Source organism: Scyliorhinus torazame, chromosome 2, assembly GCF_047496885.1.
Source record: "Scyliorhinus torazame isolate Kashiwa2021f chromosome 2, sScyTor2.1, whole genome shotgun sequence".
Classification (NCBI taxonomy): domain Eukaryota; kingdom Metazoa; phylum Chordata; class Chondrichthyes; order Carcharhiniformes; family Scyliorhinidae; genus Scyliorhinus; species Scyliorhinus torazame.
The window spans coordinates 354,233,021-354,377,199 of NC_092708.1; the positions used below are offsets into that span (position 1 = coordinate 354,233,021).

At 47.4% G+C, this 144,179-nt stretch overlaps 2 protein-coding genes across 3 annotated transcripts in view; one reads left to right on the forward strand and one right to left on the reverse strand.

Moving 5' to 3' along the window:
* Positions 1-3,530: 3,530 nt before the first annotated feature.
* On the reverse strand, positions 3,531-99,407 carry dhrs7 (dehydrogenase/reductase (SDR family) member 7). The gene is made up of 8 exons (XM_072491747.1): positions 98,699-99,407; positions 41,620-41,747; positions 22,188-22,340; positions 18,702-18,808; positions 16,350-16,589; positions 14,817-14,939; positions 12,240-12,455; positions 3,531-9,375 (listed from the first exon to the last, which is right to left on the reverse strand). Coding segments are annotated over exons 1-8 (1,017 nt in total). The 5' UTR covers positions 98,701-99,407; the 3' UTR covers positions 3,531-9,327.
* A 12,162-nt stretch (positions 99,408-111,569) lies between these two features.
* ppm1aa (protein phosphatase, Mg2+/Mn2+ dependent, 1Aa) overlaps positions 111,570-144,179 on the forward strand; it is a 38,933-nt gene continuing 6,323 nt past the window's right edge. For both annotated transcript variants that reach the window (XM_072491773.1, XM_072491782.1), the window contains exons 1-5: positions 111,570-111,748; positions 117,829-118,687; positions 123,769-123,886; positions 127,665-127,776; positions 131,295-131,349. In XM_072491773.1, coding sequence (XP_072347874.1) covers positions 117,851-118,687; positions 123,769-123,886; positions 127,665-127,776; positions 131,295-131,349 — 1,122 coding nt within the window. In that variant the 5' untranslated portion in view covers positions 111,570-111,748; positions 117,829-117,850. The remainder of the gene's footprint in view (positions 111,749-117,828; positions 118,688-123,768; positions 123,887-127,664; positions 127,777-131,294; positions 131,350-144,179) is intronic.

Sequence of the window (144,179 nt, forward strand, 5' to 3'; positions counted from 1 at the left end):
TAACTAAGTGTGTAGATGAAGGTAGAGCAGTTGATGTCGTTTACATGGATTTTAGTAAGGCGTTTGATAAGGTTCCCCATTGTTTTTGAAAACTCACCACTATTCTTAGAATTCCCCCTATACCAAAAAGGGCCGACATTCTAAATGGTGAAACAGAGATTTTCACTCCCCGACTCCGATACAGGCTTCAGTGGGTGCTATTCAGGTCAAACTATGTTTAAGTTATCCCCCGGTATAAACCATACCTTCACCGAAGATTTCATCTACTTGCCACTTAGTAGCATCGATCCTGGATCCCGCATTGCTAAGTAAGTAAAGTAGACTTTGGAATAACCACTATTTCAGGTTAAATTAAGTTATTTTATTATTATATTTTTTTCTTTTAAAAGCTGCAAATACTTTCTTTACAGAAAGGAAAAAGATCTTGCTTCTGGATCCTTCTGGTTGGTTGAAGGGATCTTCAGGCCCAACTTGACAATCAATCTTTTTAAAGTCTGGTCTTCTTTAGATGTATTCGCTGATGAGCTCGGTTGCTGTGTCCTATCTTTCCCATGTACCGAGCTATGAGAGCTGGCTCTGCTGGCTATCTCTGAGCTGACTCTGAGCCTACTCTTTAAATTCTAGTCTTCCTTAGATGTATTAGCTATTTTAGCTCGGCTGCTCTGCCCTGTCCATTTCCCATGGCCGAGCTGACTGTAATCTGACTCCAAACTGCTTGTTCCTTCTCTGCTTCTCTCTCTCCCTCTGAGTTCTGGTTCTCGTTCTGGTTCTGGTTCCTGCTCTGGTCTCTAGGTTTATATATTTTTCTAACAGTTATCTAGTTTTTATGACTTTATTGGAAAGTAACTCCTGATTTTCTTGGGGTTCATGTCCACAGATCTCTGAAGGTTGCCACTCAAGTGGATAGAGCCGTGGCGAAGGCCTATAGTGTGTTAGCGTTTATTAACAGGGGGCTTGAGTTTAAGAGCTGTGGGGTTATGCTGCAACTGTACGTGACCCTGGTGAGACCACATTTGGAGAATTATGTGCAGTTCTGGTCACCTCACTATAGGAAGGATGTGGAAGCATTAGAAAGGGTGCAAAGGAGATTTACCAGGATGCTGCCTGGTTTGGAGGATAGGTCTTATGAGGAAAGGCTGAGGGTGTTAGGGCTTTTCTCTTTGGAGCGGAGGAGGATGAGAGGCGACTTAATAGAGGTTGTTGCTAACTTTTGGTTGGCTCTTAAATGTTGCCCGTTGTATCTTCACTTAATTTGCTCTGTTTCTATAACCTTTGCTCTAGAGTCGCCAGGTAGCTTTATGATACCACCACGAGATTCAAGTTCAAGTACTGATCAATAACTCAACACATCAATTAGTAAGATTCAAATCAAAGCACATTTATTATACACAGTAAATCACTACTCATGCATAAACTCTACTTTCTAGACTATTCCTATCACTAAAAGGCCTATACTTAGCTTCGGACTGGCCCATCAGGTCAGGGGAACAAATGGCCTTTCGTTCAGGTCCTGAGTCTGCAGGATTCAAAAGCTGGTATGGACTGGTAGCTAGGAGCGCCTATCTCGTAGCATGCGTTGACTGGAGACTTACTTGGTTGATGCGGCAGCTTAGACAGTTCACTCTCAAGGGTTGATTCGAGTTGCTGAGTGGCCCTGCCAAGAAGGACGATTTGAACTTGGGGACTCTATAGTCCCCAGGGGCTTCCCCCCCCTTCGGGGCGGACCCTGTACCTGGTTCCAAGTAATTGGACTGCGTTTCAATCACTTGGATCGATTTCTCCAATACTGGAGATGTTCCCTGATCGCTGGGCGGTCCCTGAGTGTCTGTTGGCCTTCCTTTGTCTTGGCTCCTGCTGGCACCGAGGAGTCTGGCTTGACTTTATTCACCTTAAGTGTTTCAATTGTGCCCGGGGATCGCTCATTAATATGAAGATGGCTGCTGGTTTCAGTGCTGTCTGGGCTTTTGCAAGTTCTAATACACAGGATTTCTGGACTTGCTAGTTGTTGCCTGTGTTGGCTGAATTTCCCTGCAGCCTTTGTGGATCTCCATTTCAAGGCGGGAAGTGGCCAACCCAGGTGGCTACAAGGTGTATAAGATGATGAGGGGGATAGATAGAGTGGACGTTCAGAAACTATTTCCTCGGGTGGATGTAGCTGTTACAATGGGGCATAACTATAAGGTTCAGGGTGGGAGATATAGGAGGGATGTCCGAGGTAGGTTCTTTACTCAGAGTGGTTAGAGTGTGGAATGGACTGCCTGCTGTGATAGTGGAGTCGGACACTTTAGGAACTTTCAAGCGGTTATTGGATAGGCACATGGAGCACACCAGAATGACAGTGAGTGGGATAGCTTGATCTTGGTTTCGGACAAGGCTCGGCACAACATCGAGGGCCGAAGGGCCTGTTCTGTGCTGTTCTATGTTCCATGTTCATTGACCACTTCAGGAAACCTGAAAGTTGGACCTTGCCAACCTCCACTCCCAAAGCACTTTATAGATCGGGAGTACCTATTTGACTGGTAGTCATTGTTATAAATGCTGCAGTCAATTTGTGCACATCAAGATGCCATAAATAGCTATGAAATAAATACCAAGATACTCAATTATTTACTAGTACTAATTGAAGGCAAAAATGTTGGCAAGGTTACCAACAGAATTGTGACTTTTTTTAAATTTAGAGTACCCAATTCATTTTTCGAATTAAGGGGCAATTTAGCATGGCCAATCCACCTACCCTGCACTTCTTTTGAGTTGTGGGGGTGAAACCCACGCAAACACGGGGAGAATGTGCAAATTACACACGGACAGTGACTCAGAGCCGGGATCGAACCTGGGGCCTCGGTGCCGTAAGGCTGCAGTGCTACCCACTGCGCAACCGTGCTGCCCTAGAATTGTGACTTTTGACATTCGCTTTAGAAAACAAGACCTTGGTTTTGCAGCCTATTTGAATGAGAGTGCGCCCCCCCCCCCCCCTCAATACTGCAATTCAATGAAGTGTCTTAACTCATCACCATCATAGAATTTCATAGAATTTACAGTGCAGAAGGAGGCCATTCGGCCCATCGAGTCTGCACCAGCTCTTGGAAAGAGCAACCTACCCAAGGTCCACACCTCCACCCTATCCCCATAACCCAGCAACCCCACCCAACACTAAGGGCAATTTTGGACACTAAGGACAATTTAGCATGGCCAATCCACCTAACCTGCACATCTTTGGACTGTGGGAGGAAACCGGAGCACCCGGAGGAAACCCACGCACACACGGGGAGGATGTGCAGACTCCGCACAGACAGTGACCCAAGCCGGAATCGAACCTGGGACCCTGGAGCTGTGAAGCAATTGTGCTATCCACAATGCTACCGTGCTGCCCAAAAACACTAAGATCTGCACAGATGCTTGCGCAAAATCCATCGATATTATTTACCCCGAGAGATTATTTCTATTGTGGCATAGTTTAATGAAATTGTTTAAATCATGGCATACTTACAAATTTGAGCAATGTAGAGCAGATGAAGAAATAAAATCAACCATTTCAAAATTGTCAATTTATTATTGTTGAGGGAAGTGTACATGCTGAATTAACTATTAGTTTCCCTCACAGTAGTCAATTTGTGTAAACAAGATCAGAACCTAAGCCCTTTTATATTCATCACAACCACCTGACACATTTTTCAAATTAAGTGTCTACAAAACAATGAACAGAATGTTAAAAAAAAACATGAACAAATTATTAAACTATTACAATATAATAAAATTAATAACAAGTTTGCATAATTCCCATCAATTTCTTACATTATAAATTTCCAGGTCCACATTCACACTAATTACACACTCTTGCCAGTGCAGATGCTTAGATTTACTATTAGTGGAAAGATATAATTGCAATTTTGCCGAGTATCAGATGTTTATAAATGTGCACAGATAAATTTAGAATGGAATTATGAAAGTAAGACTGAATTCATTTAAAATTGAGTCAGAGTAATGTCAGTGCACCGGGGTCCAATTAACCTCGAGCTTTGACCATGTGCAATGAAGTGCCAGGTGATTGACCGGTTTGCATTAATTAAGTGTAGTATTGAAAAGAAGGGAGTATATCTTTACTGTACTGAAGGATATTCCTTCAAAAAGCAGTATCTTAGTTTTCTTTCTACATTTTCACACTATGGTCTAAATTGAATAACCATTTGGCTATTGTACATGTTACTATTGACTGCCATTTTAAATGTGTAGTTTCCTTACCTCAAATGATGGACCCCGGAGAGTCAGCAGTGGCTTCATGAAGAGAAGCAAATCTAGGCCAATAATGCAATTGGGATCTCTGCTATTTTTTTTTTTAATTTAGAGTACTCAATTCATTTTTTGGATCTCTGCCATTTTAACAGAAAACCATGGAGTCATTCCAATTCCCCAATTTGCCAGTGGCTCATGATGTCCATTCACGGTTCCACAATGCCAATAGATATAATTTGGAAGAAAACTGGAACCCAGGAAGTTCCAAAGCAATGAAGTACTTTTGAAGTATTGTCACTATTGTAATATAGGAAGCCATTATGCTCTGAGGCCACTAGGATGAATATTGTTAACTTAACATTTCCATAAAATAGTTGTGAAACATGGGGCGGGATTCACCGTTTCTGAGACTAAGTGTTGACGCCAATGGAGAATCAGTGGACTTCCATTACAGAAGAATCGGTGCCACACCTGCACCGATTCTGATACTATTAAGGAGCTAGCACATGCGCCATATGGAACACAATCGATTCTAATGAAAAACAGTGCGGGATTCGCCAGGTCCGAGATTGACACTCAGAAGGCTGACAAGCCGCAGCCATTTAAACAATTCTCCCCACACACCATCCCAGCCAACAAGATGGGTGTAAGGAGAGCGGCAACAAGGTTCGCGGACGCAGAACTTGAGGCCCTCTTGGAAGCAGTGGAGGAGAGTAGGGAGACCCCGGCCCGATACGAAGGCTGCCAGCCGCCGCCGTTCATTGTGCCTGGGTGCAGGTGGCAGAGGTGGTCAGGGCCATGGGCAACGTAGTCTGGACCGGTCAGCAGTACACAAAAAACTGCATAACCTCCTCAGGGCAGCCAGGGTGAGTGGGCAGCACTGTGCCCCTGGCACTAACCCCACCCCCCCACACCTATAACCCTACCCCCCCTCCCCCCCCTCTCCCCACACACACACACACACACCCTGGAGGGCAGCCAAACCCCCACCCTGCCCCACATACTGCCATCCATACCAGCCATCATGGCCGGGTGCGCTGGCCACTGAGACCGCCATCTACCCACCCCCTGGGCTGCCTGACTGGCCCCTCACCAGGGCAGAGCAGAGGGCCCTGGAAATGGCCAGCGATCCGGAGGAAAGGGAGGTCGCCAAGGTGGAGCTCGGCCACGGGCGAGGAAGGGAGGCCCTGCTGAGTTGCGGTTCCCCCACGACACGTGTGTCAACACCACTCTCCACATCATCCTCACCCCCACACCACCCTCGCTGCCACCCAACAGCCCACCACCATCACCCCCAGCCCGCGGTCTAATCATTGATTTTGTCTTATCTCGCAGGACCTGCTGGTGATTTGGTGTTCCCCGCCCCCAACCAGTGCCACAGCCGGAGCCCCCCCTGTGGGCCGAGCAGTGATGGGAGCAGCTTGGACACCAGCCCTCCACCCGAGACTCAGGACACACCAGAGTTTGTGTCAGAGGATGACACTGATTTTCTGCAACAGCAATCTCCAACATCCTCCACCATCCCAGAGACACTCACTTCGTTTGGGCATGTTAGTGAAGAGGCTCCTGGGACATTCCCTGGTGCGCACCACACAATTGACCCGGTACAGCAGGTAGAGGTAGGAGCACCCGCGGGGGCGGGCGGTTGGAGGGCAAGCCGATCCCAGGGACTAGCTGCAGTTTCGGGCTTCTGAAACAGACAGTCCCAACTATAGTGGAGCAGCAGTCGCAGAGCCAGGGACTACATGAGGTGTTGTGAGCGAGCATCCAGTGCCTGCAGGCGCATTTGGAGGAGTCCAACCTTGTGCAGGAGCAGGAGGTGGTGCCGACCATGCCTGCCACCCAGGCCAACACCGCGTGGGTGGCGTCCGCAGTCGAGGCATTGGAGGCGACGGTTTCGGCTATGGAACAGCATGCCCGAGGCCTGGGGTATTCTGTGCAGGTGCTGGCCGAGGCCCAGGACAGGGTTGCCGCATCACAGGCAACCATGTTCCAGAGTCACTTGGAAATCGCAGCGGCGTTCCTGAGCGTGGGTCTCATCATGGCAGAGCAGAGAGCCCTGGAAGTGGCCGGCGGCCCGGAGGAAAGGGAGGTCACCAAGGTGGAACTTGGCCATGGGGGAGGACGTGAGGCCCCACTGAGTCACACCAGGCCATCGCTGGGAAAGTCGGCAGCATTGCCCAGGTGCTGGCCAAAGTAGCGCAGAAACAGAGGGAGGTGGCCCAGTCCCAGACGGAGATGGCGCAGTAACTGGCTGATGTGAGACAAACCCGGAAGGTGGTGGCACAGTTGCAGCATGATGTGGCGCAGTCCCAGACAGAGATGGTCCACTCTCTGTAATCCCTGGTTCCCAGCATGCAGATCCTGGTCGAGACCAGAGCCGGCCTCCAGGAACGGCAGTGCCAGGTGGCGGGGGAGCCTCAGGAGCTAGCTCCCCTCACACCCTTCTCCCATGAAGTAGCCCAGGGGCCATTGGACACCTCGAGGGAAGAGCAGGTGATGGGGTGTGTGCCGGTGACTCCCGCAGGGGAGGTTCCAGAACACTGCAGCACCTCGCACTCTTTCTACCCCTCCCTCCGGCGTATCTGGTGGGCAACAGGCAGAACAGCAGCACCACGCCCCCTGGGACACCCGAGCAGCGGCCGGGCCTGTCTAGTCCCGGTTGCCCCAGAAGACGCCCGCCAACAGGGGCCCAGGTCACAGGGCAGATATGACATCAGGCCACCTCCACTCCTGCTGTACCGTCTGGGGAGCTACCTAGACGTAGCCTTAGGGCACATAAGGCCAGAAAAGTAGACACGAGTTAAGTTGGCACAGGTGCAGGGCACAGTTTAGTTATAGGGGCTAGGGCACAAACCTGTCTATATATATTTACAATAAACACCTGTTACCACTGTTACAACCTGCCTTGGTGCTCTGTCTGATGGATGTGAGGGGTGGGCTAGTCTGGGCTTGGCGGGGGCGGGAGGGAAAGGGGCGGATGTTGGGGGGGCGTGGGAATGGTGCAGACCCTGTGGGTGGCCGGTGCTCCCCACCTCTTCTCCCTTCCCCCCACCGACTGTCCCCACCATCGCCATCCCAGGGATTCGATGGGACCATGTGATGGAATGGCCAGCTCGCATGCAGGGATTACCCCGGTGGTGGTGGAAAGTGCTACAGTGGGCAGGAGTTAGACGTTGTCATACGATGCGGAGTAGCAAAGCTCATCGCAGAGCGGGTTGTCATCATCCTCCATTCCACGGACCAGGCGCGTTATTATTGCCAAACCAAGCCCCACCCCATAGTGCGGCAGGTAGGTATCACGGAGGGCTTGCAGCTGGGGGAGCCAGTGGGGGGGGGGGGGGGGGGGAGGAAAGTGAGGGGGTATGGGGTTGGGATGAGGCGTCCGTGCCCCTGGCCGGTCCACCCCCTACTCCCCCTCGTTGGTGAACCTGGAGGCGATCAGAGCGTCCCGTGCGCATTGCCCCTAGCTGATGACTGCAGCGGATAACCTCTGTCACTCAGGAGCCAACCCCTCAGCCGGGGGTGCGTCTCGAATATGTCAGGAATCATTAAGTATGGCAGGATGAAGGCTTTGTGCACATTGCCAAGGTATCGGGCACAGACGTGTATGATGTGCAGCTGATAGTCACACACCAGCTGCTCGTTCATCGAGTGGAACCCCTTTCGGATTGTGTACAGCGGCTTGTTATCTGCAGGCGCCGTTTGGGGGACATGAATCCGGCCGACCACCCCCTGGACCTGGGGCATTGTGGCGATGGCAGCGAACCCCGCTGCCCGGGCATCTTGTTGGGCTCGGTCCACATCGAAGTAGAAGTATTGATTCGCCTGGGCATATAGGGCCTTTGTGACGGCGTGGATGCACCTGTGCACCGAGATCTGCGAGATCCCAGACAGGTCCTCACTCAGCCCCTGAAAGGATCCAATGGCGTAAAGGTTCAAGGTGACCGTGACCTTAATGGCCACCGGGAGAGGGTGTCCTCCCCATACCCCTGCCAGATGGTGACCATTATCTGGCAGATATGTTGCATTGTCTCTCTGTTCAGCCGGAGTCTTCGACGGCATGCCCAATCTAGCAGGTCCTCAAATGACAGGCGGTCCGGTACACGCGATGCCTCATGTGGCACCTCCTCCTCCTCCGCCTGTTGGACAGACGGCTCTAGAACCTGGGTGGCAGCCATCTGCCTCTCTGCTGCCCACTCCGCTGCTGCAGCTTCCTCCTCCTCGAGGAGCTCCCGCTCATACAGCTGCAGGGCATCCCCCAGGGCGGCGACGACTAGCTGGAAGGCCTGTGGGTGTTGCCCTGGGTGGGCCGCCGGTGGGTGGCGTCCGGCTGGGGGTGGGAGTGTGTGGCTCTCTCTCCATCTGCAGCCACCATGCCGGTTTCCAGATTTTTAAAAGCACAAGTGAACCATAGGGAACTCGGCCCATCGGAGACGGAGAATCGCAGAGGCCCTCGAGAATAGGCTCTAATGATATGCGAATGGTGTCTACTGTACATGTGAAAAATGCATTGACGCCGTTTTCGGGGTGATGGAGAATCACGATTTGGTGGCAAATCGCCACCTGCTGCGATTTTGGCATCGGAAGCTATTCTCCGCCCAATCGCATTTCCCGATTTCGGCGTTGGCTCACGGAGAATCTTACCCAGGGTTTTTCAAACTGTGGGTGTCGTCCCGCGAGTGGGTTACAGGCTGGTGTTGGGAGGGTGGTGGAGTGATTGGTCGTGGTGTTCCAGATCGCATGGGAAGCGACCAATGGCTGTGACCGGCTTTTAAATAAAACAATGCAGCCTTCGGCAGGAAGTGACAGCAGAGAGCAGGTCACGCACCTGGCACATACACTGAGGTAATAGAGAAGTAGCATTTATTATAGGGCCTTTCACATCCTCAGTGGCTAGAAGATGTGAAAGGCATTTTATATAAAGATATATATACACACACACACACACACACACACAAGTTCTCTTTTTGATACCTAAGTTTAAACAAAACAGCGAGTGAAAACTATAATGGTCAGTAAACAATGGTGCAATTTCATTAAAAGTAACATTGCTGAAACTTCATTTTCTTTAGCCACATCATTATGGTCACAGTTTCAAGCCGCTTTAACCTTTAGTTCTCCAAAGTAAGAGACATCAGCATCCTGAAATATATGTTTAAAAGACGATCAGCAATGGGAGCTGGAGGCTCGAAAACAAAGGTACTGCTGTATACAATTGTGATGTTTCTAAATCCCAACTGTATACAAGTCTGAGATTATCTACAGACATCAAGTTATCTATCGTTGTGGGCAGGTTTGAGGATGTATGATTTCATGAGCATTATAATCATGTAGGTACTCCCACAGTGCTTATAGGTAGGGAGTTCCAAGATTGCGACACAGTGATGATAAGGAAATGGCAATACATTTCCAAGTCAGGGAACCTACAGGTAATGGTGATGTTCCCATTCACCCTCACCCTTCTAGGTGGTGGATGCTGCAGGTTTTGGGAGCTGGGTCAAGGAAACCTTGCGTGAGTTGAAGTGCATTTTATAGATGGTGTACACTGCAGCCATGCTGCACTGGTGGTGGAGGGAATTGGATGGGATGCCAATCAAGCACCTACTTTGTCCTGGATGATGTCCAGTTTCTCGAGTGTTGCTGGAAGAGCACCCATCAAGGCAAGTGAAGGATATTCCATCCTATTTCTGACATTGTTAATGGTTGAAATGGCAGTTAGGAGGTAAGACACTTGCCATTTAATATCCAATCGCTGACATGTTCTTTCAGCCACAATATTTGAGTAGCTGATCCAGTAAGGTTTGTCAAAGGTGACCCTCAGGATGTTGATGGTGGCAATGCTGTTGAATGTCCAAAGGAAGTGGTTATTCTCTCTTTGGATATAGTCACCACCTGGCACTTGTACGGTGTGAACATTACTTGTTACAGATCAGCTCAAGCCTGAACATTGTCCAAGTCTTCTTGCATGCAAGCACAGACTGCTTCAGTATCTGAGTAATTGTGAATGGAACTTACACTGTGCTATTAACAGCAAACATCCCCTTTTCTAACCTTATGATGGACAAAGGACATTAATGAAATAGGTGAAGAAGATTGGGCCCAGGACATACTCGGCAGAACTGCTGCACCACTCAGCACTGGGACTGAGATGAATAACCACCAAGAACCACAATCATCTTTGTTTGTGCTCGCTATCATTCCAGTCAATGGAGAGTTTTCCTCCAGATTCCCACTGACTTCAACTTTACTGGGGCTCCTTAAAGTCACACTCAGTCAAATGCTGCCTCAATGTCAAGGGAAGTCATTTGTACCTCTTCAGTTCTTTCATACATGTTTGGACTAACGGTGTGATGATGACTGGAGCTGAGTGGCTCTAGCTGAAGCCAAACTGATGTCTAGGTTACTGATGAGTAAGTGTCAGAAAGCAGAGGTAGTTTTAAGTAATCTATATTTATATTTGTGGGTATTATAAATAAGTAATGGCTTTAAGCTAGCTTAATTTTGTGTTACTATGTAAGAAAGGATAGAAACTTTAGTCACCTTCATGTTAAACAAAGATGCCTACATATCTGTGAGCTTTGACCTCTTTAAACTGTGTCTGCATTGTAATTTTTAAAAAAAATTTAGAATGCTCAATTCTTTTTTTTCCAATTAAGGGGCAATTTAGCATGGCCAATTCACTGACATTACACATCTTTGTGTTGTGGGGTGAGACCCACGCAGACATGGGGCGAATGCGCAAGCTCCTCACGGAAAGTAACACGGGGCCGAGATCGAACCTGGTTCGTCGGCGTCGTGAGGCAGCAGTGCTAACCAATGCGCCATCGTGCCACCTCGCCTGCATTGCAATTAAAGGATTTATGACATGAAAACAAAGTGTTTTAAAAAAAGACTAGGTTATTGTTTAACAATGAGGGGCCCACACTGAAAAGCAAAAGCACTTGTGGTTCAGTTGGAACCAGGTATCTGAGAAGAAAGCAGCTCTCATAAAAACTGCCAGCAGAGAGGCAAGACAATGTAGTGGGGCAGAAAGCAAGTCCCAGAAGCTAAAGAGCAGATTGTTATAGAAACCAGCGAATAAAAAGAGAAGTCAAAGGAAGACTGAAGTCAAAGGGACAAAGAACTGTAAAATACTGTTCACTAAGTTAAAGGAAGGGGCAGAGAGAGAATCCCAGTTAAAGACAAGAGCTGAAGGGTGCAGACCTGGTGAAGTTGGCTTGTGAGAATCCAGATATCTGAAGTAATCTTAAGGTTGGTGACACCTTAATACAGCCTGTGAAGAAGTGGTATTCTAATGGTGTGGTTGGGTACCTGAGATATTATGTGAAAGCTTGACTGTATGTGGCAATCCAAAGCAGGGGAATACTGAAAGGAGAGATTAAAACCCTGGAAGTAGGTCCTTGGTGAAGGCATCTGAGAGAAAGCATGTTTGGCAAAAGATTCAAAGGCGTGTTTCTTCGAGACTGGAGTTTGGAAACACTCGTGCGTAAGCCAGAGTTCCAGTGAGACCAGCTGGCTTTAAGTGACAAGTGTCTGGAGAGATTTGATGAGAAATCCACAATAGTTCAATTGAGTGACATCTTCCACTTGATTTCAGGGTGAAGTGTGTCTGACCACAGTTAGACAGCTGGTTTATATGAAATTTGTACTTGCCGTGAATATTATAGTATAAGATATATTTTGTAACTTGTGTTAACCTCAAAGAATCTGTGAAGATATAGGTGGGGTGAAGGAGTATTGTATTATATCCTATCTTTTCTTGTTTAAACGTTTTACCTCTTCTGTTAAATGTTAATTAGGAGTCCTGCAAATCTGTTCATCCATGTCTCTTTAAAAAAGAGTCACAGTCTACTGAGCCAGGGTCCCATTCTGGGATCAGCCTGTCCAGTTGTAACATCAGTTGGGACCGTAACATAAGTCCCGTGTGATAGTGCTGTCAATGACATCTTCCATCACAAAATGGTCTGTTAATATGCACAGATTAATCTTTCCAAAGTTTTACCTACCAGCCCACTTTTCAGGTTTTTGATTCTCTTCACAGAAATCTTGTTTGCAACCAACCAGGCCACGGTGGGAGCATACTGCCAAAGGTAGACATAAAGTAGAATGGGCTGCTCTGAAATCCACAGCTCCTTTAATTCATTTGCCATACCAACCAGCATCAGTCGGACACAACGAGCCGTGGACATTTTGCAGGTTGGTACAGAGGTCTCAGTCACATCCTAAGAAAAGCAATGGCAAGTGTAAAACAAAATAATGACATTTCTGAACTCTCCTGTAGCTCATGTAAACATACCAGACATGCTTCCAGCCTGCCCCAAAAGAAAAAGTCCAATTGAGATAAACCTTGGGGTATTGATTCTCCAATTTGAATTTGTTATGCTTTATATTTACGTAAAAATATACTTCAGTTTACTGATTCATTGAGTCACTAAAGATAAAAACTTACTGGTTCCGTCCTAATATGTTGAACTTTCTCAATATTTTCATTTGAGTGACTATTCAGGGCAGCACAGTGGTGAGCACTGTTGCTTCACAGCACCAGGGTCCCAGATTCAATTCCTGGCTTGGATCACTGTCTGTGCGGAGTCTGCACGTTCTCCCTGTGTCTGCGTGGGTTTCCTCCGGGTGCTCCGGTTTCCTCCCACAAGTCCCGAAAGACGTGCTGTTAGGTAAATTGGACATTCTGAATTCTCCCTCAGTGTATCCGAACAGGCATTGGAATGTGGCGACTAGGAGCTTTTCACAGCAACTTCATTGTAGTGTTACTGTAAGCCTACTTGTGACAATAAAGATTAATTATTAATTAATTAATTTTTATAAATTTAGAGTACCCAATTCATTTGTTCCAATTAAGGGCAATTTAATGTGGCCAATCCACCTACCATGCACATCTTTGGGTTGTGAGGGTGAAACCCACGCAAACACAGGGAGAATGTGCAAACTCCACACAGACAGTGACCCAGAGCTGGGATTGAACCTGGCACCTCGGCGCCGTGAGGCAGCAGTGCTAACCACTGTGCCACCGTGCTGCCCTTTGAAATTATTATTCTAAACATTGTGTGAGTTTTACTTAAAATAATGAAAACATTGATTGAACTTTAAACATAGAAACATAGAAAATAGGAGCAGGAAGAGTCCATTCAGCCCTTTGAGCTGCTCCACCATTCATTATGATCATGGCTGTTCATCCAATTCAATAGCCTTATCCCACCTTCCCCCCATATCCTTTGATTCCCCTTCTCCCCAAGTGCAATATCTACCTGCTTCTTGAAAATGTTATAGTTTGGCCTCAACTGTTTTCTGTGGTAGCGAATTCTACAGGCCGAGGACTCTGGGTGAAGATGTTTCTCCCCATCTCAGTCCTAAATGATCTACCCCGTATCCTCAGACTGTGGCCCCTCGTTCTGGACACCCTGGCCATCATAGCATCTATCCTGTCTAGTCCTGTTAGAATTTTATAGGTTTCTATGAGATTCCCCCTCATTCTTCTGAACTGCAGCTAATAAAATCCGAACTGACTCAATCTCTCCTCATACGTCAGGCCTGCCATCACAGGAATCAGTCTCTGCACTCCCTGTACAACAAGAACATCCATCCTCAGATAAGGAGACCAAAACCGCACATAATATTCCAGGTGTGGCACTACCAAGGCCCTGCAGAAAGACATTCCTGCTCCTGTACTCAAATGCTTTCGCCATGAAGGCCAACTTACCATTTGTCTTCTTTACCACCTGCTGCACCTGCATGCTTACCTTCAGCAACTGGTGTACGAGGACACCCAGGTCTCGTTGAAAATTCCCCTCTCCTAATTTATAATGATGTGGAGATGCCGGCGTTGGACTGGGGTGAGCACAGTAAGACGTCTTACAACACCAGGTTAAAGTCCAACAGGTTTGTTTCGATGTCACTAGCTTTCGGAGCGCTGCTCCTTCCTCAGGTGAATGAAGAGGTATGTTCCAGAAACATATATATAGACAGATTCAAAGATGCCAGACAATGCTTGCAATGCGAGCATTAGCAGGTGATTAAATCTTTACAGATCCAGAGATGGGGTAACCCCAGGTTAAAGAGGTGTGAATTGTGTCAAGCCAGGACAGTTGGTAGGATTTCGCAGGCCAGATGGTGGGGGATTCATGTTGCATTACATTTATCCCCCACCATCTGGCCTGCGAAATCCTACCAACTGTCCTGGCTTGACACAATTCACACATCTTTAACCTGGGGTTACCCCATCTCTGGATCTGTAAAGATTTAATCACCTGCTAATGATCGCATTCCAAGCATTGTCTGGCATCTTTGAATCTGTCTATATATATGTTTCTGGAACATACCTCTTCATTCACCTGAGGAAGGAGCAGCGCTCCGAAAGCTAGTGACATCGAAACAAACCTGTTGGACTTTAACCTGGTGTTGTAAGACTTCTTACTAATTTATAATAATCTGCCTTGCCATTTTTGCTGCCGAAGTGGATAACCTCACATCTATCCAAATTAACCTTTACATTAAATTATTATACAGTGTAAAAAATAATTCTTGGATATACTGCACTAGTGACTCTGGTAAATGATACATCCTTTTACCTTATATAGCTCTTCGGCAAAAGCATTTTTCACAATATTAGAGTGGACTAGTCCTGGACAAACAGTGCTGATTATGATGCCTGGATAACTAGCAAGCTCTGGTCGAAGGGAATTAAAAAATCCCTAGAAAAGAAAATACAGGATAGGATCAACATGTGTGCTGTGTATGATACAAGTGATGGTCTTACCATCATTAAACTATTTCTATTATTTTTAATTATATTATTCCACGTGATGTTATGCTTAGCAGTGCTTATGCCCAAGGAGTAAGAATGTTCCTATGAATTCTAAACAAAAAAACATGATTAATAATTTGTTATTTCATATGATTTAAATAAACCCTGAATCTGCTTTTAACTTCTGAGAATTTGCTGCTGAAAGTCACATCCCAAAACCTCTCAGATTTTGGTATTGTTGGTGCTCGTGATTCAGGCATGATGACATTGGGAGCGATCTAACGGAAAGGTTTCTAAGTGTCATTTGTGAACCGTTTTGCTGGGAGTTTGTCGTCAGCTCTGTAGGCAAGTTCTCCACTGCTCTTCGTCACTTTTTTGGGCCTTTGAGAGTTTCTCCCCGATCAAGCACACACTTAGAATTATTTTCATCACTGGGGAGCTGAAATCGGTGGCCAGACCGGTTCCTCAGAGATCAGGTCACCATTTTGAAAGGAGACATTTGTGTGGACCAGTAGTGAATGGCACCCGGCTGGGGACTCCTTAGGGTGGCTGGGAGATGCCGGGAGCCTGGTAGACCCCGGGTGAGTATGCCTAAGTGGCTTTAAAACTGAATTAGGTGCACAAGAAGTAAGAATCCCATTGGGGTGGGATCCCTATCGCAACACCTCGTGAGGTCGGGATAGATCTCGCAATGCGTACTGGCTGCCGGGAAGCCTGCAGGAGACCACTTCCAGTCGCATTACGCCCGCCGGTAGATTGCGCCCATTATTTATGTAATGTTCAGCATACTGAAACTAGTAAAGGTCACAGAGGATTTGGCACTCTTCAGGTCATCGTTGGAGGGATTCTTTTTAAAACAGACCCCAGTGTGTGAAAAAATCCAGGAATTTATACTTTAAATTAGTTTTTAAAGCTTTTTTTTTCCCAATTAAGGGGCAATTTAGCATGGCCAATCCACCTAACCTGCACATCTTTGGGTTGTGGGGGCGAGACCCACACAAACACGGGGAGAATGTGCAAACTCCACATGGGCAGTGACCTGGGCCAGAGGATGAACCTGGGGCCAAGGACGAACCCGCACTACTAACCACTGCATCACCGTGCCACCCATTTTAAAAAAGTTTAATGATGCATAAAAATATGATGCAGTTTTCCTGATCAGAGGTATAACGATCCCACAACTTTTGTACATCTTAGGATTTAAATAAATGGCTGCATTCTAAAAAAATAAATGCAGCTCAATACAGGGCAGAATATGAAAAGAGCCATGCTATCCAAAATCAAATAGAAGAATAAAGGTCAATTAGATAAGTTTGTGAATACTAAAATAATTAGTGAACACAATTAAATCACCTACTTGAACAGCATGTTTACTACTTGCATAACCTGTAGAAACTGGTGCAGCGACAAGGCCTGCCAAGCTACTGACAGTAACTATTTGTCCTTTCTCCTGCTTGATCATGTACAGTAACACACACTTGGTCAGTGAGACTGTACCAAAGAAGTTCAGTTGCATTATAGCTCTATAAACATCAAGATTTGTGTCCAGGAATAGGGAGCGTTGGGAACGTCCAGCATTGTTGACCAAAATGTCAATCTGGAAAAAAATCCAAGAAATATTAAACCAGTGGCAGAAACGTTTTTATGATGATTTCATGGGTTTTCAAACTTTTTATTAATTCATTCTTGAGATGTGGGCGACACTACCTAGGCCAGCATTTATGGCACATCCCTAATTGCCCTTGAAAAGTTGCTGGTGAACTGCACTCTTGAACTACTGCCATCTCTGTGGCATAGGTACTCCCACAATGCTGTGGGGGGGGGGGGGGGGTGTTCCAGGGTTTTGACGCAGTGGCCATGAAGAAATTGTGATATATTTCCATGTCAGATGGTGTGTAGCATGGAGGGGAACGTCTAGGTGGTGTTGTTCCCCTGCATCTACTGCCTTTGTCCTTTTAGATGGTAGCAGGTATGGGTTTGGAGGGTGCTGTCTAAGGAGGCTTGATGAGTTTCTGCAGTGCAGCTTGTAGATGGTACACCCTGTTGCTACTGTGCATCAGTGATGGAGGGAGTGAATTTGTTAAGGGAAGGTCATGTTTGACAAATTTAATCGAATTATTTGAGGAGGTAATCAGGAGTGTTGATGAGGTTAATGCATTCGATGTCCATATGGACTTTAGCAAGGCTTCTGATGAGGTCCCTCATGGCAGTCTGGTCAAGAAGTGGCACACCGGATCTTAAACTGCTTGAGAGACAGTAAGAAAAGTGAGATGATAGAGGGATGTTTCTGTGACTGGAAATCTGTTTCTAGTGGGGTACTGCAGGGCTCAGCGTTGGGGTCCTTGCTATTTGTGGTGTACATTAATGATTTGGACTTAAATGTAAGGGGGACAATCAAGTAGTTCGCGGATGACACAAAAATTTGTAAGGTGGTAAATAGTGAGGAGGATAACTGTAGTTTGCAGGAGAATATCAATGGACTGATCAGGTGAGCAGGACAGTGGCAAATGGAATTCAACCCAGTAAAGTGTGAGGAGGGCTAACAAGGCAAAGGATTACATTGTGAATGGTTGGACCTTGGAAAGTATGAAGATCAGACGGACCTTGAAGTGCATATTCACAGATCCCTGAAGGTGGCAGGGCAGGTAGGTAAGATGGTTACAAAGACATATGGGATACTTGCCTTTATTAGCCATGGCATAGAATACAAGAGAATGGAGGTTATCCTGGAACTGTATAAAGCACTGGTTAGCCCACAACTGGAGTACTGTATGTAATTCTGGTCACCACATTATAGGCAGGACGTGGTTGCACTGGAGAGGATGCAGCGGAGATTTACCAGGATGCTGCCTGGGCTAGAGGGTCTGAACTGTGAAGAAAGATTGAATAAGTTCCTTGAAGCAGCGAAGGCTGAGGAGACCTGACAGACGTGCACAAGATTGTCATATGTAAATATATTATAATGATGTTCACAACGTTGAACGTTGAGATTCCCATTACGCTACTGGTAGGGGCAATCGTGTAACACTTTTATGTTGGTATGAAACATGATTTGGACCTCTCTTGAGCATTTCCTCTATCGCCAAACCCAACCAAAAAGAATCGAAGTGGAAAGGCTCTCCCTCACTTACAACAGCTTCTTGGGACAGTTTTTAAAAAAAAACAAAACCGTGAGCTCTAATTTTGGGTTTCTCTACATAAAATAGTAATGGCAATTGGAATGTAAAAATGTTCCAAACAAGCGTTTGCTTACTTGACAAGGCCACTGATAAGACAACTTCACATTTAAGTTGAAATGATAAAGGCTGAAATGAGTTACTTTTACTGTAGCATTAATTTCTCCTCCTTTCCAGAAAGAAAGTCAGAAAATCTCATGAAAGCTGGAAACCATTAGTTCATATCTCATTTTTTGCTGTGAACAGCACTCAAAGGTAATGACAGAATACAGACCTATCTATGCAAAAAGAGTGAGAAGTCGAAAGGGCATGCTGCCAAACAAAGAAACAGCATTTGCAGCCATGAATATATTCGAACTGCAAACAAAACAATTTGCTGTTCTTCCATTCAGTTAACTATCATGAATAAAAAAGCCAGTTTCATCACTGAAATGTAAAGTCATTTTTTCACATTATATTCATTTATTATTTGAAAGGTGCAACAGCTTTATGGTTTTATTCTTTTAATAATGGATAATCATTAGGAAACTTACTTTACCAAAGTGCTGGATAACGCTTTTTGTTGCAACCTCATGGGAACTGCTTTCAGTTAGGTCGAGTAGCAGGACAAGAATATCCTTTTCTTGTAGCTTGCTATGATCTGCAAAACAAGTCATACAGTCACAAAGGAAATACTAAAACAATCCGAACTGTTTCTCAACCCAGTCGATTTCTTTCTTTTGTTTTTTAAGTTTTACTACAGCCGGAACTTTCCAGCCCCGTGGCAGGATTTTCCATGGCAAAGCTGGCCGGTGATGGGATCTTGCGGTCCTGCCAAAGTCTACGCCGTTTTGCATAACTTGCCCATCCCGCCTACAGGGACTCTCGTCTTTTTCAATGTCTTGTACAGTGTTTAGATTTTTTTTAATTAAATTTTTTTTTAATTCTCCTTTTTCACATTTTCTCCCACATTTACATCCATCAAAAATAAACAATAATCAGCAAGATATGTCAGTCCCCATAATAACAACGAATCCATCTACCCACCAACCCCCAAACCTCAACCCGCGTGTTTACATAAACAAATGACAAAAAGGAATCAGGGATTACCTGTAGTCACCCTTAATCTTACATAACCCCCCCACCCCCACCCCCCCCAGGTCCCCAGCTCCTCCCGTCCACTGCCTCTTGTAAAACTCCTCCTCCCAACCTCGGTTCCTTCCCCCCAACTTTCCACCCCGGCTAGACCACTCGGACCCTGTTCTGCCAGGCTCCGATGGCCGCAGCCCCTCCCCCCACCTCACTCCCGTTCACTGGCCGGCTTAAACCGGCCAGCGTGGAGGCCCCCGCCCGGGCCCCTTTCCCACTTGCCCGGCCCTAGGAAAGCCCAAAGATCCCCTTTTAGCACACAAACCCCGCATATCCACCTACACCCCAAAGAACCCTAATTTTGAGTGACAGTCCCGTCCCTTCCCTTGTCCAAATATATACCACATTGGCTCCTTTAGTCTCTACACCCGCGCGCAGTGATACAAAAAGAAGAAAATACAGTCATGAGGTTACATCGGCACATGGCCATTCCTCAATTTGTCAGTTCTGCCACAGTCCTACTGCTTTCGCAAACTCCTCCGCTGCTTCCACCGTTCCAAAATAAAAGTCCCTGAGCTTATAAGTCACCCTCAGCTTCGCTGGATATACAATGCCGCACCGCACCTTGCTAATGTACAGTGCCCTCTTCACCCGGTTGAAGGCAACCCGCCTCCTTGCCAGCTCCACCGTAAAGTCCTGGTATACACGTATACCAGCTCCAGCCCAGTGCACCACCCGCTTCTGCTTGGCGCAGCTCAGGACCTTCTCCTTCACACTGTACCTACGGAAGCACAGAATCACTGTCCTTGGCGGCTCACTCGCCTTTGGTACAGGCCTCCACGACCGATGAGCCCGATCCAGTTCATATCGGGAGGGATCCTCCCCCTCCCCCAATAGGTTTGCCAGCATCGCGGCAAAATACTCAGTCGGCTTCGGTCCTTCAACTCCTTCGGGCAGCCCCACAATCCTCAAATTCTGTCGCCTGGATCTGTTTTCCAGGTCTTCCATTTTTCCTCGCAGATCCTTGTTAGTGTCACCTTCCGCATCTCTTTCCCCATCGAGGCAAGTTGATCACCGTGCTGCAATAACGTCTCCTCCACTTCCTTCAGCGCCTCCCCTTGCTCTCGCACCTCCGCCACTGCGATCGCCACCTCCGTCCTCACCGGGGAAACCGCCTCCTCCACCAGAACACTCAAAACCTCCCTCATCTCCTTCCTCACCGTCTCCATGCATTTCGCAATCTGCGCCAACTGCTTTTCAAATTCCACAGCCATCACCTTAGTTATTTCTTCAGCCGTAAGCACTGCGGCCTCCCCTGGTGCTCCAGCCTCCATTTTCCTTGGTGACCCCGCGGTGACCTTTCCACTCCCCGACGGACCTTCAGCTGTTTTTTTTTTTCAGCCGTTTTTTTGCTCACCCTCGACATTTTTCTTTGTTTTTTTTTTACAGTGTTTAGATTGCAAATTAAATTGTACATTTAAAATAGGCTTTCTTTGCAGAGGTCAAAAAGGGGTGGAGTAATTAAGAGGGGTATTCCACAGAAATCTTTAATCTTCCCAAAAGAAATCAAAGTTCCCGAGTGGGCGCATTTAGCCACGTGTTTTCTGGCACTCGCAGTGCCGAGAAACAAATGGCTATTCAACTGGACTTGCTTTCAATAAGAGGACTAAAGGGGGATTGCGTGGCTGAGGTTGTACATATCCCTGTTTTATACAATGGGGAGCTCGGCTCGCCGGAACTCTCTGTTGTAGTGAGAGATCGGGACACCATTTTTAAATAGCACCCCGATCTCTGAGGCCCACAAAAAAAATCCCCGACCTCTCCCCAGCCTGAACTTAACACTCACGGCGGGTGACCCTGGCCTGATCGCACGCGCGCAAAAAATGCCCTGTGTGAGTGTTGGGTGGAGGTACGAGGGGACCGGGGACCCTCCCCTAGTGTGTTCGGGTTGGGGGGGGGGGGAAAGAGGGGTGGTTTGGGGGTCACTTTGCGGGCCTCAGAGATCATAATGCCACATAAAAATGGCATCCTGATATCTCGCTACACTGGGGACTTCTGGCAAGCAGAGCTCCCCAGTTTACAAAACAAGGGTGCATGCGACCTCACTTCTGCGTTCCCTGCTGAGGCCCCTTTTACAACGCGAGTCGCTGTGAGCGCCGGGAAACATATGGCTAAATGCTCTCGCTATGGGACTTGTCCCCAATTAGTTGAATCGAGCCCATAACCTGCCTTAACCCAAGTTCTTTTAATAACATTACTCCAACATTCATGTAATGCAATATATATATAAATTTCCGACATTCATCACACTAGCAACTAGATCAAGAGGGATATTGACAGCCTTCTTTTTAAAAATAAATTTAAAGTACCCAATTAATTTTTTCAAATTAAGGGGTAATTTAGCATGGTGAATCCACCTAGCCTGCACATTTTTGGGTTGTGGGAGCGAACCCCACGCAAACACGGGGAGAATGTGCAAACTCCACACGGACAGTGACCCAGAGCCGGGATCGAACCTGGGACCTCGGCGCTGTGAGGCAGCAGGGCTAACCCACTTCGCCACCGTGCTGCCCCTTGACAGCCTTCTTGAGCAAACCTGATGCTTGGGCTAAAAGATTTGAATAATGGAATTGTAGAATATATTGAAAAATGAAGAGAGGTCTGGACTTTCCAGTGAAGGAAAAAGAGATAAATTGTGAACCCAGAACACACTTTTCTGAGTATATTCATTGTGTGGTGCTCACTATATATGTTGAATAACTTTTGAAATCATTGCATACCCCTGCAGTTTCATTTCAAATTGTTTCGGCTCCTAAACTTACGAAAAATAGGATTTTCGTAAGGATTGCAAACTGCATATTAGTAATTTAATTTTCTGCAGTTTATTTTTCTAAATCTACTCTTCCACTAATCCACAGTTATGATCATTAAAAACATTTTTACTTACTTACCAAGGCAGTTTTGTTTCACTCGTTGCAGTTCAGCTTCTCTCCTAGCAGATAACACTAATGAAGCTCCTAATTTTGCGAGCTGATATGCTAACTCTTCTCCAATTCCAGAAGAGGCTCCTGTTATCCATATTACTTTCTTGAAGAGTTTGTCTTCTATTGAATATTAAATACACAATATTTTATCAATTTATTCCTTACAGTATCAAAAGACCGTTCACAAATTCATTTTTGGCCAAGCTCTATGTCTTAATGATGTTTCAGGTGGTGCCTCGATTTTTGATTGACAACGTCTATTTTTTTGGATGTAAAAGGGGTGTTCTTGATTGGAAAATAGAGTAAGCATCTACTGTGCCAGTACTCTGTTTACCTTTTCTCCGTTGCAATTCCATAGATGGCTTCTGATGTACTGCAGGAAAAGGCTGCCAATTTGTGAACATGTAAATCAGTGTATAATAATGTCACAATGCCAAACAACCAACTTCTCATGACTTCCAACCATGTTGCACTGTTTCCTTTATTTGATAAGTTAAGCTAGGTATTCGGGATTATTAGACACTGAGATTCAAATAGACCTCTGTTTAAACATATGAGGATTGAGACTATAACAATCATCAGGACATCGCTGAAGTTTCTTTCGTTTTCCTTATTATCTTGTAAATGCTGCCATTTTTCAATTCTGCTGCCATAATGCCATACAGGAGAATTCTCAACGGAACAGTCAATTTAGTGGTAATTTTGCCAGGGTTCATTCCTGGCATGAGTCCTATTTCAATTTTTGGAACTCAGCTTGCTGCTAGTGAAATGGTGCAGCAGGAACAAGACCCAACAATGACCCCGTATTTGGTTCCTTTTTGAAGAACGAGGGAATTCAGTGCTGGTCAATCTGCATTTCAGAGATTGGCACCTATCTGCCTATATCCCAGAGTTGCATATGTATCCACTAGTCCAAAGTGTATTGCATATGGGGGCTACAATTCACCAAGGAAACGGAGTTATTACCAAATGCTGTAACTGGAGCAGCAGCTAAACCTCATCATAGCCATACTGCTCTTGGCTGTTAAAATGACAATCACACTCAAATAACATGCATTAGCATCCTTTTAAATTGCTACTGCAGATAGATATTTTGGAATACCTGCACTGCAGAAACGTGGGAGGTAAATCATATTTCACTTGAGCACCATTTTTCCGATGGTGTGAGCGAGATCCAATATTTTACAGAAATTGTTACGGGCTATTGATTGCACCTACATGGTTCTATATGCTGCATCAGACAACATCAGCATCTACATGAAGGAACAAAGGATTTCAATCTCTCTATTCATCCCAGCTGTAACCGTCAGCATCATAATGCAAATGAAAGCCTTCCTACCCAGAAGGCATCACAATGCTTTCATTGAAAGCAGTCGAGAGTCCTGGCAATATATGGTCATGTGAAACAACTCTGGGCAGCGCTTTGGGAATTGAAATTTAACCTCCACAGCTGTGGTTAATGACACCTCTGCAGCCTCCCAAGATGCTAGTTGAACACAGATATAATGAACTATATAACTTCACTAACAAGCACACTATTGGAATGCTGAAGCAGCATTTCAGTTGCCTGGATTGTACTGGAAGTGTCCTTCAGTATAATCCGAAATATTGCTGAATATTACATAATTTTTCACTTCAAAGAGGTATTTTCCTGGAAGCATTACAGAAAGAAGGCTCCAGGATTCAGAAGGGAGACCTCCAAAAACAAGTGGAACAGCACAAAGCATACTGGTGCTTTTTTCCTGTATTAATATTCAAGAGTGTTGAACAAATAATGCAGAGAGAAAGAAATTGAATTCAGTTTCATAAATCTGAAAATGTAAAACAAAATGGCTGCTGTCAATAAACATAGCCGCAAAGCTTTGAATTTTCAGAAGAAAACTGTTCCTTGATGTCCTCAGGGAAGGAAACCTGCCAGTCTGGTCTCTTTCTAAGTATTGTATCATCCTAAGGAACTATTAACTGCCATTTAAGTCAGCTGACCAAGGAAACATGGTTCAGCAGGCCATTCAAGGGGAGGGAGTAAATAGGCAAGTTGTAGTTGTAGGGGATTCTATTATCAGGGGGATAGATAGTATCCTTTGTGAGCAGAATAAAGAGTCCCGCATGGTATGTTGCCTGCCCGGTGCTAGGGTGCGGGACATCTCTGACCGGTTTGAAAGGATACTGGAGAGGGAGGGGGAGGATCCAGTTGTTGTGGTCCATGTCGGTACCAACAACATAGGCAAGTCTAGGAAGGTGGACCTGTTTAGAGATTATAAAGAGCTAGGATTCAAATTAAAAAACAGGTCCTCAAGGGTCATAATCTCCGGATTACTGCCCGAGCCACGTGCAAATTGGCATAGGGAGGCAAGAATAAGGGAAGTTAATACGTGGCTGAAAGAGTGGTGTGGGAAAGAGGGGTTCCTTTTCATGGGACACTGGTTTCAATTTTGGGGCAGGGGGGACCTATACCGTTGGGATGGTCTCCACCTGAACCAAGATGGGACCAGTGTTCTGGCGAAAAGAGTAAATAGGGTGGTCAATAGGACATTAATCTAGAGATTGGGGGGGGGGAAAAGGCAAGTCAGGGAACCAAGAGGTGAAGTAATCAGTGGGAAGCGTAGCTGCTAGGAATACAAAAAAGCACAAAAAGACAGAACTCAGGAGAGGTTACAATAGTCCCCATCTCACAAAATATGACACAGTGTATGGAAAGGCTCAGTAAACCAAGGTCCACCACACTAAGAAAACAAAAAGGGATGGTCAATAGAGAATGAGAGGTGCTATATTTAAATGCGCGCAGTGTACGGAACAAGGTAGATGAGCTTGTGGCCCAGATTGTGACTGGCAGGTATGATGTGGCAGGCATCACAGAGACGTGGTTGCAGGGGGTTCAGGACTGGCATTTAAACATCCAGGGATTGACAACCTATCGAAAAGACAGAGAGGTAGGCAGAGGGGGCGGGGTTGCCTTGTTAATTAGGAATGAAATTAAATCAATAGCACTAAACGACATAGGGTCAGATGATGTGGAGTCTGTGTGGGTAGAGTTGAGGAACCACAAAGGCAAAAAAAACATAATGGGAGTCATGTACAGGCCTCCTAACAGTGGTCAGGACCAGGGCACAAAATGCACCACGAAATAGAAAGGGCATGTCAGAAAGACAAGGTCACAGTGATCATGGGGGACTTCAATATGCAGGTGGACTGGGTAAATAATGTTGCCAGTGGACTCAAAGAAAGGGAATTCATTGAATGTTTACAGGAAGGCTTTTTGGAACAGCTTGTGATGGAGCCCACGAGGGAACAGGCCATTCTGGACTCATGTAATGAGCCAGACTTGATTAAAGATCTTAAAGTAAGGGAACACTTAGGAGGCAGTGATCATAATATGGTAGAATTCAGTCTGCAATTTGAAAGAAAGAAGGTAAAATCAGATGTAAAGGTGTTACAGTTAAATAAAGGTAACTCCAGGGGCATGAGGGAGGAACTGACGAAAATCGACTGGGAGCAGAGCCTAGTGGGAAAGACAGTAGAACAGCAATGGCAGGAGTTTTTGGGAGTAATTGAGGACACAGTACAGAGGTTCATCCCAAAGAAAAGAAAGGTTATCAGAGGGGGGATTAGGCAGCCATGGCTGACAAAGGAAGTCAGGGAATGCATCAAAGCAAAAGAGAAAGCCTATAATGTGGCAAAGAGTAGTGGGAAGTCAGAAGATTGGGAAGGCTACAAAAACAAACAGAGGATAACAAAGAGAGACATAAGGAAAGAGAGGATCAAATATGAAGGTAGGCTAGCCAGTAACATTAGGAATGATAGTAAAAGTTTCTTTAAATACATTAAAAACAAACGGGAGGCAAAAGATGACATTGGGCCGCTCCAAAATGACGCTGGTAATCTAGTGATGGGAGACAAGGAAATAGCTGAGGAACTAAATAAGTACTTTGCGTCAGTCTTCACAGTAAAAGACATGAGTAATATCCCAACAACTCAGGAGAGTCAGGGGGCAGAGTTGAATATGGTAGCCATCACAAAGGAGAAAGTGCCAGAGAAACTAAGAGGTCTAAAAATTGATAAATCTCCAGGCCCAGATGGGCTACATCCTAGAGTTCTAAAGGAGATAGCTGCAGAAATAGTGGAGGCGTTAGTTATGATCTTTCAAAAGTCACTGGAGTCAGGGAATGTCCCAGAGGATTGAAAAATCGCTGTTGTAACCCCCCTGTTCAAGAAGGGAACAAGAAAAAAGATGGAAAATTATAGGCCAATTAGCCTAACCTCGGTTGTTGGCAAGATTCTAGAATCCATCATTAAGGATGAGATTTCTAAATTCTTGGAAATGCAGGGTCGGATTAGGACAAGTCAGCATGGATTTAGTAAGGGGAGGTCGTGCCTGACAAACCTGTTAGAGTTCTTTGAAGAGATAACAAATAGGTTAGACCAAGGAGAGCCAATGGATGTTATCTATCTTGACTTCCAAAAGGCCTTTGATAAAGTGCCTCACGGGAGACTGCTGAGTAAAATAAGGGCCCATGGTTTTCGAGGCAAGGTACTAACATGGATTGACGATTGGCTGTCAGGCAGAAGGCAGAGAGTTGGGATAAAAGGTTGTTTTTCGGAATGGTAACCGGTGACGAGTGGTGTCCCGCGGGGTTCAGTGTTGGGGCCACAGCTGTTCTCTTTATATATTAACGATCTAGATGACGGGACTGGGGGCATTCTGGCTAGGTTTGCCGATGATACAAAGATAGGTGGAGGGGCAGGTAGTATTGAGGAGGTGGGGAGGCTGCAGAAAGATTTAGACAGTTTAGGAGAGTGGTCCAAGAAATGGCTGATGAAATTCAACGTGGGCAAGTGTGAGGTCTTGCACTTTGGAAAAAATAGAGGCATGGACTATTTTCTAAACTGTGACAAAATTCATAATGCTGAAGTGCAAAGGGACTTGGGAGTCCGAGTCCAGGATTCTCTAAAGGTAAACTTGCAGGTTGAGTCCATAATTAAGAAAGCAAATGCAATGTTGTCATTTATCTCAAGAGGCTTGGAATATAAAAGCAGGGATGCACTTCTGAAGCTTTATAAAGCACTAGTTAGGCCCCATTTAAAATACTGAAAGCAATTTTGGGCCCCGCACCTCAGGGAGGACATACTGGCACTGGAGCGGGTCTAGCGGAGATTCACACGGATGATCCTAGGAATGGTAGGCCTAACATACGATGAACGTCTGAGGATCCTGGGATTATATTCATTGGAGTTTAGGAGGTTGAGGGGAGATCTCATTGAAACTTACAAGATAGTGAATGGCTTTGATAGGGTGGACGTAGGGAAGTTGTTTCCATTAGCAGGGGAGACTAGGACCCGGGGGCACAGCCTTAGAATAAAAGGGAGTCACTTTAGAACAGAGATGAGGAGAAATTTCTTCAGCCAGAGAGTGGTGGGTCTGTGGAATTCATTGCCACAGAGGGCGGTGGAGGCCGGGACGTTGAGTGTCTTTAAGACAGAAGTTGATAAATTCCTGATTTCTCGAGGAATTAAGGGCTATGGAGAGAGAGCGGATAAATGGAGTTGAAATCAGCCATGATTGAATGGTGGAGTGGACCCGATGGGCCGAATGGCCTTACTTCCGCTCCTGTGTCTTATGGTTTTATGGTCTTAATGTTTAAATATATGAATTATAGTAATTGTGTACAGATGAGGGCATTCATTGAATAATTACTTGAGTACGTTCAGAGACGCTGATTTCGTCTTCGAAGGGCGGGTCAGAGAGAAGGTGGACTCCGAGATCACGCAGCAGGTGAAATCGCAAATCACCATGGCAAACGCCCAGGGGCTCTTACAGAGAATAACTGATAAATGTTTCAGGAAGTGTGTTAGCAAACTTGTAGGTTCACTGGGCAACTCTTTTGTTTTTATCAATTTAGAATACCCAATTATTTTTTTTTCCCAATTAAGGGGCAATTTAGCATGGTAAATCCACCTAACCTGCAGATCTTTGAGTTGTGGGGGTAAAACCCCCATGACATGGGGAGAATGTGCAAACTCCACACGGACAGTGACCCAGGGCCGGATTCGCTGGGCAACTCTGAATAGAAATGTCTCATTGTACATGGACCGATACATGGATGCTTGCAACACAGTATCACAAACATTAAACTCCAGACTACAGTGAGAGCGCGCACAAATGTAACTGCACAGCATATTGTCAAGGCTTGTACTGCGCTCATATCAATCTGGGAGAAAGAACTTGATCAAGCGGTGGTGGGGGTGGGGATGTATACACAATGCCCTGTATACATTTCAGGAAAGCTGCTAACCTGCCTAGGTTATAAAATAATTGTGTCAGCCTGTATTCTGTGGACTTAAATTATGACTATAATAATAAAAGTACAAAGATGCACTTATTGACATTGGTGTTGGATTGTAGAATTAGACACTATACATTTGTAATGCTTCATTTTGTAAATAAATCTAAAACTGAGTAAGGATTCACTACTGGTCTCCTTCACCAACTAGCTGTCAGAACCTCTAAGGTGGCCTAGAATGCCACTCAATTGTATGGGTCAGTAGTGATGGACATTAATGTCTTTTCCAGCAACATCTACACCCTGAGAATACCTTTTTAAAAAAAAGATAATCCTTTTCCAAAAGCAAGAGAATTGCATGCACTTTTATACAGACCTTCCAATATAATCTAAAAATCTGACATCCTATTAACATACAAACGTAGAAAATAGGTCCAGGAGGAGGCGCTTCAGCTCTTCGAGCCTGCTCCGCCATTCATGATTATGTCTGATCATCCAACTCAAATTGATCCCGCCTTTCTCCCATATCCTATGATCCCCTTCGCCCCAAATGCAAAACGAATTGCTTCTTGAAAACAGAGTGTTTTGGCCTCAACTGCTTTCCGTGGTCGCGAATTCTGCAGGCCGATGACTCTGTGGGTGAAGAAATTTCTCCTCATCTCCATCCGAAATGATCTACTCACATTCTCAAATTGTGACCCCGATTCTGGACGCCCCACCATTGGGAACATCCTTCTTGCATCTATCCTGTTTAGTCCTGCTGGAATTTTATTGGTTTTGTCATAATATGCACTCATGCACATAATGAGATACAGACAGGCAGTGACAGACACCCAGTACAGCCAATCAACACACAGAACAGAACATAACCAATCACCAGGCAGAACACTAGAAGGTTGTCTCCCACTATAAAACACACGAGGCATCAACACTCTGCCTCTTTCCACTGGTGACAACTGGAGTGACAGTCCGGGTGTATATATCAGTTAGCGCCTTCTACATGTGGCTCAGAGCTAGTCTGGTCTAGTTAGTTATAGTAAGCACGCTTCGATTAGTAGAGTGTCAAACCCACAGCAAACTGTATGCACTGCTTAACAAGTTCAATAAAGCGTATTGAACCAACACCATAGTTTGGAGTCTACTTTCAAGTACAACTGCATCAGTTGCAGTCAGTGTTACCCCTGGGTGATTAACATGACATGGTACGCGTAGTCTACTATCTCCAAGTGGCTTACCTCGAGTGATTCCGTGACGACCAGCAAGTGCCTTCCAGCGGCATGGACAAGATCCAGGCCCCTCCACAGCTACGGATCTTCGGCAATCTCGGCACCAACTGGCGGGTCTTCAAGCAAAGGTTCCTTCTCTACATTGAGGTCTCTGACCTCTAGGATGTGTCCGATGCCAGAAAAATCGCGCTGCTCCTATCAACTGCGGGGGGCCAAGCCATCCAGATTTTCAACTCGCTTAATTTTACTGATGGCCAGGACAAGACCGTTTTGGAGAAGTTCGATAGTCACAGTGAAGTCAAAACAAACGAGACCTTTGAGCGCTATATCTTCCAGCAACGCCTTCAAGGTAAGGATGAACCGTTCCAATCCTTTCTAACTCATCTCTGTATATTAGCGCAGTCCTGCAATTATGATGCAACCGATGATTCCATGATCAGGGATCAGATCATGTTTGGGGTGCACTCCAATTCCTTGCAGGAGCAGCTCCACAAAATTAAGCACATATCCCCGCCAGTCACAATCGAGACGTGTATAGTGCATGAGCATGCGAGAAATCGGTACTCCTGTTTCAAATCGGCAGAATACGAAAAACTTGCCTCCCACGAAGCAGAGAGTGTACAGGCCATCGCCCAGATGCAGCGCCTCAGTATCGATGAAAGCGGCCATTTCGCGTGCTTTTCCCAGGGCCCCACGCATGCGCAACATGAACGGGAGAACGAAGCGGCCGAAAACCAAACTGCACAGGTGCGAACGTCGACTGACCGCACTGTGCATGTGCGATGACGCACGGAGCGTAACGACGTCACCGTCATGACGTGCCCGAACTGCGGCATTGCCCACTTAAAATGGCAATGACCTGCAAAAGGCAGGCGATGTTTAAATTGCGGGAAGCCTGGACATTATGCAGCCTTGTGCAGGTCTGCACCACCAATCAAGGGCCAGCGATCCCAATTCCAACGCAAGCGCGTTCGATGTGTACAGCAAGGTTAACTGGATTCTGATCCTGGTAGCACTACGGATCCAGAGGGCGACTGCCTGGAGTCCCCCTATTGTGTGGGCATCGTCACTACATGTGAGTATGCCTCTTCAAATTCAGCAAGACGCCTATCTGTCCTCAATGTGGATTCCACGGACGAATGGCGTGCTGTCATACAAGTTAATCAATGCAGCATCCAGTTCAAGCTGGACACTGGTGCTTCTGCCAATCTCATCTCTCAAGCTGATTTTGTCCGCATTAAAAAGCAACGCAACATTCTTCCGCCAGCCTGCCAGCTGCTCGATTATAATGGCAATGCCATAACTGCATTAGGATCTTGTCATCTATTTGTCTCCAACAAGACCATCAATGTCACAATGCGATTGAAGTCGTCAAGCCTGATAAGGCATCCCTGCTCGGTGCCCATGCATGCAAGCTACTCAACCTCGTACAGCGAGTCCATGCCATGTCTTCTTCCAATGTGGATCTTCAGGCTGACATTGATGACATTCTTGCTCAATATCCAGATGTGTTTGATGGAATGGGCACTCTGCCATACTGCTACAAGATCCTACTCAGGCCTGATGCCATGCCTGTAATCCATGCACCACGCCGGGTGCCGGCTCCTCTGAAGGAATGTTTAAAGGCACAGCTGCAGGAGCTCCAAGACCAGGGCATCATCTCCAAAGTGATGGAACCGACTGACTGGGTCAGCTTGATGGTCTGTGTGAAGAAGCCCTGAGGAGAGTTGCGGATATGCATAGATCCCAAAGATCTTAACCAGAAAATAATGTGGGAACACTACCCGATCCCGAAGCGGGAGGAACTGACCAGTGAGATGGCACACGCCAAATTCTTCACGAAGCTAGATACATCACGTGGTTTCTGGCAGATACAATTGGACGAGTCCAGCAGGAAGCTCTGCACGTTCAACACACCATTTGGCAGGTACTGTTATAACCGTATGCCATTCAGCATTGTCTCAGCCTCTGAAATCTTCCACAGGATCATGGAGCAGATGATGGAGGGCATTGAGGGTGTGCGTGTCTACATAGATGATGTAATCATATGGTCCACGACCCCCGAGGAACACATTTCTCGTCTCAAACAAGTCTTTCAATGTGTCCATTCCAACAGCCTCAAGCTGAACAAGGCCAAGTGCTCCTTTGGCATGTCAACCATCAAGTTCTTGGGCGACCAGATATCCCAGCAGGGTGTGCGACCAGATTCGGACAAGGTCAAGGCCATTAACGCCATGAAGACCCCGGGAGACAAGAAGGCGGAGGGGGTACTACGCTTCCTCGGAATGGTGAATTTCTTGGGAAAATTAATTCCCAACTTGGCCTCACACACCACGGCTCTCAGGCATCTGGTGAAGATGTCCACTGCATTCCAGTGGCTACCCACACATCAAACAGAGTGGCTCGAGCTCAAAGCAAAGCTCACCACTGCTCTGGTACTAGTGTTTTTTGACCCAGACAGGGAAACAAAAATCTCCACGGACGCAAGCCAGGACGGCATTGGTGCGGTGCTCCTCCAGAGGGATGACTCCTCGTCCTGGGCTCCAGTTGCTTATGCGTCAAGGGCCATGTCTCCTACTGAACAGAGGTATGCCCAAATCGAAAAGAGTGCCTGGGCCTCCTAACCGGCATTGTAAAGTTCCATGACGTCAACAGTCTACCTACATTCAGAGTGGAGACTGACCACAAACGCTTGGTCCATATCATTCATAAGGACTTGAATGACATGACGCCCAGGCTTCAGCGAATTCTCCTTCGACTCCGAAGGTACGATTTTGAGTTAGTATACACACCAGGCAAGGAGCTGATAATTGCGGACGCCCTGTCCCGCTCCATCACCTCGCCCTGTGAACAGGTTGACTTCATCCGCCAGATTGAGGCACAGGTGCAGCTGTGTGCCAGCAACCTCCCGGCGTCAGATGAAAGAGTGATCAACATTCGAGAAGAGACTGCCAAGGACCCTCTTCTGCAGCGTGTAATGCACCACCTTGCAAATGGCTGGCAAAAAGGGCAATGCCCTCAGTTCTTCAATGTGAAGGACGACCCGACAGTGGTCGAGGGGATTCTCCTCAAACTAGATCGTATCGTTATTCCTCACAGTCTGCAGAACTTAGTGCTCAAACAAATCCACGAGGGACACCTAGGTGTCGAAAAGTGTAGGCGCAGGGCCCAGCAGGCTGGCTATTGGCCTGGAATCAGCCAGGACATATCCAACATGGTCCTCAATTGTGCGACCTGCCAGCGTTTCCAGCCTGCTCAAACAAAAGAAACACTCCAGCAACACAAGATCGTGACCTCTCAGTGGTCCAAGGTGGGAATCGACCTTTTTCACGTCACTGGGCGTGACTATATGCTCATCATAGATTACTTCTCAAATTACCTGGAAGCTGTGAGTCTGTCAGACCTCACATCAAGGACAGTCATCAAGGCCTGCAAGGCGACATTTGCCAGGCATGGCATTCCACTCACTGTCATGAGTGACAATGGTCCCTGCTTCCACAGGTAAGAGTGGTCCAATTTCGCCAAGTCATACCAATTCAACCACATCACCTCAAGCCCACACTACAACGGGAAGGTTGAGAAAGGGGTCCATATAGTGAAGCAACTGCTCTGCAAGGATGCGGACTCTGCTCCTGACTTCAACCTTGCGCAGTTGGCATACAGGGCAACCCCTCTGTCCACCAGTATGTCTCCGGCTCAACTCCTCATGAATAGAGATCTGCGGACGACTGTTCCAGCCATACACTTACCAGACCTGGATCACCTCCCAGTGCTGCAAAAGGCGCAGCAATTCAGGAACCGGCAAATGCTGACGTACGATGCTCATGCTACCGATTTGCCTGTGCTATCTCTGGAAGATGCTGTTCAGATCAAGCTACCTGATGGAGGCTGGTCAGCTCCAGCTGTTGTTGTTCGACAGGCTGATCCCAGATCGTTTGTAGTTCGTATGGCTGATGGCTCCATTGTCAGGCGCAACAGAAGGTCGCTGCGCAAAGTTGCCTGCCCGCCACCAGATCCTACTTTTCCATATGTTGTTGTGCCTCCTCTGGACACCTCGCACCACAAGGCCACCAATCTGGTAACAATCCCGTCTGTCAAGGTGCCGTCGTCCCCACCTCCACCTCTCAGGCGGTCGACAAGCCCCAAAGATTGGACATATAGACATTTATCTTGAAAATTGTGTTCTGTACATGCACGCTCGACACCTCTTAGGTATATATTCATCCACTCGCTTTCATCCACTTGATGTGTTAATCACCCTGGGGTAACACGGAATGCAACTGGATGCAGTTGTACTTGAAAGTAGACTCCAAACTATGGTGTTGGTTCAATACGCTTTATAGAACTTGTTAAGCAGTGCACACAGTTCGCTGTGGGTTTGAGACTCTATTAATCTAAGCGTGCTTACTATAACTAATTAGACCAGACTAGCTCTGAGCCACCTGTAGAAGGTGCTAACTGATATATACACCCTGACTTTCACTACAGTTGTCACCAGTGGAAAGAAGCAGTGTTGATGCCTCGTGTGATTTATAGTAGGAGACCACCTTCTGGTGTTCTGCCTGGTGATTGGTGTGCTCTGTCCTGTGTGTTGATTGGCTGTACTGGGTGTCTGTCACTGCCTATCTGTATATCATTATGTGCATGAGTGCATATCATGACAACTCCCCTTTTTAAAAAAAAAATGTTGGTTGCTTGGAGCATATGCGACTGTATTTACATGTACAACTATTTACATTAAATGGCGAGTGGATGAATATATACATAAGAGTTGTCTAGCGTGCAGATACAGAACAAAATTTACAAGGTAAATGTCTATAAGTCCAATCTATGGGGCTTGCATCTGATCCTTGTCGACCGCCTGAGAGGTGGAGGTGGGGACGACCGCACCTTGACAGGCGGGATTGCTGCCAGATTGGTGGCCTCATGGTGCGAGGTATCCGGAGGAGGCATAACAACATCTGGAAAGGTGAGATTTGGTGGTGGGCAGGCAAGTTTGCGTAGTGCCCTGCTGTTGCGCCTGACAAATTAGCCATCAGCCATACGAACTACAAACAATCTGGGAGCAGTCTGTCGAACAACAACAGCTGGGGCTGACCAGCCTCCATCAGGTAGCTTGATGCGAACAGCACCTTCCGGAGATAGTACAGGCAAATCGGTAGCATGAGCATCGTACGTCAGCTTTTGCCATTCCTGAGTTGCTGCACCTTTTGCAGCACTGGGAGGTGATCTAGGTCTGGGTGTATGGCTGGATCAGTCGTCCGCAGATCTCTATTCATGAGGAGTTGAGCCGGAGACATACTGGTGGACAGAGGGGTTGCCCTGTACGGCAACAGCGCAAGGTTGAAGTCAGAAGCAGAGTCCGTAGCCTTGCAGAACAGTTGCTTCACTAGATGGACCCCTTTCTCGACCTTCCCATTGGACTGCAGGTAGTGTGGGCTTGAGACGGGATTTGTCGCCTTGTCGCTAGCAGATGCTGGGCATAAACCTGGTTTACTGGGCGAATGTAGTGTCCTTTCAACAGGGCCATCGCGGCCTCAAAATCGTCCGCATCCTCGATGAGGGTGTAGATCTCTGGGCTCACCCTCGAGTGGAGAACTTGCAGTTTCTGGTCCTCCGTAGGTGCAGTCGTGGCCGTCCTGAGGTACCCTTTGAAGCACGCCAGCCAGTGTTAAGGTTGCCGCTGAGTTTGCCGCGTGGGAGCTGAGTTGCAGACACTCCGGCTTGATTCGGAGCTCCATTCTTTAAACTTTAGTCCAATAAATTGATGCTCGATCAATAACTCCAGAAGCGAGATTGGATGGCAATTGAAGGCTTTATTGGACTAGATGTTTCCCCCAGCAGCGCAGGTACAGAAGGCGGCTGCGAGGGAGACACAGACTCTTATACTCTGCCTTACTGGTCGGAACCAGCAGGCAGGCTTCACCAATGATCTTCATGCCTCAGGTATCTCCCACACCAATGGTCTTACAGCCTCAACCTAGGTACCGTAATACCCCTAATACAGACTACCACAGTTGAATTGGTACGACTTGGCGAAATTGGACCACTCTTGGCTGTGGAAGCAGGGACGATTGTCACTCATGACAGTGAGTGGAATGCCATGCCTGGCAAATGCCTCCTTGCAGGCCTTGATGACTGTCCTTGATGTGAGGTCTGACAGCTTCACAACTTCCGGGTAATTTGAGGAGTAATCTATGATGGGCATATAGTCACACCCATTGACGTGAAAAAGGTCGATTCCCACCTTGGACCACTGAGAGGTCACGATCTTGTGTTGCTGGAATGTTTCTTTTGTTTGAGCAGGCTGGAAACGCTGGCAGGTCGCACAATTGAGGACCATGTTGGATATGTCCTGGCTGATTCCAGGCCAATAGACAGCCTGCTGGGCCCTGCGCCTACACTTTTCGACACCTAGGTGTCCCTCGTGGATTTGTTTGAGCACTAAGCTCTGCAGACTGTGAGGAATAACGGTACGAACTAGCTTGAGGAGGATCCCCTCGACCACTGTCAGGTCATCCTTCACATTAAAGAACTGAGGGCATTGCCCTTTTTGCCAACCATTTGCAAGGTGTGCATTATACGCTGCAGAAGAGGGTCTTTGGCAATCTCTTCACGAATGCTGATCACTCTTTCATTTGATGCCGGGAGGTTGCTGGCACACGGCTGCACCTGTGCCTCAATCTGGCGGATGAAGTCAACCTGTTCACAGGGCGAGGTGATGGAGCGTGACAGGGCATCCGTAATTATCAGCTCCTTGCCTGGTGTGTATACTAACTCAAAATCGTACCTTCGGAGTCGAAGGAGAATTCGCTGAAGCCTGGGCGTCATGTCATTCAAGTCCTTATGATTGTTATGGACCAAGGATCTGTGGTCAGTCTCCACTGTGAATGAATGAATGAATGAATGAATGAATACCGTAGACGTAGTCATGGAACTTTACAATGCCGGTTAGGAGGCCCAGGCACTCTTTTCGATTTGGGCATCCCTCTGTTCAGTAGGAGTCATGGCCCTTGACGCATAAGCAACTGGAGCCCAGGACGAGGAGTCATCCCTCTGGAGGAGCACCGCATCAATGACGTCCTGGCTTGCGTCCCGTGGAGATTTTTGTTTCCCTGTCCGGGTCAAAAAATGCTAGTACCGGAGCAGTGGTGAGCTTTGCTTTGAGCTCGAGCCACTCTGTTTGATGTGTGGGTAGCCACTGGAATGCAGTGGACTTCGTCACCAGATGCCTGAGAGCCGTGGTGTGTGAGGCCAAGTTGGGAATTAATTTTCCCAAGAAGTTCACCATTCCGAGGAAGCGTAGTACCCCTCCGCCTTCTTGTGTCCTGGGGTCTTTATGGCGTTAATGGCCTTGACCTTGTCCGAATCTGGTCGCACACCCTGCTGGGATATCTGGTTGCCCAAGAACTTGATGGTTGACATGCCAAAGGAGCACTTGGCCTTGTTCAGCTTGAGGCCGTTTGCATGGACACGTCGAGAGATATGTTTGAGACGAGATGTGTGTTCCTCGGGGGTCGTGGACCATATGATTACATCATCTACGTAGACACGCACACCCTCAATGCCCTCCATCATCTGCTCCATGATCCTGTGGAAGATTTCAGAGGCTGAGACAATGCCGAACGCCATATGATTATAACAGTACCTGTCAAATGGTGTGTTGAACGTGCAGAGCTTCCTGCTGGACCCGTCCAGTTGTATCTGCCAGAAACCATGTGATGCATCTAGCTTTGTGAAGAATTTGGCGTGTGCCATCTCACTGGTCAGTTCCTCCTGCTTTGGGATCGGGTAATGTTCCCGCATTATGTTCTGGTTAAGATCTTTGGGATCTATGCATATCCGCAACTCTCCTCAGGGCTTCTTCACACAGACCATCGAGCTGACCCAGTCAGTCGGTTCTGTCACTTTGGAGATGATGCCCTGGTCTTGGAGCTCCTGCAGCTGTGCCTTTAAACATTCCTTCAGAGGAGTCGCCACCCAGCGTGGTGCATGGATTACAGGCATGGCATCAGGCCTGAGTAGGATCTTGTAGCAGTATGGCAGAGTGCCCATTCCATCAAACACATCTGGATATTGAGCAAGGATGTCATCAATGTCAGCCTGAAGATCCACATTAGAAGAAGACATGGCATGGACTCGCTGTACGAGGTTGAGTAGCTTGCATGCATGGGCACTGAGCAGGGATGCCTTAACAGGCTTGACGATTTCAATCGCAGTATGACATTGATGGTCTTGTTGGAGACGAATAGATGACAAGATCCTAGTGCAGTTATGGCATTGCCATTATAATCAAGGAGCTGGCAGGCTGGCGGAAGAATTTTGGGTTGCTTTTTAATGCGGTCAAAATCAGCTTGAGAGATGAGATTGGCAGAAGCACCAGTGTCCAGCTTGAACTGGATGCTGCATTGATTAACTTGTGTGACAGCATGCCATTCGTCTGCGGAATCCACATTGAGGATAGATAGGCGTCTTGCTGAATTTGAAGAGGCATACTCACATGTAGTGATGACGCCCACGCGATAGGGCGACTCCAGGCAGTCGTCCTCTGGATCCGTAGTGAAATGAAAATGAAAATCGCTTGTCACAAGTAGGCGTCAAATGAAGTTACTGTGAAATGCCCCTAGTCGCCACATTCCGGCGCCTGTTCGGGGAGGCTGGTACGGGAATTGAACCGTGCTGCTGACTTGCCTTGGTCTGCTTTCAATGCCAGCGATTTAGCCCTGTGCTAAACCAGCCCCATGTGCTACCAGGATCTGAATCCAGTAAACCTTGCTATACACATCGAACGCGTTTGCGTTGGAATTGGGATCGCTGGCCCGACTGGTGGTGCAGACCGTCTGCACAAGGCTGCATAATGTCCAGGCTTCCCACAATTTAAACATCGCCTGCCTTCTGCAGTGCATTGTCGCTTTAAGTGGGCGGTGCCGCAGTTCGGGCACGTCATGACGTTAACGTCGTTATGCTCCTTGCGAGTGCTGTGGGTAGCCCCGCCAACCATGTTCACATGTTTTGGCCCTGCCTGAAGCTGGAGGGGTATAGGAATGAGGTTTTTAAGATCATCCCAGGGGTTGTACATGTGAATTTGGAACATTTGGGCCCCTAGATGCCATTCTTGGGGTGTTGGACCAGCCCGGGTTGCAGGTGGATGTGGGGGCAGATGTTTTAGCTTTCGCCTCGTGGATTGCCCGGAGGTGGGTTCTGCTGGGGTGGAGGTCAGCTTCTCTACCCTGTGCCTTGGCTTGATGGGGGGACCTACTGGAATTTTTGACGCTCGAGAAGGTGAAGTTTGGGAGAGAGAGAGGATGGAAGGGTTCTACAATTCATGGGCATTGTTTATCATGCACTTTCAAGAATTGGATACCATCAAATATTAGAGGGGTGAGGGGAGGGTTGCAATGGGGGGGTTTGAGCACATTGTTTATGGGATGACCATTGATTCTCTTTTGTTTGTTGTATTCAACCCCATCAATTTCTCCAATAGCACTTCTCTACTCATACTGATCTCCTTCAGTTCCTTCCTCTCACTAAATCCTGTGTTCCCAACATTTCTGGTATGTTATTTGTGTCCCCTTTTGTGAAGACAGAACCAAAGTATGTAATTAGCTGGTCAGCCATTTCTTTGTTCCGCATTTAAAAAATCCGCCGTTTCTGATTGTGGACAATTGTGTCTACATCTCCAAACAAAACTCACAAAACTGCCAAGTCATGAAACGTTCAAATATTGCTAAAGTCACTCTACACAAACAACATATGGAGTGCAATCATATTTATTGTTTTGGATATATGTGTATATATATTTTCTATATATTACTTCATTTTAAAGTCAATTTGAGAACAATAGGGCTTCACCTGGGTATTTCCTCAGTGCACAAGTAGCCTACTTTGGAATCAAAGTGGACCTTCTCTCAACACAGTTTAGACTTGAGATGAACAAAAATTACTTATTTTATAAGTGGAAACAGGAGAAAATTTCTCGTACACTCGATATATAAAGCTGTTTTGAGGCAGCTAAGTGTCAATGAATTCAAAATGACTACATTTTAACTTTTTCTGAAGAAAGCTTGGGACTTTTTGAATCTGCACCATTTTAGACCAGGTGTTTGTGTATTCAAAAATATCTAACGATCCAAATGTTCTTCCACGGTTTTATTGAATTTTGTAATTAATTTTATTCTCTATCTCATTCCTATTTTCTCTCCACTCAAAGATGATGATCCTTACCTGCTCACACATGGTTCCAAAGGTAACATTATCCAATAAACTTATCCAAAGGTCATATGAGTTGAAAGTAATTGTTGGCAGGTTATTTGATTGGGGGCAGGGAGTCAATCTCAGCTGAGCAGAATTATGATACAGAAGTTAAGATTCTGAATGACACGAAAAATTAAATTTGAAGTTAATTTGTTGAACTGCCAGATGAAATTGCTGTTTCTGCCTACATTGTGACTAGTATGGTGAGAAACAGTCCATGGAGATTTACTTCCAAAATGGCGATGGGAATGTTGCCTGGTCGTTCCACTCCTTAATCCAGGATAACTGAGGTTCATTGTGGTATCCCTAATACCATTCAACACAGAACAGGCATCAAACTTTGACTTTCATGTCATAAATACATTGCCAACTGAACAATTTCATTCATTTAAATGCTGCAGGATTGCAAAAATTTTCTAATGCAGATAAAAAGAGAAAATCGAAATTTGTCAATAAAAATGCAGATCATTCAAATTGGAAATAAGTTTTTTTACTGGCAGAATTGTTACATTTTTACAACTGTAAGGGTCCTTTCAGTTTCTGTTTATTTCCTTATTTCCCATAACTTTTTTTTGCCGTTACATTTTTGATCCATGGATGATTAATGGACATGTGACTTTAATTCAAGCAGAGGATTTCAGAAGCAGGAGAAATCACTGGGTTAGTCTGTGTTGGTTCATACTGGAGTTACAGACTGACCGGCAAATGACAGAGATTGGCTGAGACTCGGTTTGATTGATTCGGCTGGTGGTCAAGGAATTATCTTAAAAGGCTGTGCTCTACCCAGTAAGGTGGTGATTGGAACTGATCCCACTGGAATGTTTTTCAGAGCTCCAAGCGTTGAATTTGGTTTCAGTTTTGATATTGGCAGCCCAGGAAAGGACCTGGTATCCCCTCCTCTCCGTTTTCTCCAGAAACCTGTGTTTCTGAATAGGCAGAAGTCTGGATGAATCCATGTACAGGCAGAGTACAAAATCATCTAACTCTCTCTCCTGGAAGGCAAAGGCAGCACTGACCAACTCTCTCTACTGAAAGGTAGAGGCCTGAATGCAAACCTTAAACTGAAGGCCCAGTTTGCTGAGAAATAGTGTCTCTCCAGAAAGCCTGCTGCCTGTTGAGTATTGCATTTTTCCCTAACCTGCGGGGCCCTGAATGAATGACTCTGCAAAAATCATTAACAGCTGTAAACCAGAGACTTTAATCAGCAAGCGTGCTGTGGAAAAAGTGTGCTAAAGAACCACCATCTGAAGAAAAAGCTCTTTTGACTTTCATCCTTATTATTTTTCAATCCTTCCCCCTCTGTGTTTGTTTGTCTTGCATGTGTGGGTAGAGGGTAGGCCAGTTAGTGGGTAGTAGGTATTAGCTTGTTATCCAGTTGTATTTACTGCATATTTCATGATAATTCTTGGTACAAATAAATAGTAATCGCGTTTAAACCTACAAACTTGGTGACTGTAATTATTGGACAGTCAAAAACCAAAGACTTCAGGAATTTTTAGAAGAATTATTAGCTAATTCACTTGTGTTGTGACTCTGGGATGAGTGGGCCTGTAATTGACCGCGCACTTGCCCAAGGTGTTTTAACAAAACATTAAAGTATATTAACTTATTGAATATAAAAATAAATTGGAGTCTATGTACCTGGCTTGTTTCCAAAGTATTCAGCCCACAACAAAGTAAAATCTGCATCAGCCCTCAAGAATCGAACAAACTGCACAATCGCATAAGTCACCAGACAGTAACACAACACTGACAAGAGATCCATTGTCCTAATATTAACACACAAAGTAAAAAAACAGTGTGAATTGAACTAATCAGAAAATAATATTGCAAATTAATTCAAATCTCTCCATTCATGTGGCCCATAAACCACATTAATATCTAAACTTGGCTCAGTAAATTCAAAAATAGAATTACTACTGACATGGATAAATATGGGTTGATTAGGAAGAGCAAGCATGGGGTTCTAAAGGGAAAATTATGTTTAACTAACTTGTTGGGAGTTTTTTGAAAAGGTAACAGAATGGGTCGATGAGGGTAATGCTGTTGATGTAGTGTCCTTGGACCTTCAAAAGGCATTATGTTCAGTGCCACACCAAAGAAATGTGAGAAAAGTCATCACTGATGGAATAAAAGTGACAGTGGTAACGTTGATACAAAATTGGCTGAATAGGAAGCAGAGAAGTAATGGCCAATGGATATTTTTCAGGCTGAAGGAGGGTTTGTAATCATATTCCCCAGGGGTCAGTATTGGGACACTTGCTTTTCCTGAGATATATATTAATGATCTAGATCTTGGTGTGCAGGGAACTATTTCAAAATTTACAGATGACATAAAATTTGGAAGTATTGTAAACTGTGATGAGGACAGTGTAGAACTTGTTTTTCTTTCAATTAAGGAGCAATTTATCATGGCCAATCCATCTTCCCTGCACATCTTTGGGTTGTGGGGGTGAGACCCACTCAAGACAAGGGGAGAATGTGCAAATTTCACAAGGACAGTGACCCAGTGGATGCTAGCCACTGCACAACCATCCCGACCGGACAGTGTAGAACTTCAAAAGAATATAGACAAGTTAGTAGAGTTGGCAGATAGGTGACAGATGAAGTTCATGTGGGGAAGTGTGAAGTGATGCATTTTGATAGGAAGAACATGGAGAGGCAATGTAAAATAAGGGGTAAAATTCTTAAAGTGGTGCAGGAGCAGAGGGACCTGGGTATATATGTGCATAGATCAATGAAGGTGGGAAGTGTTGTGGTTCCAATTGGTGTTACCAATTTTCAAAAATAACACCTCACTCTGAACTGAATGGCCAATGCCACTCAACTGATCTTCCGTGGATTTCTCTCATGATCTCCTCAGATGATTACCACGTGAGGGCTTCCAATCTCCACTCCCAAAAAGATACGCTTTAAAATCAACCTTCCAACAATGCCTTTCATCAGCTGTTTTCATTAAGAATCACTCCAGGTTTTTCAACTATCCTTTAAAACAAAGCTTCCATTCCACATTTAACAATGAATCCAGAATCAGGGGCGTCATTCTCCGCCGGCGGGAGTCTCCGTTTTGCTGGCGCCCGGGGGTTTCCCGACGGCGTGGGGCTGCCCCACAATGGGAACCCCCATTGACCGGCCGGTGTAACGGAGCATCCCGCCAGCGGGTCGGGGCAGAAATGTGGCGGGGCAGGATGGAGAATTTCGCTCCAGGTTTTCCACCTCTTCTTTCGGTTTCCTTTATCTCGAATTGCAACATGCATCCAAAATTCGACACAAACTCAGGTATTCAGTCCCCAACAGAATACCATTGCTTCAAAAATTGGAAATAAGGACACCAAACCTTACAATCGCTTCAGGTATGTGGTTTGTCTGTAGCCAACCTCATCAGCTCTTCCTTCCCAGGTCTGTTTTTGACTTCCATGAACAGCATCCTGCTCTAAAGGCAGTTCTTTTTTGATCCTTTTTACTTCAATATTCCAGGAGCTTATTTTCCATTGCCTGGTTTCTAAAACTAACTGTTCTTTAGTTCACCCGGAGCCTGCTTTTATGCACCGTACTCCATTGTATGGCTTTCCTGCTTCTAACAGAGCTAAGTGTTATTCACCCTCTCAGTTCCTAGCCCCAACTGCTAGGAATTCAGTTAAAACTACACTCACAGGGCAGCACGGTGGCGCAGTGGTAGCACTGCAGTCTCACGGCGCCGAGGTCCCAGGTTCGATCCCGGCTCTGGGTCACTGTCCATGTGGAGTTTGCACATTCTCCCCGTGTTTGCGTGGTTTCGCCCCCACAACCCAAAGATGTGCAAGGTAGGTGGATTGAACATGCTAAAATTGCCCCGTAATTGGAAAAAATTAATTGGGTACTCTAAATTTTTTTAAAACTACACTCACAAAAGCTTACTACCCTAAAGCAGCCCCTGGTGACGGAGCAACCTGTAATAGCTCGTACAGGGCCTACGGGGTGGGAATGATTATCTTCCTCGTGGAGTATGAGCTCTTCCGCTAGGGGGGGGGGGGAGGGATCTCTATCAACCTCTGTATAAAAGGTCGGCCAGTAAGGCACCTGGCAAAAAAGTAAATCGGTAGGGCTATGTATATATTTTGCTGTAAATAAAAAAGTTGCTTCTTTAATTTACTTAGCGTGGTCTCCCTGTGTGCTTATTAAATTGGCGATGAGGATGGGATTTGAAAGCTTTCTCCTCCAAGCTCTCGGAGCTGACTGTGGAAGGTGGTAACCTCCTGTGGGGCACGAGAGTTGTTGTTCCAACGAAGGGCCAGGTGATCGTGTTGAAGGACCTTAACAACAGGCATCCCGGAGTGTCCAAAATGAAGATGCTGGCAAGAAGCTACTTCTGAGGACGACGGGCAGGAGGCGGCCGCACAATGGAGGGCTCCTGTTCGGAAAACAGCTGAAGGTCCGTCAGGGAGTGGAAAGGTCACCGCGGGGTCACCAAGGAAAATGGCGGCTGGAGCAACAGGGGAGGCCGCATTGCTTACGGCTGAAGAAATAACTAAGGTGATGGCTACGGAATTCAAAAGGCAGTTTACAAAATACATGGAGACAATGAGGAAGGAGATGAGAGAGGTTTTGAGTGTGCTGGTGGAGGAGGCAATTTCCCCGGTGACGAAGGCGTGGGCGAGAGCAGTGGTGGAGGTGCGAGAGCAAGGGGAGGCGCTGAAGGAAGTGGAGGAGATGTTATTGCAGCACGGTGATCAACTTGCCTCGATGGGGAAGGAGATGCGGAAGGTGATGGGACATTAACAAGGATCTGCGAGGAAAAATGGAAGACCTGGAAAACAGATCCAGGCGACAGAATTTCAGGATTGTGGGGCTGCCCAAAAGAGTTGAAGGACCAAGGCCGACTGAGTATTTTGCCACGATGCTGGCGAAACTATTGGGGGAGGATCCCTCCCGATATGAACTGGATCGGGCTCATCGGACGTGGAGGCCTGTACCAAAGGCGAGTGAGCCGCCAAGGGCAGTGACTCTGTGCTTCCGTAGGTACAGTGTGAAGGAGAAGATACTGAGCTGGGCCAAGCAGAAGCGGGTGGTGCAGTGGGCTGGAGCTGGTATACGTGTATACCAGGACTTTACGGTGGAGCTGGCAAGGAGGCGGGCTGCTTTCAACCGGGTGAAGAGGGCACTGTACATTAGCAAGGTGCAGTGCGGCATTGTATATCCAGCGAAGCTGAGGGTGACTTACAAGCTCAGGGACTTTTATTTTGGAACGGCGGAAGCAGTGGAGGAGTTTGCGAAGGCAGAAGGACTGTGGCAGAATTGAGAAATGGCCATGTGCCGATGTAACCTCATGACTGTATTTTCTTCTTTTTTGTTTCACTGCGTGCGGGTTGTAGCCACCTGGGTTGGCCAATTCCCGACGTAAAACGGAGAACAGCAAAGGCTGAAGGGAAATTCAGCCAACACAGGCAGAAACTAGCAGGTGCAAGTTTACTGTGTATTAAACTCTGCAAAAGCCCAGACAGCATCGATACAAGCAGCCATCTGCATAATAATGTAGCGCCCATCTACCTACTAAAGAGCGATCCCCGGGAACAATCAAAACATTTGAGATAAACAAGGCCAAGCCAGCAGGAGCCAACACAAAAGAGGTTAACAGACACCTGAAGACCGCCCATCGATCAGGGAACCGCTCCAGTATTGGAGAAATTGAACCAAGCGATTGGAACAAAGTCCAATCACTTGAAACCAGGTACGGGGTCCACCTCGAAGGGCGGGAAGCCCCTGGGAACTATAAAGTAAAGCCCCCAAGTTCAAATTGTCCTTCTTGACAGGGTCACTCAGCAACGCGAACCAACCCTTGACAGTGACCTGTCCAGCTGCTGCCAAAGAACGTAAGTCTCAAGTCAACGCTCGCTACGAGACAGGCGCTCCTAGCTACCAGTCCATACCAGCTTTTGAATCCCGCAGACTCAGAACCCGAAGAAAGGCCATTTGTTCCCCTGACCTGGTGGGCCAGTCCAAAGCTAAGTATAGTCCTGTTAGTTGTAGAGATAGATTGTTAAGTAGAATGTATGCATGAGTAGCGATTGACTGTGTATAATAAGTGTGTTTTGATTTGAATCTTACTAATTGGTGTGTTGAGTTATTGATCAGTACTTGAATTTGAACCTCATGGCGGTATTATAAAGATACCTGGCGAATCTGGAGCAAAGGTTATAAAACAGAGCCAATTGAACCAACCAAAAGTTAGCAACATATTACTGGCAACATCCTGACGGGACCCGATCTAGAAGTGGCTTAACCACTCCGGGAGAACCCAAAATTTGAATTAGAAATCCAATTCGGAACAGAAAAAACCACATGTGTTCAAGCAGTTCTGATCAATCCTCATAATTCGGAAGTGTGTTAATGCATGCGTAACGAACAGGGCTATAAGGTAAACTGATAGATTTTTGTTGCGACAAAACTGTCGGGAGTTTGTATTCCGGAAAATAGCGAAAGCCGTACCCGTAATTACAGCACCGCCTTAATACCCCTTGTTCCAAATTTCAAGAGAAGCATTCAGAGAGGAAAGATGGCAATGCAGGCAATGCAACGCCTCATGAACCCCGAAGAATTCATGGACGCAGCGACCAGCAGCAGTATAGTGTCCTGTTTGGGAAGCGGAAATCAGAAAGTACCTCAAAGGGAAAGGATGGCCCCTTTGGAGCGAATTCTGTAACAATGAGGAAACAGGTCCCGGGAGTATAGGACATACTTGGTGGGAGAACCTGAGCGAGATTCACAAGAAGAGCTTTGGAAAAGCTCGCAAGCCGATGGCAATCGTGTCCTGTTTGGCACAATTGCGAGGCACAGAGGCGGTTGTTAGGACGCTCCGGAAAGAGATAGAAGGCATACATCGAATGAGTACGGTCGATGTTAGTGAGGTAGAGAAAGAGAACGTAGAGTTAAGACAGAAGTTAGCAGCAAAAGACGGAGAGGTGGATGATGCCAACTGGGCACACCAGTCTTGTCTGGCGCACTTAAGCAGCTTCCAATTCCAGTACGAAAAGGCTTATCAGGACACGCAACGTGCAGTCCTGGTACGAGAGGAAACCGAGAAGCAGGTAGAGGCATTGCAGAGGCAGTGTAGTGACCTGAAGGCAGCGTTAAGAGCACTCCATGCTCCCACCACGGAGCAAAGACAAAGCTCATTAGACCACGCAAAGTGCCGGAAGAAGATTGCAGAACTGCAATCTCGGCTTTCAGTTCAAAAAGGATTCCAGGAAACCTTTGGATCACAGTTAGATGAGGAAGACGGCCCTGATTGGGAAGAGTTAAATGAGACAGCGCAGAGGTATGTTCAGGGAACATGTGCGCAGGGAAAGCCCCAGAAGAGAAAAGCGCCCCAACCCCCCACAGAGCAGATAGTTCAAGCTCCAATGAACCCAGTCACCATCCACTGCACAGCCACATTGGACGACACGGAAATTCTGTACACTACCCCCTTAACAGTGACCCAATTACGGGACACGTGCGATAAAATCAAACCGTTCCTCCCCACCTCAGACCCCCACCACTTCTTTGCCAGAGTAAAGCAGCAGGCGACCATGTACGGCCTGGACGTGCGAGAGCACATAAAGCTCACAGTTTTGAGTTTAGACCCTTCGGTCGTAGCAGCCCTTCCCGACCCACAGAATGCAGGAGGAGGCACCCTTGCAGAAATGCATACCGCGATCCTAGACGCGATCGGGTATAACAGGGGTGACCCCGTAGATAGCCTCAATAAATGCAGGCAAAAGACCGAGCACGCCACAGCGTTTGCTGGATGCTTGTGGATCCATTTCGCCGCAGTTTTCGGAGACTTAGACCGCTCCCATTTGTCCCCAGACAACATGGCCAAATGGACCCGCACCCTTATCTCCCATGCCACAGAAACAGGACAAAAAGCTTGTGCGAATTATGATCCCTCGGAGGGTTGTAAAAAGATTGTCCCGCGCCTGGGAGCAATCTGTTCAAAACAAACCCACGAACAAAAATCCCGAAGAACAGCAGGCAGAAGCAGACATACACGCAGTTAAGGCACACCAGAACCCCGCAAGAACAGCCCCCCACAAAAGTCACAGGAGTGTTACAACTGTGGACATTGAGGACACTTTGCAAGAGAATGCAATGCCCCATGAAAGCCACAGAGAGCCCAGCAGGCAGGCACCCTGAATAAGAATAAGACAGAGCCCATACATAGTGTGAGCACCCGTTCAGATCAGACGGACCTGAACGGAACGGACTGACGGTGTTCGGGCTCCCCAGTTGAGTTTGCGACACCCTTTGGGATAGGTCCGGCCGACTGGTAGTTGCAGCAAAAATACGGGGACAGCCCATCGAGTTTCTCTGGGACACAGGAGGGTCCCACACCACAATAAATTCCTCCACCATGTTTCAAAAGGACACGTGGCGCACTACAGCACCCTCAGCGGCTTTACAGGCCACTCACAGCAGGGACACATCGCAGCCCCTGTACCCATTCAAATCGGCAACATCACCACCAAGCATCCCATAGCTTTAGTCGATCTACCCAACACAGCAGAACACATTTTAGGCATAGACTTTATGAATTCCCACAACCTATCCTTTGATCCAGTCAACCAATGTGTCTGGAGAATGGCAAAATCTGCAAGAGCCCCCGCAATGCTCACCATAGGAGACTATGCAAACAAGATTAGCGCAGTAGGTGAATTTTGGTTTAACCCGGCCACGATTAGCACGGACAAGCAGGTTAGGGCAGTTCTACAAAAGAACAGGACAGTATTCGCGACCCACAAACATGACTGTGGCCTGATGACTGGTTCAGTATAAATCACAGGACCTGACCCTAGACCCCAAAAGCAATATGGATTTCCCCAAGAGGCAGAGGGAGAAATCGCAAAAGTTAGCGACAGCTTATTAGAGCAGGGCGTACTCAGATCAGTAGCCTCCACTAATAATGCCCCGATTTGGCCAGTGAGAAAGCCTGATGGATCATGGCGACTGACCATCGATTACCAGGAACTCAACAAAATCACCCCCGCAGCAGCCCCCACGGTAGCCACAAGTCCCGAGGCCATGCTCAAGCAGGGACTCAATTCCCGATACTTTACGGTTTTGGTTATCAGTAATGGATTCTGGTCCATTCCATTGGTAAAGGCGTGCCAGTACAAATTTGCCTTCACCTTTAAAAACCAACAATACACGTGGACATGCCTTCCACAAGGATTCCACAACTCCCCCTCCATTTTCCATCGACAGCTGGCAAATGGTTTGTCAAAATCTTCATGCCCCGAATGTCTGGTCCAGTACGTAGACGACCTACTACTGCAGAGAGACACCAAGGCAGAGCACATGAGCTTCTGTCCGAACTCCTGGAACTCCTACAAGCAATTCGATGTAAAGTCAACCCCAAAAAGGCCCAGATTTTGGAAAACAAGGTGATATATTTGGGAACAATTATCACGCACGGTAAACGTGAGATCGAGCATAAAAGGATTGACTTGATTGCTAAATTGTCCCTTCCCCAGAATGTTTCAGCCCTCCGGTCGTTTTTAGGACTGGTTGGCTACTGCCGAAACCACATTGATGGTTTCGCCAGCAAGGCAGCACCCCTCTCAGACCTCCTAAAGAAAGGAGCCCCCTGGGAATGGCTTCCGCAGCATACGGATGCTGTGGACTCGTTGAAAAGAGCACTCATAGCAGCCCCGACACTACAATTTCCAGACCCGCTTTCCCCCTAGGCGATAGAGGTAGCAAGCACAGACCGCACCCTTTCGGCCGTGCTCCTCCAGGAACGGCATGAACAGTTAAGGCCCGTGGCTTACGCCTCCAGAGTTTTAGATGCTGTGGAGGAGGGATTTTCAGCCTGTGAAAGGCACCTGCTCGCAGGTTTTTGGGCAGTACAGTATTTTTCTTACATAACCGGACTAAACCCCATCACAATCCTCACGGAACACACCCCCACCCAACCTTTACTACGGACGACTTAAGGACGGTACAGTCAGTCAAATAAGAGCAGCCAGGTGGACCCTTCTTTTGCAGGGACGGAACATCACTGTTAAAAGGACCAAGACCCACACCTTTTTAGCCGATAACCTACAGTACCCCGGAACACCCCATGAATGTGAAATCATCTCTCCACACCACAACACAGGCCCCTTTATTGCTAAAACACCCCCCAGAAAAGTAGATAGTTCAACCCAGAGCCCCAAGCACACGGACATGTGCGAACCCATTAGGATATATGTGGATGGATCTTCCACAATATTAGAAGGGAAGCGCATAACAGGATGCGTCATTTACGTCGAGGACGCGCAGGGACACGCCCTAGAGGAAATAGCAATAAAACTTCCAGGACACTTAGGCGCGCAGGCGGCAGAACCTGCGGCCATCGCATACATAGTGGCACACCCAGATTCCTTCCCCAGCCCAGCAGACATATATTTGGACAGCCTCCATGTCTGCAACAGCCTTACGGAATTCCTACCCCTGTGGATTTGTTTCCGCAGACGGAAAACCCCTCCCTTCAGCCCGATTGCTCTGTCACATTTTAGAGCGAGCACAGAACCGGACTTTGGAATAGTGAAAGTTCGTAGCCACCATCGCTCCTCCCCCCCTGGAAATGTAAAAGCCGACGCACTGGCAAAAGCAGGTTCCAGGCACGGATATTTTTGGACACCCCCCGAGAGCGCACCAGTGAATGCAGTTCAGGTCTCACAGACTAATATCGAGGATTTAGTGCAGGCCCAGAAGCAGGATAGCAATCTCAGGGAGATTTTAAAAGGAAACTATCCAGCCCCCTATGATAGATTTAGAAATGCTCTGACCACACACAACGGTGTGGTGTTAAAAGACACCCTTTATGTGGTTCCTGAACAGGACAGGAATCAGCTCATTTGTTTGTTCCCCATGACAGTCATGGACATCAGGGAATTGATCCCACTACAGCCCACCTCAGGCAGCTCTGTTGGTGGCCGAGTTTAAAAGACGATGTAACTCACTACGTTGAGAATTGCCTTATCTGTGCCGGACAGATATGCCAAAAAAGCTCAACTCAGTCGCACTCGACCCGTTAATGGCCCCTGGACTAACCTCCAGATTGATTTTATAGGACCATTGCCCCCTTGCAGGAATGGTTATAAATATGTACTCATGGTGATAGACATGTGGGTGGAAGCATTCCCATCCAGAACGAACACGGCAAAGACTACAGGAAAGATTTTAACCCACCACATCTTTACGAGATGGGGACTCCCCCGCAGCATTGAATCCGACCAAGGTTCCCATTTTACGGGACGTGTCATGAAGAACGTCCTCACGATATTTGGCATTACCCAAAAATTCCACATCGCATACCACCCCCAGTCAAGTGTTATCGTGGAGCGCATGAATCGGACCCTAAAATCAACACTCCGAAAAATGATCCAGCAAAACAACACCACTTGGGATTCAGTCCTCCCTTTTGCGCTGATGTTTTTGCGAAATACAATTTCAACATCTACAGGTTACACCCCACACACCCTCATGACCGGACGCCCCATGAAAGGCACAGAATTTTTATTCGGATTGAACTTGACCAGCCCTGAAGTGACGGCCCTCACACACGAGAACACGGTAAAGCAGTTAGTGGAAAATGTAAAAACGGCTCAGCTAGCAGCCGCAGTGAAATTGGGCACAAGAAAGAAACAGAGCAAGGCCTGTTTCGACAAGACAATGCATGCAACTGAGTTTGAGGTAGGACAGCAAGTCATGCTCTCCATATACAACCCCAGCACATTCCTGTCACCTAAATATTCATGTCCGTACTCCATTGCAGACAAAGTAAGCCCTTCCGTCTACAAAATAAAGTACCCCAATGGAAAGACTGCGTGGTTCCATATCAATCAGCTTAAGGCATATGGAACACAGTCTAACCACACACATCACGTCATGCTCGACGTAGCAGACCACGCCCCGCCCACAGCCAACGTAACCCTACCCTCCCCCAACACGTCCAGCCCAGCCACGGACTCAACCCCGACTTCACCCCCGAACTCTAGACTCCGACCCGGAATGCCCACAGACTGCAGCAGCAGCGACAGCGATTGTGACTCGGACGATAGCCACAGCACACCTCCCTACTATCCCCATGCAACAGGACCCACACCCAGCGAATCTGACCTCAATTCGAATGATCCCTTCATGATCACTTTCCTAAACAAACCCCACCACCGACCAACAAAGACGACCCCGATTCCGTCCCCACAGAACTAGACACCACCTTTTAGCACCGAGATAATTCATACAGACTCGTCCGGAATGACGAGAGGGATCCCAAATCACACCATGCAGCCCTATCCGCCCTGATACATTCGAGAGTTTGGCATCCGGGAGAAGATGACGACTTTGAGTCTGACTCCCAAAGCGAGAACCCCTTTGTGACCCTGTTCATAACTGATAACTGAGGTGTCCAGATGATGTTTTAAAAAGGAACCGCTTGGGAGAAAACGGTGTCCTTTCTGATGGAACCTGCAGCATGGTTTATTTTGTTTGTAACGGTATTGTTTATATGTTGTTTATAAGATTGGAAATTTTTTTTCCACGGCCGCACGCCACCACCCTTCCGACGCCCACTGGCAGTCAGAGAAACTAGTTTGTCCTGGACGCTAGTTCAGAGGAACCAGTTTGTCCACAGAGACTTGTTAATGTCCCAGACGCCAGTTCAGAGGAACTCATCTGTCGACAGATACACAGACCCTGTTCATAACTGCCCTTCTGGTTCGAAGGAAGAACCAATACAGCAACCCCCCACGATGACTACATTTCTTGCACGTTCTTGTCGGTTGCTCAGGCAGTGGAGAAACGGCATTGGGCCCCGCCCTGCCTGAGAACCCCCCTCTAGTCAGCTACGCTCGGGTAGAGCACACATGGCATTGGTCGCCGTCCTACCCGGGGACTCCATCCAAATCTTACCCGTCGCGGCCCATATGCACCACATTTCGGCAATTTACGTTCAAAATTTTTGTTTTGTTTTAAGGTAACCCTTAGGTTGCCAACGCTATGCTATTTACATCCTCAAACATTTGGATGGTAAATCGCACAGCCTGTGAGACGGCTCACACTGGTTCAGTATTTGTAAAGTGTGTCTTGTCCTGAAATTTGGTTTTTGGAAGAAAAAAAAATGATGGAGTCACACATAGTGACCAATTATAAAGGGAGTAATTGCCACTAAAGGACAGACAGGCTATCATACAAGATATTAAACCAAGATAGTAACAGACACTATGCTTGATCCCACAGAACTCCAGAAGCTCCTGGAAAGAAGAAGAACCATGAGGACATCCTCTGTGTTGCTCATCACCCTCATGAACATTTGGTTGCGCGCAAACGCGAACCCCCTGACCTCAACCCCCCCCCCCCCCCCCCCCCCCCCCCCCCGCAGCCGTTAATGATTCACTTCCCCATAGTACCCAGAGCCCAGTCACAAGCGACACCACACCATCTTGGTGTGACAGGTTTATAACCTGGTACTCCCTGGCCTACTTAATAGAATCCCTATTAGTATTGGCGATACTATTCATCTGAGGAAATGGAGAAGGAGAGCCTACCGCGCTCGCGCCCTGGTATATAGGATAAGATCCCCTATTTTCGGATATGACCAGACCCCCGCCCCCGCGATCTATAATAAAGAACATTCGTTTGTGTTTTTTTGTGAATAAAGAAATGTGTTTCATGAGCGATTGTACAATCCTGAGCTTGACTGCCAAGCCAGGAAAAATGTGAATAATGCTGCTATGATTTTGTTTGTATTGTTTAGGAAGTTAGTATGATTGAATGTTTGAGTGAGTGTAGTTTATTGAGGATAGTTAGAGGTACCGTTTTTCTTATTTTGTAATGCATGTCCCTTTTCGACATAGCGCCACTTAGAATTGTCAGTTAAAATTTTCTTGCATAGTTATGGTCAGTGTAGAGGCCATAGAAGAGTGTTCGCCGGGTCAGGGAATGAAGAACAATGCAGTTATGTGATCCTTCACGCTTCGCGTCAGGATCACAAGTAGGGACTGTAGCCACCTGGGTTGGCCAGTTCCCGACGTAAAATGGAGAACAGCAAAGGCTGAAGGGAAATTCAGCCAACACAGGCAGAAACTAGCAGGTGCAAGTTTACTGTGTATTAAACTCTGCAAAAGCCCAGACAGCATCGATACAAGCAGCCATCTGCATAATAATGAGCGATCCCCGGGAACAATCGAAATATTTGAGATAAACAAGGCCAAGCCAGACTCCTCGGCGCCAGCAGGGCCCAACACAAAAGAGGTTAACTGACACCTAAAGACCGCCCATCGATCAGGGAACCGCTCCAGTATTGGAGAAATCGAACCAAGCGATTGGAACAAAGTCCAATCACTTGCAACCAGGTACGGGGTCCGCCCCGAAAGGCGGGAAGCCCCTGGGGACTATAAAGTAAAACCCCAAGTTCAAATCGTCCTTCTTGACAGGGTCACTCAGCAACGCGAACCAACCCTTGACAGAGACCTCTCCAGCTGCCGCCAAAGAACGTAAGTCTCAAGTCAATGCTCGCTACGAGATAGGCGCTCCTAGCTACCAGTCCATACCAGCTTTTGAATCCCGCAGACTCAGAACCCGAATGAAAGGCCATTTGTTCCCCTGACCTGGTGGGCCAGTCCTAAGCTCAGTATTGGCCTGTTAGTGATAGAAATAGCTTAGAAAGTAGAGTTTATGCATGAGTAGATTTGACTGTGTGTAAATAAATGTGCTTTGATTTGAATCTTACTAATTGGTGTACTGAGTTATTGATCATTACTTGAACTTGAACCTCGTGGCGGTATCATAAAGATATCTGGCGACTCTAGAGCAAAGGTAATAAAACAGAGCCAATTGAACCAACCAAAAGTTAGCAACAGGGTGTATGGGCTAAAGGAGCCAATGTTGTATATATTTGGACAAGGGAAGTGATGGGACTTTCACTCGAATTGAGGGCTCTTTGGGGTGTAGGTGGATTTGCGGGGTTTGTGTGCTAAAAGGGGATTTCTGGGCTTTCCGAGGGCCGGGGAAGGGGGAAATGGACCCGGGCAGGGGCCTCCACGCTGGCCGGTTTAAGCCGGCCAGTGAACGGGAGTGAGGTGGGGGGAGGGGCTGCGGCCATCGGAGTAACTGGGGTGGCCCCCGCTGAGATGTTAATGGGCCGTAGGCTTCATTCATGACTGAGTTTGGATATTCCAGACATCGGCGCGACCTAGATTTGCAAGGGCATTGCCCAGTTCAACGTCGACCTCTACGACACTTCACACCCGACGCGGTGTCCGTTTGTAACTTCAACAATGTGCTCGCTGGCTCTCTGGAATTGTTGTCCGCCAAGCTGGACCAGTCTCTTACCAAGTTTAGATCAAGGGGCAACTGATGCAATGGCATTGGGATCACATTCGCTCACGCAGATCACTCCCTTGTGAGGTTTCTTGAAAGAAACCTGCCCTGGATCATCTGGCCCCATTGCTGAACCAGCCTGCAGTGACACCTCCAGTTTCTCTCGACGCCGACATGCCTGACGTTATGCCTTCTGACAGAGGCGCAGACCTCTGATGTCTCGGACGTCTATCAACCGCCTCCCGCTGATCTCCCACCATGGCATTCCTGCCGCAAACCACATTCACCGGAAAGGTATACACCAACCAATGTGGCACATTAGCTCAATTACGAATTGCTGGGGACGAAAAGAATCGGACGTCCTCCACCTGCTCCTCATCGGTCGTCGGGGGGACTTCGGGCTTGGAGGGAGTGAAGAGGAATGTAATATCCCACATAGGGCCTATGAGGTGGGAATGATTATCTTCCTCTTTGCCCTTGCAGAGTGCGAGCTCCCCCACTAGGGATGGGGGAATCTGTATAAAGGGTCGGCCAGTAAAGCACCGACCAAAAAAGGAACCCGGTAGGGATCTACAGGGTTGTGTATATGTTGTGCAGTAAATAAAAACTTTGTTTCTGTATTTGACTCGGCATGGACTCCCAGTGTCCTTATTAAACACCCATTTTCACTTCTCCTACCTTGTTTAATTTTCTTTTTTTCAAATAAATTTAGAGTACTCAATTCATTTTTTCCAATTAAGGGGCAATTTGGCGTGGCCAATCCACCTACCCTGCACATCTTTGGGTTGTGGGGGCGAAACTCACGCAAACACGGGGAGAACATGCAAACTCCACATGGACAGTGACCCAGAGCCGAGATCAAATCTGGGACCTCGGCGTCGTGAGGCAGCAGTTCTAACCACTATGCCACCGTGCTGTCCTTTGTTTAATTTTCAAGTTATACCCTCTCTAAGCACAATCGAGGCACAGTTTGCATCGAAACCAAAAAAACCCAGATGCAAACACCTTTGTCTACCGTGAATCTAACTATAGGTTTACTCTTCTTTGCACATGACACTGAATTAAACCCACTTAAAACTATACCTTGGGCGAAATTCTCCGGTATCGGCACGATGTCCGCCGACCGGTGCCAAAAATGGCACAAATCAGTCCAGCATCATGCCACCCCAAAGGTGCGGCATCTTGGGGGGCCGAGCCCTAACCTTGAGGGGCTAAACCCGCACTGGACTGATTTCCGCCCCGCCAGCTGGCGGAAAAGGCCTTTGGTGCCCCGCCAGCTGGCGCGGAAATTATATTGCCGGGCGGCGCATGCGCGGGAGCGTTAGCGGCCGCTCACGGCATCCCAGCGCATGCGCTGTGGAGGGAGTCTCTTCCGCCTCCGCCATGGTGGAGACTGTGGAGAAGGCGGAAGAAAAAGAGTGCCCCCACGACACAGGCCCGCCCGCGGATCGGTGGGCCCCGATCGCGGATCGGTGGGCCCCGATCGTGGGCCAGGCCGCCCGCCCGCACCGCCTTGTCCCGCTGGTAAGAGAGGTGGTTTAATTCACGCCGGCGGGACAGGCATTCTAGCAGCGGGACTTCGGCCCATGCGGGCTGGAGAATCGCCGGGGGGGGGGGCCAACCGGCGCGGCGCGATTCCCGCCCCCGCCGAATCTCCGGTGCCGGAGAATTCGGCAACCGGCGGGAGCGGGATTCACGCCAGCCCCCGGCGACTCTCCGACCCGGCGGGGGGTCGGAGAATCTCGCCCCTTATTTCTAATATTTAACAATTCAAATATAGATGACTTAAAACTCCCTGTTTTCCTAACACAGGACATGTGGTGAGAGCAGTTAATAAAGCATACAGTATCCTGGGCTTTATTAATAGGAGCATAGAGTGCATGAGCAAGCAGGTTATGCTGAATTTATACAGGACACGAGGTAGACCTCAACTATTGTGTACAGTTCTGGGCACCACACTATAGGGAGGACGTGAATGTACTGGAGAGAGGGCAGAAGAGGTTTACAAGAATGGTGCCATGGATGAGTAACTTAAGTTATGAGGGTAGATTGGAGAGGTCTGTTCTCCTTGGCGAGAAGGCAGCCTGGAGGAGATTCGATAAAGATGTTCAAAATCATGAGGGGGCTGGACACAGTAGATAGGGAGATTGATCCTGCTCGTAAAAGGATCAAGAACGAGCGGGCACAGATTTAAAGTGATTTGCAAAAGCAAACGTGTGTGATAAAAAACGTTTTCACACAACGAGTAGTTCGGGTCTTGAATGCACTTGAAGTGTGGTGGTAGTGGGTTAATTTGAGGCATTCAAGAGGGTATTAAGCAATTACTTGAATAGAAACAATGTACAGGAGTACAGGGGAAAGGCATGATATTGATTTGAAGATCTGGTGCAGACACGACGTGCCAAATGGCATCCTTGTGCTCCGTAACAATTCTGTGAAATTATGATGTAAAATTACTAGAAGCATATGGTCCAGTTTGTGCCAGATATTCAAATGCTAGCTAAACTGCACCGGTACCAAGACAAGGAAAACAGAACCTGCAAATGGGAAGGACACTTCATTAGAGTTTCCGAGGACATTGGGGCAGACCTCGCCAGGGGACGGGCCGAATTCAATAGAGTGAAAGCAAATCTTCACAAGAACGAAGTGCGTTTTGGTCTGCTGTACCCAGTGAAACTCTGGGTCACATACCAAGAAAGAGAGTATTTCTTCACAGCCCCCACCAAAGCAAATAAGTTTATTGAGGAACACGGGCTGGAAAACCAACAGCTAGGGTAGAAATAAGGGGCCCCTGGCAAGGGCAACAACATGCCGACTGAGGAGGGGGGGGGGGGGGTGAGGCAACACCAGCCGTCCCCACCCCCACCACGGCGAGCAGTCTGAGCAAAAAGCAAACCACTACCCGAGGGACCGCTTCAGGTGGGAGACCAGGCCCCAGCACGAGGGAACGAGAGTAGCGGAGAAGGGAGAGCAAGCGAGAGGAGCGCAGGGTAGGATGGGGGCAGAGCGGGCAGAAAACCGCAGAGGCCAGGCAAGGGAGAAGCAAGACAGTAACTCCTGAGAGGGGTGACACCACACTTGCAGGAAAACTAGCGCCGGGGGCATGCAACAAAGCAGGGCCGCAACGCGCCCCCAACAGGGGGGAAGGTGCCAGGCCGGGGGGGGGGGACCACTCAACAGAGGCGGGAGAGCAAATGGGGATAGGAACAGGGGAAAGAGGGACAAAGGAGGGGTACACGGGAGAGGGGGAAAAAAGGGGGGGAAAGGGAGCGACCGGGGGGGGGGCACAGGGAGGGAGGGACCGGTGGGGGGGGACACACAGGGAAGGAGAGACGAACAAGGCTAGAAAAGGAATAGCAATAGGGCTGCAAAGTGCCACAACCAAGGGCTCGGAACAAGGAATCGTTGCAAGCATCCACTCAGTACGGACTCTGGGTGAAGGGAGACCCCAGAGTGCAGGGGGCTACCCGTGTGGCGGACGCACAGTGGGCGGTCATGTCGGATGCCCTCTGGACAAAGGTAAACCCCGGAGTGCAGGGACCCGACCACATGGAGAGAGCAGTGACAGCGGCCATCCTGGACGGCCCCCTAACAAAGGGAAACTCCGGAGGGCATGGGCGCGTCAGGCAAGTATGGTTAATCCCACAGGAGCGAGGGGACAGAGGCCCCCCACCAGGATAGTCATCTGGAACATAAGGGGACTCAACGGCCCAGTGAAAAGATCCAGAGTCCTCAACCACCTAAGGAATATGAAGGCCGACATAGTCTTCCTGCAAGAGACACACAAAGGACAAAGAAATGTACAGCACAGGAACAGGCCCTTCGGCCCTCCAAGCCCGTGCCGACCATGCTGCCCGACTAAACTACAATCTTCTACACTTCCTGGGTCCGTATCCCTCTATTCCCATCCTATTCATGTATTTGTCAAGATGCCCCTTAAATGTCACTATCGTCCCTGCTTCCACCACCTCCTCTGGGTACCCTCTGTGTAAAAAAACTTGCCTCGTACATCTACTCTAAACCTTGCCCCTCTCACCTTAAACCTATGCCCCCTAGTAATTGACCCCTCTACCCTGGGGAAAAGCCTCTGACTATCCACTCTGTCTATGCCCCTCATAATTTTGTAGACCTCTATCAGGTCGCCCCTCAACCTCCGTCGTTCCAGTGAGAACAAACCGAGTTTATTCAACCGCTCCTCATAGCTAATGCCCTCCATACCAGGCAACATTCTGGTAAATCTCTTCTGCACCCTCTCTAAAGCCTCCACATCCATCTGGTAGTGTGGTGACCAGAATTGAACACTATACTCCAAGTGTGGCCTAACTAAGGTTCTATACAGCTGCAACATGACTTGCCAATTCTTATACTCAATGCCCCGGCCAATGAAGGCAAGCATGCCATATGCCTTCTTGACTACCTTCTCCACCTGTGTTGCCCCTTTCTGTGACCTGTGGACCCGCACACTGAGATCTCTCTGACTTTCAATACTCTTGAGGGTTCTACCATTCACTGTATATTCACCTGAGAGAGCAGGACTGACTGCGGGTAAGAAAGGGCTGTGTGGGACAGACCCACTATTCCTGTTATGGGACGAGGGCCAGGGGGGTGGCAATAACTGATCAGCAAAAGGACGATGTTTAGGGCGACAAAGATGGTTACAGACCCAGGGGGACGGCACGACATAGCGGGGTCCTGGATGGGGCACTGGTAGTAGTAGTTAACGTGTACACGCCCAACTGGGACGACACAAGCTTCATCAAGAAGACCATGGCAGAAATCCCTGACACATAGCGACGCACCGACTAATCATGGGGGGGGGGGGGGGGGGGGGGGGGGGGGGGGGGGGACTTCAACTGTGTACAGGATCCAACGACTGACAGATCAAACCCCAAAACGGGGAAAACCTCAAGCATGGCAAGGGAACTTAGTCACTTTATGGATCAGATGGGAGCGGTGGACCCCTGGAGGTTCGCCCACCCAGGGGAGAAGGAGTTCTCCTTCTTCTCCCCAGTACACAACGTATACACCAGAATTGACTTCTTTGTGGTGGGGAAAACAGTGCTTCCAGGGATAGACAAAGTGGAATACTCCGCAATTGTGATATCAGACCACGCTCCATACTACATGGACGTGAGGCTGGAGTCGGGCAGGGCCCAACGGCCCACATGGAGGTTGGACATTGCCCTACTAGCTGACAAGGCCTTCAACGAAAAGATATCGCAGGTCATAGCAGAGTACACGGAGAACAACCAGAACGGGGAGGTCTCACCCTCCACATTCTGGGAAGCGCTAAAGGCCGTACTAAGAGGGGAAATCATCGCTTTCAAAGCGCAAAGAGATAGGGAGGAAAGGGCGGCTGGGCAGCAGCTGGTCGACTCCATACTGGAGGTAGACCGTAAATACTCCGAGGCCCCGACCGTAGAGCTCCTGGCGGAGAGGAAAGAGTTACAAAGGAACTTTGATCTGCTCTCCACCAGGAAAGCAATGCACCAACGCCGCCAGGCACGTGGGACCCTATACAAACATGGAGACAAAGCCAGCCGCCTGCTGGCACACCAGCTGAGAAAGCAGGCAGCCACCAGAGAAATTGCACAAATCAGGGTTACCAGAGGCACATTAGAAACAGAACCAGAAAAGATCAACAAAACCTTCAAGGCCTTTTACCAAGGGCTGTACACCTCAGAGCCCCCAATGGGGGAGTCTGGGATGAAACGGTTCCTTGATGGACTGGACATGCCTGTCATGGGGGAGGGCAGAAAATGGGGCCTAGAAGAGCCTCTAGCACTGGGAGAGATCATGGACAGCATTAGTTCCATGTAGGTGGGGAAGGCGCCGGGACCAGATGGGTTCCCGGCAGATTTGTACAAAAAATTTGCGACAGCACTGGCCCTGCACCTGCGGGAGATGTTCACAGACTCGATGGCTAAGGGCACACTGCCACCCACGTTAGCACAGGCCTCAATCTCGCTGATAACTAAGAAAGATAAAGACACAACGGAATGTGGGCCATACAACCCCATCTCACTGCTGAACGCAGATGCCAAAATACTGGCCAAGATTCTAACCAAAAGGCTAGAAGACTGCGGACCAGAGGTGGTCACAGAGGACCAAACGGGCTTTGTCAAAGGTAGACAGCTTACTTCGAACATCAGGCGCCTGCTGAACGTGATAATGACCCCATCCGGGGAGAGAACACCAGAGGTGATCGTCTCCCTAGACACAGAAAAGGCCTTCGACAGAGTCGAATGGAAATACCTCATAGAGGTACTGGAGCGGTTCGGGCTTGGAACAGGATTCACATCCTGGGTAAAACTCCTATACAACGCTCCCATGGCGAGTGTACGGACAAACAACACCAACTCCCGATACTTCCAGCTGTCGAGCCACTCGCAATTGCGCTCAGAGCAGCAAAAAGCTGGAGGGGGATCCAAAGGGGTGGCAGGAGCACAGAGTCTCACTCTATGCAGATGACCTGCTCCTCTACATTTCGGACCCACAAAGCAGCATGGACGGAATCGTAGCGCTCCTCAAAGAGTTTGTAGCCTTCTCGGGCTACAAACTCAACATGAGCAAAAGCGAGATCTTCCTGGTACACCCACAAGTAGGGGGGCAGCCGTTTAAACAAGCCCAACACAAATTCCGCTACCTGGGGATCCAAATGGCCCATGACTGGAAAGGGATCCACAAATGGAACCTCACCAGTCTGACAGAGGAAGTAAAAAAGGACCTGCAAAGATGGAACACACTCCCACTCTCCCGCGCGGGGACAATCCAGACGATCAAAATGAATGTGCTGCCCAGGTACCTCTTCCTACTCAGATCCATCCCGATCTACATCCCCAAGGCCTTTTTCAAAGCACTAGACAAACTAATCATGGCGTTCGGATGAGGGGGGGAAGAATGCCAGGATCCCGAAGAATGTCCTACAAAATACAAAATCTAGAGGGGGGCTAGCCCTCCAAAACCTACAATTTTACCACTTGGCGGCGACGGCTGAGCGAGTAAGGGGATGGATCAAGGAGCCAGAAGCCGAATGGGTGCGGGCGGAAGAGGCCTCCTGCACGGGGACCTCCCTCCGGGCCCTCGCCACGGCAGCACTCCCATCACCACCCAAAAAACACTCCAGCAGCCCGGTGGTGATAGCCACCCTCCAGTCCTGGAACCAACTACGGCAGCAATTTGGCCTGACCAAAATGTCGGACAAAGCTCCCATCTGCAGCAACCAGGTTCACACCAGCGCTGACTGACGCCACCTTCAAAAGGTGGGGACAGGACGGAAGGACACTGACAGTCAGGGACCTATACACAGACGGCAGGATCGCAACACTGGACGAACTGACAGAGAAATTCCAGCTAGCCAGGGGGAACGAGCTAAGGTACCTGCAACTCAAAAACTTCCTACGAAAGGAGACAAGGACGTACCCATAACCGCCACGACAGATATTACTGGAAGAGTTACTGGATGCAAGCATACTAGATAAAGGAAACTGTAGCAACATGTATGACCCACTGGTAGAAAGGGCCGACACCGTACTGGACGCAACAAGAAAGAAATGGCAGGAGGACCTGGGGATTGAAATAGGGTGGGGACTCTGGAGCGAAGCACTGCATAGTGTCAACTCCACCTCCACTTGCGCAAGGCTCAGCCTGACGGAACTAAAAGTGGTACATAGAGCCCACTTAACAAGAACCCATAGAGACTTCCGGGTGCGGCGATGACCAGCTGAGTCGCACGTTTCGGCAGCTCCCGGTGAAACGGACTTTTGGGCTCTTGATAGGAGCCTCAATGGCAATTTTGACGGCTAAAAACACTGTGCGGTAAACCAGAAGGGAATTCCCCCTGGATACGGATGAAAAAAGGAGGAGAAAGTGGCCGGATTGCAGTGGATCCTTTAGAACAGCGGCAAGGAAGACAAGCAAAAACCAAGATGGCGTCGGAAGGTGGCAGTTTAACATGGGGCCCTGAACAACAAGAGTTCTTGAAATGCTGTGTGGAAGAGCTCAAAAAGGAAATGAAGAAAGAGCTGTTGGCCCCGATACTACAGGCGATCGAAGGGCTAAAGGAGGAACAAAAGACCCAGGAGCGGGAGCTTCGGGTCGTGAAGGCAAAGGCAGCCGAGAATGAGGACGACATACAGGGCCTGGTGGCGAAGACGGAGACGCATGAGGCACATCAGAAACGATGTGTGGAAAGGTTGGAGGCACTGGAGAACAACGCAAGGAGCAACAACCTGAGGATTCTTGGTCTTCCTGAAGGTGCGGAGGGAGCGGACGTCGGGGCATATGTGAGCACGATGCTGCACTCGTTAATGGGAGCGGAGGCCCCGGCGGGTCCGTTGGAGGTGGAGGGAGCATACCGAGTGATGGCGCGAGGACCGAGAGCAGGAGAAATTCCCAGAGCCATAGTGGTGAGATTCCTCCGTTTTAAGGATAGAGAAATGGTCCTTAGATGGGCAAAGAAAACTCGGAGCAGTAAATGGGAGAACGCGGTGATCCGCGTTTATCAAGACTGGAGTGCGGAGGTGGCGAGAAGGAGGGCGAGCTTTAATCGGGCCAAGGCGGTGCTTCATAAAAAGAAGATAAAATTTGGAATGCTGCAACCGGCAAGACTGTGGGTCACATATCGAGGGAGGCACCACTACATTGAGACGGCGGATGAAGCGTGGACTTTTATTGTGGAAAAAAAACTGGAATGAGCTGGTTATTAAAAAGAACGTTTGAACAAAGTGGTGGGGCGAAGAGGGGGGGTTAAAAAGGGGGGAAAGAGGAGTTTTATGTACTAATCCTGCGATGTGGTAACTTTTCTCTCTTCCACAGGTGGTGATGGGGGGAGGAGGGGAGGTGGAGGAGATGGGGAGTTGGTCATTGGGGGCGGGGCCAAGGGAGAAGCGCGGGCTTGGTTCCCGCGCTATGATAATCATGGCGGGAATAGAGAAGCGGGAATAGAGAAGCAGGAAGGAGGGGGCGTCGCACGGTGCAAGCCGAGGTCACGGGGGGAAGCCGAGGTCGGCCAGTTTGCTGACTTCTGGGAGCAACATGGGGGGAGTAATTACGCTAGCGGGGGATCTAGCGGGGGGGGGTGGGAGGGGGGAATTACTGGGTTGCTGCTGCTGGGGAGAGGGGGGAGCTGGTATGGGAGGGGATGGGCGGGGGGGGGGGCACCGCCTGGGGGAGATACAGCTGCGTGGGAACCGGGTGAGGAGCTGGAAAAAGGGGCTGGCTAATCGACAAGGGGGGAGGGGGTAGGAAGCCCCCCAACCCGGCTGATCACGTGGAACGTGAGAGGGCTGAACGGGCCGATAAAGAGGGCACGGTTACTCGCACACCTTAAGAAACTTAAGGCAGATGTGGTTATGTTACAGGAAACGCACCTGAAACTGATAGACCAGGTTAGGCTACGCAAAGGATGGGTGGAGCAGGTGTTCCATTCGGGGCTAGATGCGAAAAACAGGGGGGTGGCTGTATTAGTGGGGAAGCGGGTAATGTTCGAGGCAAAGACTATAGTGGCGGATAACGGGGGCAGATACGTGACGGTGAGTGGCAAACTACAGGGGGAGACGGTGGTTTTGGTAAACGTATATGCCCCGAACTGGGATGATGCCAATTTTATGAGGCGGATGCTAGGACGCATTCCGGACCTAGAGATGGGAAAGCTGATAATGGGGGGAGATTTTAATACGGTGTTGGAACCAAGGCTGAATAGGTCGAAGTCCAGGACTGGAAGGAGGCCGGCAGCAGCCAAGGTACTTAAAGATTTTATGGAGCAGATGGGAGGTGTAGACCCGTGGAGATTTAGCAGACCGAGGAGTAAGGAGTTTTCGTTTTTCTCCTATGTCCATAAAGTCTACTCGCGAATAGACTTTTTTATGCTGGGAAGGGCGTTGATCCCGAAGGTGAGGGGAACGGAGTATACGGCTATAGCCATTTCGGATCACGCTCCACACTGGGTGGACTTGGAGATAGGGGAGGAAACAGGAGGGCGCCCACCCTGGAGAATGGACATGGGACTAATGGCAGATGAGGGTGTGTGTCTAAGGGTGAGGGGGTGCATTGAAAAGTACTTGGAACTCAATGATAATGGGGAGGTCCAGGTGGGAGTGGTCTGGGAGGCGCTGAAGGCGGTGGTTAGAGGGGAGCTGATATCAATAAGGGCACATAAAGGGAAGCAGGAGAGTAAGGAACGGGAGCGGTTGCTGCAAGAACTTTTGAGGGTGGACAGACAATATGCGGAAGCACCGGAGGAGGGACTGTACAGGGAAAGGCAAAGGCTACATGTAGAATTTGACTTGCTGACTACGGGCACTGCAGAGGCACAATGGAGGAAGGCACAGGGTGTACAGTACGAATATGGGGAGAAGGCGAGCAGGTTGCTGGCACACCAATTGAGGAAAAGGGGAGCAGCGAGGGAAATAGGGGGAGTGAGGGATGAGGAAGGAGAGATGGAGCGGGGAGCGGAGAGAGTGAATGGAGTGTTCAAGACATTTTATAAAAAATTATATGAAGCTCAACCCCCGGATGGGAGGGAGAGAATGATGGGCTTCTTGGATCGGCTGGAATTTCCCAAGGTGGAAGAGCAGGAAAGGGTGGGACTGGGAGCACAGATCGAGGTAGAAGAAGTGGTGAAAGGAATTAGGAGCATGCAGGCGGGAAAGGCCCCGGGACCGGATGGATTCCCAGTCGAATTCTATAGAAAATATGTGGACTTGCTCGCCCCGGTATTGACGAGGACCTTTAATGAGGCAAAGGAAAGGGGACAACTGCCCCCGACTATGTCTGAAGCAACGATATCGCTTCCCTTAAAGAAGGAAAAGGACCCGCTACAATGCGGGTCCTATAGACCTATTTCCCTCCTAAATGTAGATGCCAAGATCCTGGCCAAGGTAATGGCAATGAGAATAGAGGAATGTGTCCCGGGGGTGGTCCACGTGGACCAAACTGGGTTTGTGAAGGGGAGACAGCTGAACACGAATATACGGAGGCTGTTAGGGGTAATGATGATGGCCCCACCAGAGGGGGAAACGGAGATAGTAGTGGCGATGGATGCCGAGAAAGCATTTGATAGAGTGGAGTGGGATTATTTGTGGGAGGTGTTGAGGAGATTTGGTTTTGGAGAGGGGTATGTTAGATGGGTGCAGCTGTTGTATAGGGCCCCGATGGCGAGCGTGGTCACGAATGGACGGGGATCGGCATATTTTTGGCTCCATAGAGGGACAAGGCAGGGATGCCCTCTGTCCCCATTATTGTTTGCACTGGCGATTGAGCCCCTGGCGATAGCGTTGAGGGGTTCCAAGAAGTGGAGGGGAGTACTTAGAGGAGGAGAAGAACACCGGGTATCTTTGTATGCGGACGATTTGCTACTATACGTGGCAGACCCGGCGGAGGGGATGCCAGAAATAATGCGGATACTTGGGGAGTTTGGGGATTTTTCAGGGTATAAATTGAACATGGGGAAAAGTGAGTTGTTTGTGGTGCATCCAGGGGAGCAGAGTAGAGAAATAGAGGACCTACCGTTGAGAAAGGTAACAAGGGACTTTCGTTACCTGGGGATCCAGATAGCCAAGAATTGGGGCACATTGCATAGGTTAAATTTAACGCGGTTGGTGGAACAAATAGAGGAGGATTTCAAGAGATGGGATATGGTATCCCTGTCACTGGCAGGGAGGGTGCAGGCGGTTAAGATGGTGGTCCTCCCGAGATTCCTCTTTGTGTTTCAGTGCCTCCCGGTGGTGATCACGAAGGCTTTTTTTAAAAGGATTGAAAAGAGCATCATGGGTTTTGTGTGGGCCGGGAAGACCCCGAGAGTGAGGAAGGGATTCTTACAGCGTAGCAGGGATAGGGGGGGGCTGGCACTACCGAGCCTAAGTGAGTATTATTGGGCCGCTAATATTTCAATGGTGAGTAAGTGGATGGGAGAGGAGGAGGGAGCGGCGTGGAAGAGATTAGAGAGGGCGTCCTGTAGGGGGACTAGCCTACAGGCTATGGTGACAGCCCCATTGCCGTTCTCACCGAGGAACTACACCACAAGCCCGGTGGTGGTGGCTACACTGAAGATTTGGGGACAGTGGAGACGGCATAGGGGAAAGACTGGAGCCTTGGGGGGGTCCCCGATAAGAAACAACCATAGGGTTGCCCCGGGGGGAATGGATGGGGGATATGGAATGTGGCAAAGAGCAGGAATAACGCAACTGAAAGATCTGTTTGTGGATGGGAAGTTCGCGAGTCTGGGAGCGCTGACCGAGAAATATGGGTTGCCCCAAGGGAATGCATTCAGGTATATGCAACTGAGGGCTTTTGCGAGGCAACAGGTGAGGGAATTCCCGCAGCTCCCGACACAAGAGGTGCAGGACAGAGTGATCTCAAAGACATGGGTGGGGGATGGTAAGGTGTCAGATATATATAGGGAAATGAGGGACGAGGGGGAGACTATGGTAGATGAACTAAAAGGGAAATGGGAAGAAGAGCTGGGGGAGGAGATCGAGGAGGGGCTGTGGGCAGATGCCCTAAGCAGGGTAAACTCGTCGTCCTCGTGTGCCAGGCTAAGCCTGATTCAGTTTAAGGTATTACACAGGGCGCATATGACTGGAGCACGGCTCAGTAAATTTTTTGGGGTGGAGGATAGGTGTGCGAGGTGCTCGAGAAGCCCAGCGAATCATACCCATATGTTTTGGTCATGCCCGGCACTACAGGGGTTTTGGATGGGGGTGACAAAGGTGCTTTCAAAAGTAGTGGGGGTCCGGGTCGAACCAAGCTGAGGGTTGGCTATATTTGGGGTTGCACAAGAGCCGGGAGTGCAGGAGGCGAGAGAGGCCGATGTTTTGGCCTTTGCGTCCCTAGTAGCCCGGCGCAGGATATTGTTAATGTGGAAAGAAGCCAAGCCCCCGGGGGTGGAGACCTGGATAAATGACATGGCAGGGTTTATAAAGCTAGAGCGGATTAAGTTCGTTCTAAGGGAGTCGGCTCAAGGGTTGACCAGGCGGTGGCAACCGTTCGTCGAATACCTCGCAGAAAGATAGATGGAATGGAAAAAAGAAGGCAGCAGCAGCAGCCCAGGAAAGGGAAACAAAAGGGATACACAATGTTAGGACAGACACCCTGGCGCCAGAAGAAGCTAAGACAAAGCAGACTGACAGTCGCCAGGACACACCCAGCGATCAGGGAACCACCCCTCTATTGGAGGAAAATCGATACCGATGATTGGGAAAGACCCAATTAGTTGAGGCCAAGTTCAAGGCCCGCCCAAAAGAGCGCAAAGCCCTTTGCAGTATAAGAGGTATCACCCAAGGGAGAATCTTGCTCCTTTGGCTTTGGCTCTCAGCGAAGAGAGAGACCAGCCTAGCAGTTACAGCAGACCAAGTAAGTTCCAAGTCAACGCACGCTACGAGGTAGACGCTCCTAGTTGCTACCCTGTAAACAGCTCAACCCAGCAGCCTCAGAACCGAGCAACTGCCATTGTTCCTCTGACTGAGTGGGCGCCCGAAGCTAAGTATAGGCCTTAGTAATAGTGGTAGTTTAGTTTGTAGAGTTTATGCATGAGTAGATTTGACTGTGTGTAAATAAATGAGCATTGCTTTTGAACTTACTAACTGGTGTATCAAGTCATTGATTAGTATTCGGTTCTGAGCCTTGCGGCGGTGTCGAAAGATACCTGGCGACTCTTGAGCAAACGTGATTAAATAGAGCCAAATTAAGAGCCAACCAAAAGTTAGCAACATTTACTGGCGACTCCACCGGGACTCGACTTAGAAGTGGCCAAACTACTCCGAGAGAACCCAAAATTTGAATTGAGAATCCAATTGGGAACAGAAAGAAAAACCACAAGCGTCAAAACATTGCTGATCAAGCCTCTGAGATTCGGAAGTGTGTTAATGCATGCGTACTAACAGGTATATAAGATAAGCCTGAGAGATTTTGTTGCACAAAACTGTTGGGAGTTTTGTAGGCCGGAAATTAGCGTAAGCAGTACCCGTGTTTACATCACTGCTTTATCATGCCGTTCCAAATTCGTTCGAGATCCTAGTAGAGAGAATGGCAATGAAGGCAATGGAACGCCTTATGAACCCCTAGGAATTTGAGGTCGCAGTGACCGGTAGAGTAGGACAGTGTCCTGTTTGGGAAGAAGAGATCAGGAAATATCTCAAAGGGAAAGGATGGCCCCTTTGGAGTGAATTCTGTGATAATGAGGAAGTTGGACCCGGGAGTATAGGACATAGTTGGTGGGAGAACCTGTCCGAGATCCACAAGAAGAGCTTAGGGAAAGCTCGCAAGCCGATGGCAATCGTGTCCTGTTTGGCATAATTGCGAGGTACAGAGGAGGTTGTTAGGACGCTCCGTAGAGAGATAGAGGAGAGAGACAGAACCAGTGAGGTAGACGTGAGTGAGGTAGAGAAAGAGAATCGAGATCTCAAAGAGCAGTTAGCAGTGAGGGACAGAGAGGTGGATGATGCCAAGGGGGCACATCAGTCTTGTCTCGCGCATTTGAACAGCTTTCAGACACAATATGATAAGGCCTACCAGGACACGCAACATGCGGTCTTGGTAAGACAAGAAACAGAACAGCAAGTTGAGAAATTGCAGAAACAGTGCAATGATTTAAATGCAGCCCTACGAGCACTCCATACTTCCATAACGGAACAAAGGCAGAGCTCCGTAGACAATGCAAAGTGCCGGAAGCAAATTGCAGAATTGCAATCTCTGCTGTCCGTGCAAAATGGATTTCAGAGTAAATTCGGACCACAATTAGATCAAGAAAACGGCCCTGATTGGCAGGAATTGAACGAGACTGCCCATAGATATGTACATGGGACACGTACGCAGGAAAAACCCCAGAAAACGAAAGCGCCCCAACCGAACAGGCAGAACACACCCCCATGAATCCTGTGACCACACACCGCAGGGCCGCAGGAGAAGGAGAAGCAGACTTTACACAACCCTGTTAACTTTGACCCAATTACGGGACGAGTGTGGAAAAATTACACCGTTCCTTCCCACTTCAGACCCCCACCAATTTTTCGCGAAAATCAGACAACAGGCAACCATGTACGGCCTGGACGAAAAGGAGCAAGTGAAGCTCCCAGTTTTAAGCCTCGACCCTTCAGTCGTAGCAGCCCTTCCCGATCCACAGCATGTAGGAGGAGGCATACGCCAAGAGATGCACACAGCGATCCTTGATGTGATCGGCTTTAACAGAGGAGACCCCGTAGAAGGCCTAAATAAGTGTAGGCAAAAGAAGACAGAGCACCCCACAGCATTTGCTGGACGTTTGTGGATTCACTTTACCGCAGTTTTTGGAACATTAGCCCGCGCCCATTTGTCCCCAGATAATATGGCCAAATGGACCCGAATTCTAGTCTCCCATGCCACAGAAGCAGGATGAAAAGCTTGCGCAAATTATGACCCCTCAGATGAGGCCCACAATGAAAAATGGGTTTTGAAGAGATTGACCCGCACTTGGGAGCAATCAATTGCAGGCAAAACCGCATTTATAACACCCGATGACGAGCAGGTAGAAATTAACCCAGTTAAAGCACACCAGAACCCCGCATGGGTAAATGAGGGCAGGAACAGCCAACCCCAGCCCAAAGCTCAGGAATGTTATAATTGTGGACAGCTAGGACACTTTGCACGAGAGTGCAACGCGCCCCAGAAGCAGCAGAGAAACCAACAGACAGGCACCCTAAACAAGAATAGGGCAAAGTCGATCCATAGCGTTAGCATCCATTCAGAGAGTACAGACATGAACGGCACCGACTGACGGTGTTCGGGCTCCCCAACTTGGGTCTGCGACACCCCTTGGAACAAGTCCGGTAGACCGGTAGTAGCAGGCAAAGTACCGGGACAACCTGTGGAATTTCTTTGGGACACAGGAGGGTCCCGCACCACACTCAATTCCTCCACGATGTTCCAGCGAGACACGTGGCCCACAACAGACACCATTACACTCAGCGGCTTTACAGGCCATTTACAACAGGGACACATCACAGCCCCTATACCAATACGGATAGGGAACATCGCAACCAAGCACCCCATAGTTTTAGTTGATCTGCCCCAGACAGCAGAACATATCCTTGGGATCGATTTCATGGGCTCCCAAAACCTTTCTTTCGATCCAGTGAACAAGTGTGTATGGAAAATGGCAAAGGCAGCACAAGCCTCGCCACGCTCACAGTAGGAGAATACGTAAATAGGATTAGCTCAGTAGGAGACTTCTGGTTCGACCCGCGAGCCATTAGTGCAGGCAAACAGGTTAGGGCAGTCCTGCAGGAACATAAAGCAGCATTTGCACAGCACAAGCACGACTGTGGCAGTTTGACTGGCTTTGTGAACATTACAGGTCCCGACCCTAAACCCCAGAAGCAGTACGGATTTCCCCAGGAAGCAGAGGGAGAAATCTCCAAAGTAATAGAGAGTTTGTTGGATCAAGGCATACTCAGATCAGTAGCCTCCACAAACAATGCACCGATTTGGCCCGTCAGGAAACTGGATGGATCATGGCGACTGACCAATGATTACCGGGAACTGAACAAAGTAACCCCAGCAGCAGCCCCCACCGTAGCCACGAGTCCCGAGACCATGCTCAAACAGGGACTCCAGTCAAAAGTTTTTCTGGTTTTGGACATTAGTAATGGCTTCTGGTCCATTCCATTGGCTAAAGCGTGCCAGTACAAATTCGCCTTTACATTCCAAGGGCAACAGTACACATGGACGTGCCTTCCACAAGGCTTGCACAACTCCACCTCCATTTTCCACCGACAGCTGGCAAATGGATTAGCAAAATTTTCCCGCCCAGATTGTCTGGTCCAGTATGTAGACAACTTGTTACTACAGACAGACACAAAGGGAGAGCACATTTTGCTTCTCGCTGAGCTCCTAGCATTCCCAAAAGAAATTGGTTGCGAAGTCAACCCCAAGAAGGCCCAGATTCTGAAAGAAAAAGTGATTTACTTGGGAACAGTGATCACTCATGGTAAACGTGAGATCGAGCACAAGAGAATTGACTCGATTATCAAATTGCCCCTTCCCCACAATGTCTCAGCCCTCCGGTCATTTTTAGGACTAGTTGGTTACTGCCAAAACTATATTGACGGTTTTGCCATTAAAGCAGCGCCCCTTTCCGAACTTCTCAAGAAGCAGGCACCTTGGGAATGGCTTCCACAGCATAGAGATGCCGTGGACGCTTTAAAAAGAGCACTCAGCACAGCCCCCGCACTACAGGTCCCAGATCCACATTCCCCGTATGCTATAGAGGTAGCACCAACTGAACCCTTTCGGCCGTGCTCCTCCAGGAACGCCACGACCAGTTACGCCCCGTAGCATACGCCTCACGCATGTTAGACCCCGTAGAGCAAGGATTTTCTGCCTGTGAAAGGCACTTGCTTGCAGTTTTTTGGGCAGAGCAATACTTCGCATACATTACAGGACTCAACTCCATCACCATCCTCACAGAACACAGCTATTGTTAGACGGCCGACTTAAAGATGACACAGTCAGCCAAATCCGTGCAGCCCGTTGGACCCTTCTTTTGCAGGGACAGGACATCACGGTAAAGAGAACCAAAACCCAAACATTCCTTGCCGATAATCTGCAGTATGCAGGCACCCCTCACGAATGTGAGATCATCACCACTAAACACACAGGCCCATTTATTCCCAAGACACCCCCCCAGGAAAACAGGTAGTACACCCCAGCCCACAGATACATGCGCACCCCTCAGGATTTATGTGGATGGCTCATCCACAGTGTTAAACGGAAAGAGAATTACCGGTTGCGGTACATGTGGCAAATTTCCTTGACGTTGCCAGGACACTTAGGCTCGCAGGCAGCAGAGCTGGCAGCAATTGCGTATATTGTAGACCACCCAGATTCGTTCCCGACCCCAGCAGACATCTATTTAGACAGCTTGTATGTCTGCAATAGTTTGACAGAGTTCCTACCACTCTGGGAAACAAGAGGATTTGTTTCCGCGGACGGTAAACCCCTACCCTCAGGCCCATTACTCCGCCATAGCTCAGAGACAGCGAAGGATAGGAAATACGGCATAATTAAGGTTCGCAGTCATCACCATTCTTCCCCCCCTGGAAACGTTAAAGCAGACGCCGTAGCGAAAGCAGGTTCCAGGCATGGTTATTTTTGGAACCCCTCCGAAAACACCCCAGTACACGCAGTTCAGATCTCACAGACCAACATTCAGGATTTAGCGAAGGCCCAGAAAGAGGACGAGAAACTCAGGGAAATTTTAAAGGGAACCTTCCCAGCCCCGTACGACAAGTTTAGAAACGCAATCACCACACACGACGGTGTGATTTTATATAGTTCCCAGCCAGGACAGGAACCAAATCATTTGTCAATTCCATGACAATCATGGACACTGTGGTGAATAGAACTACTGTTAATTCACCAGTGCACTGTGATATCATGTTACTGCTGTATCGTGTTACGTTATGTGTTTAACCCTTTGGGCTCCACCTATGGGTCATTGTACGGCTTCACCCACAGGGGGATATGTCGGGGCATGTACGGGCTCGCCCATGGCTCCACCCCTTACAGGAAGTATAAAGGCAGCTGACCTGCGGGGCCGCATTCATTGTTGTACCGGTCACAGGAAGGCTCAGTTGTAAGCTGATTAAAACCACGGTTTACTTCTCAATGTGTCTCTCAGTGAATTGATGGTCGCATCAATTTAATCAGCTTAAAATACTACTATGGAATCAGCCCTCAAACCTGATAGACTGGAACTTGATCCACAGGCCGCGGAGGTGAGAGAAATTTTTTCGCACTGGCTTCGATGGTTCAAGGCCTATCTCGCTGCGTCGTCTACGCCATCTGTCACGGACGAACAGAAACTGAGTCTTCTCCACGCACGGGTGAGCCATCGTATTTCTGTCCAGCTCGACGGCGCCGCGTCCTATACAGAGGCCCTCGCACTACTCAAACGCATATATGTACGGCCCGTGAACAAGGTCTACACGCGACACATCTTCACCACTCGCCGCCAGCGCCCCGGAGAGTCGCTAGATGACTACCTCCGCGACCTCAAAACCCTCGCGCGCAACTGTAACTACCAGGCTGTTATGGCCCCTCAGCATATGGAGCTCGCTATCCGAGACGTTTACGTGGCGAGGGTCCGATCGAACTGTGTAAGACAGTATCTGCTCGAAAAAGGGGCCCAGGACCTGGAGGACACGGTAACACTAGCTACCTCTCTGGAGGCCACGTTTCAGAGCCTTGCTGCGTTCCCCGCTGACCACGCGACCCCCTCGTGGGCCCCCAACAAGAGACTACCCCAGGCTTGTGCCGCGCGGCCGGCCGCCCGCCCATCATGCGGGGCTGCCCTGCTATTTTTGCGGCCAGTCCCAACACCCCTGACAGCACTGCCCAGCCCGCAACGACAACTGTAGTAACTGTGGGCAAAAAGGACACTTCGCCAAGGTCTGCCTGGCCAGGTCTAAAAACTTAAACTCACAGACCTGATCCACAGACCCCGCAAAGTGGCAGCGTGTCTGCCGACTCCCCCTCCGCACAACACGTGCGACTCATGGGGGCTGCCATCTTGGCCATCCTCCCCCACGCGGCCGGCCACGTGCGATCCATGGGGGCCTCCATCTTGGATGCCATCATCCTCACCGCCCGCCACGCTTGACCAACGGGGGCCGCCATCTTGGCCGCCATCTGCTACACCGCCCAAGATGTACGAATGACATGGACAGCAGCCATCACGGGGCCGCCCCAGCACCTCCGATCACACCGCCGGCTACCCCCAGCTCAGCGCGGTCACCCTGGACCAGTCGCAACCGAAGCACCTCCGGAGCTCCATGATGGCTGTCCGGGTAAATGGGTACGAGACACCTTGCCTTTTCGACTCCAGGAGCACAGAGAGCTTCATTCACCCGGACACGGTAAGACGTTGTTCGCTCCCAATATTCCCGAAGCAACAAACTATCTCCCTCGCCTCTGGGTCGCACTCGGTACAAATCCAAGGGTGCACTACTGCAACCCGAGCGATCCAGGGCGCTGAGTACGCTAATGTTAAACTATATGTGCTCCCAGACCTCTGCGCTCCTCTCCTCTTAGGACTCGATTTTCAGTGCAACCTCAGGAGCCTAACTCTTAAATTCGGGGGGGGGGGGGCCTGCCCCCGCTCAGCATCTGCAGCCTCGCGACCCTAAAAATCGACCCTTCCCCCCTCTTTGCGAACCTCACCGCCAATTGTAAGCCAATAGCCACCAGAAGCAGGCGGTATAGTATGCAGAATAGGACGTTCATTAGGTCCGAGGTCCAGCGTCTCTTGCGGGAAGGGGTCATTGAAGCCAGCAACAGCTCCTGGAGAGCTCAGGTGGTGGTCGTCAAGACTGGGGAAAAGTTCCGGATGGTGGTTGATTACAGCCAGACCATTAACCGCTTTACGCAACTCGATGCGTACCCCCTTCCCGGATTGCAGACATGGTCTATCAGATCGTGCACTACCGTGTGTTCTCTACGGTAGATTTGAAGTCTGCATATCACCAGCTCCCAATCCGCCCGGAGGACCGCCACTACACGGCGTTTGAGGCAGATGGCCGCCTTTTCCATTTCCTCCGGGTCCCCTTTGGCGTCACAATCGGGGTTTTGGTGTTCCAACGAGCAATGGACCGAATGGTGGACCAGTACGGGCTGCAGGCCACGTTTCCGTACTTGGACAATGTAACCATCTGCGGCCACGATCAGCAGGACCACGACGCCAACCTCCACCGATTTCTCCAAACCGTCCAAAAAGTCAACCTCACCTACAACAAGGAGAAATGCGTTTTCCGCACAACCAGGCTAGCCATCCTCGGCTATGTCGTGGAAAACAAGGTCCCAGGGCCCGACCCTGACCGTATGCGCCCCCTCCTCTGTTGCTCTTTTTAGCCTTAGTTTATTAGCTCTGATTATGTCACCTTTGCTCACGAGTCGCCAGGTATCTTTCTGATACCGCCACGTGGTTCAAGCTCGAGTTATGATTAATAAGTCAGCACACCGCTTAGTAAGATTGAAATCAACGGTCATTTATTATATACAGCAATTAATACTTATACAATAATGCTACTTCTAGACTAATACCTATAACTAATAGGCCAATACTTAACTTTAGGAAGGGCCCACCAGGTCAGGGAAACGAATGGCTTATCGAATCGGATCTGGCCCGCGGGATTCAAAAGGCTGATTCGGATCGATGGCTAGGAATCTCTATCGGGTAGCGATCGCTGGAGTCAGACTTACGGTTCTCTGTCGAAGGTTCTTGCGAAGGTTGCGAGCAGGTGAAGAAGGGAGAGAGAGAGAGATCTGAACTTGGCCCCTCACTTTATAGGGCCTAGGGGCTTCCCGCCTCTCGGGGCGACCCTTGACCCTGAGTCCCAAGTGATTGGACTTGTTCCCACTCACTGGGTTCGATATGCTCCAATAATGGGGCGATTCCTCGATCGGGGGGTGGTCGTTCACCTGTCTTCATTTCGGCCACTGCAGGCGCCGACAGGTCTGGCCCGGCATTCAATTGTTCCCGGGGATAGCCGATTAAACTGCAGATGTCTGGGTTGATGTGCTGCTAATAGTCTTGAGTATCGATCTGGGCCGACTTCCCCAGAGCCGAATACGCTATTCTGTCTGCAGCTGTCCGTTTGTGTCCTGTTGGCTGCTTTTCCCATCAGTCTTTTCGGTTAGCCATTTTAAATCGGGTTTTGGCCAAATTAATAGGGAATCAGCCATTTTAGGCGGCTACAGTTCCTCCTTGTGATCCTAACGCGAAGCGTGAAGGATCACATAAATTTTGTCCTTTCCGTTCCCTGACCGGGGGGGGGGCACCTCCTACATGGCCACTATTCTGACCCTAGCTGTGCACAAAAATTTACCTAAACAATTCTTGAGGGCACTATGTCAGGCAGGGGCATGTATCTAAAAAAATAAAAACTTGGAACCTCTAATTTTACCTCAATACACACATCAAGCATTGCATCATCCTATCTCTCTAAAACATACAACAATCATAACATTCCATATATTCTTTCCTGGCTTGGCAGTCAAGCTCAGGATCATACATTTGTTTTTCTTGTTACAGGTAGTTTTGTACATCTTTTATTTACAGGAAAACGCAAGTGCTTGTTCTTTATTTTTGTATTATAGGTCGCGGGGGTCTGGCGTCTGGTCATACCCGAACATAGGGGATTGGATCCGATATACCAGGGTTCGAGCACGGTATGCTCTCCTCCACTTGCGGAGGCGCATAGTCTGCACTGCACAGCAGAGTATTGCCAACGCTCATAGTGCTTCAATAACGTACGACAGGGAGTACCAAGTTATGAACTTGGCACACCAGGATAGTGCAGCGTGGCTGGTGACTGGGCCCTCGGTACTGTGGGGCAGTGAAACATTAGCGGTAGGGGGGTTTGGAGTAATGGGGTCCGCATTCCCGCGCAACCAAATGTCCAAATAAAAGATGTTGAGCACGATGAAAGAAGTCTTCATGGTTGTCCTCTTTCTTTTACTTTCTTTGTGATCTCTGTTTTCTCCGGTCCTGGAGCTTCTGGAGTTCTGTAAAACAAGCATAGTATCTGTAACTACCTTGGTATAATATCCGGTATATTAGTGTGTCTGTCCTTCGGGGCCAATTATTCCCTTATAATTGGTCACTCTATGTGACTCCCTCATTTTTAAATTTTTAAAAAATGTTTCCAAAACAAATGTTAGGACACGGCACACTTCCCAATGGTGGACCAGTGCTAAGTTTATCATCCAAATGTTCCTGGATGTAAATAGCATTTGGCAGCAACCCAAAGGTTGCCTAAATAAATAAAACTCTTTTTGAAAGGAAAAGGTCAAATGAGGTGCATATGGGCCGCGACGGGTAAGATTTGGATGGAGTCCCCGGGTAGGACGGCTACCAATACCGTATCTCCCCTACCCAAGCCCAGGCAGGGCGGGTCTCACGCCGTTTCTCCACTGCCTGAGCAACCGACAAGAAGGGGCAAAAATGTAGTCATCATGGTGGGGTTGCTGCTGTGATTCTCCCGTCAAATCAGATTGGGCATCTGGCCTGCTGACCAGGTATCTGCAGATAAGCTAGTTCCGCTGAACAAGCGTCTGGTCTGTTGACCAGGTATCTGTGGACAAGTTGGTACCATTGTGGTATCTGTGGACAAGTTGGTACCGCTGAAGAAGCGTCTGGCCGCGCGCGGTAGGGGTGTTGGAAAGAGCTAAAACGTTGGGTGAATGGGTGTGTGACGGTGAGAAAAAATTCTCCTGTCGGACGAACAACACTTAAACAAACATACAAACAACGTAAAACATCCTGCAGGTTCCATCAGGAAGGACAACACTTTTCCCCAAGTGTCTCCTTTAAATCATCATGTGGACACCTCAGTTTTCTGGTGCGAACAGGGTCGCAAAGGGGTTGGCGGATTGGGGGTCTGACTCGAGGTCGCCCCCTTCTCCCGGGAGCCAAATTCTGGAGTGAATTAATGTTGAGAGGGCTGCGTGGTATGAGTTGGGGTAGCTTTCGTCGTTGCGCACGAGTCTGTAGGAGTTGTCGCGGTGCCAATGGCGTTCGTCAAGTTGTGTGGGGACAAAGCCGGGGTCGTCCGTGTGGTTCGGTGGCCGGTGGTGTGGTTTGTTTAAGAAAGTGATGAGGAAGGGATCACTGGAGTCGAACTTGGAGTCGCTGGGTGTGGGACCAGGATAGTAGGGAGGCATGCTGTGGCTGTCGTCAGAGTCACAGTCGCTGTCATTGCTGCTGCAGTCTGTGGGCGTTCCGGGGCGGAGTGTAAATTTTGAGGGTGGGGTCGGGGGCGAGTCCGTGCCTGGGCTGGACGTGGTGGGGGTTGGTGTGGTCATGTTGGCTGTGGGCGGGGTTTGGTCTGCTGCGTCAAGCATGATGTGGTGGGCGTGGTTTGACTGTGCTCCATAAGCCTTTAGCTGGTTTACGTGAAACCACGCAGTCTTACCATTTTGGTATTTGATTTTGTATACTGATGGGCTTACTTTATCCGTAATGGCGTACGGACCCGAGTATTTCGGAGACAGAAATGTGCTGGGGTTATACACAGACAACATCACTTGTTGTCCTATATTATACTCCGTTGCATGTACTGCCTTATCAAAACAGGCCTTGCTCTGTTTCCTTTTAGTGCCCAGTTTAACAGCGGCTGCTAACTGAGCCGTTTTAACATTTACAAGTAATTGTTCAACGACTTTCTTGTGGGTGAGGGCCGTAACTTCAGGGCTGGTCAGGTCTAAACCCAACAAGTACTCTGTCCCTTTCATGGGGTGTCCGGTCATGAGGGTGTGTGGGGTGAAACCTGTGGAGGTGGAAACAGTGTTACGCAAAAACATCAGCGCAAAGGGGAGGACAGAATCCCAAGTGGTGTTGTTCTGCTGGACCATTTTTCTAAGGGTGGTTTTTAGGGTCCGATTCATGCGCTCCACTATACCACTCGACTGTGGGTGGTACGAAAGGTGAAATTTTTGGGTTATGCCAAATATCGTGAGGACGTTCTGCATGACCCGTCCCGTAAAGTGAGAACCTTGGTCCGACTCAATACTGCGGGGGAGTCCCCATCTTGTGAAGATGTGGTGGGTTAGGATTTTGACGGTGGTTTTCGCGGTGTTGGTGCGGGCTGGAAATGCTTCCACCCACTTTGTGAAAGTGTCTATGACCACCAGAACATATTTATAGCCATTCCTGCAAGGGGGTAATGGACCTATGAAATCGATCTGGAGGTGAGTCCAGGGGCCGTTAACGGGTCAGGTGTGGCTGAGGTGTGCCTTTTTGGCATATCTATCTGGGTTGTTCTGTGCGCAGATGAGGCAATTCTCAATGTAATGGGATACATCCTCTTTGAGATTTGGCCACCAACAAAGCTGTTTGAGGTGGGCTGCGGTGGGTTAGATTCCCTGGTGTCCATGGCCATCATGGAATAAACAGATTATTTGGTTCCTATCCTGCTCAGGAACTACATAAAGGGTGTCCTTTAGCACCACACCGTCATGTGTGGTCATTGCATTTCTGTACATCTCGTATGAGGCTGGAAACTTCCCTTTCACGATTTCAGTGAGAGCGCTATCCTGCTTCTGGGCCTCTACTAGATCTTCGATCCTAGTCTGCGCGACCTGAACTGCACTCACTGGCGCACTCACTGGGGCGCTTTCGGGGGGCTTCCAAAAGTACCCATGCCTGGATCCTGCCTTAGCCAGTGCGTCGGCCTTTACATTTCCAGGAGGAACGATGGTGGCTGCGGACTTTTATAATGCCAAAGGTCTGGTCCTTGGCTTTTTGCAAAATATGGCGGAGTAATGGGGCTGAGGGGAGGGGTCTCCCATCCGCGGAAACAAATCCTCTTGTTTCCCAGACGGGCAGAAATTCAGTGAGGCTGTTGCACACGTATAGACTGTCTGAATATATGTCTGCTGGGCTGGGGAAGGAATCTGGGTGCTCTACAATATAAGCGATGGCCGCAAGCTCTGCTGCCTGCGCGCCTAAGTAGCCGGGTAATTTTAATGCGATTTCCTCGAGGGCGCGTCCTCCACATAAATCCCACAACCTGTTATGCGTTGCCCATCCAGGACTGTGGAAGATCCATCCACATAAATCCTAACGGGGTCACACATGTCCGGGTGAGGGGGATTCTGAGATGGAGTGGCTAATTTTCTGGGGGGTGTTTTAGCTATAAAGGGGCCTGTATTATGGTGGGGCGAGATGATTTCACACTCATGGGGGGTTCCGGGGTACTGTAGATTGTCCGCTAAGTATGTGTGTGTTTTGGTCCGTTTGACTGTGATGTCCCGTCCTTGTAAGAGAAGGGTCCACCTAGCAGCGCGGATTTGGCTGACGGTACCGTCTTTAAGTCGTCCGTGTAGTAAAAGTTGGGTGGGGGTGTGCTCGGTCAAAATGGTGATGGGGTTCAGTCAGGTAATGTATGAGAAGTACTGGACTGCCCAGAAAACTGCGAGCAGGTGCCTCTCACAGGCTGAGAATCCCTGCTCCACAGCATCTAAAATTCGGGAGGCATAAGCCACGGGTCTTAATTGGTCATGCCGTTCCTGCAGGAGCACGGCTGAAAGGTGCGGTCTGTGGTCGCTACCTCTATTGCGTAAGGGGAAAGCGGGTCGGGAACTTGTAGTGCGGGGGCGGCTATGAGTGCATGTTTTAATGATTCCACAGCATCCGTATGCTGCGGACGCCATTCCCAGGGGGCTCCTTTCTTTAGGAGGTCTGAGAGGGGCGCTGCCTTGCTGGCGAAACCGTCAATGTGGTTTCGGCAGTAACCAACCAGTCCTAAAAACGACCGGAGGGCTGAAACGTGTTGGGGCAGGGGCAATTTAGCTATCGAGGCAATTCTTTTGTGCTCGATCTCGCGTTTGCCGTGTGTGATAACAGTACCCAAATATACCACTTTCTCTTCCAATATCTGGGCCTTTTTGGGGTTTACTTTACAGCCAATGGAATGTAGTAATTCCAGGAGTTCAGACATAAGCTCAATGTGCTCTTCCTTTGTGTCTGTCTGCAGTAGTAGATCGTCTACATACTGTACCAGACATTCGGGGCGAGAAAATTTCGCTAGTCCATTTGCCAGCTGTCGGTGGAAAATGGAGGGGGAGTTGTGGAAGCCTTGTGGCAGGCATGTCCACGTGTATTGCTGCGCTCGGAAAGTGAAGGCAAATTTCTACTGGCACGCCTTTGCCAATGGAATGGACCAGAACCCTTTACTGACGTCCAAAACAGTGAAATATCGGGCATGGAGTCCCTGTTTGAGCATGATCTCGGGACTTGTTGCAACGGTGGGGGCTGCTACGGGGGTGACTTTATTGAGTTCCCGATAATCTATGGTCAAGCGCCATGATCCGTCGGGCTTCCTTACTGGTCAAATCGGGGCATTATTAGTTGACACTAGCGATCTTAGGACGCCCTGCTCGAATAAACTTTATAGAACCTTTAGGATTTCTCCCTCTGCTTCTAGGGGAATCCGTACTGCTTTTGGGGTCTAGGGTCCGGTCCTGTTATTTGTACGGAGCCAGTCATCCGTCCACAGTCGTGTTTGTGGGTCGCGAATGCTGCCCTGTTTTTTTGCAGGACTGCTCTAACCTGTCGGTTCGTGCTGAGTGTGGTGGGGTTGACCCAAAACTCGCCCACTGCGCTAATTTTGTTCATATAGTCCCCTATGGTGAGCGTTGCGGGGGCTCTAGTGGACCTCGCCATTTTCCAGACACACTGGTTGACTGGGTCGAAAGATAGGTGGTGGGAATTCATGAAGTCGATCCCTAAAATGTGCTCTGCTGTTGGGGGCAGGTCGACTAAAACGGGGTGTTTTGTGTTAATGGTTCCGAGTTGGATGGGTACAGGGGTTGTGATGTGTCCCTGCTGTGAGTGGCCTGTAAAGCCGCTGAGGGTGATAGTTGCTGAAGTGGGCCAACGGTGGAGGAATTTAAGGTGGTGCGGGACCCTCCGGTGTCCCAGAGAAGCTCGATCGGCTGTCCCCTATCTTTCGCTGCGACTACGGGTCGTCCTGACCTATCCCAAAGGGTATTGCAGACCCAACTGGGGGAGCCTGTACACCGTCAGTCCGTTCCGGTCAAGTCTGTCTGATCCGACTGGGCGCTAACGCTATGTATGGATTCTGCCTTTTTCTTATTGATAGTGCCTGTCTGTTGGGCTCTCTGTGGCTTTTTAGGGCCATTGCATTCTTTGGCAAAATGTCCCAACTGTCCGCAATTGTAGCATTCTTGCGGTTTTGCTGGGGGGCTGCTCTTTCCCTCGTTTACCCAGGCGGGGTTGTGAAGAGTGTTTCTTTTTTTAAAAAATATTTTTTATTAAGGTTTTTTAACAACACAATTTTTTCCCCTTACAAACAATAACCCCCCCCCTCCCCCGTAACAAAATAACGCAAAATCTCCCTGAGCAAGATATACACATGGCAAGATGGTATATTTACATAGCTTCATACACTGGCTCTTGGCCGCACGTACCATTTCTCCCCACCCTCCATGCCATCTCCCGCTTGTCCATCCCCCCAAACAATCTCTCGTTCCCCCACCCCCAGGGTTGCTGCTGCTGCTGACCGACCTTCTTCTAGTGCTCCGCGAGATATTCTAGGAACGGTTGCCAACGCCTGTAAAACCCCTGTGCAGACCCTCTCAAACCAAACTTAATTCTCTCCAATTTTATGAACCCCGCCATGTCGTTAATCCAGGCCTCCAGGCTAGGGGGCTTCGCCTCCTTCCACAATAGCAAGACCTTTCGCCGGGCTGCTAGGGACGCAAAGGCCAGAATTCCGGCCTCTTTCGCCTCCTGCACTCCCGGCTCATCCACTACTCCAAATATTGCTAGTCCCCAGCTTGGCTTGACCCGGACCGTCACCACCTGGGATATTACTCCCGCCACTCCTCACAGAACCCCTCCAATGCCGGGCATGACCAAAACATATGGACATGGTTCGCCGGGCTCCCTGAACATCTTTCACATCTATCCTCTACCCCAAAGAACCTACTCAGCCTCGCCCTCGTCAAATGCGCTCTGTGAACAACCTTAAATTGTATCAGACTGAGCCTGGCACACGAGGAGGAGGTATTAGCCCATAGCCCTTCCTCAATCTCCTCCCCCAGCTCCTCCTCCCATTTACCTTTCAATTCTTCTACTAGCGCTTCCCCCTCTTCTTTCATCTCTTGGTATATTTCCGACACCTTGTCCTCCCCGACCCATACCCCCGAGATCACCCTATCTTGCGCCTGGAGCAACGGAAATTCCCTCACCTGTCGCCTCACAAAAGCCCTCACCTGCATATATCTAAATGCATTTCCCGGGGGTAACTCAAATTTCTCCTCCAGTGCCCCTAGGCTCGCAAATGTCCCGTCAATGAACAGGTCCCCCATTCTTCTTATCCCCGCCCGATGCCAGCCTTGGAACCCCCCCCGTCCATCTTCCCCGGGACAAACCGGTGGTTACCCCTGATCGGGGACCACACCGATGCTCCCATTGCACCCCTGTGCCTTCTCCACTGGCCCCAGATCCTTAGTGTTGCCGCCACCACCGGACTTGTGGTGTATTTTGTCGGCGAGAGCGGCAGCGGTGCCGTTACCAACGCCCCCAGGCTCGTTCCTTTACAGACATCATCTCCATCCTCTTCCATGCCGCCCCCTCTCCCTCCATGACCCACTTGCGGATCATTGCCACGTTTGCTGCCCAGTAGTAACTCCCTAGGTTTGGCAAAGCCAACCCTCCTCGGTCCCTATTGCGTTCCAAGAACCCTCTCCTAACCCTTGGGGTCTTATTTGCCCACACATACCCCATAATACTCCTACCTACTCTCTTGAAAAAGCCCTTGGTGATCACGATGGGGAGGCACTGAAGCACGAACAAAAACCTCGGAAGGACCACCATTTTGACCGACTGCATCCTACCCGCCAGCGAGAGCGGGAGCATGTCCCATCTTTTAAAATCCTCCTCCATTTGCTCCACCACCCTCGTCAAATTCAGTTTATGTAGGGCCCCCCAACTTCTGGGTCCCAGATACCGAAAACTCCTCTCCGCCCTCCTCAGCGGTAGGCCCCTATCCCTCTTTCTTGGGCCCCTGCCTGTAATACAAAAAGCTCACTCTTCCCTACATTAAGCTTGTAGCCTGAGAACTCTCCAAACTCCTTCAGAGTCTGCATGACCTCCATCATCCCCTCCATTGGGTCCGCCACGTATAGCAGTAGGTCATCCGCATATAGCGATACTCGATGCTCCTCTCCCCCACGGACTATCCCCCACCATTTCTTAGACTCCCCAAGTGATATGGCCAAGAGTTCGATCGCCAATGCAAGCAACAGGGGGGACGGGGGCACCTCTGCCTCGTCCCTCGGTACAGCCGAAAGTACTCCGACCTCCGCCGGTTCGTCACTACACTCGCCACCGGGGCGCTGTAAAGGAGCTTAACCCATTTAATAAACCCTCCCCCGAACCCAAACCTGTGCAATACCTCCCAGAGGTACTCCCACTCTACTCAGTCAAAGGCTTTTTCCGCGTCCATAGCTGCCACTATCTCCGCCTCTCCCTCCTCCGGTGTCACCATTATCACGTTTAAGAGCTGCCGCACATTGGTATTTAACTGCCTGCCCTTTACAAATCCCGTTTGGTCCTCGTGAATCACCCCCGGGACACAGTCCTCAATCCTAGTGGCCAGTACTTTTGCCAATAGCTTAGCATCCACATTGAGGAGCGAAATCGGCCTGTACGATCCACATTGCAGTGGATCCTTGTCTCGCTTTAGAATCAAGGAGATTGTCGCCTCCGACATTGTCTGGGGCAGGGTTCCCTCCTCCCTTGCCTCGTTGAAGGTCCTCACTCGTAGCGGGGCCAGCAGGTCCACATATTTTCTGTAGAACTCCACCGGGAACCCGTCCGGCCCGGGGTCTTCCCCGCCTGCATGCTCCCCAAACCCTTACTCAACTCCTCCAACCCAATTGGTGCCCCCAAACCAACCGCCTCCTGCTCCTCCACCCTCGGGAACCCCAGCTGGTCCAGGAATCGCCTCATCCCCCCTTCCCCCCCCTGGGGGCTGGGATCTGTACAGCTCTTCATAGAAGGCCTTGAAGGCCTTATTTATTTTCGTTGCACTTCGAACCGTGGCTCCCCTTCCATCTTTGATTCCCCCTATTTCCCTCACTGCCGCCCTCTTACGGAGCTGGTGCGCCAGCATCCGACTAGCCTTTTCCCCGTACTCGTAGGTCGCCCCTTGCGCCTTCCTCCACTGTGCCTCCGCCTTGCCCGTGGTCAGCAGGTCAAACTCCGTCTGGAGTCGTCGCCTTTCCCCAAGTAATCTTTCCTCCGGGGCCTCTGCGTATCTCCTGTCCACTCGCAAGATCTCCCCAACTAACCTCTCCCTTTCCATTCCCTCTGTCTTCTCCCTATGAGCCCTGATGGAGATCAGCTCTCCCCTGATCACCGCCTTCAACGCCTCCCACACCACCCCCACTCACACCTCCCCGTTGTCGTTGGCCTCCAAGTACCTTTCAATACACCCCCTCACCTTCCCACACACCACCTCATCAGCCAGCAGTCCCACATCCAGCCGCCACAGCAGGCGTTGGTCCCTCTCCTCTCCCAGCTCCAGTTCCACCCAGTGCGGGGCATGGTCCGAAACGGCTATGGCCGAATACTCCGTCCCCTCCACTCTCGGGATGAGCGCCCTGCCCAGAACAAAGAAATCTATCCGGGAGTAAGCCTTATGTACGTGGGAGAAAAAATAAAATTCCCTGGCCTGCGGTCTTGCAAACCTCCATGTGTCCACTCCCCCCATCTGATCTATAAAACCCCTGAGCACCTTGGCCGCCGCCGGCCTCCTTCCCGTCCTTGATCTGGAGCGGTCCAGTGCTGGGTCCAGCACCCTCCCATTATCAGTCCTCCTACCTCCAGGTCCGGAATGCGCCCCAACATGCGCTTCATAAATCCAGCATCATCCCAGTTCGGGGCGTATACATTTACCAACACCACCCTCGTCCCTTGCAACCTACCATCACATATCTCCCTCCATTATCCGCTACGATAGTCTTGGCCTCAAATGACACATGCTTTCCCACCAGAATTGCCACCCCTCTATTTTTCGCGTCCAATCCCGAGTGAAATACCTGTCCTACCCATCCCTTTCTTAACCTGACCTGGTCCGCCACCTTCAGGTGTGTCTCTTGGAGCATTGCCACGTCTGCCTTCAGTCCCTTCAAGTGCGCGATCACTCGAGCCCGCTTCACCGGCCCATTCAGGCCCCTCACGTTCCACGTTATCAGTCGGATTGGAGGGACTCTCAACCCCCCCGCCGACTAGCCATCTCCTTTTCTGGGCCAGTCCCTTGTCCGCGTCTCCCTCACTCTCCAGTCCCCCAGCCGGGGGACCCCCGTCCCAGCCACCTCTTCTGTGTCCCGTTCTCTTTCGGCCAGTGCAGCAGCAACCCTTTTCCCCCCCCCCTTCCCCTCCTCCCTCCTCTCCCCCCCCCCTTCCACCCCACCCCCCCCCCCCCCCGCTAGATCCCCGTCTAACTTTTTTGCTCCCCCCATATCCCTCCCGTAAGTCAGCTGACACCTGCTGACCCCGGCTTCCCCCGCCATCCCTTTGAACCCCCCGTGTGGTAATCTCCCAATCAATGTACATTCCTTCGTTCCCCTTCCCGCCTTTCTTGCCGCGCGCGGGAAAGAAAACCCCGCGTTTTCCAAAGCCTGCCCCGCCCCCCCGGCGCAGCTCCTGTTGTGGCCTTGTCCCTCTCCCCCAGCCCATATAGCATTTCCTGCGCGTGGTTGACCCCCTATGTACAACAACCATCATACTTCAACCCTCAAACACCCCCCTCCCACACAAACCCTCAATTAGAGTCCAATTTTTCAGCTAGTATAAAGGTCCACGCCTCTTCGGGCGTTTCGAAGTAGTGGTGTTGGCCATTATGTGTAACCCACAGTCGCGCTGGCTGCAACATTCCAAATTTCACTCCTTTCCGATGCAGCACCGCTTTGACCCGGTTGAAACCCGCTCTCCGCTTAGCAACCTCCGCGCTCCAGTCCGGGTATATTCTGATCTCCGCATTGTCCCACTTGCTGCTTCTTCATTTCAGGACCCTCTCTCTGTCCGTAAACCGGTGAAATCTCACCACCATCGCCCTTGGCGGCTCATTTGCCTTGGGCTTCCTCGCCAGCACCCGGTGCGCCCCTTCCAGCTCCAGCAATCCCGGGGGGGCCTCCACACCCATCAGCGTCCCGATCATTGTGCCTGCATATGCCGCGGCATCGGCCCCCTCCACTCCTTCTGGGAGACCCAGGATCCTCAAATTGTTTCTCCTTGACCTGTTCTCCAGGTCTTCGAGTCTTCCCGCCCACGCCTTGTGCAGCGCCTCGTGCCTCTCCACTCTCTCCGCCAGGCCCACGAGCTCGTCGTCGTTCTCACTCACTTTTTCCTGAATCTCCTGGATCTTCACCTCTTGGGCTTTCTGGGTTGCTCCAAGTCTTTCAATCATTGCCAGCATAGGCGCCACCATCTCCTTGCGCAGCTCCTCGAAGCAGCACTTGATGAACTCTTGCATCTCCTCTTTGTCCGTGGGCGCCGCCATTTTGCTTTTTTATTCTTTCTTCTCCCGCTGCTCCAGGGCCGCTTTTTTCGCCGTTTCGCTGCGGGTCCGATCCATGCAGGTTAGTAGGGGACCTTTCTCCTTCCTTCCCCACGGATTGGTTATTTAAAAAGTGCCGTTGGGGCTCCGTTCGCGGGCCCAAAAGTCCGTCTTCGCGGGAGCTGCCGAATCGCGCGGCTTAGCTCCGAATCGCCGCAACCCGGAAGTCGTGAAGAGTGGTTCTTTCTGCCTGCACGTCTGCGGCGGCTTGTTTTTCCTCGGGGGTTCTAGCTGCGGGTTTACTGTGAGCCGCTTGTTCCCAAACGCGGGACAATCTTTTGACCACCCACTTCTCATTATGAGCCTCCTCCGAGGGGGTCATAATTACTACAGGCATTCTGTCCTGCTTCCGTGGCATGGGAGATAAGGGTGCGGGTCCATTTGGCCATATTGTCTGCGGACAAATGGGCACGGTCTACGTTTCCGAAAACGGCTTCAAAGTGAATCCACAAGTGTCCTGCAAACGCTGTGGGGTGTTCAGACTTTTTCTGTCTGCACTTATTTAGGCCATCTACGGGGTCGCCCCGGTTATACCCGATCGCATCCAGGATCGCGGTATGCATTTCTGCAAGGGTGCCTCCTCCTACATTCTGTGGGTCGGGAAGGGCTGCTGCGTCCGATGGGTCTAAGCTGAGGACCGTGAGCTTTACCTGCTCTTTCTCATCCAGGCCGTACAAGGTCGCCTGGTGTTTGACGGTGGCAAAGAAATGGTGGGGGTCTGAAGCGGGGAGGAACGGTGTGATTTTAGTACACGCGTCCCGTAATTGGGTCACTGTGAGGGGGTTGGAATATAGGACTTCCCCCTCGTCTGCTGTGGCTGTGCGGTGGGTTGTTACAGGGTTCATGGGAGCTTGTACTACCTGCTGTGTGGGGGTGCTTTCCTCCTTTGGGGCTTTCCTTGCGCACATGTCCCCTGAACATATCTCTGCGCTGTCTCCTGCAATTCTTCCCAATCAGGGCCGTCTTCCTGTTCTAAACTTTCCCCAAAGGTTTCTTGGAATCCCTTTTGGACAGAAAGCATTGATTGCAGGTCTGCAATTTACTTTCGGCACTTCGCGTGGTCTAAGGTACTCTGCCTTTGTTCCGTGGTTGCAGCGTGGAGCGCTCTCAAGGCTGCCTTGAGATCACTACATTGCCTTTGTAGCGTCTCCACCTGCTTCTCTGTCTCTTTCTTAACCAGGACCGCACGCTGCGTGTCCTGATAAGCCTTCTCATACTGGGATTGAAAACTGCTTAAATGCGCCAGACAAGACTGGTGACCCCGTTTAGCGTCAGCCACCTCTTTGTCCTTGGCTTCTAACTGCCTTTTCAGTTCCAGGTTCTCTTTTTCCATCTCGCATACATCGATTTTACTCATACGATGTATGCCTTCTATTTCTTTTCGGAGCATCCTGACGACCTCCTCTGTGCCTCGCAATTGTGCCATACAGGACACGATTGCCATCGACTTGCGCGCTTTTGCTAAGCTTTTCTTATGAATTTCACTCATGTTCTCCCACCAAGTATGCCCTATACTTCCGGGACCTGAGTCGTCATTATTACAGAAACCGCTCCACACGGGCCATCCTTTGCCCTGCAGAAATTTCCGAATTTCCACTTCCCAAATGGGACACTGTCCCACTTTAATGCTGCTGATCGGAGCGACCGCAAATTCTTCGGGGATCATGAGGCGTTGCATTGCCTGCATGGCCATCTCTCTTATCTGCTTGCTACGTTCAAATTTGGAACAGGGGGCTAAGGTGGTGTCGTAGATGCGGGTACGGCTTGCGCTAATTTCCGAAAATACAGACTGCCGACAGTTTTGACGCTACAAAAATCTATCAGTTTTACCTTATAACCCTGTTAGTTACGCATGCATACACACACTTCCGAATTGTGAATTATTAACCAGAACCGCTTGAACACTTGTGGGGTTTTTTTTGTTTATGCTTCCAATTGGATTCTATTCAAATTTCTGGGGTTCTCCCGGAGTGGTTTTCCACTTCTATGTCGGGTCCCGGCGGAGTCGCCAATTATGTTGCTCTTTTTAGCCTTAGTTTATTAACTCTGATTATGTCACCTTTGCTCACGAGTCGCCAGGTATCTTTCTGATACCGCCACGTGGTTCAAGCTCGAGTCTATGATTAATAAGTCAGCACACCGCTTAGTAAGATTGAAATCAACGGTCATTTATTATATACAGCAATTAATACTTATACAATAATGCTACTTCTAGACTAATACCTATAACTAACAGGCCAATACTTAACTTTAGGAAGGGCCCACCAGGTCAGGGAAACGAATGGCTTATCGAATCGGATCTGGCCCGCGGGATTCAAAAGGCTGATACGGGTCGATGGCTAGGAATCTCTATCGGGTAGCGATCGCTGGAGTCAGACTTACGGTTCTTTGTCGAAGGTTCTTGCGAAGGTTGCGAGCAGGTGAAGAAGGGAGAGAGAGAGAGAGATCTGAACTTGGCCCCTCACTTTATAGGGCCGAGGGGCTTCCCGCCTCTTGGGGCGGCCCTTGACCCTGAGTCCCAAGTGATTGGACTTGTTCCCACTCACTGGGTTCGATATGCTCCAATAATGGGGCGATTCCTCGATCGGGGGGTGGTCGTTCACCTGTCTTCATTTCGGCCACTGCAGGCGCCGACAGGTCTGGCCCGGCATTCAATTGTTCCCGGGGATAGCCGATTAAACTGCAGATGTCTGGGTTGATGTGCTGCTAATAGTCTTGAGTATCGATCTGGGCCGACTTCCCCAGAGCCGAATACGCTATTCTGTCTGCAGCTGTCCGTTTGTGTGAAATGGCTGCTTTTCCCATCAGCCTTTTCGGTTAGCCGTTTTAAATCGAGTTTTGGCCAAATTAATAGGGAATCAGCCATTTTAGGCGGCTACACTTCCAATTCCCTCTCCCTCACTGCCCCAAGGCCCTGAAGAGCTGCCTTGGCTTTTTTTCCTACTACGCTCAGTGGGTCTCCCAGTATGCGGACAAAGCCCGCCCACTATTTAAGGCCACCATTTTTCCACTGGCAGCCGAGGCTCGCCAAACCTTCAACTGCATCAAGGCGGACATCGCCAAAGCTGCAATGCGCGCGGTGGACGAGGCTGCCCCCTTCCAGGTGGAGAGCGATGCCTCAGAGGTCGCTCTCGCCGCCACTCTCAACCAAGCAGGCAGACCGGTCGAGATCTTTTCCCGCACCCTCACCACCTCTGAAATTCGACACTCCTCGGTCGAAAAAGAAGCCCAAGCCATCATGGAAGCCGTACGGCACTGGAGGCACTACCTCGCTGGTAGGAGATTTACCCTCATCACTGACCAACGGTCGGTTGCCTTTATGTTTGACAGTACGCAGCAGGGCAAGATCAAGAACGACAAGATCGTGAGGTGGAGGATCGAACTCTCCACCTATAACCACGATATAGCATATCGTCCTGGGAAGCTCAACGAGCCCCCAGATGCCCTGTCCCACGGCACGTGCGCCAGCGCGCAAGATGACCGATTACGTGCTATCCACAATGACCTCTGCCACCCGGGGGTCACCTGGCTCGCCCACTACATCAAGGCCCGCAACCTGCTCTACTCCATCGAGGAGGTCAAAGCTGTAACCAGAGACTGCCAAATCTGTGCGGAGTGTAAACCGCACCTCTATCGACCAGATAAGGCCCACCTGGTAAAGGCGTCCCGGCCCTTTGAACGCCTTAGTATCGATTTCAAAGGGCTTCTCCCCTCCAATAAGCGCAACACGTACTTCCTGAACATCATAGACGAGTTCTCCCGTTTTCCGTTCGCCATTCCCTGCCCCGATATGACCACTCCCACAGTCATCAAAGCCCTGTATAGTGTCTTCACCCTGTTCGGTTTCCCCAGCTATGTCCACAGCAACAGGGGCTCGTCGTTCATGAGCGATGAACTGCGTCAGTACCTGCTCAGTAAGGGCATCGCCTCGAGCAGGACTACCAGCTATAACCCCAGGGGAAACGGGCAGGTGGAGAGGGAGAACGCGACGGTCTGGAAGACCGTCCTACTGACCCTACGGTCCAGGAATCTCCCAGTTTCTCACTGGCAGGAGGTCCTCCCCGATGCGCTCCACTCTATTAGGTCCATCCTTTGCACGGCCACAAACCAGACCCCTCATGACCGCTTGTTTGTTTTCCCGAGGGGAGCTACTTCAGGGGCCTCGCTTCCGCCCTGGCTGATGACACCGGGTCCAGTCCTCCTCCGAAAACATGTTCGGAGCCATAAGACCGACCCCCTGGTTGAGAGGGTCCAGCTCCTGCACTCCAACCCACACTATGCGTATATCAGACACCCCGATGGCCGGCAGGATACTGTCTCCCTCCGGGACCTGGCGACCGCAGGCTCCGACACCACGACCACTACTGCATCCCCCACACTAGGTCCCGTCCAACCGCCCATGTTCTGCACCCCTACCCCTATCCAACCTCCCATGTTCAGCGCCCCTACCTCGATATGGTTCTCGCGCTCCCTCCCACCTGCCGCACTGGTCCACAGGAATGAAGCTCCGGAAGAGCCGCTCCAGGAGTCCACGACTCCGGGCCCAGCTCCACAGCCACCCGAAACGGCTGCAACACCAGTGCTTCGGCGGTCGCAACGTATGATCCGGGCACCAGACCGACAGAATCTGTAAACCCGTCACGCCCGCCGGACTTCATTTTTTAAACAGGGAGTGAATGTGGTGAATGGAACTACTGTTAATTCACCAGTGCACTGTGATATCATGTTACTGCTGTATCGTGTTACGTTATGTGTTTAACCCTGTGGGCTCCACCTATGGGCCATTGTACGGCTTCACCCACAGGGGGATATCTCGGGGCATGTACGGGCTCGCCCATGGCTCCACCCCTTACAGGAAGTATAAAGGCAGCTGACCTGTGGGGCCGCATTCATTGTTGTACCGGTCATAGGCAGGCTCAGTTGTAAGTTGATTAAAACCACGGTTTACTTCTCGACGTATCTCTCAGTGAATTGATGGTCGCATCACACACCAAGGAATTAAACCCACCCTAGCCCACCTCAGACCACTTTGCTGGTGGCCTGATTTAAAAACCAATGTCACACACTACGTAGAGAATTGTTTAATCTGTGCCCAGAACAATCCGGACAGATATGCTAAAAAGGCTCAACTTAGCCATACCCGCCCCGTTAATGGACCCTGGACAAATCTCCAGATAGATGTTATAGGACCCCTACCCCCGTGCAGAAATGGTTACAAGTATGTGTTGGTGGTCAAAGACACCTTCACAAAATGGGTGGAAGCATTTCCATCACGAACTAATACGGCCAAGGCAACGGGTAAAATACTGACACACCACAAATTTACAAGATGGGGCTTCCCACGCAGTATAGAGTCCGACCAAGGCTCCCATTTCACCGGACGTGTAATGAAAAATGTCCTCATGATTTTCGGAATTAGACAAAAGTTCCATATCGCATACCACCCCCAGTCAAGTGGTATTGTAGAACGAATGAATAGTACATTGAAAGCCATCCTCAGGAAAATGGTTCAGCAAAATAATAGCACCTGGGATTCAGTACACCCATTTGCTTTGATGTTTTTAAGAAACACAGTATCTACATCCACAGGTTTCACCCCCCCCCCCCCCCCCAACACCCTCATGACCGGACGCCCCATGAAAGGCACTGAGTACTTATTAGGACTGGATATGGCCAGCCCCGCAGTTACAGCCCTCACGCATGAAAATGCGGTTACACAACTAGTACAGAACATAAAGGCAGCCCAACTCACCGCAGCAGTGAGACTTGGAACCAGGAAGAAACAGAGCAAGGCCTGTTTCGACAAAACAGGACACGCCACTGAGATTACAGTAGGGCAACAAGTTATGCTTTCCCTTTACAACCCCAGTTCATTCCTCTCCCCAAAATTTTCCGGACCGTACTCCATTTCGGACAAAGTCAGCCCCTCAGTATACAAAATAACCTATCCCAATGGTAAGTCTGCGTGGTTTCATATAAACCAGCTCAGGGTTTACGGCTCACAGAATAACCACACACACATCCTGCTCGCAGCAGCAGACGATCACGCCCCACCCACAGATGACGTATTCCTACCCTCCCCCAACAACTCCAACACGCCCTCAGATAAGACTTCAACTCCGCCCCCAGATGCACGATTCCGCCTCTCCCTTCCCTCAACCAGCAGCGACAGTGATAGTGATCACGATGACGACAGCCACAGCACACCACGTTACGACGATACCCCTGCACCAGGTCCCACTCCCAATGAATCTGAGCATGATTCTACCGACCCATTTGAGATCACTTATATCAAAGCCCCTGACCCAGACCCACCGCCCGACGATTATGGATTGAAGCATAGTAGCTCCAACCTCGACACATGATTCTGGCACCGAGACAATTAGTTCAGGCTCATCTGGAATGATGAGATGGACCCCAATTCGCCCCAAGCACATTTAGCACGGTTACTACAGAGAAGAGTTTGGCAGCCGGGAGAAGATGATGACTTAGAGTCTGACTCCCATCAAACCAATCCCTTTGTGACCCTGTTCGCTATTGAGCAGTGAGGTGTCCAGATGATGGAGAATAAAGGAACCGATGGAGAAATACGGTGTCCTTTCTGATGGAACCTGCACCATGTTTGTCGAATGTTTGTTCGTTAGTGTTATCGTTAAGTGTTGTGTGTAAACTCGGAAAGTTTTTTCACGGCCCCACGTCACCACCCCCTTTGACGACCAATGGCTGTTGGAGGATCTAGTTTCTCCCCAGAAACTTGTTAATGGAACAAGTTTGTCCCAGACAATAGTTCAGAGGAACTAGTCTGTCGACAGAACCCGATTCATAGTTGCTCTCCTAATTCGAGAGGCAGCCCCCCATGACGACCACATTCTTACCCGTTCTTGCCGGTTGCTCAGGCCGTGGAGAAATGGCATTGGTTCCCGCCCTGCCTGAGGACCCCCCTCTGGTCAGCTACGCTCGGGTAGAGCACATATGGCATTGATCACCGTCCTACCCGGGGATTCCACCCATTTCTTACCCGCCACGGCCCATACGCACCCCATTTTGGCTTGTTACGTTCAAAATTCTTTTCTTTGGTTTTGGCAACCTTTAGGTTGCTTCCCTATGCTATTTACATCCTCAAACACTGGATGGTAAATCACACAGGCTGCGAGACGGCTCGCAGTACGGCAGTATTTTCTTAGATGTCTTGTCCAAATGAAGGACAGATGGTGACCAATTATAAAGGGAAATTGGCAGTAAAGGACACACAGACAGACATACGAGATCTTAAGCAAAATAACAGAAATTATGCTTGTGTTCACAGAACTCCAGAAACCCAGGAACCACAGAGGAAGACAAAGAAGTCCGACAAAGATGAAGACAGCCTTCGTGTTCACATGGATCTTAATGGGATCCCTTCAGTTGCGCACGGACGCTACCCCCCTAACCTACCACACAAACCGTAAATGACTCTCACCCCTGTAATACACGGAACCCCAAGATAACTAGCCCAGCGACAGCTAGCAATACCCCGACCTGGTGTGATAAGTTTATCACCTGGTACTCGCTCTCATATGTAGTCGAAGCACTCTTAGTGCTGGCGATACTTTGTAGCGTCGTGGAAATGTTTAGAGTCAGGAAATGGCGACACAGAGCATATCGCTCTCGCACCCCGGTATACAGATTTAGGTCCCCCATTTTCGGATTTCACCAGATCCCCGAACCCATTGGGACGGATTAAAGAGCATCCATTTTGTTTCATGTATTCTATGGAATAAAGAGATGTAAACCTCTGTGTCTGACTGCCAGGCCAGATAAATTTGTGTGCTGCTATTTTGTACAGTTTAAGATGTATAGATTATTTTTGGATTGTTTGTATTTTTGGATTGTTTAAATGAGGATAGTTGATTGAGAATAGTTAGAGGTTCCAGTTTTTTAATTTTTCTGTAATGCATGTATTAATGTCATAGCGCTTGTAAAATGTTTTGATAATTAATGTATTTAAAATGGTTTAGGTAAAATTGTGTTGCATAGGATAGGACAGTGTAGAGCCTAAGCATGGGTGCCCTGGGGATCAGAGGATGAAGATGCCATGGGAATGTGATCCTTCACGCTTCGCGTTGAGGATCACAAGGAGGGAGTGTAGCCATCTGGGATGGCCACGTACCGATTACAAAATGAACACTTGCAAAGACTGCAGGGAAAATTGGACAATGCTAAGAAACAAGCAGGTGCCAGCTCTGTCTGTTGATTAGAACCTTAAAACGCTCAGACAGGACAGAAACTACCAAACAATTTACATACTAATGAACCATCTCCAGGGACAAAAGGGAAACATTTCGATACACAATGTTAGGACAGACTCCCCGGCACCAGAAGAAGCTAAGACAAAGCAGGCTGACAGTCACCAGGACACGCCCAGCGATCAGGGAACCACCCCTCTATTGGAGGAAAATCGATACCGATGATTGGGAAAGACCCAATTAGTTGAGGCAAGTTCAAGGCCCGCCCAAAAGAGCGCGAAGCCCTTTGCAGTATAAGAGGTATCACCCAAGGGAGAATCTTGCTCCTTTGGCTTTGGCTCTCAGCAAAGAGAGAGACCAGCCTAGCAGCTACAGCAGACTAAGTAAGTTCCAAGTCAATGCACGCTACGAGATAGACGCTCCTAGTTGCTACCCTGTAAACAGCTCAACCCAGCAGCCTCAGAACCGAGCAACGGCCATTGTTCCTCTGACTGAGTGGGCGCCCGAAGCTAAGTATAGGCCTTAGTAATAGTGGTAGTTTAGTTTGTAGAGTTTATGCATGAGTAGATTTGACTGTGTGTAAATAAATGAGCATTGCTTTAGAACCTACTAACTGGTGTATCAAGTCATTGATCAGTATTCGGTTCTGAGCCTTGCGGCGGTGTCGAAAGATACCTAGCGACTCTTGAGCAAACGTGATTAAATAGAGCCAAATTAAGAGCCAACCAAAAGTTAGCCACAGTCCAAAGTGGTTGGGATGAGGGTGGAGCCATGCCCAAAAGTGGCGGTCTTTGGGGTTTCAGACCAGCCAGATCTATTCCTGGGGGAGGAGGGCGGACGCCCTTACCTTTGCCTCCCTGATCGCCCGTCACAGAATCCTGTTCGGCTGGCGGTCAGCAGCACCACCCAAAGCTGCAGACTGGCTGTCCAACCTCTCGGAATCTCTCCAAATGGAGAAAATCAAATTTGCCATCCGAAGGTCAGGCGACGGCTTCCACAAAACGTGGGAGCCATTCACCCAATTGTTCCGGGACCTGTTTGTGGCCAACGAACAAGCAGAAGAATAGCCAGGTAGCCAAGAATCAGGGGAAAGAAGCCATAGCATGAGAGGGAGAGATAGACCGGGAGAGGGGTACGATGTCAGCTAAACCTAAGAGGAAGGAAAGGCGAACCACAGGAGGGGGGGGGGGGGGGGGGGGGGAGAGGCAGGGAAACGATAACAAACTTGGGAACAGAGAAAAAGGAGAATACAGGCAGAAGATGGGAGGAATGGCTGAAGCGGAGGTGAGCACGAGACGACAACGGCAGCAAAATCCGTCCGGGATAAGCAAGTGACAACACCAACACCAGACGCATTCGAGTATTACCCTCTGTAATTGTTTCTCCGGCAGCCAAATGTATATCTACCCCCCCAGTCTCCACTCCCACCCCCAGTCTCCACTCCCCCCCCCCACCCCCCCCAAACAGATGCCTACTTATGTGTTGTAAATAATTTTGCCAAGTGTACAGACCTGCTGCTGTTGAGCTGGTGCATAATACCTTACCAGTTACTTTATTTGATTTTTTTCTTTCTTATTATTACTTTTTTTTTGTGATATGTGTGTGTCCTTGATATATCATATCCTGTGCACATAACGGCAAATATACTTTGTTCAAAATTCCAATAAAAAACATTTATAAAAAGAAATATAATTACATTATGCATTGTTCGTATTTTATTCTGTTCGCACTGCTATCAGAAATTATAGTGACTTGCTGCAATACTTTTTCTTACACTGAATACTAAGTGACACTAAGCTTTCCGACCAGTTGACGGTTTCTAATAATTTTGATCAACCCAAATCAAACTGTTAAAACGGAGGCTTACATTTTTGACCTACTTTATCCAACAGTTTACAAGCAGCGTGTGCATTTATTTAACCGTGGTAAGACGTTGTACTGAACATGTATGTTTTTCACGATCGGAATGTGCATACAGAAATTCAGATTTTTAAAAAAATCAAAATAATCGTGACGCTAGAAATAGGAAACAAAGAGAGGACTTACATTGATGTTACAGCGCCTTTAATTTACCCACGAGAGGGGAGCCCCAACACCTCACAGAAGTATTTTTTCCCGGGCAAAATCTGAGGCCAAGGCAAGAGAGAGCGAGGCATGAGGAAGCTGGCCCCCAAAAAAATAAATAGGTAGATAGGTTGGAGGAGGTGCAGTCGAGGGAAGAGGACATTCCTACGGTCGGGGTCCAATGAGCCGAAGCAGGCACGGGCCGCCCATAACGCAATCGCACAACAAACAGGACAAAGTCTTACTCCAATTTTGACGGAGCTATCTTATTTTTTTTTTGAACAAAAAAATGCCGCTCCCGTATATTTTCCTTTCAGTTTTGAAACAGAGGATCCGAAACTCTCAAGACCAATCGGGCTTTCTCTATCTGTCGGGTGGCTTTTTAAAAAAAAACATTTGGTTCCAGGTTGCCCAAAGTGGTCGACTGAAGGCGAAAACCCCTTTGGGGGGGGGGGGGGGGGGCAGAGAGGGTTAAAGCCAAAGAAACGGCCGGACACTTCGTCAGGGCAATGACTGCGGCGCTTGCAGATAATAAAAATAATCGCTCAAGTTTGGAGGGCGAGTTTAAAACATCTGGGTGGTATTCGCACCCGGTAATTATAAAAAGGTCGGGTGAGTCAGGCGTCGTGTTCCTCTTGGGAGCGGACCGGGGCAGGTGCTCTTGTTTACCGGGTAAACAATCTCCGGTATTCACGGCAGGGGGGGGGGGGGGGGAGATTGACCCAGATCGCTCGGCTCGTGGCAGCGTCACCACATCCGGGAGCTCCGGCGCGTGGCGAGGGCTCCCATGACATCATGCCAAGTCCAGTGTCATCCCCCCCCCCTCCACCCCACCACCATGTCTCCTGCCCTGACCAGCATGGTCAAGAGCCCAGTTCCGCCCGTGCTGAGTCAGTACCCAGCTCTTCCACGCCTGCACCTGTCGCATGGGCGGCTGGTCAAAGGGGGAGGGGGGAAAGAGGAGGAGAGAGGGGGGGATTAAAGAGCCCATGGCTAAATTGCATCCAAAATTGGCCTCGCGGCAGGGGTCCGGAGGGGACATAGTGTTGCCAATCGGCACCGGAGTTGCCAATAATGTTGCCCATTAATAATGATGCTCTTTAGAGTCGTCAGGTATCAAAATGATACCACCACAAGGCTTTACCGGATATCGATCAAAGGGCCACACAACCAGTTAGTCAGTTCAAGTTCAAAGATGGTTTATTTACACACAAGGATTACTTCGACATGCAACACAAAACACGACAAGTTAAACTACACCTGACAACTACAATAACCTATACTTAACTTCAGGGCAACCGGCTCTATGCAGATGGAGAAGGCCTTTGTCCGGATCTTGCGTGGCTGGGTGGAAGAAGTGGCTCTGTTTCTGCTGGGCTCATCTGTCTGGTAGCGATCGTTGGTCTTGAACTTGTCTGTCTGGTCGTTATGCTGCACTTGGGTTGGCATAGGCCGGATCCAAGAGAGACCGAGCACATGGCTGTGTCTCTTATCGCTCTGGGATTTTGTGCTCTTTGGGGCGGTCCTTAACTTGGACCGAATAATTCGACAGGCTTCGATCACTGTCTTTGATTTTGGCCAATAAAGGGGCGGGTGCCTTGATGGCTGTGCGTGTCCTTAGCGGTTATTGACCTTGTCTGTTTGGGCTCCCTGAGTAAAGGAAGTGGCGCCGATTAGTCTGTATCTGTATCGGTTACCTGAGTAACTGATTCTTTTACCCTGGGGAAATGGGCCATTAGAATGCAAACGAGCGGGGGTTTTGATCGCGTCTAGCTATCTGGGTTGCAAATACACACACAAGCTCTCTGAGTCTGTCTGAGTCCTGGGTTGGCCATAATTCCCATGGTCCTTTGTAGGTGGCCATCTAAGATGGCTACAATAGACTATAAGGGAGGCTATGATGCAGTTGTATGAAACGCTTGAAATGCCACGACCAGAGTACTGTGCAGTTCTGGTCACTACACTATAGGAAGCAAGTGATTGCACCTGAAAAGGTGAAGAGGAAATTCACCAGAATGTTGCTGGAGCTGGAGCTTTTCAGCTATCAGAGAGACTGGATAGGCTGGGTTTGTTTTCCTCGGAGCAGAGAAGATTGAGGGGGGACCTGACTGAGGTGTACAAGATTATGAGGGGCATAGATTGGGTGGATAGGAAGGAACTTTTCCCTTAGTTGAGGAGTCAATAACCATGGGGCATTGATTTAAGGTAAGGGGATGTGAGGAAAAACATTTTCACCCAGAGAATAGGGAACCCTCACAACATTTAAAAAGTATTTGGATGAGCACTTGGAATGCCATAGCATACAAGGCTACATGCCGAGTGCTGTAAAATGGGATTAGAGTAGACAGGTGCTTGATGGTTGGCGTGGACACAATGTGTCAAAGGGCCTCTTTCTGTGCGGTAAAAATTAAATGACTCTAAAAGCAACTTATCTGGTCACCTACACCATCATCCCACTCCACCATAGCCCTACAATTTCTCCCCCCATGTCAGATGCGTATCCCATTCCCTTTTGAAAGCTCGATTGAAAGCGTCTCCGTCACATTCTCAGGCTGTGCATGAAAGCATTCCAAATCTTAAACAGTCGCTGTGTAGCAAAATATTTTGTCTCGTATTACAATTGGTCGTTTTGCCAAAAATACAGAAGCGTAATGCACCCATTCAATGTATGTTTTTAACCAAGTCAAAATAGCACTCGTCAACTTGTGGTAGTTGTCAATCGTGTTTTAGTCAATGACCGGTTTGGCAGCCCCCATTTAGTTTAAATGATCGCAGCTTGGATTTCGCCGTCAATGGCAAGGTGACAGTGTTTGCTTCTGCCCTTAAAAGGCTGCCCACAAAGATCTGGCCAAATCTGTGAAGTGGATTTTCCCTTTCCCGGCCATAATTTGAATCTGGCACCAAGCCAAAGTGATCTGCAGGCATCCAGTAAAATGATGTCAACAGGCAAGGTAAGCAGTTAATCACACTTAAGTATTCTCACAGACAGCAAACTAGGGAAGGTCTTTGACCTGAAACACTACATTAGCACTAGGAGCAGGCGTAGGCAATTCAGCCCCTCGAGCTTTCTCTGTCATTCAATACAATCAAAGCTGATCTAATCTCGGCCTCATCTCCACCTTCCTGCCTGCTACCCTGAATCCTTCAACCCTATCTATCTCCTCCTCAAATTTGTTTGGTGTTCCAGCATCCACTGTACTCTGGGGTAGAGAATTCCACAGATTCACAACCCTTGTGTGAAGTAGTTTCTCTTCATTTTTGTTTTGAATCTGCCACCCCTTAGCCTAAAACCATGACCTCTTTTTCTATAATGGGGACAGCATGGTATGACTTCACAGCGCCAGGGTCCCGGTTCGAATCCCGGCTTGGGTCACTGTCTGTACGTTCTCCCAGTGTCTGCATGGGTTTCCTCCGGGTGCTCCAGTTTCCTCCCACAAGTCCCGAACGACGTGATTTTTGGTGATTTAGATATTCTGAATTCTCCCTCTGTATACCCGAACAGGCACCGGAATGTGGCGACTCGGTTTTTTTTTACAATAACTTCATTGGAATGTTAATGTTAGCCTACTTGTGACAATAAAGATTATTAAAAAACAAGGGGAAACATCTGCTCTATGTCTACCCTGTCAATCCCCTTTAGCATCTTATATACCTCAATTAGATCTCCTCTCATTCTTCTAAACTCCAGCGAGTATCGGCCTTAACTGCCCAATCTCTCATAAAACAAGTCCTTCATCCCTGGAATCAATCTAGTGAACCTTCTCTGAACTGCCTCTAATGCATTTATGTGCTTCCTCACGTAAGGGGACCAAAACTGCGCAGTACTCCAGATGCGGTCTCACCAATGCCTCATACAGTTTCAACAGCACGTCCCTACATTTATACTTTTGTTCATGTTAGTACCAAGGCTGTAATGAGGTAAGAAGCTGAGTGGCCCTAGTGTAATCCAAACTGAGCATCAGTGAGCAAGTTATTGCTCAGAAAGTGCTGCTTGATAGCACTATTGATGACCCCTTCCACACTTTGCTGATGATCAAGAGTAAACTGATGGGGTGGAAATTGGCCAGATTGGATTTGCCCTCTTTTTATGCAGTGGACATAGCTGGACAATTTCCCACGTTGTCAGGTGAATGTCAGATTTGTTGATGTACTGGAACAGGTTGGCTTGAGGTGCGACAAGTTCTGGAGCACAAGTCTTCAGTACCATTGCCGGAATATTATCAGGGCTCACAGCCTTTGCAGTATCCAGTGCCTTCAGCCATTTACTGATATCACGTGGAGTTCATCGAATTGGCTGAAGACTGGTATCTGTAATACCGGGGATTTCTGAAGGAAGCTAAGATGATTCATCCACTCGGCTCTTCTGGCTGAAGATTACTGCGGATGCTTCAGTCTTATCTTTTGTTTGACTCTTCCTTCATAGAGGATGGGGATATTTGTGGAGTACATTTTTCACCCTTACCACTCTCAGTGCTTCCTCCAAGTGGTGTTCAACATGTTGGAGGACTGATTAATCATCTGAGATGTGGAGGGGGGGGGGGGGGGGAAGGGGTGCTGTACGTGATACCCATGTAGCCCATGTTTGACCTGATGCAATGAGACTTCATGGGGGTCGATGTTGAGGACTTCCTGGTCAACTCTCTCCCGGCTGTCTACTACTGTCTAAAAGGTATGATTCCATGAGTATGACTGTGTCAGGCTGTTGCTTGACTTGTCTGTGAGACAGCTCTCCCAATTTTGGCACAAGCCCCCAGATGTTCGTGAGGAGGACTTTGCAGGATTGGCAGGGCTGGGTTTGTCATTGTCATTTCCGGTGCCTAGGTTGGTGCCAGATGGCCCATCCAATTTCATTCCTTCCTACTGACTTTGTAGCGGTTTGATTGAGTGGCTTGCTCAGGCATTTGAGAGTTGTGAAGCGGACATTGTTATATCCCAACTGAGGCTTATGGGGTAGGGATGATCCACTACCTGTGGAGCTTGCAGAATATGAGCTTCCCCCGATAAGGGGGCAGGCCCCTTAACAAGGTTCATGTGTCTTTGTATGAATAGAGTTGGCCAGTCAGGCATCGACTAGAGAAGACCGAGTAGGGAACTACTGGAGCTGTACATAATAGTTGAGGTGTTAAATAAAGTAACTTTTGGTTTTCTCTACAACTTGGTGTGGACTCTATGTTGCCCCTTACAAAAAGTATTTTTCATATTTTTGGGGTGTATTGTTATTCTGCAGCTGTGGTTATGTGACTAATTTAATTAAGCTGGGGACTGAGTGTGGGCAGATTGAGGACATCAAAGAAGTCTAGATGTGAAAGACATGCACTTGAAGTAAATATGACCAAGTTGAATTTTCTACAAGTAAATAAACTATGGGTAGGAATTTGCATTAGCAGGTAAAGGAGGTTTGTTGTGTTCAGTTGATAAACTTCAAAGGGAAGCAATAAGAGGTTTACAACTTAGAAATAATTATAAATAAATCAGGCAATGTTATTCAATTTTATTTTACCCAAAAGTGAGGACAGTAGGAAAAACGATGGTTTTTATATTCTGGGAAAGACAAGTTTCAAAGAAAGACAAGGCCAATGGAATTAAGGTGAAGGAGCATAAAAGTGCTTAAGGAGAGATGCTAAGAGCTCAGGGGGTGGGGCGGAGGACATCAATGAACTATTAGACTTTTAATTCCACCATCTGCCGTGGTGGGATTTGAATCCCAGTCCCCAGGCCTGGGTCTCTGGATTACTAGTCCAAAAATAATACCACTATGCCACTGCCTCCTCCATTGCATGTGGATTTCACAAGTTGCTTTCATTTTAGAGGAGGCTACTAGTCTACAAAATGCAAACAGTTGTTTTACTTTAATAATACTTGAGAAATGTGCATTTGAATTTTCAGACACAAAGATTAAAAAGTAGATAGTAAGCAGCTGCTCCAAAAATGTTGAGAGGAGAGAATTCCAAATGATAAAAATAATTAAATGCTATTTTTCCAACTTTACTTAAAATGCCCAGACCTGAAATGTTGATTTTTCTTTTTCCTCTATCGATGAGTTGAAATATTGACCCATTTTCTCTATAGATGTGTTTTTTCAGCATTTTTGGTAACTTCAGATTGTTTGCCTTTTTTTTTGCAATTCAAATTGAATTGCTGTATGTCATGAAAATATGTTGCAACAAAATAGTATGTGAAGTTATTTTTGTTTTATCAAAATTCTTTTGAAAAAAACTTCTGCTGATGTGTTTAGCTGGGGATATCAGAACGCAGACTCTGCAATTTCGAAACATTTTCTTGTCAATGATTATTTATTCATAAGACTTAGTTGGTAATGACTTTTAAAATGCAAAATCAAGCATTGAAAGTGAAAGAAAGAGAAGGAAAGAAAGATGGAAATGGGAGACAGAAAAGAAAAAGTTTAAAACATTTTTAATTCCAACAATAATTACATTCTGAAAAGGTAAGACTCCACACAGTGATTATAGCAAATTGTCAGTACTGGAGAGATTGTTTGGCAGATAATTAAGACTTATAACGCTGTTAAAAATTCACTGACACTTGAATGGACTAATCCTAACTTTCTCTGGCATGTTTAAGAACATAAAAAACAGGAGCAAGAATAGTCCATATGGCTCTTGCGCCATTCAAGATCATAACTGATCTTCCAACTCAACTCTACTTTCCCACTGTATTGTCCCTTGTTCCTTTTAATATGTAAGTAATGCAAATTCATGCTTTTATATTTATTGCAACGCCAAGTTTACTGGCAAGATACCAGTGCAATGAAGCTTGTGAAGGAATAGAGTAACTGGGACAGCAACTTTGTGATTTCCAAGTTTTAATTCACATATGTAGGAGCTAGAAGTTGCTGTCTAATTTAATCATAAGAACAGTGAACTCTGGTAGCCTTACTATCATGAATTTAGCTTTAATGGAAATTAGGCTGATTTCAGAACATACCAAAGCTGGCAATGGAACCAAAGAGGCAACTCAGAACTTAGAGAAGGGGTTGAACAAGATATGTATGCAGGCACAACAATGTAGGATGAAAGTTATACAGACAAATGTTCCACACCTCAAAGAAAGGAAAATATATGATACATGGACTCCATGAATAGTTTAAAAATAACAAAGAATATGGTTCATAGAGACCATGGAGTATTATATTCAATACAGAACAGGTTCAACCTGATGCAAAGCAGCAATAAACAATGTCAACAGCATGTTTAACTAAGTAAATAAACAATGGAATTTAACAGCAGAGGAGGTTGTGATTAATTATAATAATAATCTTTATTAGTGCCACAAGTAGGCTTACATTAACACTGCAATGAAGTTACTGTGAAAAGCCCCTAGGTGCCACATTCCGGCGCATGTTCGAGTACACTGAGGGAGAATTCAGAATGCCCAATTCACCCCACAAGCATATCTTTCTGGATTTGTAGGAGGAAACCAGAGCACCCGGAGGAAACCCACGCAGACACAGGGAGAACATGCAGACTCCGCAGACAGTGACCAAAGCCGGGAATACATCCTCATAGCTTGACACCATTCAGGACAAAGATGCCTGATTGGTAGGCATCCCATCCACAAACGTTCACTCCCCCACCACTGACGCACAGTGGCAGCAATGTGTACCATCTACAAGATGCACTGTAAGAACTCACCAAGGTTCCTTAGACAGCACTTTCCAAACCCACAACTTCTACTTTATAGAAGGAGAAGAGCAGCAGACAAATGGGAGCATGACCAACTGGAAGTTCCCCTCCAAGCCACTCACAATCCTGATTTGGAAATATTTTGCTGTTCCTTCACTGTCGGTGGGTCAAAACCCTGGAACTCCCTTCCTAATAGCACTGTGGGACACCTACGCCATGTGAACTGCAGCTCACCACCACCTTTTCGAGGGCAATTAGGGATGGGAAATAAATGCTTTCGAAGCCAGCAGCGCCCAGATCCCATGAATAATAAAAGAAATAGCAGTGCCCACATACTAACAAAGGGAATATTGTTTTTTTTACATTGGAAATATATTTGTATTAATGAAATGAAATACAATAGTAAGAATTTTTGTAATGATTTTACAACAAATAACATTACTCAAAAAACATAGCCGATCATCATTACTGGTATAATTGGAGCATCTAACAAAACATTGGATAAGTGATCTCAGAGTCAAGGGAGTGAGTGGGAGAAATCAACATAAATTGTTCTGAGAGCTTGTACTGCTGGTGATGGTCCATCAGCTGTCTGCTTTTTGGTACTACAGATGCTCCAATGCGTTTAAACAGTGACTGTGGTTAAGTGCATGTTACATGATACTTTGTCAAATGGGGCTGGAAAGTCTGAACTCTCATTCCTATAATGTGCTGCATTGAACTTGGCTGGTAATGAGATGTTCTGACTGGCCTTTTAAAGCCTTGGCTAACGAGAGGGAGGGAAAAGAATTGGCGAGGATTCTGGCCGTTGAATACTAACCAGTTATCTCTGTTGGACGTCTGTGAGTGTGAGGCTATCATCGAATCCAGCTCAATTGGGATACCTTTTTTTCCCTTGAATTGAGTGTGAAAAACGGCTCATTCGTAGAAATAATGTGGTTCTGTTGCACCTTATTATGAGTTAATAATTTCAGCTGAACAAAACTTGCATTTAAGAACATAGAACATACAGTGCAGAAGGAGGCCATTCGGCCATCGAGTCTGCACCGACCCACTTAAGCCCTCACTTCCACCCTATCCCCGTAACCCAATAACCCGTCCTAACTTTTTTTTGTGTCACTAAGGGCAATTTATCATGGCCAATCCACCTAACGTGCATGTCTTTGGACTGTGGGAGGAAACCAGAGCATCCGGAGGAAACCCACGCAGACACGGGGAGAACGTGCAGACTCTGCACAGACAGTGACCCAGCGGGGAATCGAACCTGGGACCTTGGTGCTGTGAAGCCACAGTGCTATCCACTTGTGCTACCGTGCTGCCCCAATTTAAAGAGCATAACTGAAGATTTGATAAAGATGGACAGAAAAAGAACAGCAAGACCATGGAATCTGCTGCTTTCAGCTATGTTGCAACTAGGTGTCACTCTGCCACCCCATACCAATACTTCTCATCCACCAGCACTCGTGTAATTTCTGGGATATGCAAGCAAATCAGGTGAAAAAAACATCAACCAATTCAGGGAAAGGCTGAATTTCCCTTGGGTTCTTTCTCCCACCCCACACTGCTCTCCCACAGCCCTACCTCGCTACCCACCCTTTGACTTGCTCAAAACCGCTTACATTTCTACCTTTTCCAAGTTCTGCTGACAATCCATTGACCTGAATTGTTGGGGAAATTTTTGTGGAGTCTTCCTGACACCATAGACCTTTAAAAATGGCAGGTGAGACGTGGATGTGGATGTCCTGCTCCCATTGCCAACAGATCCAATTTTTGCCAGCAGGGGGAATAGGGTGGGGCGTGATTGACACAGGCGGCAAACTCAAACTCAACAGGGCCAACTGAACTTAGTGCTGAGTTCAAACATATCAAGGATTTTCCAAGGGCCCACAGTGTGGGAGTCATAAATTGATGGAGTAGCCATAAAAAGCATTTAAAGGCAGATAAGTTTTGAGTGTTGTGATCAGTTTTTCCAAAAATCCTTTGCTTTTTAATATCAGAAACAGGCTTAAGCTGTCAAGAAAATTAAAAAAACATACCATCTGCACCTCTGTTTTGATTGACATGCCAACAGGTGTAAGTTCTAAAAATACATGACAATCTCTTCCGATAGAGTTTTTTGGTGACATTTCCCAAAGGCTGTTATTATGTAATTATGAATGTTTGGCTGAATTTCAAAAGCTACAATCATCTCAGGAGGGGTTTCTAAGTTCACCGTTCATTTGACAGTTTAAAGAGACTGATAATGGATTGAATGTGTTTGATGTGACTACTGCATAGGAGTGTGTTTGTTATACCAGGTTAACCATTTGAGACTAAAAGCTTTGAATGGGTTTCACAAATGGGTGTTTTTGTTCACTCTAAAGTGTGCATTTTAGAATGCTTGAAGTTTGTTTTTATTTAATACCCACATGGCTCCTGAGGTCTACTAGGGAGGATACTGGGTCAGTGGCTATGGAGGTGGCATGGGGTATAGGTGAGGAGCATGAGTTGTTTTAAAGATGGCATGGTGTATGAGGGAGCATTCAGGTGGGTGGGGTATGAGTTGGTAAGCAAGTGGCATTGGGATATGAGCAGATATGAGTTAGCATGGAAATAGTATGTGAGCATGAAAAGGCATGGAGATGGTGTAAATTAGGTTGGGGTGGTGAGGGGAATGGGTAGAGGAATGGGTTGGCATGAATGCGGCATGAGGGAACATGGGGGTGAGTGGGGGACATGTGGACTAGAAGCCTAACCGCTTCTAAAACTGCAACATCTCAGAGAACTGAGCCAGGCCTTCTAACGCACCTGCTTCCCAGGGTCGACGGGCCTGGTCTATCCTGATTCTGCCTCCTGGGATGAAAATTGGGTCAAATGGAACCATTTGAACCTTGGTGGGTCTGCTGAATTGGGTATTTCCTGATTTGATAATGAAAATCGTCTTGGTAGTGAAAATTAACTCTTTTCCTCCCTCCACAGATCCCGACAGACATTTCCAGCATTCTCGGTGTTATTTCAGGGAAAAGAATATTTGAAAATTCCTCTCTGACCCCGAAGGCAATCACAAGCTATCTCCAGAAGATAACAATGACCACGGAGTACATTACCTAACATCCTACCTTTGTTTGCAGCTCTGTCAGCTTCCTCCAAGAACTTGTACAGCCCTCTTCTGAGCGTTTGCAATAAATCTGCTACACAAGCCAGCGGCATTTTCCAAAAGATGAATAACCCTCTGGGAAAAGAAAAACCTCCTGACATCTGACATAGTGCTATACTTATGCAATTTGTATGCTTGTGTTCTTTGTTTCTCTCTAGCTCCTCTAATTCGAATAACCTGTCCATTGAATACAGACTAAGGGCAGAATTCTCCCAATTGGCCTTCAACAGGTTTGGTGGCAGAGATGCTGGCAAGAGGCATAAAGTCAGAAACCCACTAGCATAAAATGACATTGCAATTCTCACCTCCCGGCAGGTGACATAAAGGCTATTTGCATTCATTTGCATCTCATGAATGCTCATTAAAACAACTGGCCACCAGAATCCCATCAGGCCTTCCAATCTTGTGTCATGCCAGCAGGAAACCATGTTGTCGTCAAACCTGATTGATAAAGGCTGGCATGCTCAAGACCCTCAATTCGCCAGATACTTTGAGGTAAGTGCAACATGAAAGCCTACCTGCCATAGTGTTGCACTGCATACCAGCCTGCCATAGCAGTCCGGTTCCTGCCATCAAACTCCATGCTGAGTTTTCAATTTTGTATCCATTTTGTCACTTGTCCCTGATTCCACACCCCTGTCATCTTCAGAATCAAAAACTCTGTCCCCACTTCCCATCCTCATGTACCAAACCAGGTTTTGCCTGTTCTTGCCATTGTAATTGGTTCATGGTCCCCTAACATCTCCAGTCATAGAATTTACAGTGCAGGAGGCCATACGGCCCATCAAGTCTGCACTGGCACTTGGCATGTAAGCCCACACCTCCACCCTATCCTCATAATCCAGAAACTCCACCTAACCTTTTTTGGACGCGAAGGGCAATTTAGAATGGTCCATCCACCTAACCTGCACATCTTTGGACTGTGGGAGGAAACCGGAGCCCCCGGGGGAAACCTACGCAGACACGGGAAGAACGTGCAGGCTCCACACAGACAGTGACCCAAGCAGAATTGAACCTGGGATCCTGGCGCGGTGAAGCAATAGTGCTAACCACTGTGCTACCGTTCCACCTATAAGAAGTGCACTCTCACACAGAAATCATGGGCTTTGGCAAGTTGAAAGATTCCACCAAGATTTGAACTCAGATCGCTGGATTCGGAGTCGAGAGTGCTCACCATTACACCATGGAACCCCAGCACTCATGTTTATATTTCCTTATGGCCTTGTCCAGCCCTACATCTCTGTAACCTCCACCAGCCCCACAACCAACCCCCACAACCAACCCCCCCCCCCCCATCCCCCAAATTCCCCAATCCTCCCATTAAAAACAGAAAAGGTTGGAAATGCTCAGCGGATCAGGCAGCATCAATGGCTAGAGGGAGAGTTAATGTTTCAGGTTGGTGACTTTCCTGTTTTCCTCATATTTCACCCCCCTCCACACAGCCCTCTTTCACCATAGTATTTCTACCTGCAGAGGTGCATTTCTTTTAACCCAAGTAGCTATTAGCCAATGTAATCATAACTTTTAAAATAAATTATAGTTGTTGAGGACAAGCGTCTTTTATAATTACCAACTGTAAGGGAATATTAAAAGAATAAAAAATAAGGTACGCTTTAAAATAATGATGACAAGGTCAGCACGGTTCTTTTCCAGACCTAAATTTGGTGGCACGGGCGACTGTGTGGAGTTTGCACTTTCTCTCCGTGTCTGCGTGGGTATCCTCCCACAGTCCAAAGATGTGCAGATAAGGTGGAAGGTCCACCATGCTAAATTGCTCCTTAGTGAATAGAAGGTTAGGTGAGGTGGCTGGTTTACGGGAATAGGGTTGGGGGCTGACCCTAGGTAGGGTGCTCTTTCAGAGGGTCGGTACAGACTCGGAGGGCCGAATGGCCACTTTCTACACTCTAGGAATTCTATGATTCTACAAGCTCGTGGGAGCTGCGGAGTAAGCCGGCAATTCAGCGCAGACGCAGTGGGGGCCTGGCATCCGACGCAGCCGCAGTGGAAGCCTGGCGTTCGGCGGTCCGGCGCAGCCGCAGTGGAGACCCGGCGCAGCCGCAGTGGAGGACTGGCGTTCGGCGGTCCGGCGCAGACGCAGTTGGGGGGGGGAGAACTAGGCAGACGGGGACCATGTTGCTGTGAATCAGTCATTTGGGCGATGTCTCGGCGTTTTTTTATCGCCATAGATCGGGACCCTGCTTCCTGGTGAATGTGTTCGCAGTGAAGGACGTTCCGTTGTGTGCCTGGGGGTTGGTGAGTGTCCGTGTCTGCGCCATACATGCGCCGCGGCCTCGCGCATAGCCGCGGGAAGCAGGAGAGGGCGCCATGTCCAACTCTAGGCCTCAACACTTAAATTCAGGGTCGAGGCTTCAATTTTTCCGTGTTTTTCTCCCTCCCAATCTGATCTAAGGTATCGGAGACCTTTGCAGCTCCCGAGAACTGCTCTTCATGCCTGTGTTTTAAACGTTGATTTTTACTTCTGTGGATTGTTCCTGTGTTCCTTGGATATTATCGGATTAGGAGGATCTTTCATGGGTGTATGTTTAGTGTTATGTAACTGCGATTTTACTGAGTGAAAATGATTTGCCACTTGAACCCGACTGGAGAGCGCGTATTGCAATTTTGTGGGGACAAATATTTTTAAAAATAAATTTAGAGTACCCAATTTTTTTCAATTAATGGGCAGTTTAGTGTGGCCAATCCACCTTTGGGTTGTGGGGGCGAAACCCTGGCAGAATGTGCAAACTCCACACAGACAGTGACCCAGAGCTGGGTTCGAACCTGGAACCTCGGTGCCGTGAGGCAGCAGTGCTACTCACTGCGCCACCGTGCTGCCCTAGGGGACAAATATTTTAATGTTCAATTTGTAATCAAAATTCCAACTATTTGGTACTTTGCGAATTGATTACAAATATCTATCAGATTGTTTAAAGTACTCAGCAGAATTTTATGTACGTTTTTTAAAAAAAGGCAGCAGTGGTGAAAGGTCACCTCAGATGCTAACAGGAGAATATGTTCATACATTATTATTATTCATTTTGCAATATGGGAGACATCCACATTTATTGTCCATCTCTAATTGCCCTTGAGAGGGCATTTAACAGTCAACCACTTGCAGTCACATGTGGGGTGGCACAATAGCACAGTGGGTGGCACTGTTGCTTCACAGTGCCAGGGACCCAGGTACGATTCCCGCTTGGGTCACTGTCTGCACGTTCTCTGCGTGGGTTGCCTCCGGGTGCTCCGTGTTCCTCCCACAAGTCCCGAAAGACGTGCTGTTAGGTGAATTGGACATTCTGAATTCTCTCTCTCTACCCAAACAGGTACCGGAGTGTGGGAACTAGGGGATTTTCATAGTAACTTCATTGCAGTGTTAATGTCACATAGAATAGAATTTACAGTGCAGAAGGAGGCCATTTGGCCCATCGAATCTGCACCGGCCCTTAGGAAAGAGCACCCCACTAAAGCGCACACATCCACCCTATCCCCGTAACCCATGTAAAACTACTTGTGACAATAAAGATTATTATGTAGGCCAAACCAAGTGGGGATGGCAGATTTCCTTCCCTAAAGTTCATTAGTAAACTAGATGGGTTTTTACGACAATCAACAATGGTGGTAAGGTGATCGTTAGACTTTTAATTCCAGATTTATTTGTTATTGAATTCAAATTTCATCATCTGCCGTGGTAGGATTCTAACCAGGATCCCCAAAACATTAGTCTGGGTCTCTGGATCATCAGGCAGCGATTATACCACTCTTTTTCTCTCTCTCTCTCTCTCTCTCTCTCTCTCCCCCTCCCCCCCCCCCCCCCCCCCCGAAAGACTTTCAGCTGCCAAAGTAGCTAAAACACAACCCCGTAGAAAAGCTACAGCTCAGAAAGAGGCCGTTCAGTCCATTGTGTCTGAGCTGGCTGACAAAAGAAAAAAAAATAGCCTCCCATACTAATCCCACCTTCCAGCACCTGGTCTGTAGCCTTGCAGATTACAGCACACAAGGTGCAGATCCAGGTACCTTTAAATAAGTTGAGGGTTTCTGCCTCCACCATCAAACCAGACAGTAAATTTCAGATACCCCCATCCTCCACCAGTCACCTTAAATCTGTGCCCACGGTAATTGACACCTCTGCTCCGGGAAACAGGTCTTCCCTGTCTACTCATTCATAGGCCCCTCATAATTTTATATACCTCAATTAAGGTATATAATTCTCTGTTCCATTGACAACAACACTAGCCTATCCAATCTTTCCTCCTAGCTGCAATTTTCAAGGCCTGGCAACATACTTGTAAATCTACTCTGTACTATCTCCAGAGAAATTATGTCTTTTCTGTAATGTGACCAGAACTGTACACAAAATTTCAGTTAGGGCCTAACCAGAGTTTTATACAGTTCCATTAATACATCCTTGCTTTATATTCAACATCTCATCCAATAAAGGAAAGCATTCCATATGCTTTCTTTACCACTTACCTGTCCTGCCACCTTTAGAGATCTGTGGATGTGCACTCCAAGGTGTCTCGCTTCCTCTACTCTTCTCAATATCCTCCCGTTTATTGTGTATTCCTTTACTTTGTTTGCCCTCCCCGAATACATTACCTCACACTTCTCTGGATTGAATTCCATTTGACACTTTCCTGCGCTCTCAACCACACCATTGATATCATTCAGGGGTTGACAGCTATTCACTTCACAATCAACAGGGTCAAGTTGGTTGTTCATGGAGATGTACTTATCACTACTGACCTACATTTGAAAGAGGTCAGAGTGGATAGAAATATTCTTCCTGAGGTAAGAAAAAAATCTGCATCTCTTCAGGTTTGGATATTTTAATTGCTGCCAAAACAATAGCAGAACCTTATAATAGACTTGAAATGTACTCAGATCATTGTCAATTCCTCTGTACGATGTTGGGCTTGAATGTATTCCTTGTGATATTTAGCCAATGCAATAAGTACTTGTGCCCCAGATAAATAATAATCTTTATTAGTGTCACAAGTAGGCTTACATTAACACTGGTACAATTTTGCTTTCCAGGTGGGTGTTTGTCTTCAATTCTCTCAACATTTTACAAAAGCTGTACAATGAATCCATCTATTCCCATCTCTTTCCTTTTCATGTTATTAATGATTTATTAGCTATTCTAGCTTTGTGATAATGCTCAATTGAAATTGAATGTAGTGGACATGTGAAAGTCTTTGTGCTCTAAGGAAGATGCACCAAATTTAATTTCTGCAGTAAAATCTTACCTTCAACTACTTACTAGTATTTCTACTTTTCAAAAGTAGCGTTCTTGGCAAATATGCCCTTGCTATATAGCGTATTGTATTTTGGATTCATCGCGTAATGTATTTTAGATTTATGCCATTTTAAGGATTGAACAACGCATATTTTGCTATTACTCTACAGTATATATGATGCATTAATTTTGCATTTGTTTTAGAACAGTATATATTACCCATAACACCAGTTGAGTGAACTAAAGGAATTAACTGGATAATAACTACACTGATTAGTGAAAAGATCTTGCCTTGAATTAAGTGACCACCTAATGCATAATAATTCAAACCCTTCCTAGTAATGAAATTAAATAATTAAAACGGGTTATAGCGGAAATGAACACCGTTGAAGTGCAGAATAAAGCATGGTTCAGCTCTGTTGTATTAGAGATTCATCTATGTTTATATAAGACAAATCCTATGATTGGCAGATTGAAATTAAACTTGGAGACTATCATAACTTAACCTACTGAACATATTACTAGTGTGATACAAAGTACAATACTGTTTTTGTAGAGAAGTGCCAATGTCTATTTGTCCATGTGTGTATATATTAAATGCTTTCTGTCTGAAAGAATATTACTTTGGCACTCGGTGAGTCAGTTCATAATTTGCTTATATTCAGTCTTCTGAACTGCTTCAAGAATTAGCTAATCAAATTTCACTGAATAGGAAGCCTTGGCTCAGTGATGGTATTCTTGCCATTGATTCAGAAGTTGATGGGTTCAAGACTCACTTCAGTGACATGAATCTAGGCTGCTCTGTCAGTGTAATACTGAGGAAATGATGCACGGTCAGAGGTATCTGTTGCTGCTGCCGGGCGGTGAGCTTAAATCCCGAGGCACCACTTGAAGCCTAGGGAAGCTCCTCTGGCATTCTGGCCAATATTTGTTCCTCAATCAACGTCACTAAAAACAGATTAACTGGATAATTATCTCTGCTGTTTGTGAAGCCTTACTTTGTATAAATTGGCTGCTGTTTCCAACATTGGGATAATGACGACAGAGCAAAGGTAATTCATTGGCTGTAAAGTGTTTTTGGATGCCCTGAGGTTGTGAAAGAAGCTATTTATACAAGCTGATGTTAAAAATGCGAATAAAATATTTGGTACTTGCTCCTCAGAGGTTCTCTTCCCTGTGTATGCATAATAATTATCTCCTTGGGGCCCTTTTCTACTGAGTCATCACTTTGCACGATTGTGGGGAGTACTGATTTAATAATTTCGTTTTTATTATTAGTCATGAAACTAACCAGTTAAAAAGAATCAGTTATTTAATTACTTTAAATAGTGTGTAGCAAGGATCCAATACTCTTTTGCTTGATTGTTAGCTGAATGAAAATGTTCCCGAGTTAGTATTAGCAGTTGGTGACTTTACAAGTCCATTCAACCCCTGCAGTAATGCAGAAGATGCTTTGCCAGTTTCACAAAATATAATGGCCTTCCTCTAAATTGTCCTACTTTATGTCTGGCTAAGAATTGATACCATTATCTAATATTTGTGTTGCAGATTAGAGTGTAAATCGGCCAGTGCCAACTCATTCGTTCAAGTTTGTGATGAATCTTAAATGTTAAATCTTAAATGAATCTTAAATGCAGTATTGTTAAATCATAAAAGTTCTCTATTGCAGATTTTTGTTTAAATTCGGATTAGTTTACATTTGTGCATTGAAGTTTAAAGTCCTTGTAATCTATGCCTTGTGAACCAGGAACAATAAGATGTCTCGTATTTAAAAATAACCCAACTGACATTGTTGCCATCGTCCCGGATGATTTCCTCCGCTCCAGCCTAGACATGTAATAGTCACCATGCTGTGTCTATAACTACCAGGCACTGCCTGGGAAATTGAGTAAGGTAGCAGGTATGTGGCTACATGCAGCTGCATTCTCTATTACCTGCCTATGTGTAAACTGGAGTATTGGCTGGGGAGTAGTATCGGGACCAGGTAGTTGAAATTAATTTGTAAAACATTACCAAATTATCTTTATATTTGGCAAATTGTTTATGCTGATATTCAAATTTGTAACACTATCTACGCCAGATGAGGATGTAATTTTTTTTGGATCTTAGGCAGATTCCAATATGTTACTGTATGGAGAGGAGAACACTCACATTTAAGAAATTCCCATGGAAATGCAAATCCCAAAATAGTGCCAAGTGCCTGCCCTCGTTAGCCAGTGAAGACATATTGCGGCAGTTACTGGTAGGAGGGGAGGTGAAAGATACCAGAAAACAGCTTCCTGTTAAAAGCTATTGACCTTTAACAATCAAGTTATTTTTGACCACATCCTGGATAGAATACTTTTAACTCAAGTGAAACAAGTTTATGAATGATCTTTTGAGGCTTTTAAGAATAAAAATTAAAAAGTAAATTAAGAATAAAATGCACATCAGATTTATCAGAACGTGAAAGAAAGCTTAACATTTAAGGAGATGAACCTTCGTGATGCACTGGCATTTACATTCTGACACTGATGTTGCTTGTGAATATAACAAGGAATATATCACTAAATTTTAAAGCTTCTTGACTTAAATACGTTTTTATTTATAGTTTGGCTAAATAAGCCTGGTGAAGGTAGTGATTCAGTTCTCCCGAGTATGTTATCTATCAAAGTAATTTCTTGAATTGGGAAGGACAATGCCGGTACTTGTATTTCTGGCTATTTCTCATTGTTTAAGTAGATACATAATGAAAACTACACACAAATCATTGCACTTCACTAAAATCCTACTAACTAATTTAATCTTGTGTTTATATCTTATTTTTATGATGAGTCATAGAATGCAAATTGTGATTGGAATTAATAGCTGATCAGTAATCTGAATTATTCGCTGGTCTGTACAAACCACATTCAATAGTAAATGGTTTAAGTTAAGCTTGCCTTTCAGTAGTCCTGCGTTGTAAAAGTTTAATGTTGTTTAGGAATTTACTTTTTGCTGAAAAGTTGATTCTAAGAAGTCCAGTTTTCACTAGCTACAGGCCAACTGTAATATGAAGTTGTTGTAAGTACATTCATTGAATGATTGGAAAATTCAAAAATGTTTGTTCCTTTTTCAGTGCTGTGCATATTGGTGGAAAAATGGGAGCATTTCTGGACAAGCCAAAGATGGAAAAACATAATGCTCGTGGTGAGGGAAATGATCTGCATTATGGACTGAGCAGCATGCAAGGTTGGCGAATCGAGATGGAAGATGCACATACCGCTGTCATTGGACTACCACATAGACTTGAAGCATGGTCATTCTTCGCAGTCTATGATGGGCATGCTGGTTCCCAAGTTGCCAGATATTGCTGTGAGCATTTGTTAGATCACATCACCAACACCCATGATTTCAAAGTTACTGATGGCATGACCGAGCCTACTGTAGAAAAAGTAAAAAGTGGAATCCGTACAGGTTTCCTGCAGATAGATGAGCATATGCGAACAATCTCTGAAAAGCGACATGGATCGGACAGAAGTGGGTCAACGGCAGTCGGTGTTATGGTTTCACCCAAGCATATTTACTTCATCAACTGTGGAGACTCGCGCGGTTTGCTCTGTAGGAATGGACAGGTTCATTTCTTCACACAAGATCACAAACCATGCAATCCACTGGAGAAAGAACGCATCCAGAATGCTGGTGGCTCAGTCATGATTCAGCGTGTGAATGGTTCCCTTGCTGTTTCAAGGGCTCTTGGCGACTTTGATTACAAGTGTGTCCATGGGAAGGGTCCAACGGAGCAGCTTGTCTCACCAGAACCTGAGGTTTATGAAATTGAGAGAACGGAGGATGACCAGTTTATTATCCTGGCATGTGATGGTATTTGGGATGTCATGGGGAATGAAGAGATCTGTGAATTTGTTAAATCCAGACTAGAAGTTAGCGATGACCTTGAGAAAGTTTGTAACCAGATTGTTGACACGTGCTTGTACAAGGTATATATATATATATATATGTGGTCCTTTCCATTTTATAATACTTTTACTTTTTTGCATTGTTAAAAATGGTCTTCAAGCAAAGCATACTTTAGTTCTTGTTAGTCTGCAGTTCTGAATTACCCCTTCCCGTGAGAGTAACTCAGTTATTAACATATTGTATGAACTGGCAGTCAATTCTGGAGGCAGTTATACCTGCAGCTCACTCTCCTCAGTCTGGCAATGTGATAAATGGGAGCACTGGCTGGGTAATACCAGGACCAGGTAGTTGAAGTTATTTATTGCCCTCTAGCTGATTTTTAAAGAAAGGGTCCATCATTTCTGTTAGAATAAATAAGTCAAAATAATTCCTAACATCAGCGAATATAAATTTGGGTCCAGTGCTCAATGTGTTTGGAGTATCAATGTGTAATATCATGGGCCGGTTTAGCTCAGATAGCTGGAAAGCTGGTTAGTGATGCAGAGGGAGGCTAACCGTGTGGGTTCAATTCCTGTGCTGGCTGAGGTTATTCTCAATCTTGTCCCTTGCCTGAGGTGCGGTGATCTCAGGTTAAATCACCACCAGTCAGCTCTCCCCCTCACTAAAGGAGAAAGCATCTGAGATTATGGTGACTTGCCTTTATATCATGGATATCCTTTTGTGTCAAGCTTTCTCAACTGGCAAGTATGGGGCTTATGCAGGTCGTTAGTGGGAGGTATTGTGTGGAGTTCCCCACTCGGAAAAGAGGAAAAAACAACTCCATGTCATTCAAGGCTATCTACATATTTGTTTACAGAGCAGCAAATTCACAAAACTTGATTTTGTGTCTAAAATGAGATTAAAAGAAATGCAGTTGCTGTGCAATCACTGTTCAGAAACCATGTTTTAAATTAACAAATGTTATCTGCTGACAGCAGTATGCTTTTGTGAAGTAAAGATAAGGTAAGTGGTTACATTTACATTGGGATAGTTGCCAAAATCTTCCACAGGCTAAGAGCTTGAAAGTTGCTAAGGTTGTTATTTTGTGTGCTGGTCACATTCGGGAATATCTGATCAATTGCATTATTAAGGAACCTCCTTAGTCTTCATTCTGGAATTATTTATGGTTGATGTAGGATTTGAGCAAATGTAAACCAATACAAAACTTAAATTGTGAGCAGATCCTTGACTTAGAGAATTACCCGTAGTAATTGTCAGAGTCACCAGTTTTGTTCTGGCATAGAAGGTGGCAATTCAGCTGATTGAGTCCATACCAGCTCTCTGGAGCAGTTCAGTCAGTATCCCTCCCCCACTCTATCTCTAATCCTGCTGGTTAATTTCTCTCAAGTGCCTATCCAGTTTCCTTTTAAATCATTAATCATCTCTGCTTCTACCACCCATGTAGGCAGCAAGTCCCACCAGTTCAATACGCTCAGAGTTAAAGTTATTTCTCGTACCCCCCCCCCCCCCCCCCCCCATAGCATCTCTTGTCCAAAACCTTAAACCTGTGCCCCAAGTCCTTGTACATAATGAGATCAGCTTTTCTTTCATTCCCTTGCCTAAACCAGTCATAATCCTGTACACTTCTAACAAATCTCTCCTCAACTTTACTCAAAAGAGAACAACCTCACTTGCTTCAATTATTTGCTACTCAAAGTAGAATAAAGCATAAGGTTCTTCAGTCTAGGGTCCCTTTCGTATTTAATTTGACCACGGTAATACATTGAGCTCATAGATGTACAAAGTTATTCAACATTCATGCACCTGAGCAACAACATAGATAGTGGGTGAGGATAAGATGAGCAATATCGGGCTTGGCAAAAAAAAAAGGCAGATTGAAATGTGCTGCCAGCATTTCAAAGTCATGCCTTTTACAGATATTGGTGCTATAGAATGAAACATGATTTCTAAATTTATCACCGTGTAAAATTTCCTTCTGGCCCATTCATGGGGATGAAATTCTTAATTATTAAGTAAATGTGGATTAAAAGTTAGAAAATCTCACTTTGCTCTTTACTGTCTTTGTTAAAATTAGCAAAGGCCGAGATTTCACCTCTACTAAAAAATAAATTTAGAGTAACCAATTCTTTTTTTTTCCAATTATGGGGCAATTTAGCGTGGCCAATTCACCTTCTATGCACATCTTTGGGTTGTGAGGGTGAAACCCACGCAGACACGGGGAGAATGTGCAAACTCCACATGGACAGTGACCCGGGATCGAACCCGGGTCCTTGGCGCTGTGAGGACTAACCACTGCGCTCACCTCATCTAAATTCCAAGAGCAGAATACAGCTCCTCATTCAGTTCGTGCATTTCCATTTTCCATGGCACTTGTAAAAGTGCTGGCCAGTTTTGTGTGTGCCCACTCAATAGTAGCTGCATTGAAACAGACTAGCTCAGTCTATAGGTGGTAAAGAGACCATCCTGTTAGTCAGGTGTGCCCAGATCCCAGAGGTGAAATAACAACGTGTACCATCTTTGTGCTAGCTGGCCTCTTGGTATGAATCAAGAGGTGACCCACAAATCTGTTTTAATGAAAGAGCAAACTAAATCTTTACTTTAACTTTTAAATTATCCTTGGTTTATGAAATTTGGAAAAACTAAACTTCAGTTGCCCTTATTTTTTAAAATTACGTGTGCAGTGTACAAAGACAGTCTTGCACTTTGTAAGAAAGAACTTGCATTTACATTGCTAGCATCCCAAAATACTCCATTAACAAAGGATTTTTCAAAATATAGGCAGTGTGATTATAAAGATAAGTGCTGAACTACTGTCAGAATCGGGGATTATCAGAAAATCCCCAGGATTGGTGGAGATACAAAGACTAATAGAGAATTGTTGATGAAGTTGTGCAATTATGATGACAAAGTAATGGGATAACTAACACAAAATGAATGAGGTGGGTCATACAAAGTAGATTGACACAAAATTAAGAAAACAAGAAAGATGAGAATTGTGTATAGAAATTAGAATCAGAATGGAAGGAAATTATATCCATTGTAATTCTTTTCATTCAAGCTTAAAATGTTGATCAAAATTATTAGTTTGGCTGCTAAATATTTGGAGATGGTAGTCATTGGAAAAAGCACATTAGTGATATCCAGTTCCTTACAATTATTTTTGTCTTTATTGCAATAGGTTTCAGCTTCCTGTACAGTGGAACTAACATTATCTCTCATGTAAAGATCTTATCATTTTAGAAGTTTTGTGTTAGCAGTATAGTCCTGTATATAATCTATTTATAAATTTGCAAGTTTTTCAACAGTGTCCACTGTCTATTAATATAATTCTTGTGTCTGTACTGATTTCTGTTGTAAGTTCTTACGCCCACGTAACTGACTTCTGTTGTAAGTTCTTACTGCCTGCTTAAATACATTACAGAATGAGAACTTCACAGACAGATCTCATTATAAATATGGATGGAGAAACCACTTATTCTGCACTCTCCAATCCAAATTCATCAGTAGGCTCAGTTGGTGTAACGTAGTAGTGAATTAACTGGCATTTTTAAAAAAACTGTACCTGATGCATTAAAGGAATGTTCCCGAGATGTTCAGTATTCTTTTTATTAAGATTTGTCTGTAAAAGACTCATCCTTTTCATTAAATGAGTAGCTTGACAACTCTGTTGCATTTTCAGAACTGGAGTTCTGAAATCTAGGTTTTACTGCTTTAATGAATACATGTACCTCAGTTAGTGTTAGCAAAATAAATCATTATGAGCACCTAACAGGGAAACTTGCTTTATTGTTGCAAAAAGAGACATGTTGCTGAAGCTTTTCATCTTACACTCATCAGGACAGACACAAGAATGGCAAATTTCAAAGGGAGCAACAATTTATACTGCATGAGAAAAATGGTGCTGATTCATTGGCAAGTCTTTTCTGATTGTTCAAGATGTTGCCATGGCAAATGCACCAGGGAGCTTTTGTTCCCATGCTATTGTTTATTTTAGAAAGGTGCAATGTCTGGAAATATTCATTTTGCCTGCAGAGCACAGGTCCCTGCATATGTAGCTTCTAGCAAGCGTAAGTGCGAACCTGGATGATGATCTTAAATTGGTTGTGTGTATAGTTCTCAGCACACTTGGGATTGTTCAGAAGTGCTGACAAATTGCAGAACCACATCCAACTTTAGACATGTTCTGAGTTTTGTACGCTGGTGAGTTTCTCCCTAGATTTTTTACTGAACTGTGAAAAGATGTAAAAACCCTCCATATTGGATAAAATCCTCTAGGTGGAATTTAACTCTGAAAGGTGTGAGGTGATACACTTTGGAAGGAGTATGAAGTAGTCAATGCACGGCATGGAACTGGGAAGTTCTGAGGAACAAAGGGACCATGGTGTGTTTGTCCATAGATATCTGAAGGTGGGAGGGCAAGTTAAATAGGGTGGTGAAAAAGAGTAATAGGACACTTGGTTTTTATCAATGGAGGCACAGATTACAAAAGCAGGGAGTTGTATAGAACTATGGTGAGGCCACAGCTGGAGTAGTATGTGCAATTCGAGTCACCAAATTATAGGAAGGATGCGATTCAATGGAGGGGATGCAGAGGAGATTCACCAGGATGTTGCCTGGGATTGAACATTTAAGTTATGAAGAGAGGTTTAATCGGCTTGAGTTGTTTTTGCTGAAGCAGAGAAGACTGAGGGGCAACCTGATCAAGGTGTACAAGATTATGAGAGGCATAGACAGGGTGAATAGCGGGTAACTGTTCCCCTTAGTTGAAGGATCAGTCAGGAGGGAGCACAAGTTCAAGGTGAGGGACAGGAGCTGCAGGACGGATTTGAAGAAAAACGTTTTTACCCAGAGGGTGGTGATGGTCTGGAATGCACTATGTGGGAGGGTGGTAGAGGTAGGTTGCCTCACATCCTTTTAAAAAGTACCTGGATGAGCACATGACACATCATAACATTCAAGGCTATGGGTCAAGTGCAGGCAAATGGGATTAGGTAGGTCAGGTGTTTTCCATGTGTCAGTACAGACTTGGGCTGAATGGCCTCTTCTGCACTGTATTTTTCTGTGATTCATATTCTCGTGTTGAATTAGCTCTCATTTTCTATCTTGAAGTTTGTTTTTAAAAAATGTGTGTGACTGAGACTATTTTCTCCCCATCAAACAGGGGAGTCGAGACAACATGAGTGTCATATTGATTTGCTTTCCAAATGCACCAAAGGTATCACCTGAAGCAGTGAAGAGAGAGGCTGAGCTGGACAAGTATCTGGAGAACAAAGTGGAAGGTGGAGCATCTAAAAAAACACTTGCTGCTAAGTAAAATAACTTAAATTAACGTGTTAACCCTCTAAGTTCATTAATATGAACTAGACAATTAAATTCTATAAATCTTTATCGTCTGTTGCTCCTGAATGAACTTAAGTGATTCTGTATTTCATTACAGTGCTGAATACAATGCCTAGTATCTGATAGATTTTGTTACAATGGTAAAAATTTTAAATTGTACTTTTATAAAACTTCCTCTGTGATATCATCAATATAAGCCTGAGCTTAGAGGGGTAACCTCTGCATAAATACTGTAAGTTAGAGCTTTCAGTTGCATATCTTGTAGCATATATTATAGAGTAGTCAGTGCTGTTACTGCTTTATACAAGCACTTGATATTTTGGTTGTGGGGACCATTTCACTGGCAGGACAACTTTAAACCCCAATAATTCTAAGTCTGCTGCAAGGTTATGTGCCATTATACATTTTGTGTCCAATTTAACAACAATGCTGCTAGTGTGATGATTTACTGGTAGTTGGCTCAGGTTTTTTGAAGGCTGCCACTGAAAATGTAGCTGTGCCCTGGAAGTGTTGCCACTTTGGTTCTGACAGCCAAAAAAGTGGAATTGTTACTTGTTTGTGTATGTAAACTGTATAATACAAATCAGAATTTTGCACGAGGTTGAAACAACATCCTGTCTGTAATGGAAGATTATGCACTGAGGCATCTTCGGCAGAAGTGTGCCATTTTGAAAAAGCAAGTTTTCAAGAGCTTAAATTAATTCTGTGGAGTTTCTAACATTTGTTCAGTTAGACAGGAAAATATAATGACCATAGACAATTTTTATTTTTCCACAGCTAACGTGAAACAATTATTGGGGATAAGTTGCCACTTCATTATGAAAATGTTGAAATTACATTAGTCACTTAATCTTCACTCTTAAAATGATCAGAAATTGAAAATTGTGTGGATTGTGGCTGCAGTAAAATTACAGATTTCTAGAATGAAATCTCAGCCTGGACTGTTTTCCCACTAGAGTTTGCACATTCATGTGCAATTGAAGGTGAGACAAGGTAGGTGTGAGTCTACCTACACCACATGGATCGCAATAGTTCAGGACGGCAGCTCATCACCATCTCCTCAAGCAATGAGTATTAAATGCTGCCCTTGCCAGTGACGCCCACATCTCATGAAATAATTTATACAAAAATAATGAGTGGGACATTCAAAGTGCATTTCCTAAAGGTTAATATAAAATCTGCACTGATGTGCTGTAAAGCTATCCCACGTTGTGTATACTCTCAGGGCAACTTTAAACTGAATATTAAAACAAATTGGGGTATGGCAACACTTGACTACAGCACACTTTATTTTTGAGGGGAATTAACATATATGATAAGGGACTATTTGAACTTGTGTCTAAATTGATGCCTGTATAAAGCTACGGCCTGAAAAGGATTACACTGACATCAATTCAGAATGCATAGATCAGAGAAAGTAAGGAATACTTAAAAGGTTATCTCGCAACTAATTTCAACCCCAGATTTGATCTGTGAAACTTGTCTTCAGGATTGATTAGGAACGTCTTGTCTGTCAATGAACAAAATGCTATGAATATTTGAGTGGTTAGTATTCAACATGTGTGATTGGTATAATTTCGTGAGAGTGCAATGAACCTATGTATGTGCAAGCCATTTTCCAATTTTCAAGCATTCTGTTTTAAAGATTTATGCAACAATTTTTTGAGGATGTTATTTTCTTAAAATTTGGGCCTGTACTTGGCAGTGTTAGTTTTGACCTTGCATCCCCTATTAGTATATAAGCTACATTCCAAGTGACAATTAGTCCTATTTCTTTTTAATAAAATAACTTTCTTAATTGTATTTACTTAACAGAATATAAATCTATTTAATTTATGTTTGGATGGTGTGCTTGGAGTTGCTGGGACCTTTCATTAAAATAATACATAATATACCTGGTGAAAGCCTTAAGTGAAGCAATAATATATAAAGGTGTGTATTCATGACTAGTGCACAATGTGGTATGTATTATATAAAGTGATATCAAATATGTGCTAATAGTGGATGCATTACATTCCAATAACTTGCATTGAGCACCAGTAATACACACCTTTCAGCTGATTATTGCTATTATATAATGCCCGATTTTAACTAGAAATGCTAATTTTGCTGAATTTTATGAGCCCGACACTCTTGCATGTCAACAATTTTTTATAAATGTTTCAGTTCATAGATCTCTCTCTGTAACAGCCTTATTTGACTATTCCTTTTTATCTTGGCTACACCCCACTGATATATAGCTAAATTTGTTGTGTGGGAAGCTGCAGGTGATCCTCATATTTTCCATTGGTCGGTACAATCATTACTATTTAACCCAACTTCAATTTGGGGACGGTTTGGATTTATTCCAATTAATGTGAAATTGATGCCCAGATTCATGTGGTCAGTGCTTCCTATTGGTCCACAATTTAAAGCAAAAGTTCTTTCAATTTTATTTACTTTTCACCCTGCCTTCACTCCATAGGGTTGGAGCAGCAAGGACATTTTGTATTTTAATAAACTCAGGATTTTAAACAACAGAAAAAGGCATTAAATAATGTGCTTCAAAGCCGGTGATTAAACAATAATTTTCCCATAGTGACATTTTAGGTAACATTGAAACATACAATTGATTGGCACCCTACAGATAGATAGGTGCAATAAACATTACACATAGGAAGAAATCAAGTCACGATGATCGCTTGCCAAAATTGAAGCCTGTTATAATGAAACTTTATTCTGTGGAAGTATCCTTTGATCTCCCTTGTCTATGTCTGGTAACAGCTGTTTATTTGATTTTGTTGCAGAAGAAAAGATGAGGGACAAAATTTATCAACTTTCTGGCATTTTGTCTCTATACCTTTAGTCAAATAAGACTGTAAGAAGCTATATAAGAAAATATATTGTGACAAAAGAAGTGATTAATGTAATGTAGTCACTTGCTTAATGTTTGCACACAAACTCTAGTGTCACTATCATCTGATATGCCTAATAACAAGTAGTTTAGTTATGGTTTAAAATATATGGGTAGTAAGTGGCTGTGAATCTTTTATTTTTGTATAGTAAATTATACAAATAGGAATATTAAAATACAGCGTACTGATGTAGATAATATGTTAGCCATATTTATAAAGTTATGTTAAAAAGCTATTCTAATAAAGACATTTACTGAATCAATTCTGCGATCTTTGAATTTTTTTATTTGGCTAAGTCTTAGGAAGTATTTGTAGAATATTTCATTAAATCTCTTATGCGGTCAGCTGCCCCAATTAGTGGTGAAGGCTTTTCTTCAAATTGTTCTGTTTAACAACTCTTTGTACACCCACCAGTAAGTTTTCTTTCTATGTTGTAACTACTTGTTGATGTTAAAGAGCCCCAGTAAATGTGGGTTATTGATGCTTTCCAATCCAAAACCTACTAGTTGTAATGCACTATTTAAAATGTTAATGAATTGTTTGTATTAATCAGAATTCAAATATTTTTCCTATTAACAGAATCTCACATTGTTGCACGAGAGCAACAAAATTCTTAAAAATCTATGTGATAATTGTATGACCAGACTATTGTGATTATAAATAACTCACAAGAAACCACATCAAATTCTGTTCTAGTGCATTACATTGATGTTTCACTGTTGCTGCTTAGTTGTTTCAGTGTTTCAAATGTTGAAGTTCTGATATATGCATATAGTTTTGATATGCACATGCCACTGACCCAGAAGTCCTTCTGATTCCCCAGAAATCTTTGAGAAGCAGGGTGCTGAGGGGCTACCAGGTCTAGTCCACGTGATGCGTGCTTTGTCGTTGGAGAGCATTCCAAACCTCCCACCAGGAGGTGAACTGGCCAGCAAGTGAGTGTACAATGTGTGTAATCATAACCTTTAACAATCCACTTGCACTGTTGAAAGGAACTTAAAGGGGGCTGCTAATCATCTGCAAATAAAGCTTCCCTTTCCAGCACAACACTTGGCTCCTTAACTGACTTTTTTAATTGTAAGAATGGATGTTATTCCTAGAACAAAGAGAACAAACTTTGACCGACTCAGCATTTCAGTGCGGCATATTTGATTTTGAAAAAAAGTGGTGATGAATATATTGAGGATTACCTGAAAATGTAACTTGGTGTAGTTAATGGGGTAGTATATAATCAGTTATATTTTATACATGATGATTAACAGTCCCATTTTAGCCCCACACAGGTCAAAATAAAATGAATGTTCTTTCATCGCAGTATTAATGCTGAAAGTTATAGGTGCTACAAATTAAATGATCAATACATTCAAACATACATAGTGGAAGGAAAACTAGTATTCACTTAAATGCACAAAATGGATAACCAATACATTTTGTCCCCTATGAATGGTTTTGATCTGCTAATGTACTTAAAATTTGGCAATTATTATAATTTTAAAGCTGCAATATCCTTTTGCTTTGAGCTTCTTGAATTGTAATAAAAGCTATCAAATTAAACCTGTTGTTTGCCTTCACAAATACAGGACCTCTATACATTAAACTTTGTCAGGGAGTTCATTCAATTCCTGTTCAAATAGAAATAAAAAACAATCTGAATAAGATATGAAAAGGATACTGCAGCTATTTAAGTGAAGTTTTGCATGGTTACGGTGGATTGGGAGAAGAAATTTGCATTCTCATTTGACTTCTGTTCATCGAAAAAAATGTGCTTGTAATTGTTGATTCATAGTCCAGTGTAAGTATGCCTTACAACTAATATAGCTAAAGCAGTTTGTATTTACAAATGTACAAGCATTGCATAATTGATTTCTCACCTGGTAGGGAAATTCTTTACATTGTTACGGTAATGACCTTGAGTACGTTGCATGGCAACAACCTGACTTTATCTGACTAATATGAAAAATAGTCTATATATAACACAAAAAAATCAATTATATTATGTTTTAAATGCTTTTTCTTCTGAGTAAATAATGCCGTGCAATTAGCAACTCAGATGAATGGTTAGGTATGTCACATGTAAATCATTTAAATTGTAGCCCAAGTGACCTGAATGTGTAGGCTGCTAGAAAATAAAATAGAGATGACATCTGGATGCAAATCTGTCCATTCTATTGGTCCAAAATAGTGGTTTATAAATTAATTGCAGAAAGTAGAAACCATTTTAGAGAATTTTTTATTTTTGTTGCTGAATGTTGCTAAAGTTTTTAAGTTTAAAATTATCCACAGAACCGTGTTCTAAATCCTTACCTTGGTTTAATTCATGTAATTATGGGGTTGGATGATGAGGTAATCCAGCCAACTGCATCTTGAATTCAATTATTTAGAAATTAAACTACTTTTCTTTACTGCCCCATTTGTGTATGGTGTGCTTCCCATCCATAACCATAATTTGTAAGCGAAAAGCTATCCTGTTCTCATCTATATTTCATTTAAATTTGAATGTATATGGTACTCTCACAATCTGATATGAATTGTTCCTGGCTGTGATCATTTGCAAGAATTGAAACACTTCATGCCTTAAACTGACTTTATGTGCTTTCTGTAATACTGCAGGTGAAAATAAACAATATAAAACTTGGTGGTACCCTTGAAGGTTTGACAGATTAAGATGTACACAGTTGCATCTTTAGTGTGGTAAAATGTCCCAAGACACTTCACATGAAGTTATCAAACAAAATTTGACACTGAATCACACAAGACGATTTTGGGACAGGTGACCAAAATCTTGGTCAGAGATAGGTTTTAAGGAGCATCTTCAAGGAGGAGAGAGAGCTGAAGAAGGGCAACGGTTTAAAGAGGGAATGCCAGAGTTTACGTCTTGGTATTTGAAAACACAACTGCCAATGTAAGAGCAATTAAAGTAGGAGATGCACAAGGGACAAGAATTGGAGGACCACAGTGAATTACAGCGGTTGCAGGGCTGGAAGAGTCTGCAGAGATAGAGAGGGATGAGGTCATGGAGAGATTAAAAGAACCAAGGGTGAAAATTTAAAAATTTGAGGCATTACTTATCTTTGGGCCAACGTAGGTCAATAAACACAAGGATGATGGCTTAATAGAACTTGAGAGTTAGGATATAGTCGCAGAGTTTTTGCTCGGTGGAAGATTTCGGCCAACTATGAGAGTGTTGGAGTAGCCAAGCCTAGAATGCAAAGTCTTGGATGAAATTTCTGTAGAAGGTGAGCTGAGGCTAGGCAGAACTGACAATATTCAGGAGTGGAAGTAGGTGGTCTTGTAATGGACAGAATATATGGTTGGAAGCTTAATGCCATGGCAGATATGGCAGCAAAGTTGTAAATTGTCTGATTCAACCTGAGACGTTTGCCAGGCAGAGGGATGGAGTCAGTTGCTAGAAAATTGAGTTTATGGTGAAAACTGAAGACTGGTCATAGAGGTCTTCCCAATATTTAATTGGAGCAAATTTCTGAATATTCGGCTGAATTCTGAATCAGTGCAAAGTGAAGCCATTGCAGGTAATTTCCTTGCTACTGCTGGGTGTATGAGTGGAACCAGACAAGGGCAGTCCCACACAGTTGAACAAACAGGTTTTGAGAAATATTCAGTAAAAAAACTTTAGATTAAATTCAGATATATTTTTAAACTGGTGAAGAATACTATAAAGTAACAATAATTCTGGCCAAAATAACTAAACACCAGCAATGATGGTTACCTGTGCGAACTTTGCTGAAAACCATTTTGACTTTGTATATCAATTTGTGTGGAGCACTTAAATGTAAGCCATTCCCCATGGAGTACTAACTTACTGTTGCAATTCATAAAGGTTAATAAAACTGAATAAAATTGTGAAGTCAATATGATTTGCCACACACAAGGCATCAAAAATGGAGCTGTACGTACAGGTCCTCGTTTGGCAATCAAAAGTAAGTGGTGTTTTCAATTGCTTTCATAATTTAACTTTTTATTTCACAGTTATTTTATAGTTCAATCATCGGGTGCTCTATAGTAGTTATGAATGACTTTTCAATGTAAATTTTATACATCTCTAAGCTGCTCTCACTAGTATAGAACCATCTAAGTGTTGTACACTTCACTAAGTTTTAGTAAAGCTGATGCACAATTTGCTATTTTGACTCTTCTGAAATCAAGAAACTAACATGCCAGTGAATGGTTGAAAACAGTTTGGATGGTGAGAATACTGATATACTGTCATACATGCAGCACTGTCATCATTTATTTTAGTAACATCAGGTTGTGAGAAGTCAAATTAAAAAGTTCTGAATGATTTGTTGAAGCATAATTTTAAAAAAATTATTTACAAATCATGCTGCAACTTCAGAAGCATTTTTATTTTATTTAAGTGTCCTTTTCATGTTAACATACTCTTGAATATGCAGCTGAAAAATCAATTTTAAGTTCAATTTTTAATTTTATTTAGGCGGAGTGTTATTGAAGCAGTTTACAACAGACTGAATCCCTGTAGGGCTGACGCAGTGAGTAACCACATTTCTAAAGCAAATGCCTTAATGTTTATTATTTCTATCCAGGAAACTTGTATAATTGTAATAGCAAACTCCTTTATATATGGCTAGACCAATAGATGCCAGTAACTTATGATAGAAATTCTGAACCTTTGTGCTTAAGACAAAGTTGTTTTCAAACTGAAAACCTACCATTATTAGCAATGGTACTTGTATATTGTTAAACATCACTTTTCACATTACCAACCGTATGGATAAAAATAAATTGAAAACAATATTTCAGTATAAAAAGAGGCTTTTTGGCATGTTGTACTTTTGCTGGCTCTTTAAAGAAGTTATCCAGCTTGGCACCACACCCCAACTTTTTCCCCTAAAGAATACAAATTAGTCTTCTTCAAGTACATGTTCAATTGCCTTTTGAAAGTTACTGTGGAATTTGATTCGTCTCAGTTTTCAGGTGGTGTGTTCCAGATCTCAATGGCTTTCTGTGTGAAAATAATTCTCATTCTTCCTCTCATCCTTTCCACTATTATTTTAAATCTATGACTACTGATTTACTGTCCCACTTGCCAGAACAAGTATGGGGACTATCGAAAGCCCTCCTGATTTTGAGTGCCACTATTCAGTCTTCCAATAACCTTCTCAGCTGTAAGGCGAACAATCCCAGATTTTCCAATATATCTGCATAACTACAGTCCCTCATTCCTGTTATCACCTTGACAAAGCTGCTCTGTATCCTCCCAAAAATGATGACATCCTTCCTAAAGTGCGATGCCCAGAATTGTAAACAATACGACAGCTGAGGCTTTAACCAGTAACTTGTAGAAGTTTGACATGGTTTCCTTGATTTTGCCTTCAGTATCCTAGCCAAGTGACCTGTGTGTTTTTTTAACTGCATTATCAACTTGCCATGGCCTGCAAAAAATTACGAATATGCACCCAATGTCTCTCTGCCCTGGCATCCCCTCAAAATAGTACTATTTAGGCGACAATGCCTCGCATGTTCCTCCCAAAGTTAATCACTTGACACTTAATCTGCATGAAATTGCATCTGCTTTATGTCTACCCAATTCACCAGTCTATGTGCTTCTGAACTCTGCTACTATCCTGTTCGCTATTTACTATGTTGGCACATTTTGTGTCATCAACCAACTTCAAAATTGTACTCTCTGTACACAAGTCCAGGTCATTTATATACGAAGCAAGAAAAGCAATGGTCCGATTGCTGGGACCTAACTGCATATTTCTCAGAAAACCATCTGTTCACCATTGCACATTCTCTGAACCAGTAGTCAATTACATACCCAAGTTATAATCATCCCTTTAATACTGTGTTTTTCAAATAGATCTGTTAAGTGGCACTTTATCAAACATCTTTTTAAAGTCCATATGTAAACATCTACACTATCTTCATCGAACACCTCTTGTTACTCTATCAAATAATTCAATGAAATTTACAGACATCAGCAGTCTTCAACAAATTTATTGTGGCTATCTATTGACCCTGCTTCCCCAAGTGGGAATTAATTTTGTCTTTGATAATGGTCTCACAGAAAAATAGAATTGTTACCGCGTAGAAGAAGGCCATTTGGCCTTTCGTGTCTACACCGGCTCTCCAAAAGAGCACCTTGACTTACTGCCTTTACCCTGTCTTTTCCCCATAGCCCTGCACATTGTTTCTATTCAAGCTGGTTTAGCTCAGTGGGCTAGACAGCTGGTTTGTGATGCAGAACACGGCCAGCAGTGTGGGTTCAATTCCTGTACCAGCTTACCGAACAGGCGCCGGAATGTGGTGACTAGGGGCTTTTCGCAGTAACATCATACTTGTGACAATAAACGGTTATTATTATTATTATTATTAAGTAATCATCTGATGCCCTCTTGAATGCCACCGATTAAACCTGTCTCCATCACACTTCCAGGCAGTGCATTCCAGGCCTGAACCACTTGTTGTGTGAATATGTTTTTTCTTTCACATTTGCTTCTTTAGCAAATCACTTTAAATCTCCGCTTCTTCCTTGAACAGAGGCCTGAACAATCCCGATCCACTAACACTCTTCTGTTTTTTTTAACTGCATTATCAACTTGCCATGGCCTGCAAAAAATTACGAATATACACCCAATGTCACTGCCCTGACATCCCCTCAAAATAGTACTATTTAGGCGACAGTGCCTCTCATGTTCCTCCCAAAGTTAATCACTTGACACTTAATCTGCATGAAATTGCATGTGCTTTATGTCTACCCAATTCACCAGTCTATGTCTTTCCGAACTTGTCTGTCTGAACTTGTCCTCTCAGTCAACAATTTCTCCTTTTGACATGTCTCATGTCCTCCAAACCAAAGGTGTGGCTATGGGTACCCGCATTAAGCCCAGTTTTGCCTGTCTCTTTGCGGGGAATGTGGCACATTCCTTGTTCCAGTCTGGCCCCATCCCACAACTCTTTTATCGGTACATCGACGGCTGTTTAGGTGCCACTTCATGTTACCTTCTGGACCTGGAAAAATGTATTAATTTCGCTTCCAATTTCTACCCCCCTACCACCTTCACATGGTCCATCTCCGATACTTCTCTTCCATTTCTTGACTGTTCTAATTCAATTTTGGGGGATAAACTGACCACTAAATCCATTACAAATCCACTGACTCCCACGGCTACCTCGACTTGCGCTCTTCACACCTCACATCCTGCAAGGACTTCATCCCATTCTCTCAATTCCTTCACCTCCGTCACATCTATTCTGATGCCACTTTCCAGAACGGTGCTGTTGACATGTCTTCATTCTTCCTTCATCATGGTTTCTCACCCACTGTGGTTCACAGGGCTCTCAACCATGTCCGACCCAATCCCGCACCTCTGCCCTCACCCACTTTCCTCCCAGAACCAGGTTAGGGTCCTCACTTTTCACCCCATCAGCCTCCGCATTTAAAGAATCATCCTCTGCTAGTTCTGCCAACTCCAGCATGATTCATAAAATTTAGAATTTACAGTGCAGAAAGAGGCCATTCGGCCCATCGAGTCTGCACTGCCCCTTGGAAAGAGCATCCTACTTAAGCCGACGTCTCCACCATATCCCTGTAACCCAGTAACCCCACCTAACCTTTTGGACACTAAGGGCAATTTAGCATGGCCAATCCACCTAACCTGCACATCTTTGGACTGTGGGAGGAAACCGGAGCACCCGGAGGAAATCCACGCAGACACGGGGAGGAAGTGCAAACTCCACACAGACACACCCGAGGCTGGAATTGAACCCGGATCCCTGGAGCTGTGAGGCAGCAGTGCTAACCACTGTGCCACCATGCCGCCCATAACACCAAACAGATCTTCCCCTCACTCCAGCTGTCAGCATTTTGCAGGAACCATTCCCTCCGAATACCCTGGTCCACTCCTCCATCACCCCCAACACCTCACCTCTTCCCACGGCACCTTCCCATGCAATTGCAGAAGGTGTAACACCTGCCCCTTGACCACCCCCCTGCTCACCATCTCAGGCCCTAAACACTCTTTTCAGGTGAGGCATGTGCACCTCTTTCAATCTGGTCTATTGTATTCGCTGCTCCCAGTGCGGTCTACTCTTTGGTGAGACTAAACGCAGACTGGGTGACCGCTTTGCAGAACACTTCCGGTCCATCCACAAGCAGGACCCAGACCTTTACCGTCGCTTGCCATTTCAACTCTCCGTCCTGCTCTCATGTCCACATGTCTATCCGTGGCCTGTTGCAATGTTCCAGTGAAGCCCAGTGCAAACTGGAGGAACAGCATCTCACCTTCCGATTAGGCATGTTACAGCCTTCTGCACTTAACATTGAGTTCAACAAATTCAGGCTGTGAACTCTCTCCTCCACCTTCACCCAATTTTTATTTCTATCAATTTGTTTTCATTTTAATTTCTTCCCTTGGGGCGTCAAGGAATTGGAAAGGGATTGAGCACAGGGGTGCCGAACATAGGGTCTCGCTGTATGGGAACGACCTGCAGTTAAATATCTCGGACCCGGTGGGCAGCATTTGGAGGAATTATGGAGATTTGGGGGGAATTCGGCTGGTTTGTGGGATATGAATTGAACATGGGTAAGTGTGAGGTGTTCCCGATTAATGCCAGAGGGCAGGAAAGGAGACTAGAAGAGTTGCTGTTGAAGGTGTTGGGGGCGAGTTTCATGTATTTGGGTATCAAAGTGGCGCAGTTGCATAAATTGAACTTGGCTTGATTGATGGAGCAGATGAAGGCACATTTTAAGAGGGGGGGGTGTGTTGCTACTGTCGCTGGCAGGCCGGGTGCAGACAGTGAAAATGACAGTGCTGCCTAGGTTTCCATTTGTGTTTCAGAACCTCCCTATCTTTGTCCCCAAGTCGTTCTTTAGGAAGGCCAATGGGCTGATTTCTGGGTTTGTGTGGGCACCCCGTGGGTGCGGCGGGCTTTTTTGGAAGGGGGAGCGGCTGGTATGCCGAATATGATAACTTATTATTGGGCAGCGAATATTGCAATGGCGAGGAAATCGACAGTGGGGGAGGGATTAATGTGGGGGCGGGTGGAGGTGGCGTTGTGTAGGGGAACAAATCGGGGCTTAGTTGTGGCACCTTTACCATTCTCGCCGGCCAGGACTCTGAGCCCAGTGGTGGTGTCGGCCCTACGCGTGTGGAGACAGTGGAGGCAGTGTTTGGGGCTGGAGGGTGCCTCGTTGTGGATACTGATCTGTGACAACCATAGGTTTGCGCTGGCAGATCTGGATGCGAGGGTTTGGGAGTGACAACAGGCAGGGATTGAGTGCTTTGGGGACTTGTTTATAGGGGGAAAATTTGCAGGGCTGGTGGACTTGGGGAATGTCTTTAGGTACCTGTAGTTCGGGATTTCATGAGGAAAGATCCTTTGGGTTGCAGGACAAGTTGCTGTCGAAGGATGAAATAGGGGAGGGGAGGGTGTTGGATTATTTATAAGGAGTTGATGGAGTGGGAGGGAGCCCTGGTGGGGGATATTAAGCATAAATGGGTAGAGGATCTGGGAGGGGAGGTGGGTGCTGAGATGTGGGCGGAGGCTTTGCGGCGAGTGAACACGTCCTCGTCGTGTGCGAGGTTAAGCCTCATCCAGTTTAAGATGATGCATAGGGCCCACATGATGATGCGAGGATGAGTCGATTCTTCGAGGGGGTGGAGGATAGGTGTGCAGGAGTCCTGCAAATCACATTCACATGTTCTGGCCGTGTCCAAGACTGAGGGGGTTCTGGCAGGGGTTCTCGGGTGTGATGTCTGAGGTGTTGGGTGTGGGGGTGGTTCTGAGTCCAGAGGTGCCGATATTTGGGGTGTCGGAAGTCCTGGGATTCCAGGTGGTGAGAGAGGTTGATGTTTTGGCCTTTGCCTCCCTGATATCCCGGAGACGGATTTTGCTGGGGCGGTGAGACTCCGAGCCACCGAAAGCGGGGGTGTGGGTGAGTGACCTGGCGGAATTCCTAAGGCTGGAAAAGGTCAAGTTCGCTCTGCGAGGGCCAGCAGAGGCGTCCAGCAGTCGAAGCCATTTATCAGTTTCTTTAAAGAGGATTGAGGGATCAGCAAGGGGGTTAAAATGGAGAAGGTGGAATGTGGCGGGGTGTTGGTGTCAGGGGCTTATGGTTGTGTATTGAGTTGTTTTGCTCTTCTGATATTTTGTGTGTGTATATGTGAAAATGCCTTGAATAAAAATATTTTTTAAAAAGCCATCAGTATATCCAATGCAGGCAGAATTTCTTAATTTTTGGCACACACTACATAGTCTTTTTAAAAAATATTTTTTTAATTAAAGTTTTCATAAAATATCAATAACAAAATGAAAAAAGAACCCAACAGGGTTAAGTACAAAACACAGTCTAGAAAAGTTACCCTCCATACCCCCCTCCCCCCTGTACTTAAATAATAAATTAACATTAACACCCCGACTTAACACAACAGGTATATACACCCCCTCAGACCCTTCAGTGTAAATAACAAAAACAAAAATAAAGTAACCCCCCCCCCCCCCCGGAGTTGCTGCTGCCATTGACCAATGTCTATCGTTCTGCCAGAAAGTCTAAGAACGGTTGCCACCGCCTAAAGAACCCTTGTACCGACCCTCAAGGCAAATTTCACCCTCTCCAATTTAATGAACCCTGCCATATTGCTGATCCAGGATTCCACGCTTGGGGGCCTCACATCCTTCCACTGAAGAAGAATCCTTCGCCGGGCTACCAGAGACTCAAAGGCCAGAATACCGGCCTCTTTCGCCTGCTGCACTTCCACCTCCTCTGCCACCCCAAATATTGCGAGCCCCCTGCCCGGTTTGACCCTGGATCCTACCACCCTCGACACCGTCCTCGCTACGCCCTTCCAAAATTCCTCCAGCGCTGGGCATGCTCAGAACATATGGGTGTGATTTGCTGGGCTCCCTGAGCACCTAACACACCTGTCCTCATCCGCAAAAAACGGCTCATCCTTGTCCCGGTCATGTGTGCCCTGTGCAGCACCTTAAACTGTATGAGGCCGAGCCTCGCGCACGATGAGGAAGAGTTCACCCTCCCTAGGGCATCTGCCCACGTCCCTTCCTCAATCTCCTCTCCCAACTCCTCCTCCCACTTAGCTTTCACCTCCACCACCGAGGCTGCCTCCTCCTCCTGCATCACCTGGTAAGTTTCCGAGATCTTCCCCACTCCCACCCACCCCCCCGAGAGCACCCTGTCCTGTACTGTGTGTGGCAGTAGCCGCGGGAATTCCACCACCTGCCGTCTGGCAAACGCCCTTACCTATAAGTACCTGAAGGTGTTTCCCGGGGGGAGCCTGTACTTCTCCTCCAGCTCACCCAGGCTTGCGAACTTCCCGACCACAAACAGGTCCCCCAACTTTCGTATCCCTGCCCTGTGCCACCCCAAAAACCCTCCACCTGTCCTCCCTGGGGCGAACCGGTGGTTCCCCCGTATTGGGGTCCACGCGAGGCCCCAACTTCCCCCGTATGCCGCCTCCACTGCCCCCAAATTTTGAGGGCAGCCGTCACCAACGGGCTCGTGGTATACCTCTTTGGAGGGAGCAGCAGCGGCGCCGTTGCCAGCGCCCCCAGACTCGTACCCACACAAGACGCCGTCTCCAGCCTCTTCCATGCAGCCCCCCCCCCAATCACCCACTTGCTCACCATTGTTGCATTGGCGGCCCAGTAGTACCCACAGAGGCTGGGCAGCGCCAGTCCCCCCCTATCTCTACTCCGCTCCAGGAACACCCTTCTCACCATCTTGAGTCCCTCGCGCTCACACAAACCCCATTATACTCCTGTTAACCCGCCTAAAAAAAGCCTTCGGGATAAACACGGGGAGGCACTGGAACAGGAACAAAAACCTTGGGAGCACCGCCATTTTGATTGACTGCACCCTACCCGCCAAGGACAGCGGCAACGCGTCCCACCTCTTGAACTCCTCCTCCATTTGCTCCACCAGCCTTGAAAGTTAAGTCTATGCACGGCCCCCAGCTCCTGGCCACCTGGACCCCCAAATACCTGAAGCTCCTCTCCGCCCTTTTTAGTGGGAGCTCGCCAATCCCCCTCTCCTGGTCCCCTGGGTGAACCACGAACAGCTCGCTCTTCCCCATGTTGAGCTTGTATCCCGAAAAGTCCCCGAATTCTCTAAGAATCCTCATTACCTCCGGCATTCCCCCCACTGGGTCCGCCACATACAGCAGCAGGTCGCCCGCATAGAGCAACACCCTATGCTCCTCCCCACCCCGCACCAACCCCCTCCAGTTCCTTGACTCCCTCAGTGCCATAGCCAGGGGTTCAATCGCCAGTGCGAAGAGCAGGGGGGACAGGGGACACCCCTGCTTCGTCCCTTGGTGCAACCGAAAGTATTCGGACCTCCTCCTGTTTGTGGCCACACTCGCCATCGAGACCTCATACAACAGCCTAACCCACCTGACAAACCCCTCCCCAAACCCAAACCTCTTCAGCACCTCCCACAGGTACCCCTACTCTACCCTATCGAAGACTTTCATCGCCACCACTATCTCCGCCTCCTTCGCTGGCATCATGATAACGTTCAAAAGCCTCCGCACATTCGCGTTCAACTGCCTCCCCTTCACAAACCCCGTCTGGTCTTCATGGATGATCTGCGGCACACAATCCTCAATCCTCGTGGCTAAGACCTTCGTCAGCACCTTGGCATCGACATTTAGCAAGGAAATCGGTCTGTAAGACCCACACTGCAGGGGATCCTTGTCCCGCTTCAGGATCAAGGAGATCAGTGCCCGGGACATCGTCGGGGGCAAAGCCCCCCCCCTCCCTTGCCTCATTGAAGATCCTGACTAGCAACGGGCCCAACAGGTCCATATATTTTTTTAGAGAATTTGACCGGGAAACCGTCCGGCCCCGGTGCCTTCCTCGCCTGCATGCTTCCTATCCGGGGCCCCCAATCCCGCCACCAGTCCCTCTTCCACCTTTGGAAACCTCAATTGGTCCAGGAAGCGGCCCATCCCTCCTTCCTCCCGTGGGAGCTCGGATCGGTACAATTCCTCGTAAACATCCCTGAAGACCCCATTGATACCAACCCCACTCCACACCACACTCCCTCTCCTGTCCTTAACTCCCCCGATCTCCCTAGCTGCGTCCCGCTTCCGAAGCTGATGCGCCAGCATCCGGCTTGCCTTTTCCCCATACTCGTAAATCGCCCCCTGGGCCTTCCTCCACTGCACCTCTGCCTTTCTGGTGGTCACCAGGTCGAATTCGGCCTGGAGGCTGCGCCTCTTCCTCAACAATCCTTCCTCTGGCACCTCCGCATACCTCCTGTCTACCCTCACCATCTCCCCCACCACCCTCTCCCGCTCCCTCCGCTCCTTGTGGGCCCTAATGGAGATCAGCTCTCCCCTCACCACCGCCTTCAGCGCCTCCCATACCATCCCCACTCGGACCTCCCCATTGTCGTTGGTCTCCAAGTACCTCTCTATACTTCCTCTGACCCGCTCGCTCACCTCGTCTGCCAACAGCCCCACCTCCAAGCGCCACAGTGGGCACTGGTCCCTCTCCTCCCCCATCTCCAAGTCCACCCAATGCGGGGCGTGGTCCAAAATGGCTATTGCCGAATACTCAGCTATCAGCGCCCTACTCAATGAAAAAGTCGATTCGGGAATAAGCCTTATGGACATGTGAGAAGAATGAAAATTCCCTAGCCCCCGGCCGTGCAAATCTCCAAGGGTCCACCCCTCCCATGAGGTCCATAAACCCCCTCAGCACTCTAGCCGCCGCCGGCTTCCTACCTGTCCTAGACCTGGAGCGATCCAGTGCCGGATCCAGCACCGTGTTGGAAGTCTCCCCCCATTATCAGGCCCCCCACTTCCACGTCTGGGATCCGACCCAGCATACGCCGCATAAAACCCGCATCGTCCCAATTCGGGGCATACACATTGACCAGTACCACCCTCTCCCCCTGCAACTTACCACTTACCATTACGTACCTACCGCCATTATCTGCCACAATGCTCGACGCCTCGAATGACACCTTCTTTCCCACCAAGATCGCCACCCCTCGATTTTTGGCATCCAGCCCCGAGTGAAACACCTGACCTACCCACCCTTTCCTCAATCTTACCTGGTCTGCCACCTTCAGGTGTATCTCCTGGAGCATAACCACACCCGCCTTGAGCCCCTTCAGGTGCGCGAACACGCGGGCCCGCTTAACCGGCCCATTCAGTCCCCTTACATTCCAGGTTATCAGCCGGATCAGGGGGCTACCCGCCCCCCCCCCCTCCCCCACCGACTAGCCATGACCCCCTCCTCAGCCAGCCGCGCGCCCACACCCCACACCTGGCCCGTTCCCCACAGTGGCATGCCCCCTTCTCGACCCCCCCAATTCTCTCCAGCTCTCCCTTGACCATAGCAGCAGCAACTCGATCCCTACCCCCTCCAAAATCCCGGGCTAGGACCCACCATAGCTGATTTACTCCCCCCATTGCACTTCCGCAAGTCAGCTGACTCCTGCTGACCCTGGCCAGTCCCGCCTCTCCTTCGACTCCTCCCATTGTGTGACACACCCTCCTCTCCCGTTCTCCATCCATAGGCTCTCCCTCTCCCCCTTCCATTCTAAGCGCGGGAAACAACCCTCGCTTCCCCGCCCCGGCCCCACCCCCTCCAGTCTCCAGCGCGGGAAAAAGCCTGCACTTTCCACCTACCTGGCCCCGCCACCTCTGACGCAGCTCCTTTTACAGGCCCGATCCCCTCACCCCCGACTTGGGCCTCCCCCTCCCCCACGTGGCCTCATCTCACCGCCGTCCACCACCCCTGTTCTGTTTTCCTACCCCTCTCCAAGAGCCCCCCCGACCAACCCAACCAAAACAGTGCCCAACCCACCCCAACCACCCTCACCGACCCGAAAGAGAAAAACACAGAGAAAACGAAACCAGGAGCAAAGCAAAGGCCCCCCCTCAAAAAATAAAAATAACATATCAATCGCAGTCCCCAATCGCCCATCCTGACCCTCAAACTGTGTCCAACTCTCGGCCTGAACAAAGGCCCATGCCTCCTCTGGAGACTCAAAATAATGGTGCCGGTCCTTGTAGGTGACCCACAGTCGCGCAGGCTGCAACATGCCAAACTTCACCCCCTTCCTGTGCAGCACCGCCTTCGCTCGATTGTATCCGGCCCTCCTCTTCGCCACCTCCGCACTCCAATCCTGATATATCCGAACCTCCGCGTTCTCCCACCTGCTGCTCCTCCTCCTTGGCCCACCTGAGCACACACTCCCGATCGACGAACCGATGGAACCTCACCAGCACGGCCCGCGGAGTCTCGTTAGCCTTGGGCTTCCTCGCCAGCACTTTAAGGCCCCTTCCAGCTCCAGGGGCCCCTGGAAGGACCCCGTTCCCATCAGCGAGTTCAACATGGTGAACACATAGGCCCCCACGTCCGGCCCCTCCGGGAGGCCCAGAATCCGCAGATTCTTCCGCCTCGACCGATTCTCCATCTCCTCGAACCGCTCCTGCCATTTCTTGTGGAGCGCCTCGTGTGCCTCCACCTTTACTGCCAGGCCTAAGATCTCGTCCTCGTTGTCGGAGATCTTTTGTCGAGCCTCGCGGATCGCCACCCCCTGGGCCGCCTGTGTCTCCAGCAGCTTATCAATAGAAGCCTTCGTCGGCTCTAGCAGGTCCGCTTTAATCTCTCTGAAGCAGCGCTGGATACCCTCCTGCTGCTCCTCCGCCCACTGCATCCACGCTGCCTGGTCTCCGCCAGCCGCCATTTTGTTCTTCTTCCCTCGCACCTTCTTCGGGTCCACCACCACCTTTTTAGTCGCCCCGCTCCTAGTAGAAGCCATATACTATCGGGGAGCTGTTATAACCTCCTTCCCACACCGGGAAACGTTGAAAAAGTCCCGTTGGGGGCCCTGAAAAGAGCCCAAAAGTCCGTTTTTGCGGGAGCCGCCGAATGTGCGACTTAGCTCCTCATAGCCGCAACCGGGAGTCCGCACTACATAGTCTGTACGCCCATAGTGAATGGAGGCTTGACCCTGTCATCCATCACAATTGAAGTCTTCAAATTATCTGCTTCCTCCATAAACAGTAGCTTGTTAATATCATAGATTATCATAGAATTTACAGTGCAGAAGGAGGCCATTCGGCCCATCAAGTCTGCACCGGCTCTTGGAAAGAGCACCCCACCCAAGGTCAACACCTCCACCCTATCCCCATAACCCAGCAACCCCACCCAACACTAAGGGCAATTTTGGACACTAAGGGCAATTTATCAAGGCCAATCCACCTAACCCGCACATCTTTGGACTGTGGGAGGAAACCGGAGCACCCGGAGGAAACCCACGCACACACGGGGAGGATGTGCAGACTCCGCACAGACAGTGACCCAAGCCAGGAATCGAACCTGGGACCCTGGAGCTGTGAAGCAATTGTGCTAACCACTATGCTACCGTGCTGCCCTTAAGAGTATCTGTCGTTACTCTGAATCTTCATTCTTACTCCATTTTATTTCCTTCAAGTAAGATACCTCTTTGTGACAATCCACGTCAATTCTGTGTTCCATTCTAATCTTTTTGCAAGGTTTGGAAAAAGCAGTCCAAAGTGTGATCATTGGCTAGAGACAGAAGTTAATAGGTCCTGTGATAGCTCCTGCACTTCTTCACACAGTTTTCAACCTACAGCGCCACCATAGCAAGGCATCATGTTGAATCAAACCACTGTCTCTTGAAGGGGGAAAGCCTTGACCAATACCATAGATCACAAATGAGCTTAAGGGCAGAACTTTTGACCTCCTATGGGAACGAGCATGGAGGCAGGCAGGTATGAAAATACAAGCAGCCAGTTGGCGGGCTGGTTTGCCAGCTCCGACCTGCCCGTGGACCATTTCACCGGAAGTAGGAGTTGAATTACCAGGGATACTCGACAATAAACCAGGGATGGCCAGTTGAATTTGTTAAAGGTCTATTAATGCCGATTGTCAACGGCCAACTGGAATTTTCCAATCAGCATGCGGCCCCACTATGGCACTTGAACCTAGGCTAGTGGCTGGAGATGGCCCTTCCTGCCTGCTTGCCTGGCCACGGCTGCAACTCTCAATCTCGTGTGCACGTTCTTTCTGTCTATTGTGCTCTCTCTCGCATCCATTTTTCCTTGCGCTGTGTTCTCTTAACTCTTGCCGTTCCTCCTCCCTTGGGCAGCTACAACTTGAATTTAAGTCATTATTCCCGCTCTTAAAAAAAAAAATGATAAATTATAGGATTAACAATCTTAATTTCGAGTTTTTTTTCTAGGATCTGAGCATAAAATTTTGGGTGCCTGATTTTTTTGTCAGAATGGGATTAAGACTTGGAACAGGGAATAAAAATTGCAGGTTTGAACCTGAGCTGAGACTGAAGCCATGT

Bases quoted from the DNA above. Each gene is read 5' to 3' on its own strand.
- dhrs7 (XM_072491747.1), bottom strand. The intron at 16,590-18,701 runs GTAAGTTTCCTA...ATTTTTTTCCAG, and splicing joins TTATCCAGCACTTTGGTAAA to ATTGACATTTTGGTCAACAA. The intron at 12,456-14,816 runs GTAAAAGGATGT...TGCTTTTCTTAG, and splicing joins TTGCCGAAGAGCTATATAAG to GATGTGACTGAGACCTCTGT.